The following is a 138665-nucleotide window of genomic DNA, read 5'->3' on the forward strand; positions in this document are numbered from 1 at the left end:
AAATGGTTATATTCATACCCATAACCGTTTATAAACGGTTAACTATATTCATAACCGCATACTCATTTAACCGTAACCGTTTAATACTCATTTACCCATTTACCCTTTTTAACCCGTTTATTTATTATTATTTTTTTTTACCATTACCAATTTTTCACCCGTCTACATGTTTTTTAACAACTTGAAAATTAAAAAAAAATTGTCATAAATTTTTTTTTTTTTTGACAATTAAACACCATTATAGTTACATTCATCATACATTTCCGTATTTTAATTTTTTAAGTCCTTATACCATTTCAATAATTGAAATAATAGTTTACGGACGATATTTTTAACTGTTATTAATGAAGGTAAATATAATATTTGCTAAGTATTATTGGGTTACAAAAATTGTTTAGAAGACATTTCTGTTAATTTCACGGTTAGCCGCAAGGAATTTAAATTAATTTGGCGAATTCCTTGATGATGAGAATCATCATTCCTGTAGTAATGTTATTGAGAGAATGACCGATGAATTCCTTGCTAATTTATTAGGTGCTAAGTATTATTGGATCGAGAACATGGTTTGTGTTAGTTTTACATATATAAAAGGGAACTTTAACGAAAAGCACCCGATACTGTTCACTTTAACGAAAAACCACATTTTTACACTAAAAAGTCAATCATGGTACTATTCACTTTACCTTTTATTTTGTCCTTATCATTAAAACTCAAAGTTTTCAAACCCTTTTCATTAGTTTTCCTTATATAAAATACATAGGTAAACGGTTACTCGTTTATAACCGCGGTTAATACCCATAACCGCCCATTTAAATTTCGCAGGTAAACGGTTATACCCATAACCGTTTATTTATTTAAATGGTTACTCATAACCATAACCGTTTAATTTAAATGGACGGGTAACTACGGTTACCATAACCAATGGGTATTTGTCTATCCTAGTTAGAGGCTATTACTCACAGTTCGGGATCTTGGACCATATGGTGGTCACATGGATACCCTTTTTCTTTCTGGATTTTGATTCTAATTAGATTTAGAGGGAGCCTTGGCCGAGGCTTGGGGTGTTCGGGCCTCGGCGGGCTTCTGGGAGCTAGAGGTGAAGGAGAGGGACTAGTCTCAGACTTGGGGGATGCAGCCGGACTGGTGGACTTCTTTCCGGAAGCTGATGAGTCACTCTTGGTCTTGGATGATGGTGAACTGGCTGGCGCCGATTGGGGCGTTGATGATGGTGCAGACTTAGGTGAAGAAGATGGAGAGGACGGTGGAGACTTGGCGGATGGCGCTGGTCCACAACACCATTATGATTCCCAACATCCAATTAGGATGGTGATCAATTTGGTCCAACACCATTTTTCCTCCCTAGCTTACTTTTAGGGGTGTGATGTCTATACATTATTTTTTACTTCTCTCACATCTTTTTTGTTTTCGACCGTCGGATCGGATAAATTAAAGAAGATCAACAGACATAAATTAACAAGGGTATGTGAGAAGTAAAAAGGGGTGTGTGGATAACACACCCCTACTTTTATTCTCACCTCTTATCATACCATATTTACACGTATTGTGTGTATGTTATTATAGATTCATCCTCTTAACTTCATAGGATGATTCAGTCAAAGGGCATGCGAATTACATGTTGTGTTCATGTCAATTTAATTTTTATAATTTTACCATGTTTTTTCAAAAAAAAAGAAAAAATTTATGAAAAGAAAAAAAAATTAATATATTACTTTGTTTTTATCTTCTTCTCATCAGTTCTTAAACCCCTAGGGCTCGTTTGTTTGACCTCCTTAGCTAGGATTGGACTAGCTAAGATTAATAACCCACGTTTGGCATTGTTATGGACTAAGTTAAATGGGACTAGCCCAGACTCGCATGGACTACCAGCCTCGTTAAGTCGTCCTAATTAGTCCGACCCAAAAGCATGGGATTGCTAAGAACCTCAATACGCCGCTTCCCTCGCCGTCTCCTTCGCGTGAATTGGTGGGAGCGAACCGTTGTTCTTCGTCAAAGCTATTGATCCTCCGGTGAGCTTCCAGAACAAGTCTCCTTTCTCTCTCGGATCAATATGGGAATTGGGGGATGATCTTGGTAGTTAGAGCTGCTCATGAACTTGGTCAATTTGCCTTAAAAAATGATAATTATTTCTCTTGAATTGAAGAAGAACCATCTGGCTGTCCCTTTTTTTCCATGCTGATGTTGTGCCCATTGGATGCAGTCAAGAAATTCCGATAAAAACTTTCAAAGCTCTTGTTGAAGCTCGGCCTTGGTAGCTTGACAATTGTGTCCTATTTCTGATGGGTGAGTGGGTCGGCGCATGGGAGGGCTGAAAGAGCACTGCCCATATGAAGATTGAAGACGATGGAACAAATTGTCAAATTCCGGTTTCGTCAATTTTGGAGGAGAGAGAGGATAAAACGGTGGTGTTCTACTGGATTTGATCTTTTATTATTTATTTTTTTATTAGTTTTTAGTTTTTAGTTTTTTTTTTTTTTTTGAAACTGAGTTTTTAGTTTTTCTTTTGTTAAGTAAGTGTGGATTAAAAATGAAAAAAAAAACGATTTGAGTCCTAAAATATTTTAGTCTATAGTTTAGTCAAATATTGTACCAAACACTTCACTATTCTTATCCTGCTTAGTCCAAGCCAAGCCAGTCCAGCTTAGTCCCTAAAGCTAGTCCAGTCCGAGATAGTCCGGGGCAACAAACGCACCCCTATAGTCCAAGTGATAAGTATAGAAGGAATAAGTGGGACAACATGTACATTGCATGTTATTGTACAGTTGATTGGTAGAATATTGAACTAGGAGGTTTATTTTTTCCTTTCTTTTAGTAGTGTAAAACATATCAAGATGATTGAAATCGCACTCAAAATTTAGATGCTAGAAAACGATTTTGATTAGCCGAACTACAAGTCTCTTACATCATGCGCTCGATGAAATTTAGAAATAATCTCATATTTATAAGTGAAATTATGTTTATCTAACGGTTTAGACAATTTTAGAAGCGTGAAATCCAATGAGCAATGATACAAAGCGTCAGTACACATCCACCTCAAACCTAGACATCAAGAGAGTGACCCCGCATGCGTTCGATGCAAGAAAACATATCATCATCCTTCCTTTCCCTTCCTTGTTCTTCAAGGACGTTGGATTGTGGATGCCACTTGCACACCAAGCAATTCTATGTAAATATGTAACAAGGAAACAAAGAATAATGGACCTCCCAACAACCACCTCGAATTAAAGTTTGAACTTTGGAGATGCTTCTCCAAAGCTCCGTCAGCTTTCCATCATACAAATTTCTGGTCCACCACCTCCAGGCTCCAACTCAATTCCGGAAAGGGATCATCTCCGGATCCCTTTTTCTTAATCCATCAAATTAGAAAATCTGTGACGTTGAAATTTAATCTAACGGTTGAAGTTATTATAACTTTTAAAGTGAGCTTCTGTTTGTAACCGTTGTATTAAATTTCAACGACACAGATTTCCTGATTTAGTGAATTAGAAGGAATGGATCCTCTCTTGATCCCTTTCCCTCAATTCCATCTAGCTTTTTCCTTTCTTTTTTTTTCTTTTATTATTGGTCCTTTTATTATTACTATTTTATTTTTTTATTTTTTTAATTCTCCCCATCACGGCACCCATCACGCTTGGCGCCAGATTAAACGTTAAGGAATATAAATGGGGCCAGGTCACGCTCTTTGGCTTTTACTCCCCTTCTCTTAAAGGATTAAAGGAGGTAGATTGTCTGCCCTCCTCCTGTTTGAATTCATTTCTCATCCCTTCTTATTCGTGCTCTCATCCCTTTCTATTCGTGCTTTCACGGTTAAATCACCTGTTTGAATTCATTTCTCATCCCTTCTTATTCGTGCTCTCATCCCTTTCTATTCGTGCTTTCACGGTTAAATCACGTCAATATTTTATATTCTTATTTTTTTTTATCTTATTATTTCTATAAAAAAAATTAATATAAAATGTTGATATAACTTAACCGTAACTGCACAAAATAAAAGAAGATGAGAAGAGCAGACAATCTACCTCCTCTCTTAAAACCGACGGCCCAAAATAATTATAATCTAACCCGCCATTCGATCTTAATCCCACAATTCAAAAGATAATACATTGCATTTTTCTAAATAATATTTTGAGTCTCAGTGACATCATTCTTCGTCTCAATAACCTTCTTATTCGTCTCAATAACCTTGGTGTTTTGAAATTTAAATAATGTTTCAAGTCTGAATAACACAGCTTTCTTGGTGTTTTCATGTTAACATTAAACTTATATTTTTCATTCCTTAAATCCAATTATTTTCTATTTTTACCTCAATTTTATTTCTTTTTAACTTGTTTGGTCATAATAATATATTCTTCCCAAGAAGGTTCAATTCGTCAAATGGGAGGCGCCAACTCCAATGTTCAGTTCCAAAAGTCATGTTCAAAATTTTCAAAAGTCCCACGAATATATATTTATATTTTTTAAACAATCTCCCACGAAAATTATCAGCCAATACCTTCACACCTGCAATAAACCACGAAAGCTAACAGGAACAAAAGTCAGAGAAAATAAATTAACGAGTAAATAATTAGAAAAATAAATTATCGAATAAATAATCAAATAATTCAAAAGAATATACCTTCAACGGAACCAAACGAAACCTGGTATACCAATACGACGGACTGAACGGACGGAACGCACGTATCGGACAACGCGAACGCACTGAACGGAACGGTGACGGACGGAGACGGCAAACATAACGGAACACCCCAAACGCTGCAAACACAAACGGATTGAACTCAACTGCGGTGTCACTAATGGTTTGAACTGCTAGTTAATTTGTCCTTAATCAGATTTTAATTAGGGGGATTAATTGGGGGATTAGATCAGATTGTCCAACAACTGTCCTTCCAATTTTCGATAGCAATCAATTACAAATATGGGGTTTCTCTTTCACAGGGTTTCTTGACTTGACGTCGGTTCCGTTCCGTGTATCCCCAAAAGTGCAAAACTCGCAGGCTTGACTCGGCGCCGCCGCTTCATAACTCGTCCGAGTTGGTTGAGGTGACTCATCTGGGCCATCGGATGTATCTGGTAGGATCGGATCACTGTGCGCTCCGAGTTCGACTCGCCGGGTTCAAAGATCGGAAAAAGAGAGAAATGGCCGAAAATAACCAACCTGTCTGTTCTGTCACTCTGTAAATGAAAAATCAGAGAGATCGATGTGAATCGTAACTCGCCTCTAGTCGTGGGCGGTGGACATGACGGAGAGCCGGCTCGGCCGCGGCTGAAACCCAGCTCTCCGCCGCTGCTGGTGAGCGCAAGGCCGAATCAGGGCGGTCAAGGCACGCTTCACCCACTCGCCTTCGACTCCACCGATTCGAACCAGCGAGTTCGTCATAGCGGATCTGCGCATATTCAACCTGTTCGACGGGAAAGATCCGGTGTTTTGACTCCCTCCCTGGTTCTTGTGGAGGCTGCAGCGAAACGATCCCGGATGCGACGTCGGCGAGCACATACAGGTCTTCTTCGGCATCGAAATCGGTCCGCTTTTCTTCGAAACGGCGATGGATCGGTTCGAATGATGGTTGGGAGAGATGGATCGGTGGTCGATGGAGAATCGGACGGACGGAGACGGAGAGGAGGAGGTATAGAGATTGACACGCGTCGGAGACGCTGATCGGTGGTGGTGGTGGTGGTTATTGTGGATCTGCTGATTGTAGTAGTGGTGGTCCTGGTGGTGTTGGAAGAAGGTGGAAGCCGGAGACGAGAAGCTGGAGCTTGTCGAAGAAGCGAAACCTGATGCGGATCCATTGGAAGCTGCGTAGAACCTCCCAGAAGGCGAGAGCGAGCGGAGCACCGGTCCGCTTCCATTGGACCGGGTTCTCGCTCTCGATGAATAGGATGCGGTCGCCATTGGAGAGAGTAGAGAGAGAAAGTAAGTGATGAGAGGAGAGAGAAACGAGAGAGAGAGAGGTCTTTTTTCCCTAAAGGCCCCTAGGGCGTTGGATTTGGCAAACCTATCGAGTTTCAAGGGCCGGTTTTATAGATCAGGAAGGGGGATGGCGGGTGGTAATTAGGAGGATATCTGGGGGTTATCTGGAAATCCCGGTTTGCAGGATTGGTGGGTTTTCTGACATTGGGAATCTTATCCAACGGCTGGAGTGATGGGGACTGGCCGAACAGGACGAAAGTTGGAGCCGCTTGTTCAGCTTCTGCTGTGGGGCCACTCCAGAGCAGGCCACGTACAAACTCTATGGAAACGCTTGCGTTTGAAAGGACGAGAGGCCCAGTAATCTCCTCTTAATTACGTATTGCCATTGGCTCGTTCGGCGTGTAATCCCTTATCTAACCCCACACTTTTGGGCTTTATTCTCCTAGGTCCCTAGGTTTATTGCTTATTTACTATTTTATTAATATAAACTAGCAGGCACACACAAAGTGTGTGAGAAATTTTTTTATTTTTGTTTTTGAAATAGAATGAGAGGAAGAGAGTGATAGAAAATGTGGGAGTGAGAAGTTTTATTATTTTTTAAAAATTAGAGATATGTTATAATTACATGTAGGTGATGTTTTGAAAAAAAACCAGTAAAATTTGGTTACGTGAAATTACATTTCTAAAAGATTAATTTATCTTTTCATCATGTTTTTTATTGACAAAGAGGTTTCATTAATCAGTAGAGATTTATACAATTAGGGTGTGTTTGTTTGGCTTCACTAACCTTCACTAGACTAGACTAGACTAAAAGTTAGTGTAGTGTTGTGTTTGTTAATCACAAGGACTAACTTTAGTGGGACTAGGTGGGACTCGTCCCGACTATCGACCTCGCTAGAGGGTCTCAGATAGTCCCCCCAAAATGAAGCGGACTGCTAAGACCGCTATTTGCTTCGTCTACTTTGTCTACTCGCGTCGCGTTCTCTTCCTACTGGACGACCTCGCCGTCAAATCCTCCCACTCTCTCCCCGCATGGATCTTCCCTTGCTATATCTCTGTGCACCACCAACCCAAACCACCACCTGAATCCCAAAATCTATTTACCACCACCGATGGGTCGGGCTCAATCCGTGGATCAATTAGAAAGGAGAAAGTTTACTTGATATTACGATCAGCTGAGGGCTGGGGTTGACGACCGAAGGCTAGGTTTGAAAGTTGAGGTTCGAAGACAGAGGTTTGAAGGCAAAAACGGATTGCAAAGATCTGCTAGAGAAATTGGATCAATTTGGGTTTTTCCAAGCACTACTCTCTCTTTTGATCTTTGGGATCCAAGCAGTGAACTTGTCATCTGGAATTTTAACAATTTGTCTAGTTTAAAAGATCTGTTGGAAAATTGGATTGTTTGGGTTTATTTTTAATTGGGTTCAATTGGGTTTTCTGGATTTGAATAATTGGTGATGTAGATCGGTTCTTTTGTTTTGGTCATTTTTTTGTTTTACATTTATTCTTCGAATTTATGTTGTTCTTACATTGAAGATAAAGATTTGGAAATGTTGATTGTGCTGTTCTTCAATGGATATTTTACAAGTTGTTTGGTTGTTGAGAAAACTGACGAAGAATCGTAATTTTATTTGCCATAGATTGTGGGTTATGGATGCATGTTTGATTCCAACTGTGGTTGCAATGTCTGAAAATTAGTTGAGTTTCTTTTGACGTTGAGAGCTCAAAAGCCCTCGTTTCTTTCGAACATTGATAACTATTTCATTATCCTTATTTTTAGTCCGACACTGCACCAAACGTTTCACTAAGCTAGTCCAGCTTAGTCTAGTCTAAGCCAGTCCAGCTTAGTCCCTGCAACTAGTCCAGTCCGAGACAGTCCGGTACAACAAACGCACCCTTATATTGTTTTACCTTTTTAAAATAAGAAGACCGGTAGGTTTGGTTGTTTATCTATTTTTTTCGAATTTTGGTATGGAGGCAAAAAATGGGGCAGGGTGGTTCAGGATAATAATGATGCAGTTGGTCCCTTTACGTTGAATTTAATCTTTTTAGGCGAGTGGGCACTTGGTTGCTCAAATTAGTGGAATTCTTAATCCACTTTTTTAACCTTTTTTTTTTTTTTTGGTTCTTACCTTTGTCTAGGAAAAATGCAAATCTTCGTATTCACTCGAAGAATCAAGAAAGAAATAAAAAACAAAGTTAAAGAATCTTTTTACATAGGAGAATTATCTTCCTTTCTATTTTCATTCTCTTCTATTTTTTATTCTTACATATTATTTTTTGTCTTCTTCTTGCTATTAAAAAATTAACACAAAGCGTCGACATGACTTAACTGTAACCGTTCAAATAAAAGAGAAGAAATGGGAAGAGAATCATACTTCTCCCTTTATATGTCTAGTGAATTAAGACATACACTAGAGAGAATTTGGACGTGAAGGGAAACATATATTTTATATACAAAAATATATATAAACTGATGTTCATGAATGTCAAACCACATGTTGATAGGTATACAAAGAATGAGTAAACTAAGATCTAGTGTATTCTTTTTTATTAGTAAGTGGAATGTTTTAAGTTATATTCTCGTCAAAGGTAAATTTGAACTAGAATATTCCTAACTCATTGTGAGGCTCAGCACATCCTCTCATCTTTAGTGTAGATAATATCGTTTGTAAAAAAAAAAAAAAACGATTATAATAGTTTAGGAGTTTGATCAAATTCAAAACTATGAGAATTTGGCCAAATTTGTGGTGTGAGACCAAAGTATCGTTCAATTTTGATGACCGAGTTATTGTTAATTTATTCAAACAGTACTTTTCTTACTAGTTGAACATCCATAGGCTTACCGCATCATATGATTCAATTATTTTGTTTGATTCTCATTTGATTTGTTAAATTTAATAATTTAATAACGGTTGTTTTACGGATATGAAGTCCATAATCTCGGTTATAAAAACGGTTACACCCACTAGAAGAAGTCCAATTTCCAAGTGAGTACAATATATTGAATTCTTAGACGACCAATTCAAATTGATGAATAATTATTAAGCTTGAAGGAGGGCGCACAAGAAAGAAGAAGATTCGACTACGCACTCTTTTGCCGATTTCATTGACACGTTTTAAACTTTTAATTGAACTCGCTTGGTTTTATACAAAGATTCAAGTTGAATATGCTTCAAGCTTTCAATTCCTGAAACTTGCAACTTGAAGTAACAGCTAGCAAAACGTAAAATTAATGGTAGAAATGAAATCTTCGTCAACTCTTAACACATGCATCTTGAATTCGAAGCTCTTATTTTGTATCAATTATTGTAATAATTTTGAATTTTGTGTTTTTCATCTAAAGATAATAATATTTTTTTCTCAATAAATAACTCTTGACGCACTTGTAACTTGGGGAATTGGATCCTCTCTTGAGCTCAAGATGAGGATCCTCCTGAGCAGTCCATTCGGACTGTTGAATTTTGATTCAACGGCTCCAAACAGAGACCCCTCTAAAAGTTATAATAATTGAAGTCGTTGGATCAAGTTTGAATGAGCTGCTCATGAGGATCCCCACCCTGAGTTTCCGTAACCTGATCATGTGCTCAAGATGTGACGCTCCACCAATTCAGTCACTGCTTCAGCCGTATCCAACCCTAGCTAAAGCATTGGGGACCTGATTTTGCCGCTAAATACTTTTATCCCACTTGCAAGTTAGGCCATTACACATTGATTTAATATTGAAAGTCCAATTTTCTTTACGCAATGTTTGGATGATAATTTTCAAATTTAAGAGATTTGGGTCATGCTATTAATAAATGAATTACAATATATTAATAGGAGGGATTTAGTAAATCCACTTACATGCACGCCTTTATAAAGCTCGTATTAGGAAAATTTTAATGTCTTATATGAGCATCTTGTGATGCATTCCTTAGTAGCTTAATCTCAATCTCTTATGACTTGAAAATCTCTCACTAAAACATGACCCTTAAGGATAAAACTAACTCGGGTTAATCTCAGTTTACCACCCTAAAGTTTCTTAGTTTTCAACATTTAATACATGAAGTTTTTTTTTTATCTCATAGTGGTACATAAATCATAATTTTGGAACATTTTCATACATGAAGTTTTTTTTGTTAAACCAGTCGTTAACTGATGACGTGACGCTTACGTGGACAGCGACTAGGTGTCACGTGTCATATGAGCCCACATAAATATATATATAAAAAAAAAAAAGTTTATGGGCTCCCTCTCCCCAAACATCCCCGCCATGTACGAGCTCTTCGCCGTGCCCACGTCCGGTGCTATCCTCAACAACATCAACACCCGCATCGTCTTCGTACTCTTGCGCCATAATGAATCAAAACTCGTCTTCGTCGACTACGAATTGCGATTCCTAATCCTCGAAGCCATCTCTCTCTTCCCGCCGAACACCCCCTCCCCTCGACTCGTCCTCATCGCCGACGATTCGAGCGCATCGTCACGCGTAGCACCACTCGATCACTTCCTATGCACATACGAGGACCTCGTGGACAGAGGCGATGAAGGGTTTGAATGGGTCCCGCCGTCGAACGAGTGCAATCCGATGACACTGAATTATATGTCAGGGACCATATCGTCTCCTAAGGGAGTCGTTCACGAGTATTTATCAAACATAGACAACAATTAACCCTTAATTTCAAAAATATCTTTTTTTATAAAATCTTTCAAATGTATCCAAAATTTCACTTAAATAGACACAAATACCCTCAAATTTCACAATCAAATATAATTAAAGGTATTTTAGCCAAAATGATTCGTGACATTGACATAACTCGTTAATCTGGTCCTTAATAATTAATGATAATCAATAGTAGTGTTCTTGAATTTGTTATCATGAATCATTTGTCTTTCTTTGAAGGGAAAATTTGAAATAGGTCCAATTTTATAAGCCTACCTTTGAAATAGATCCAAATTTTAGTGACTTTTGACTTTTGAAATATGTCTAATTTTTAGTTAATTTGGACCCATATCAAAAGATCCATTCTTTGAATATGTCCATCGTGATCATTTTAGTTTTTTTTGTGAAAAATCTATCAATTGCTCTGTTAGTGTGATGATGTGACACCACGTGGGTTTCACAAATACAATTATATAACGACATGTGGATTAACTTTAAAAACTATTTTTTTATATTTAAAACTAAAAATGATATTAGTAAGAAAAAAGGCGTTGAAGGCATGATTGAAATTCTGCTACTCCCACTTGTGCTAACCGTAGCGGCGCTCAATGTCGGTGATGAGGGGGTCGAAGGGGATAGGGTTGTTGTGGTGGAGTGTAGAAGCGAAGGTGAAATTGGACCGAAGCTTGAGGCGACAGTAGCTAAAAAGCATATACTATATATTAATTGTTAAATTTGAGGGTATTTGTGTTTATTTAAATGAAATTTTGGATATATTTGAAAGTTTTTATAAAAAGTGACATTTTTGAAATTAATTTTTGGCTATATTTGATAAATACTTGTCTTTCACTGCTACAGAGAATGATGCAGCAGTGGCTGAGGGCCTTGACGTCGCTGATCTTGTTGAAGACTAGGAGGATGAGGGAGTCCGAGAAGCAATCAAAGAGGTCGTCGTCGATTGAGGAGTAGGGTTTCGGGGTAGACTCTGGAGGAGAAGGTCAAATCTAAGCACAGAGACGACATCGTATCAGTTGGGGATTATATGTGGGATTAGGACGGAGAGAGAATGAGAAAGAGATCAGATTGAGGTGGAGATGGGTAGATTTAAGGGGGAAATGGCATGGCAGATTGCAGGTTGCAGAGAGGGATTTGAGAGAGAGAAAGAAATAAAAAATGGATGGGGAAGAAATGGTGTGTGCAGAGAGGGTATGCAGACGAGAGAATGGAGAGATAGGGTCGGGGGTTGAGGTAGGGAACAACCATAAACTTTTTTTTTTTAATTTTTTAATTTTTAATATTTATGTGGGCCCCTATGACATGTGGCGCCTAGTTACTGTCCATGTGAGCACCACGTCACCAGTTAATGACTGTTTTAACAGCAAACTTAACAGATGTATGAAAGTGTCTCAAAATTATGATTTTATGTATCACTCTGGGATAAAAAAACTTCATGTATTAAATATTGAAAACCAAGAAACTTTAGAGTAGTAAACTGAGATTAACCCAACTAACTTTATTCAGGTCCAAATGTGGCTATATCCGCTTGAATGTAATGCTTTTATGTTGCAACCACAAAGGAAAATGCTAGGGAAATTATATTTTGCAAATCACATAAAATGACGGTTGATGGTTGAATTCTATTTTTAACGATTTAATGAAAGAATTCAACCATTAACCGTCACAGAATATGATCTACAAAGTATAATCTCTCTAGCATTACCCAAGTGAAAATATCTATTCCAACAATTAAGACTAGTTTAACTGTTTTAATAAAATATCACTTATATAAAAGAATATGTAAAAAAGGTCGTAGCTTAATAATTTGATTGGAGGTGCGAAAGATTCAACAAATTGAAAATAATTTTATCTTTTGCTAATTAACTATTTTATTAATACCTGACTGGGTATGAACAATAGAGGTATTATTTAACTATGGTCCAATCTATTAGACCTAGTTTTTTGCCTTCTTCCAAAGGAATAGATTCGACCGGCCTGTGTAGTATGTACTAAATAAATCACTTGGCATTTGTAAATGTGGATCAGAGTGAGGAGGAAAAAACAATTTAAATAATAGTTCTTGTGCATAGGCTAATTAACTTGGGGCAATGGCTAAAATCATCGTGATATTAATATAATTTATCACTTTGGTCTTTAATATTTGAAATCAATATAAATGATCCATGAGTTTATCCACTGTCAATTATTTTGATCATTCCGTAAAAAAAATTGTTGAATAAGGGCCAAAATGACAAAATACCCTTAATTTAATAAACAATTGACCAAAATGATTTGACAAAAATTGAGGATACTTTGTCATTGTGGTGATTAGTTAAAGAGATTTTTTCCCGAAATGACCAAAATGATTGACTGTGGACGAACTCAATGACCACTTTTATAGATTTCAAATCTCAGAAATCAAAGTAAGGATTTTGTCAATCTCAAATACAATTTCAACTAAAAAAAACCTTAACTTGGATTCGTATCTTGAGCTCTTTATGTTGTCACTTAGAGCAATTCCACCCCTAAAGACTTTGCGCCAGTACCCAACGCATTTATCCACTTAACTGAACAATAATAGACCTTAATGAACAGTAATTGGCCAAAGCATCTCCACCCCTAAAAATACGCTAACACCCATCCCATCTAATATTATATTATTTTATTCATATCAATTAATATTTTATCATTTAATTTAATTTTTATTTTTTCTTCCTTTCTCTCGAAATGTCTAGCATTTTTGTTTCCTTTCCATTGCTTCCATTCCCTCTCCGGTCCTTTCTCCCCTTATTTCTCCGACCAACCGTCTCTCTCCTCTCTCTTTTTTTCTCCCATTTTTCTCCATGTTCTCTTCTTCAAATGAGGAAGCTGATTATGCACCCAATTTCATTTGGATCGAAAGACCAGCGTATCTTTCTTGTTCCTCGAATCAAAGAGAGCTATCTCTGCGTAGAGCAACCGGAGCCCCAGGACTAGCAGGAAGGAGGGAAGAGGAATGAGGGATTTGAAATGGGGTGTAGATGAAAAAGGCGTACGAGTGTATTAGATGGGGTTTCAGGGATCGGGAGGCGTCGAAGGCGTGACGGAGAGTGATGGAGGTGGAGATTGCGGTGAGGTTGGTGCAGGTAGAGATTGTAGAAAAAAATTAAAAAAGCCCACGACATCATGCTGGCGTCATACGAGCCGGCTCACGCCTCTGTCGATTTTAGGCTGGCCTAGAGACCAGCTTGGGCTAGGTGTCGGTCAAAAAGCTGGGCTGGAGTGGTTTAACTGGGTGCCGAGCTGGTTTTTTGGCTGGGTGCTAGCCTTTCTCACCCCCGGTGGAACTGCTTTTAGTGCACTTCATAGATAAGGTTGTGAGCTTATTAAAAAACAAAAATGATTAAAATAAAGCAAACTTTATTTTTAATTATTGCATTAGGCAAGCTGTAAGTTGTTTAAGATATTCTTATTTGGGTTGTGTGCTTGGGTTCTAGATGAAAAAGAAAGCAGCCCTTTTTAAAATTCTAATTTATAAGGGAGAGTACGTTTTCTTTAGCCGATGTTGGTACACCCACTGCCAAGATTGACGATTGCATTCATGTCCCAACCTCTAAGCAACAAACATTTATCATATTTAAACAACATTTACTCGTAAAGAGTTAAATTGTGTTTTTCTTTCTTTCTCTGTTAATTCATAATATGAATAACATTCTTAATTATATGCCTTGTTTCGTACGGCCTTGATTCCTAATCCACAATACAGTAACATACGGTACAATTACTTTTTTGCTGTAATTACGATACGCTAATTTACTCAAATACCTATCACACCACAACTATTTGACCTTTTAGTCGTAATTTGCACCACAAGTAATCGAATATGCTTACGGCAGTTATTGACTCTAATTTTGTGTGTGAATGTTTATGAATATGTCAATGGCGATGTCACTTTGGCCTTTGGTACAGTCTTAGGGTCATATGGCTCTGAAGTTGATCCTAATAGTAATTACGAAATTGCTAGAAGCATAGAAAACTTTGTAACATTTGCTACAAACGTTGTAACATTAGCTTAGATATTTTGGTGGTATATAATAGAATTTCATTATCACCATCACATCAAGTCTTTCTTGCAATTTAATTGAAGTAATAAATACTCAAATGTCAAATCGTTGGTATTCAATTGTGTGAGGAAGAAGAAATAAGGATCCTTTGTGATTGGTATGGGCCAATTGAGGTTTACAAGGCTGGCAAAGGAGGCACACTAGCCAAATTGTGTAAAATGTGGAAGTGAAACAAACAAACAATACGTTACCCTTTTTATTTTACAACCAACACGTATTAATGAGAGATTTGAACTTTGAACATTTTAAAATATTAAGAAGAAAAATATCGTCGTGGCAACAAATATTGTACGAATTTTAGTCAAAATAGTCTTTGAAATTAATATAACTCTTCACTTTGATTTTTGAGATTTGAAATCGATAAAAGTGGTCATTGAGTTTGTCCACTGTTAATCATTTGAACCTTATGTGAAAATTTTCTGTTAAATAAATATCAAAATGACAAAATTACTTTCAATTTAATAAACAATGGCCCAAAAATGATGTGACAAAATTGACGGTGGATAAACTAAGGGAGACCACTTCTATCGATTTTAAATCTTAAAGACTAAATCGAGGAGTTATGCCAATTTCGAATACCACTTTAACTAAAAAGTGAACATTGTATTGTTGTGACTACTCAATTCAAAACCAGCAAGGATGAGTGGAGTAGGATTCTCTTCCTTTTTTTTTTCCCTCCCCTTCCCCTCTCCTATTTGAATAGTCACAGTTAAGCCACGTTAACATCTTATATTAATTTTTTATAGAAAGAGAAAGATAAAATAGAGAACGTGAAATGAAGGGATGAAAAGAGGAGGGAAGAAAATCCTAGTCCACGATAAATTGGTGTTAATATTTTCAATTTTATATGTGACATATGTGACAGTGACTCATAATATAATGTATGAAGGCCACCCTCCTCCATGTTTCAAATTTGAAGGACAAGGAAATGACTGAAGGCAACCCTGAGCGAGTAACATCCCAAGATAAAGAAACCCAACCACTTCGCAACCAAACCAAGAATTTTCAAAACTTTAAAATTATTTATTAATGCAGTGAAAACAACACAACAATATTTCATTGATTAAAATAAAAAACATTACTCTTGTTGATAGAAAACTCATTACCATTATTTCACCTTTAAGCATAAGATACTTAATATAAATTGTGGAAAATAAAAAGAAATAAAACAATAACCTTGCTGTATCAATAATTGGTCCCCAAAAAAACTGCCTTAATCTCCACTTGATGATTAGGTCAAATCAACATTGAGATTAGAGAGCAGGTTTTGCATCTGAAAGTGGTTTAAGCTGCTTCTAAAAACCAAATTTAATTCCACTAATCTTGATTAGGCTGCTGTCTTTCCTCCAAGACACTACTTTAAAAAAAAAAAAATTAAATAAAACTCTATCCCCTCCACGTGTTGGAGCTGCAAATAATGTGGAAATTTATTGAGAAACCTTCAACAGAGCACATGGATGGCTGCTGTGTGGGTGACCATTTGAAGCTTACAGCTGGAAAATGCCTTAGTTTTCTGAACAACCACATGTATTTTTTCACTAGATTTTCTCCTTGAGGAACACAACATTTTGTTTTAAGTAGAATACAAGGAATGAAAAAGTAAGTGGTTCGCACGTTAAAATTAGGTATGCCATAGTCGAACGACGAGGTATATCTCATACCCGAACTAGGTTTCATTTCCGAATCATTTTCATTCGTGATTTTTACCAATTCAAGTAAGAAAACATGCTTGTAAAAATAAAATTTGAGATTTTTTTTTCACCTTTTCTTTTGGGTGTTGGGTGTAATGACCACCAAATTATTGGGGGCTTGTGGAACTCCAGGTTCATAATTCATGAGGACCGGAACATTTTCTTCATAAACTCAGGCGGGAAGTTGAGCCCAAATACTAGTTGGGCTTAAAGGAGTTGGACTATTTTATCAAAAAAATGAAAGAAATGCAAATTGCATAAAGAATATTTGAGATTGCTTTGTTTTTTTCTAAAAAATGTTTCTACTAGTCTGTGAAAATAAATGGTGAAAAAGCAAGTAAGTGTTTGGCAAATTATAGTGATAGAAAATTTTTTTAGCAACAAAAAATGGATGGTGTAAGATTGCCAATATAAAAGTTTCATTAACTGGCAGTGTTCACTTGCCTTCAAAGAAAAAAAAAATGTTTTTTTGAGAAGCATGTGTAGAGCTGGTTCTGCTTTCTGCTGTTTTGGACCCATGATTTTGAAAAAATTCCTGTACCAAACATAACTAAAAGACCCCAACTTTTTCAAGTAGCTACTTTAAAAAAAAAATTAAGCAACCCCAAACCAGCCTAACAAGCATAAACACAAATCTAACATTCAATATGCAGAAAGTTTCAAACCAAAAAGAATCCAATTGCAATGTTACACAATTAAGCAGTGGAATCAATGCTCCGGAATTTCACCAAGATCCTTTTCTCCTTCAGTACCTTGAGCGGATTCAGCCATTACCTCTTTCGTATAAATGCGGTGGCGCCGCTCCCTCCCATATATGACCCAGAAGAGGAGTGAGAGCATGACTGAGGTAGAAACAATCACCAACCCAATGTAGATCCATCTACTGTACCGGCTTAGGCCGGGACAATGATGCCGGTAAACGTCACTAAAAGTTTCCCTAGCAAACGTGCAGTCTTGCAGTTGAACCAGTATAGGGGCATAATTATACAAGCCGTTACACAGACTTACTCCGGTACTCATCTGGCTGTAGAAAGTTGGGGTCAAACGCCCCGCTGTGGTGCAAATCCCGTTTGGTGAAACCTGGCAGACATATTTTCCCCATACCTACAAATAATGTGGCCGTAAAACTAATGTCCTCGAAAACTTTATCCAACAAGTATTTTATGCACTTATGTAGCAGAGTTCGGTTTATTTTTACCTCTGTTGCATTGTTCAAGTTTACTTCGCCTGCAGTGCAAACTCGATCGGTCAAGTCAGGAAAAAATGGGTTGCAGAGGGTTGGCACCAAGGGACCAGATTGATTGAAGTACATTGGCACAAAGGCAGGGGCGAAATTTAAGTTAGAGACGTTGGTGATGACCTCGTTGATCAAGTCTACCAGTTGTGCGGTGACTTCTTTGTTTCGCAGCAAGGTTTCTTGGGCGGTTGCACTGTCTACACAGGGCAGTATGTCATCTAAAGCTGTATGAGCGGTGGGGTTTTGGACCCATTCATCCATTGCGACACAAGTATCTGCAGCTACACTAGTATGTCAAAGGGAAGAAATAGTTAGTTTTAGGTACAGATTGATGATACCTATCACTTAATACCAGATGAAAAAGATCAGCCGTGGGCGAATATTTAGCGAAACAAGGAACCAAGCATTTCTTTTAGGAAACAAAACCGAAACCATTCAATCTAAAAACTAGTCACATTTTTTAAAGACAAAGTCGAAGAAGAAAGAACTTTTAACTGGAAGTAATCACAAGACTTACTTATGTAGAAGAAGGAACGTGCCACACAAAATAAATGTTCCCGTCACAAGTATCCATGCTGCGATTACCAGGCTGCAACAGTTAAGATATAATTCTTTGGTGAGTAAAGAAACAAGCAAACGTTTAGCGCAAATTTACACAGCTCTAAAGAAAGAAATGACAGAAAGAGAGAAACGAGGTATTGTTGGAACTAACTCACATGTACACAAGCAACTGCATCCCGAAAAGTGAAAATACTGGAAGGACATGTTGCGAAAGAGAGAAGAATAAGTACCACAAAGCAAGATGTTTAGGAAACCAGAGTATAGCGTCATAAGGATATCAAGCAACTTACACAATCCCAGAAATGTTAAGACAAGCAGAATGGCAGCACTTATGATAAGCGCCAACCTCCTGCATGTACATTAAGATACGATAAGGTCTCAAAAGATATGGAACACGTAAACTAGTAAAAAGAAAGGGAAAGGTTTTTACTTACATTGAATCTAAGAGATCTCGTATGTCCTTTGAATTCTCCACGGTTTTCTCAGCAAGGGTATTAGCAGAATAATTAATCTTTCCTCCGATTTGATCGATATCAGTTTGAACGTTAGCAGGTAAATAAACTTGATCAACTCCAAGCTGCTTGGCCGAAGCAAGATAATCCGATGCATTCCTCAATTGTTCGACTGTAAGATCTGCCTGATGTACAACATACTCCAAAGTACTTGTTGTGCTACTGTGAAACCTCTGTTGACCAGTGTATAACACAACACATCCGATGCTGTAATCACAAAATAGCACATCAGTTTTTAAACAAGTGCAGCTGAACATGAAGTCAAAAATACACACAAACACACACACATATGATTTATACATATGTATATATTTGTAGAGAGAGAGAGAGGGAGGTACATTGTTGCAATGGTGAAGAGCACAAGGAATATAAGAGAAAGAACATAGGCTGTCCGAGAATAGCCATAAGTCTGCCTTTGACAGCAAAAGTAGCAGACGGAGATGATCAGCAAGCACAAGCCAAAACCCAGGAACCAGATTGCAGCAATGGCAAAAAGGGGAACTGCAGTAAAACCCACCGACTGCATTCGAGCAAAATATTAGATAAAGAATGTGTATACCAACTTACAAAGACATTTCAGACTAAACACAAATGAAAGTGTTATTAAGTGATGATCGATAACATACATTCACAGAAACACTTGAAGAAATAAAAATTTTGCAAACAAAGTTTTACAAACAAAACCGAATGAGTTGAAAAAAGTGGAGGTTCCACTATAAAACCAATTGGTTATATGAGAGTAGCCCAACTTCCTTATAAGCTTATGCAAGGTCCCTCTTCCCATCAACGTGAGACTCATTTTCAACACGCCCCCTCACGTGTGGCGAATTTTCAAGCCTAATACGTGAACGACACAATGGGGTGACGTGGAGTGCGTGTTGTTGTTTGGCTTCACACTTGGAACAATATGCTCTGATACCATGAAGAAAGTTGAGGTTTCACCATAAAACCAATTGGCTATATGAGGAGTAACCCAACTTACTTATAAACTCATGCAAAGTCCATCTTCCCATCAATGTAGGACACATTCTCAACATGAGTCACTTAAAAGATCGCTGAAAAACTTACCTTGTCACAAACCAAACAGATCGATTGACCATCATCCACGAAACTATTAATAAGCATATCTACGGTAAGAATGAGACCAAGACCTCAGAGGTGAACTAAAAGATGTTTGAAATTTTGTAATCGTCAATTACTGACATTGTATGTCATCTCGTCGTTGAATTTTGATATCAAGTATTAAGATTAAAACATTAAAAACGCATTCATATCCCACCTAGTGAGTAATACCATATTTTTGTACCAATTACACCGAAGTATTACACGATATCATAAAATCAGTTCACGGTGTTGAAATTATTAAAGTTAGGTGTCTGAAATTTTAAATACGAAGAAAATGACATTAGGTTATATGTGTCAGTCTGGCAAGCCAACATGAAGTGACCAAGTGCTGACAAATAGTGCCAAATCTCTCTCTCTTGTTTTAACTACAAAACAACAATGAGGTAACTTTCTCCCTGATTTTAAAAGCACCTTCTTCATAATAAAAGACATTTAGGTTATGGAAGCATTTTTATGAAAATATTTTTTAAATTAATTTTTAGTAAAATGTAAATAATCTTGTAACAGCATTTGAAGTTTTTTCTATAAGAAGCATATAACTAATGCTTCTTCAATAAAACACTTCAAAAGTGTTTTTGGAAGCGCTTTCATGTTTTTAAAATGTAATTCCGAAAGAGTTTTACATATTTAAAAGAAGAAAAGAAAAACGTAAAAAGGAAAAGTTGTTGCAAAAGGTGAGATGAACTTACAGCCCAGTAATGATGATCACTGATATTCCAGCCTCCTGTGTACCTCTTGAACCCATTGAGAGGGTCTTTCCTCTGTGTTCTCTGTGCAGCTAACACAATCGATGAGCGTTCAACCGGTGCGCCAAAGGGTCCCTCGACTCCCTCCATAAGGAACCTCCCAGTCCCCCATTGATACCCCACTTCATATTTCCCATCAAAATCCCACCCTGCACAAAAGTAAAAGAAATCAGTAAAAATAAAGGAAAATGGAAGGGAAAAGATATTTGCCTTTTGATTTGTTGCTTTAAAAATTTGGAAAAATTCAATTAAATTTTTAATAAAAGGAAGTTAAGGTTATACACAAATCAACGGTGAAAAAGTAGCTCAACTCATTACAAGCTTAAGTAAAATTAAGAATTTTGATGTGGGCAATGACTCCACATACTCCACAAACTCCTCAAAATTATGCCAAATACAGTACAACATATTAAGATGAAACGTGTAGCTGTTGGATTTCACACGTCAATCAATCTGTTGTGATAACACATAAAACGTTGAGATTCTACCCCAAACTAATTAACAACGAGGGAGTAAAGAGATTTTAAACTTTCCGACGTTGGACTGCACTACAAATCCTCACAGATAACCGTGGACAACGTACTAACACCCTAGAAGGCAAGAAGTAAAGATTTCAAAAGTTTCAATGTTTTTTTTTCTGGTGAATGAACTATGAACACAAATCACAGAAATGTGCATGATATCAAAGAAATGAAGAACCCAAATGAGGAAATGCATGGAGAAGTGAAGTGAAGTAAGTACCTGAGTTTGGCGGTGATTGGAGGGGTGGAAAGTTAGAGTCCCCATGAGAGAAGAAAACGAAAGTTGGAGAAGATAGGAAGAGAAAAATGAGCAGAAGGAGAAGCAGAGAGGAGGGAAGAGAACCGTAATTTAACATGGTGAGAAGTCACAGAGTGTGAGAGAGAGAGAGGCAGTGGAGAAGGGTAGGAGGAGGGAGGGAAATGTTGGGATACTTTCATCCCCCAATTAGTCAGTTGGCTCTGCGCCGAACAAGTATTTTGACAGAAATACCCTCTTTAAGGTTTTCTTGTTGGTGATTATATGGGAAAGAAAGAGTCATTAAGGTTGGTATTTTAAATCTATTTGAAGAGTGCTCAATATGTATTTTGTGGCTTTTTAGTATGGTGGAAAATTTTAATATAATCAATAGTCAGGTTGTATAAAATATATGTAATCACATAAATTATATATAACCGTTAAATTATTATTATATTAAATAATATAATTATTATAGGTAATTATTAAAAAAACACTAAAAAATAAGTTGGTATATTTATGTTAGTAAATATAACGTTCATCATCAACCTACTGTATTTCAAATTCAAACTCTAATCGTCGTATTGTTGTTAACAATAACACCCACAAAAATACACTTAATAAGAAGGGTAGACTGGTCAATCTGTAAATAGATTAAAATCATGAAAAGTTCTGCTGCGAGGTGTAGAAATTCAAAAAGGCCAGTGTTGGGTCCCAAAAACCGTGTCAGCCTTTAACGGCTCGTTCCTCGAGGAATTACCATTTTTTCCTTCTCTTATTGTCCTCCAATGGGGACTATAGTCCACGTAGGACCACAATCTCAGCCACGTTTCTCGGCTTTCTCTTCTTCCCGCCGAAAATGTTTGGGCCTTATAAATTTTCATTTGTTAGTTGGGCTATGAGTTATTGGTCAACGGTCAATTGTTTATGCGTGTGTGTGAATGTTTTCAGTTGATGTATTGTGAAATGTGAGCCACACGTACGTCAACGGTTAATCGACACATTTTGGGTATGCATCAAACTGGGTATTCATGTGTTTTGCAATTTAAGTGGTTAAAAGCGTTTATTTTGTATCTGATGTTCGAGATTAAACTTTGATTTTGTAAGTAATTTATAAAGTATGCTTAAACTTAACCCCAAATATCTCACTTTAATTACGTGGCATCATGTGTCGCACGTTATTTTGTCTCTCCTCTCTTTCTCTAACCCAAAGACAGAAAAATAGGGAGCCCAAAAGGCCCAAGTGTTGAAGAAGAAAAGAGGCCCATTATATTCTTTGACAGAAGAAAGCCCAGGAATTTTATTAAACATGTTGGTCGAGCTCACTTAAACAGACCCAAGGACATTTTAGTCATTACATTAACTAGGGTTTCCGCATATATTCGCCCCACTCTTACTCCGCACAGATTAGGGTTTTGTTGCTCATTCGGTCTCTCTGCTTACGGCGTCGGCTTCCACCACTCTCCTCGCACCAGCTCCAAAATGGCGGAACAGGTAGATCCCTCTCCCTCTCTCTCTCTCCGACGTCTCTCTCTCTCTCTCTAACTTTGCCGTTTTCTGAATCTATCTGTTCGTGCTTGTTTTTGTTGCAGACCGAGAAGGCTTTCTTGAAGCAGCCCAAGGTTTTCCTCAGGTAACCAATTGATTTCAAAATATCATATTTTCGAGCTTTTTAGATCCGATTTGGTTTGTGTTTTTGTTCATCTGCTTCTGCTGAAATCAAATGGGTCTTTTTATTTATTTTATATAATAACATGAATATTAAGATTAACGGGTATATAATATATGAGGATATTATGAATTTTTGCAGCTCAAAGAAGACAGGGAAGGGAAAGAGGCCTGGAAAGGGAGGCAATCGCTTCTGGAAGAGTGTTGGGTTGGGATTCAAGACCCCCCGAGATGCTATAGAAGGTATATTTTAATCTCTTGTTTTTTCTCTGATTACTTTTACGATTGTTGTTTTTCATTCTATTTTCCTACTTTTTATTAGATTATTTGCATTGTCAAGCATTTGGGCTATGTTGTTTAATTATTATCCATGGACCCCTGATTGATTGAACTCGTGTAATGTGTACAAATTTATCATTTTTTTAAGCTGAGATTAAAGTTCGGATATCTAGATGATGAGTAATATCTTACAACTGTGATACTTCGCGCTCTTTGGCGGGATTGTAGTATCGTCTCAGTTCATTTGCTTGCACTATAAATTAGAGATGCTGTGGAATGCTTTGAAATTTATTGTTGCTTGTTGCCATTTGACATGTACATTTGATGATTCAGTGAGTTGAGTGATGTCGGGAGGTGAATAATGCTTGAAGTGGTTTTGTATTTGTAAATGGTTGAATGACGTGTTATTTGAAGATTGGTGGTCATATTTTACATGAAAGAACTGCTTGCATGTTACTGCAGGAACATACATTGACAAGAAGTGCCCTTTCACTGGCAACGTCTCCATCAGGGGTCGTATTCTCTCTGGTACTTGCCACAGTGCCAAGATGTCGAGGACCATTATTGTTCGCCGCAATTACCTTCATTATATTAAAAAATACCAGAGGTGAGGCTAAATTACTATGAGAAAGTGAAGTTCTGCTCTGTTTCTTAACAACAGGATAATTAATTTTTCACTTATTTCTAGATACGAGAAAAGGCACTCAAACATTCCGGCTCACGTTTCACCTTGCTTCCGTGTGAAAGAGGGAGATTATGTCATTATTGGCCAGTGCAGGTTAGATTTTATGCATGTTGCTTGTTAAACTATTACGATTGGTTTCAGCTTGAGTTTGTTTTACCCATTAGTCGTCAATTTATCTTTTGTTTAATCGGTGATTCTCTCTGAATTTTGTAGGCCATTGTCAAAGACAGTGAGGTTTAATGTGTTGAAGGTGACTCCAGCCGGTTCATCTGGAACTGGGAAGAAAGCATTCACTGGAATATGATATTACTGTTCTGAGAAGTATGTTAGTTTTACTTTTGTGCAAGAAGTGCATTTAGATTGAGCTACTCTTGACAGATGAACTGTTTTTTGGCATTTTATTTGCTTTTAAAATATTTGATCTGTGTACGGTGAATTAAGGTTTTTGTTGAACCATTATCATGAATTTTGCTACCCCTTTTATCATTTTGTATTCATATTGTTGCGATTGTGTGGGTGACGGGTCTCTGCCAAATTGATTGCCAATTTAGTGCAGTCAATTATTTAGTAGCTAGTCTAGTGCCATGCTACTGCCATCGCTTTTATACCGATATGTCCAACTGTCGTAATGGGTATGTTTTTTAAATCGTTTGGTGTCGAGGATTGAATTTGAATTTGATGAACACTCGTATCATTTATGGTACGTATGTAAACATGAATGATTTTTTTGTTTTGAGGGAGTTTGAAGGAGTTAGACACGAATGAAACTCTAATCTTTTTTGTTTTGCATGCATCGACCTTCAAGTTGGATAAGTTTTCTGTCTCATTTTCTTCAATATGCCTTGATTTTGATTTTTCAGTTATGAATTTTGTTTACAATTCTGTCGGCGTAACGATTCCAGTAGTTGGTGTTGGTAGGGAATGCTGCACATCCAAGTCCTTTCCCAAGGTGTATTGCCTTGTGTCTTGTGTTCTCCAAATCCAATTGTTCTATATAAATATAGAGTAACGCCACGTAGATCAAATTTGTTGACTAAATTTCAATCTAAATGATGTGTCATCAACAAGAAATAAACATATTCACTAAAGATTATCAACTTTCATGTCATATAATTTAAAGATTTAACCTCCAGACCAGGTGGACGAATTGTCTGCACGTGAAAACGTTCTAAGCTCACCATCTTCCTTTTCTCTCTTTCTATTTGAACAGTTAGGACTAAGCTATGTTAACATCTTATATTGATTTTTATATAGAGACAATAGGACAAAAATGAGAATGTAAGAGGATGGGAGAGAAGAGAAGAGGATGACCCCAAAGAAGTCACCATAAGTAACCTCTTGGAATGATATGGTATATATGCCAGTTTTCCAAGGCCCTACCGTAACGGCAAATCCAATTGTTTAAGACGCAACCCTACAAGGGGAGTCTTCGGGTCGTGCGTTTGCCATATTCTTTCATCAAAAAAAACAAAAAACAAAACAAAAATACATATATAAGACATTAAAATGATCGATTCCCCTATGACAACCATGACAAGTTCCAAAATTGACAAAAATTTAGCGCACAGAAGTCGCTTAAATAACTACAAATTTTTTGCTTAAATGAATTGAGGGATCATAGTTTGTCCGTACCGTACGGCACCTCTTCTAACGGTTGCGTTGCCAGCTGCATTTGCCAATATGGTAACGAAAACGACCTCAACAAGAACAAATTTGTAGCGGACACAAAACCAAAAACAAGATAAACTAAAGAATTTGCCAAATTTGTCAATTAAATCATGTTTGTCTTGTTAGTCTTGGCAATCATGTCATTTTTCTCATGTTTGTGTCGTTTTTTGTGACATATTCGATATCTTAACGGATTGTGTCGTGTCAAACCCGTTAAAATGAACGGGTAATATGATCCGATCTGAAATCGATCCGTTGACGTCTTGTATTTAAAAAAATAAAAAAAAATAATTTAAAAGCTAAGAACAAAGGAAAGAAGAAGCAAGTAGCATGCAGTTTCCTCTGAAGTGACAACCCATCTTTCTCCATTGACATATTATCAAAGCAAGGTTTATCCAAAATTCCAAGTCGATATCAGCTTTCGAAGTAACTGTTGAAAAAATTGATATCAGATTACATAAATTATTTCTCTTGTGCATTTCTCTATATATAAATACCTCTACTCCTTTCCCTTCACTCATACCATATCTCTTGCCATTGCTTAAGTAAACAAGAACTAAAATGTATAGAGTTGCAAGCCCTTCAGAGTATCTGGTGATCACGGGGGTCGGAATCGATGACATAAAGCTAGCAAAGAAGGCATGGATCCTCCCCGGCCAGTCCTTCATAATCTTCGACATGTCCCCGGTTAACTATACCTTCGAAGTCCAAGCCATGAGCTCGGAAAAGCTTCCCTTCATGCTCCCCGCCGTCTTCACCATCGGCCCACGCATTGACGACATGGAAAGCCTCCACAAGTACGCCAAGCTCATTTCTCGCCACGACAAGCTCTCCAGCCACGTCAAAGAGCTTGTGCAGGGAATCATAGAAGGCGAGACGCGTGTTCTCGCTGCCTCGATGACCATGGAGGAGGTGTTTAAGGGGACCAAAGAGTTTAAGCAAGAGGTGTTTGGGAAGGTTCAGTTGGAACTTAACCAGTTTGGGCTTTTGATATATAATGCAAATGTCAAACAGTTGGTGGATGTCCCAGGGCATGAGTATTTTAGTTACTTGGGGCAGAAGACACAGATGGAGGCGGCGAATCAAGCAAGGGTTGATGTGGCGGAGGCAAAGAAGAAGGGGGAGATAGGGTCGAAGCTGAGGGAGGGGGAGACGTTGCAGAACGCGGCTAAGATTGACGCGGAGACTAAGATATATGGGACGAAGAGAGAGGGGGAGGGGAGGATGGCGGAGATTAAGGTGAAGGCGGAGGTGAAGGTGTATGAGAATGTAAGGGAGGCTGAGGTGGCCGAGGCAAATGCTGAGCTGGCGAAGAAGAAGGCCGGGTGGGCGAAAGAGGCGCAGGTGGCGGAGGTGGAGGCTGCAAAGGCAGTGGCATTGAGGGATGCGGAGTTGCAAACGGAGGTGGAGAGGATGAATGCCTTGACTATGACGGAGAAGCTTAAAGCTGAGTTTTTGAGTAAGGCCAGCGTTGAGTATGAAACGAAGGTATCTAATTTTATGTGACGATCTACTATTTATACTCTAAAGAAGTCATCATGCATTCTTTTATAACGAAAAATTTACAAAATGCAAAATGACAAATCCTCATAATAAACAATTCTTTTTTTCCATTAAATTCCTCTAAACTTTCTTTTAATTTTTTATTAATCCTTGGTATGTTCTTGAAGCTTCTCAACATGAGTTGGTGATACTTGGTTTTGGAACATATAACTCATCCATATGATGTTTTGGTTTAGAATTTGTTAGACGCACTCTAATATGAAATCTTGAGTCCGCCACTGTCTCAACTTACGTCATCTAATTAACAAACAAAATACATGCATATTTCTGACTCCTCCACTATCTCAACCTACGTCATCTAATTAACAAACTAAATACATGCATATTGGAGTTTCTTTTTTTTTTTTTTGGTTGATAGACATATTCCTTCGCTTTACTTATATCCATTAATTCCAAATCCATATATAGATTGTGTCAAAGCTTTATCTAACAACAGTGTTTATAAACAAATTAAAGGTACAAGAGGCGAATTGGGAGTTATACAACAAACAAAAAGCCTCAGAGGCAATTCTTTACCAAAGGGAGAAGGAGGCAGATGCCAAAAAGGCATTGGCGGAGGCAGAATTCTGTGCACGTCAACAAGCTGCCGATGGAGAATTTTATGCCAAGAAAAAAGAGGCTGAGGGACTCATGGCTCTTGGACAAGCTCAAGGTGCATATCTACGCCACCTTTTGGATGCAGTTGGAGGCAACTATGCAGCCATGAGAGACTTTATGATGATCAATAGTGGCATGTTTCAAGAAATTGCTAAGATCAACGCCGAGGCCGTGCGCGGGCTTCAGCCGAAAATCAGCATTTGGACTAATGGCGGGGGAGAGGGTGGTGATGGTGGTGCAAATGGGGCTATGAAGGAAATTTCCGGAGTTTACAAGATGTTGCCACCGTTGTTCAAGACGGTTCATGAACAAACCGGCATGTCGCCTCCTGCTTGGATGGGCACTTTGGACAATTCTCATCCTAGCAACTAAACTCAGATTCTTCTGTGTCTCATGTGTTTAATAATTGTGAGAAATATATGTGGGATTTCAAATTTGTATTAAGTGATATATTATGTACACTTACCACATTTTTCATACCATAAATACGTGGCTTATATTAAATCAAAAATAAAACGTAAAAGAATATGTATTAAGAATTCAAATGAAGATTCTAATTCGGAGGAGCTATTATCGCTACTTGGATCGAAATAGTGTTACTCATCACTGGAAGTACCAGCTCCAAATTAATAGGTCAGTTACACAACTTACGCCCAAGATCTCAAATCATCACCCCTATCGCTGTTTTTGTAGAACACCCAAATCCTAATAAAAACCCTAGCTAGCTAGTCCTATTACTGCTTCTTTCGTCTTAGTTCTCAAATCATAACCCTCATCTCTGCTGCCTACAATCAAAAGAACAACGCACGTACGCGACCATGTGGTACAAAGTTGCGAACGCTTCAGAGTATCTAGCGATCACCGGCGTCGGAATCGACGACATCAAGCTTGCAAAGAAGGCATGGATTATGCCCGGCCAAACCTGCACCGTCTTCGACATGACCCCCGTCAACTACACCTTCCAAGTCCAAGCCATGAGCTCGGAAATGCTCCCCTTCACCCTCCCCGCCGTCTTCACCATCGGACCCCGCACCGACGACATGCCCAGCCTCCACAAGTACGCCAAGCTCCTCTGCCGCCAGGATCAGCTCTCCAACAATGTGAGAGACCTTGTCCTGGGCATCATCGAGGGTGAGACGCGGGTTCTCGCTGCCTCAATGACAATGGAGGACGTGTTTAAGATGACAAAAGAGTTTAAGGAACAGGTGTTTGATAAGGTTCAGTTGGAATTGAATCAATTCGGGCTGTGGATATACAATGCAAATGTCAAACAGTTGGTGGACGCTCCGGGGCAAGAGTATTTTAGTTACTTGGGGCAGAAGATACAGATGGAGGCGGCGAATAAGGCTAGGGTTGACGTGGCGGAGGCGAAGAAGAACGGGGAGATTGGGTCAAAAGAGAGGCAGGGGCTGACGCTGCAGAACGCGGCTAAGATTAATGCGGAGACGAAGATTTTTAGGACGAAGAGGGAGGGAGAGGAGAAGATGGAGGGGATTAGGACGAGGACGCAGGTGAAGGTGTTTGAGAATATGAGGGAGGCTGAGGTGGCGGAGGCCAATGCTGATCTGATGAAGAAGAAGGCCGGGTGGACCAAGGAGGCGCACGTGGCGGAGGTGGAGGCTTCAAAGGCGGTGGCCTTAAGGGAGGCGGAGTTGCAAAAGGAGGTAGAGAGGATGAATGCCTTGACTAGGAAGGAGAAGCTTACGGCTGAGTTATTGACTGAGGCCAATGTTGAGTATGAAACCAAGGTACGTCCTGTGTCATTCACCTTTAAATTCAATATTAATCTTGAGATTAAATGAATGTATTTTTAATGTTTTCTCTCAACCCTTAATATTAAATTTAAATGTGAATCAGAAGTGACCATTAATCTTTGAACATCGGTGACCAAGAGAACAATAATCATATTTACGCAGCTATGAAAAAATATGCGACCAAAATCACAATGAACAATACAACGATAGATCGACGATTGTTAAATTTGGTTTAATACTGTAGCATTAGTGCATTCATTTATCATTTTCATATGTTTTGTGTTGCATCGTAATCATGAGCTTTGAAAATAGGTGAAACAGTAATAAGCTTTATAGGGCTTTTACTTTTTCTAAGGAAGCTGTCACTGTTTAACCAAATTTCAAAGCTTATGCATGATTGGGATCCAACACAAATATGGAGTAACAGATGAATGCCTGTTTGTACCTTAAGGTAGCTTGATTAGTTTTTCTTTTCTTTTCTGATACTGGTAAGTGGTAGCTTTATTAGTTGCTTCTAGTTTAATTTTGCGTAGATTTTATTCCATTCCATTGAGATATGATAATCTAGAGAGTGAGCACAAAACTTGAAGAACTTATATATGTTGACTTTTGGAGGATTGATTGACTTGTAGCAGATTCTTTTCACTTTTATGTACTGATGCAGCTAGTTTTGAATTCCGTGTATTGCTTCCCCATATTAATTATAATTCGTTGGGAGAATGTTTTTGAAATAATTTAGTTTATAAATTTTATCTATAAATTTAGTTTCCTTAGCATTACGCTAACTAAAAACAGTTCTGATCGTGTTTTTGTGACTTTTTTATGCTTATATATTTAAAAAGCATTTTTAAGTATTTTCTGAAAGTATACATTTGAAATTTTAATAAAAGTTTTGTTGTGATTTCTATGAGCAGAGGGTATCATGTTATCTTATTTGCAATTTGAGAAATAAGTTTCATGCACTTTTATGTACTAATGCCTCGTATGGCTTTACTTTTCTTGTATTACAATTACATGTATGCACAAAAGCTTATCAATTTATTAGCATAAAGCATAAGATCATAGCTTGATTTAACACCATATTCATATGTGAAACAAAGGTGCAATCGGCAAATTCGGAGTTCTACAAAGAACAAAAAGCTACGGATGCAGTTCTTTACCAACGAGAGAAAGAGGCTGAGGCACAAAAAGCAACTGCAGAGGCACAACTCTATGCCCGTCAACAAGCTGCTGATGGAGACTTTTATGCCAGGAAAAAAGCGACGGAGGCAGAGCTCTATGCTCGTCAACAAGCTGCTGATGCAAAATGTTATGCAAGAAAAAAAGAGGCTGAGGGACTCATGGCCCTCGGACACGCCCAAGGCGCATATCTGCTCTCTCTTCTGGACCCAGTCGGAGGCAACTATGCAGCTATCAGGGACTTTATGATGATCAAGCGTGGCATGCTTCAAGAAGTTGCTAAGATCAATGCTGAAGCCGTGCGAGGTCTAAAGCCAAAGATTAGCATTTGGACTAATGGCTGCGGGGAGGGTGGTGATGGTGGTGCCAATGGGGCTATGAAGGAGATTGCTGGTGTTTACAAGGCGTTGCCACCACTGTTCCATACAGTTCATGAACAAACTGGCATATGAAGCCACCGGCTTGGATGGGCACTTTGTCTACCAACTCGACTCTCGATAGCAACTGAACTCTGAATTGTGTTCAATCGAAAGTACGACATCACTGTCGGATCATGGACTATCATGCATTAATTTAGAGCTAATGATATTGCAGATTTTCTTGTATTTAGTGATCAGTGAGAATTTTGTTTTAGTGACCGATAAGAAGTATTTGTTGGTATTTCTGAATCTCGCGCGGTTGTATATATTTTATATTGGGAATATTAGCCTTAAGCACACTTGGATCTCTACCACAATAACTTCTCTGGGGCCATCCCACCCTCCCGATCTCCAACCTTTCCAATCTTAAATTTCTCGAAACAATGCTTGAGTCAGTCATCCACACGACGAGTGGACAAAGAATATATCTCAGCCACCGCTGATCCATGTCAGCTCAATATACTCCAACAATTCTATCAAACAAGATCACTCATTTACGTGAAACACACAACCATGCTGTTATATAAAACTGAGGGCACTATAATTTATAGCAAATAATTAGCATTAATTAAGAGATTACAGTACACCCTTAAGTTATAGGAGATAATATTCTAATTACATTTGTAATTTTATGAAAAGATCAAGTAATTTTATTTATTTAAAAAAAAAAAGGAAAAAGAACAGGTTTTGAACAGTTCAAATGAAAATGCTAAGAGATATTATAGTTGGCCACATAATACGGAGCAGCTTTTATCCTCTACTTTGACCTAGTGTTATCACTGCCAACTGCAAATTAATAGGTCAATTAGCAGTTTATCCGATTCCAACTCCTAATTAAATAGTGAAATCCTTGGTTTGTTATATTTCACTGGTCTCCTTCCTATATTTGTGGTCTAATTACAATGAGAAACTATATATTCGGTGTCACAAGTCCATCCAAACCCTAACTCTTTTTCTAATCATAATAATATATATCTCAGCTACATATTAATGAAAAGAAAATTAATAAAAAAAGGCTTCAAATCTTTGTATATTTTAATAAAAAAGCATTCACTAACTTTATTTAATGATAAAAACAAAATAATAAAATTAAAAAAACCATAAAAACCCCAACTTGCGCTGGCCGCCTCCCTCACCCCCAAAACTCCCTTTCCACACTCTACTTTTTTCTCCCATTGTCTGCTACATTAATAGATTTTATTTTATTTTTTGCTTCGAATAAGAAAAAAGACTCCAAATTGAATTACATCCTCAATTTTAATTTGGTGGTGTTGTTTCCCAATAGTAGTCATGATGACGAGAGATTTTTCAATGCATGTGACCGGAACACGGGTGATACATTATATATATATAAAGAAAAGAATAAGAAAGTGCAATCTTTTTAGGAATGCTCCTCCTTGCTATATCCTTCCTTGTTTTGTGATATATTTCTCTGGTCTCCTTCCTACATTAGCGGTCTAATTACAATGAGAAACTATATATTCGGAGTCACAAGTCCATCCAAACCCCAACTCTTTTTTTATGGGATAATGTTAGGGGACCAAATTTTTTAAATCAAATTTGCAATGATATAGATGATTAAATTATTAATTAAGTTTCAACGTCCTAGCATTACCTATAAAAAAAACCCTGGCTAGTCCTATTACAGTTAAAATTTTCGGCCAAGATCTCAAATCCTAGCCCTAAGCACTGCTGCCCACAAACAAAGAACAAAGAAGAACGTACGTGCGTAACCATGTTGTGGTACAGAGTCGCGAACGCTTCAGAGTATTTAGTGATCACCGGAGTCGGAATCGATGACGTCAAGCTTGCAAAGAAGGCATGGATTATGCCCGGCCAATCCTGCAGCGTATTCGACATGTCCCCTGTCAACTACACCTTCGAAGTACAAGCCATGAGCTCCGAAAAGCTCCCCTTCATCCTCCCCGCCGTCTTCACTATCGGTCCCCGCGTCGACGACGTGCCCAGCCTCCACAAGTACGCTAAGCTCCTCTGCCGCCACGATCAGCTCTCCAGCCACGTCAAAGACCTCGTCCAGGGCATCATCGAGGGTGAGACCCGCGTTCTGGCCGCCTCGATGACGATGGAGGACGTGTTCAAGGGGACCAAAGAATTTAAGAAAGAGGTGTTTGACAAGGTTCAGTTAGAATTGAATCAATTCGGGCTTTTGATTTACAATGCAAATGTCAAACAGTTGGTGGACGTCCGTGGGCATGAGTATTTTAGCTACTTGGGGCAGAAGATACAGATGGAGGCGGCGAATAAGGCTAGGGTTGATGTGGCGGAGGCGAAGAAGAAAGGCGAGATAGGGTCAAAAGAGAGGGAGGGGTTGACGCTGCAGAACGCGGCCAAGATTGATGCAGAGACGAAGATTTTTAGGACGCAGAGGGAGGGAGAGGGGAAAATGGAGGAGATTAAGACGAGGACGGAGGTGAAGGTATTTGAGAATATTAGGGAGGCTGAGGTGGCGAAGGCCAATGCCGAGCTGGCAAAGAAGAAGGCTGGGTGGGCAAAGGAGGCGCATGTGGCGGAGGTGGAGGCTTCGAAAGCGGTGGCGTTGAGAGAGGCGGAGTTGCAAAAGGAGGTGGAGAGGATGAATGCCTTGACCAGGACGGAGAAGCTTAAGGCTGAGTTATTGACTGAGGCCAGTGTTGAGTATGAAACCAAGGTACGTCTTCTGCTTGTTTCTTTTTCCTTCTAAACAAATAAAATTGAATATATATATATATATATATATATATATATATATATATATAGATGCAAATTAATTGGTGTCATATTATCGGATTGGGATGAAAAAAAGTTATGTTAAATAGTGTTATTTGATCATAATTTACTAAGGATAATACTTTTTTTTTTTTGAATGATCTCATTCTCCCACTTGCAAAAAGAAATTTCATATAGTCTTCCAATATGCTTGTTTTATTTTATTTTATTTTTATTTTTATAGCAATCTGAGCTCTGAAATTTGGTGAAACCTTAACATATAAGGTAGCTTTTTAATTAACTCATTACTTTGCTTTAAGGTTTATCCTTTCATTGCACCTTTGACAATGTAGAGAGTTTTAGTAAGCACAAATGCACAAAACCAGGGTGTCTAAATTGCAGGACTTATATATGTGTGTACGTGTTATATATGTCTTACTTTTGGAGTTTTATTTGCACCATTTGTGGCATAGGTTCTTGCACTTTTTATCAAAAATGCATGTATTAGTATGAGCTGATTTTGAAGTGCATGTATTGGTCTCCTTGTATTAATTATAACACCGACATGTTTAAAAATGTTTTGAATTGACTAAAAGCGTTTTCACATAAATATTAAAGTTACTAAGGAGTTATGTCAGATAACTAGAAGCGCACTTTTCTTGCTTTGGGAAGGTACTTCAAGAAGCACTTTCAAGTTTCAATCTTATGACTTGTTTGCAGAAGAATTTGATAGCAGGGACCCCAAACATGCCAACTAGGGTTAAAGTGCATTGCGTAACTTATACATGTGGACTTATGGAGTATTATTTGCACACATGAGAAATTAAGTTCATGCACTTTTTATGCACCAACTATAGAGCATATATAATGGCTTCGCTTTTCTTCTATTACTATTACATGCATGCACATAAGATCAGAGCCTGATTTAGCACCATAATTCATATGTGAAACAAAGGTGCAATCGGCAAATTCGGAGTTCTACAAAGAACAAAAAGCTGCGGATGCAATTCTTTACCAAAGAGAGAAAGAGGCTGAGGCACAAAAAGCAACTGCAGAGGCACAACTCTTTGCTCGTCAACAAGCTGCCGATGGAGACTTTTATGCGAAGAAGAAGGCGACAGAGGCGGAGCTCTATGCTCGTCAACAAGCTGCTGATGCAGAATGTTATGCAAAGCAAAAAGAGGCTGAGGGACTCATGGCCCTCGGACAAGCCCAAGGCGCATATCTACGCTCCCTTTGGGACGCGCTTGGAGGCAACTATGCAGCCATGAGGGACTATATGATGATCAACAGTGGCATGTTTCAAGAAATTGCTAAGATCAATGCTGAAGCCGTGCGCGGTCTTCAGCCAAAGATTAGCATTTGGACTAATAACGGTGGGGAAGGCGGTGACGGTGGTGCCAACGGCGCTATGAAGGAGATTGCTGGTGTTTACAAGGCATTGCCACCATTGTTCAATACAGTTCATGAACAAACTGGCATGAAGCCACCAGCTTGGATGGGCACTTTGTCCAATTGTCCTTCCACCAACTCGACTCTCGATAGCAACTGAACTCTGAATTGTGTTCCACCAAAAGTACCACCATCTAGCCAAGATGGTACGTGTGATCGGTTGAGATGATATAAATAGTTTCGTGTTTATTTGCTGTTCTTTTATTAGTTATTTGCTATTTTTTTTGTTGACAGTAATACTATTTGCACAACAAGTTGGTCCCCGCTACATGTGTGGAACCTTTTTGATATTTGCTTAATTATTCGGTTGCAAAATATATGCCTACCCTGCTTCAACTATTTTCTCTAACATGCTAAAGTTAATCTAGATGATCAAACAGTTTTCATATCAAATATATATATTTTTAAATATGATATCTAACCGATGAAAAAGAAAATGAATGATTATAATTATAATATTTGTACAATAAAATAATGGCACGTTAAATAGTATGTGGACTTTCCTTCTTATTGGGAATGAAGAAAAGTATTAGCCTTCCAAATGTTGCAATTTCTTGTTTTTAGCAGTAGAAACATAGCTAGGGCTAGCTTGGCTACAAAATACCATTTTCAGTCAATCTTTGTAGGCATCATGGTGTGTCCTAAAATCTAAGACATCCTATGCAACGATATCCTTATCCAATTTATGGAGTTGGATTCCATCCCAAATTTGGAGATGGAGAGTTATGAAATCTACTTATTATACTTGTTGCATTGCTCCCCCTCGTCCAAACACAAACACAATCTTTTGGTGGTCCCAACTTCCTCCTACCTAACACATAATGCATTATTGATTACACTATGGCGGCACACTGTTTAATGATATTATCAACCAATTATGTTGTGAACTTATGTATTCATATGTTAAAAAACTTGATAGCTGTTTGGTCTTTAAATTTTTTTTATTTTTAAATTTAACGATCGCTCAATAATATAAATCACGTGATTCGAAACTTTCTCTAAAAGTGAATTCCGCACAATTTTATTGCTATTTTACACACTTTCATTTTTCATTTCGGTAGTTCAATTGTCAACTCGTTTATTCAAACGATTGAGAAGATTGAAAAAGAAAAAGAAAAAGAAAAAGAAAAAGAAAAAGCGTGCTCAACATTTCCCTCTCGTTTGGGGTGGTACTTGTGACGCTACAGTGCCCGACCATAACAAGACTGGTCTTCTTTTTCCCAACCAATACAAACGACCGAATCCAAGCTGTCTTCACAATCGACGGTCCACATCGCCCCTGCTTACCCACCAATTACCAACTAATAATCTAACGGCTAACATTCGTTTAACCCGCCACACGCGTCAGCGTGTGAGCCCAGCCTCGAACCACTGAGAGATGCTCTCTCTCTCTCTCTCAAACTTTTGCTTCTGTCCTGTGCAAGCTCCACTGCTGACACTCTACTCCCTCTCTCTCGACTCTCCCGCTGAAACCTAGGGTTTCTCTGCTGCTTTTGATTTTCCCATTTTGTTTGACCGCCGCGACCATGTCTTAGTAGCCGTTGGAAAACATATCGGCCTTTGACCGCCGATTTTCGTTTCCGGGAGATAATCGCCGGCATTTGATGGTGGTGTTTAACGGCGGCTAGGGTTTCTGGGAGCTCCGGAAGATGGAGAGCTCGTGGAAGCCTAAATATAGTTCGACATTCCCGTCAATGGTTTCCTCGTCCTCTCAGGAGCTTCGGAATCAGGTACTGTGTCCTTTTGGTGATTTTTTCAATTTTTTTTTTTTTTTTGCTCTTTTAATTGTTTGTTTAGTATATTTTGTAGTCGCTGTTAATTGATTGCTTGTGCTTAAGTGTGTTGTACATTGAGATAGCTGTGTAGAAAAATTGTCAGAGGAAGCACATTTCAGCCAGTTTAGAAAGAAAAAAAAAAGTTGCATGTGTATATAATGTAGGGAGTCCCGTTCTCCAAACCCCGATGGTTCAAGAAAATTGTGGTACTTTCTCCTTCAGCGTTGGAATAAGATCGAACGGTGGGCGACCACAATTTCCTTGGACCATGGGGTCTTGGAGAACGGTTTTAGCCTTGTAGGCGTTGAATGATTAAGTTTAAGTCTTTTAGTGAGCTTTTTTTCTTTTCGATTACGAATTTTTTTGTACTTTGTCTATTGATTTCCAAAGCATTTCTACTTTTCAATGAGTGTGTTACAAACTTAGGTATTTGTTAACTAGGATACATTGTGCTTCTAGTAGATTCGTTGCCCGTTTACTTTGATTATGATTTTCCGCTGTTATTATTCCCTTAAATACAAAAATGCATATGTGTGCATGTTTGCTAGGAGAAAGAATGTACATAGACAATGTGATTGTTGACCGTGACAGTAACCTAGGGGAACAACATTCTTTATGAACTGGTGTTCGTCGCTACAAGCGGGCGTTCGTTTGAGATACTGTGTTCAGGGTCAAATATTTTATATCTTTCTTATAGCCCTGTTTCCTAATGTATGTGAAACACACGTATTCTTTGAATATTTATTAATTGTACTTTGCACCGTTCTAAAAACGCTTATTCCTCTATGCGTTTAAATTTTCTAATTTTGTGATCTTGGTATGTTTTTTCTCACTTTACGAACATGGATTTTTATTTGCAATATAGATGGAGAGCAATGCAGGTTATTATTCTTATCCACATGGCTCACAAGATTTAAGACCCACATTGCTTGGTAGATTACAAGATCCTGTACTTTCGAGCATTCCTTATTCAGATTCCCAAAGATCAGAACATGCTACATTGGGAAATTCATTTCTAGCTCTCTTATCTGGGTCACAATCGGTATTCCAGTGTGATTTTCAAGGATTATCAAATCCAAAGCCTATGGGTACCTCTTGTAAGCGTCTGCCAGATAGTAATAATTTCATTGTGAATGGTACCGGAAGTGCCATTCAAGTCACATCCAGTGGGCTACTGCCAGAAAATATGAGTGGGCAACACCTGCAAGGCGGAGCAGGCTCTTTTCATAAGGTTTCATCGAAGTCAGTCCCAAGCTCCAGTTTTGGAAGCAAATCTGTTTTGTATGATCTGCAGAGTTCGGACCTGGCCAAGGTAGTCACACGTGACATGGTCTCTGGTAGTGAGAAAGTAAAGGGCTCTTTTTCCTTGAGCGGGGAATGGCATGGTGTTAGCGCTGCAGATACTAGGAAGGCAGCGAAGGCTTGTGGAGCAAATATTCAATCTTCAAAAACAAAGTCAATGGAAGCAAGCACCTCTATATCTAACAAAGCATTGGGTTTTATGAATGGTTGCCCTCGTGTTTTTTGTTCAACCACTAGTGAGTGCCTTAAGGACATTGGTCTTATTATTGACTTTGATATTTGGATGATAATTTACTTTCTGAACTTTGAGTTGATATTTTTATTATTTGAAAAGGTATAATTTACTTTCTGAACTTTGAGTTGATATTTTTATTATTTGAAAAGGTGGTTATCTACTTCTCAGCAATACAGGACTTGTTGGAATTGTTTGTTCATGCCATTGTCTCCACATGTCTGTCCTGAAATTTTGCGAGGTAGGTTAGTGATTCAATGATACTAAAGATTTGCTAATTGTGAATTGTGATATATATTTGCAAAGAAATTGACTTGCAATTTTGCTTAAAAATCACTATAACTTATTTTGCAGCATTCAGGGTTATATGATGTCAACCCGGGGGACATCGTTTGTATGGACAGTGGAGAGACCATTGCCCAGTGGTGCAAGCTCTACTTCCTGAATTCTGGGGTAAGATCTTCATGTCAAATACTTCCCTTTTGCTTTATGCCCTATTGTTTTGTGCCGGTGGCTTTGTGTGCATGTCTTAGGGCAAGTGCATGCATGCTTATGTTCATATCTGTAGATGCATGGGCATGTTTGTCTCCCCTGCGTGTATGTGTGTCAGTGTCACAACATATAGGCGTGTGCTTGTGTGTTGCAAAGAGTTACTCCAGCAGATAAAACCTCAAGTGTTTACTCTAGGAACCCCAATCCTTATTTCTTGTTTTATTTGAAATAAACCATAGTTATTGAGTTTAGACTCTTACTTCCGCGTCGTCAGTTACCATGTTTTCTCCTCCTTTTGACTAATTTATTATTGTCTTTTGAATTGAGATTGGATTTCTTATTTGCATGTTTTTGAAGAACGACAACACTGGATCGTGATATTTTTATGATGCTTTAGATTAGGGTTCCGGGAGATCGGAGTGAATGGGACTGGCCTGAAGGATTATCAGCAACTGCCTCTTTGGCGAAATCTAGTGTGACTATGCCCAACATATCCAATGACTTGTCTCATATGGTTCGCTCATCTGGAGGTTCAACAAATTCTCAGCAGTCTTTAGATGGTGCTGCGCTCTTAAAGAGCCTCCTTACAAACCAGAATTCTGCTGTTGGTTCTGTACAAAATAAACAACAAAGGAACATTCAGGATAGCAACAACATTTTTCTCAAGGGTTTGACTGGCACTTCACAGAACAATTTACATGGTATGGCTGATAACCTGATATTGGAGTGCACTGAGTCAATCTCAAATTTGGTTGGTTGTGGACTGCAAGATAGCTGTCAGTCTGCATCTGCTTACGTTGAGTCCATGAAGAATGGAAATTCATCCATTGCCTACCCCACCGTGAAGAATGGAAATTCATCCATTACACACCCATCTTTACAGAACCGAAGAATCATTGGTACAGAATCAAACGTTTGCAGAACTGTAAATGGGAAGGATGGTGCCTTCAGGGATGCTGCAATTTCAAATATTGAGCTGAGGCTTGGTCAACCATACCAGTTGGGTCAAACTCAAACGTCAGGAAACTCAAATTTATCAGCTGTATGCCCACAACTATTGGACACACATGCAAATCCACTGAAGTCTCTCTTTCCTGAACAGATGATTCCTAACAGTGCGTCAAAGCTCTTCTTCTTTTTCTTCCCATAAAGCATAGTACCTATGGTGTAAACTTTGTTAATATGTTCTCATTTTCCCATCATGGCTAATCAACCATATAGCATTTAACTTGTGGATATTTATTTTTTTGCAGCAGCCAACTGCAGTGAAGGGGTGAAATTTGGCCAATCTCTTCAGTTTTCTGCTGTTCCATATAATCCCAGCACAAAAAGAGATGGAAAGCAGTTAAACCGTGGAAATAATGCATTCGTAATCAGTAATGCGATAGATGCTGCGAGAGTAGAGAAAACCAATTACAACCTGGTCCAGGATTCTGTGATTTCATTTGTTACCAATCTCAATGCTCCACCTGAGGAAAATTCACGACCAAAAGCCAGTAATTATATATATAATGGAGGTGAGCATGCTATGCGAAGTACACAACATTATGAAACTAATTCTGCCAAGTCTGACCTCACTAGTGGCCCCAGGAATGGAGGTAATAATGTGCAAAGGCAATTGAACATGTCTCAGTTGGGTTCCTATAGACTAATTGACAAGGCTAAAGGGGCAAGTTTTGTCGCTAATGAGTCTCACCTTTCAAAGGATTCAGGGTTTAGAATTCACAAGGAAATTGAAATCTCAAGCTCTTCCAATGGATTGAGTGGAAGCAGTGATCCTCGTTTCTTAACAGTACATAAAGACAGCTGCTACTCACACCAGTTGTCTGGTGTAGCACCCAATGGACCTGATTCTAGAAGATGTTCTAATTATCCTGAGAAGGTTTGTTCTTTTAGTAATAGTGGGCAAGTTGGTCATGTTGATCTCCCACCCTTGACTTCATCGGTAGGATCTGGCTTAGTATTTTCATCAGAGGGAGTCTCAAAATGCATTCCTGTTAGTGCTTCAACATCTGTATCAGATCAGAGATATCATCCACCTGCTTTATCCAGAAAACAGTTAACTGGGGTAACCACTCACTTGCCCAATGATAATTCACGACTGCTTGCACTAAGGCAAATACTGGAGTTATCGAAGCAACACCAGGCATGGCCTTCCCTTCCCATGAACCGAGGGGAAGGAAGATTTGGTTGCTCTTCTTGTATGCAGAATTCTCTTGTTGACACTTCAGCATCCGAGAAGCAAGTCCAACAACTTAGTCATACCAGTAACCATGATGTCACCATTAAATCACACCAACCAGGTGCTAGCTGTAGAATTGGAACTGATGAAGGTTTTACTTCCATGACTGGTAAGAACACTGTTTTTTGAATGCCTATGTATAAGTTTGGTTACACAGGAATTTATTTTTTCACTCTTGTAGTGTGAATCTTACAATGGCTTTGTTTTCATTCAGGTGTTAACACCTGCTGTCATTTGTCAACATTGAAACAAGGAACTGCATTACATTCTAAAGAAGTTGATATGAATCATCAAATTTCCTTTGTTCCTCTGTTTAATGAGCAACACTCATTGAGGTTAGTTTAATATCTATAGAATGGCTCTCAGTTGGAGTTTTTAATTTTGTACTGTACCACATTTTATTGGAAGTTGATATTAAAATTTGAAGGTATTTAGTGTCAAAAGGGTGATCCATCCTGCCTATTCTCAATATTTTACACTGAAAATCTGGATCAGTGTTTCATCTGAGATCAGTTTTGTGAATTTTGTTTGAAGGGTTTGAGGTCTCATATAAAAAGGGAAATTGAATTGTTTTAGATCTTATCTTAGTGTTTAGACATTCATGCCAATTTCCTTATGCACAAACATGCATACCCAATTTTTATCTGCCTTTTTTTATGTTATATATATATGGGGCATTTGCCTTTGAACTCTTGGATTGTGATGTATGTTTGTATGTCTGGGCACATGTTCATCTGTTGATGAATTTATATTTATAACTGCAAGTGAATTTGTATTTATATGTGGCATATTAGCTGTTATAAGCTCATCGACACTCCCAAGTGTCTTTTATTTTGCTAATCAGTTATGCTCTCTTAAGCTTTTTGGTTTACTCACTTGCTTTCAATTTACTGTGTTGAACCTTTGATGTACAATATTTTTCCCTTAAAAAATTCAGTGTGATATCTGCTCCCTCTAACAGCTCTCTTCCTTTATTGTTTGTGCATAGCAGAAGTGGGAAGAACACCAATGAGCCTAGAGGGCATGAAAGATGCTACCACAAAGTTCCCTATGGTCGTTTTCATGGCAGCTGCAATTGTGCAGCCAACATAAACTGTTTAGGAATGAATTTTGAAAGAGTTGGGGGTTTTCCTAATGCCTTTAACGAACAAATTGGAACAGTCAATGATGAATCCCCCACGACATTTACTCATAAATGTGCTAACAACCATATTGTTCCAAAGGATAAAACTGTTTCCTTAGATCATAGGGGAAAGTTGAATGGGAAATTACCCAAGAACATCTGTAATGCTTCACAGTGGAAAGATGTTCCGAGTAAGGTCAAAGGAGTTTCTGATGTGATGCGCGTGGACCGTTTATCTAATTTGTTTGATGTGAGAAGACGAGATAATGAGCAGCTTGCAGATACTAGTGTTAAACACTCCAATGGTACTTTGCAGATGGTGGAATCTTCGAAAGAGCATGAAATTTCTAATATTTCTTCTGGATGTTCTGCGCCGGCTGTTACCCAGGCATCAATTGAGGTTAACAAGATAGATTCTTCAACAGTTGATGGTGGGGATAATGGATGTGTAAGTAATCTTGTTTTTGACGAAGGGTCAGGCATTGATAAATGTGGGTCATCAGATGATGCACTTGAAAGTGTAAAAAGTGTGGAGTTCCTTGCCTCAACAAGCTTGAGAAAACTTGGGTCTTTTAAGAATTTAAATCATCAATCATCCGGTAGCCTTCTGGATGAGCTTAAGCTCCTAAACTCTTTAACATGGAGAAAAGGTCAACATAAAATCCCAGCTGGGCTTGACAAATATCCCCAGAACTCTGAGAGAGACTTGGAAACTGGGAAGAAAAAGAGAGAGATGGGTTCCAAGACATGTCCCACTTCAGGTCCTTATCCTGTACAAGAAGAAACCCCCAAATGTAATGACCCTGTTCAGTTTCCCTCTCATCCGTCAAAAAGTGTGAAGATGCTCATTCCATTGGGGCAATCCAAAACTTATACTTTTGGGGCCTGTGCAACTCAGTCCAGTTCCAAACCCAGACTTCGTATATCGTCTTCAGAAAAGAAGCTTTCACGTAAAAGAGATCTGCGCAAACTCTATGATGACAATGACAGAGAGGAAACTGATCTTTACCAGACAGAACCAAGTGGTGGTGCCAACTGTGAAACTGCCGAAGTTTCTGGGGGAAAGAAATGTAAGAGGGATTTCAATTCTAATGGTTCGAGGCATGTCCAAGTACAAGAATCAGGTGAAGAAGGCGCTAGAAAAAGAAAGCAAACATCTGTAGGTTGTTTGAAATCATGTTCTATTAAGCTGGTGAATACTTGTTATAGGAAGGCAAGACCAATAGTATGCGGAAAATATGGTGAACTAGCTAATGGAAGTTTGCCTGGAGACACGCCAAAACCAGCAAAAATTGTTCCCCTCAGCAAGGTTCTTAATTCTTCTAGAAGATGCAAGGTCCCGAAAAATTGTAATCCTAAATCACTTAAGAAAACAATCCCTGGTGGGGCTGTTGTTTGTGGTAAACTAAATGGTACTTCCATGGAAAAAACGAAGAAAGAGTGCTCCGTTGGAGAAAAGAAATGTTGTAATGAGTTGTCCTCATTGGAGAAATTGGGAGATAATCGACGTGAGAAAGATCATAGTAAGCTAGGCGTTATTGCCCATGCTCAATTGAAGCTGAAGTCTAAGGAAATTCGCAAGCGTAGCATTTATGAATTAACCGAGAAAGGTAAACATACAAATTTATTGCATTTCTTTTGTTATTTAATCTACTGTTGAAACTATATACTTTCCCTTAAATGATATTTGTTCATCAGGGAAGGACCCCAGCTTTGAAAGTGCTTCTGTTTCGAAGATTTCAAATTGTCTGCCAGCAAAGAGAGAAGGACAACTCCTAAAGAGTGGTGAAAATAAGCTTGGACTCTGCAAACTTAGTGCTAAAACGTGAGCAAGAGATCCCCTAATTATTTTGCTTTAAAAGTCTTCCTGATATTTCTTGTAAACAATGTTTCCCATTCATGGCATGTTATACAAATGGAAAATAAGGACATGCATTATAAATACTGATGATTGGTTTTCCTATATTTTCTTGCAGTTCCACTCTAGAGCAACGGTGCCATTCTGATTTGGATTCAGATGCATTCTGCTGTGTTTGTGGTAGCTCAAACAATGATGAAATCAATTATTTACTGGAGTGTAGTCAATGTTCAATCAAGGTATGTAGCAATCCAGAGCATGCTCAACTTGAATATAATCCTAGTTCTTTTGTAATAGCTTGGTGATATGGAGAAGTTTCATAATGAACAGGTGCATCAGGCTTGTTATGGTGTCTCAAAACAACCTAAAGGCCATTGGTATTGCAGGCCATGCCGGACCAGTTCAAAAAATATTGTAAGAGGAAGGGTGTTATTTTAGTATAATTTTCTTTTAGAAAAAACTTCATACATGTTTTGTTTCTTACTCATTTTCTTTCGCTTGGAATATTTTTTTTAACTTGTGGATTGCAATGTGTTTGTTTCTTCATCTAGGTTTGTGTTCTGTGTGGTTATGGTGGTGGTGCCATGACTCAAGCGCTGCGAAGTCACTCAGTTGTGAAAAGCCTTTTGAAAGCTTGGAACACTGAAACAGAAAGCATGCCTAAGAATAAGTTTTCGTCGGTTAAAACTTTGCAAAAGGATTCAAGTGGGTGGCATTGCTTGACCTCAGCTGTCTGTTATATGGGTATATCCTACCAAGTTGATGTCGTACATAATAGCATTACAGCGGGATTACTTGATTCGGCAACTAAGCAATGGGTTCATATGGTTTGTGGGCTTTGGACTCCTGGAACACGATGCCCAAATGTTGACACCATGAGTGCTTTTGATGTCTCTGGTGCACATCCTAGAGCAGATGTGGTAAGCATTAAAATCAATAATTGAGGGGAAAAATAGATGTATAAATATTGATAGAGATTGTCAAGATTCTTTTCTTTGAAAGACTTGTTTTTGGATATATAACAAATGGAACCGGAGTTTAGCAAATTAGTGTGTTTTTCTTCGGTCCGCCTAAAATTAGAGAGACCATTAGGACTGGGCATGTGTTAAATTTTATAAGATGACACATGTCTTTTGCACCATGTCCATCTGTTAAATGCAATTGACTGTCAATAAAATATTTAAAATAACCTTTCTTTGGTTGGATGGGGAGGGAGAACAATAACATGATTTTCTCGGAAATAGTAAGATACGAGCACATCCCTATTAACTACCACCAAGTAAATATGTTTTTGGTCAAACCCTCCCCCCCCCCCCCCCTCGGCCTTTGGTTGGACATTAATTCTTACTTTCGTTAAACTACATTTTTTCAGGTTTGTTGTATATGTATGCGAGCAGGCGGTTCATGTATACAGTGCAGGATTGCAAATTGTTCTGCTCAGTTTCACCCTTGGTGTGCTCATCAGAAGGTCTCAACTCTTTCTTAAAAATGTACCTGATGTATAATATTGTGCTTGATATTGTTTGTTTTGTGGTGTTTTCTTGGAATTTGTTGCCTTCTCATTGGGGTTTGTATATTTTTTCCATACTTTATAAAAACTCCTTGTCACATTAAAACTGATTGTGTTTCTTGTCATTGGATTTTTTCTGTGTGGCCCCTTCAGGGTCTGTTGCAAAGTGAAGCTGAGGGTGTTGACAAAGAAAATATTGGTTTTTATGGAAAATGTGTGCTACATGCTACACACCCAATGTGCGAATCAGGCCATGTCCCTGAAACTGGTTGCATTGAAAAACAGGAATTAACTTGCGCTAGAACTGAGGTATTTGACCTTACTTTGTGGTATTGTATTTGCGAGGGTGCCACTCAGTTACCTGCAGAATGAGGCTCTATATTATCCTTTTCTAATTTCGTTGTTCTTTGTTTTTTCGTTCTTTTGTTTATGAGTAGGGTTACAAGGGCCGTAAACGTGATGGGTTCAGGCATAATCATTATGGTCAGTCAAAGGGCAATGGTGGATGCCTTGTTCCTCAGGAGCAGTTAAATGCTTGGGTTCATATTAATGGTCAGAAGTCATCCACTCAGGGGCTTCCAAAGCTGCCAGCCTCGGATTTAGAGCATGATTGTCGGGTATGTTCATGAGGGATGAGGCTGCTTTACCTCATGATTCATTTTGGTTATTCAGTTTTTAGCAAGTGAGATGCAATTTTATGGCTAACACATTGTGAAAATGCGAACTATGTTAGAAATAGAAAATTGTGGCTCACTTCAGGATGATTGTGCAAGTAAATATGGCGTTTCACTTCAGGATGTCAGTTCATGTTGTGTCAGAAATAGAAAGTTGTGGCTCACTTTTGCTCCCTTGTGAATTATCATATATCTAATTATCACTGATAACCATGATTAGTGCTAATATTTGCAACAGAATGAGATACAGGGTTTTGTGATTGGAATAGGAAACTGTGGTAAAATTTACCATGTTTAAGACTACTTAACCTTACATTGTTTACTGTCACTTGCAGAAAGAATATGCACGCTACAAGCAAGCAAAGTTTTGGAAGCATCTAGTGGTGTACAAGTCTGGCATACATGCCCTTGGCCTTTACACGTCTCGGTTCATTTCCCGCGGTGAAATGGTTTGGCATTCTCATAGTTTAAAATTGGGGCTTGTATTTTCCTATAATACCAGATGTGATGTAGTATCCTTGTGCTTTGTAGGTTGTTGAGTATATTGGAGAGATAGTGGGGCTGCGTGTTGCCGACAAAAGGGAAAATGAATACCAATCTGGTAAAAAGCTTCAGTACAAGAGCGCCTGCTACTTCTTCAAGATAGATAAAGAGCATATTATTGATGCCACATGCAAAGGAGGGATTGCTCGTTTTGTCAACCATTCCTGCTCGGTAATTCTCTGTTCTTCAATCAACTCATTTTTTTACCATTTGTACTTCTTCACTCAGTTTTCTCACTTTGCTGTTGATTTACCTGACCAGCCAAACTGCGTCGCCAAAGTGATGTCTGTGAGGAATGAAAAGAAGGTAATTTGAATCTATCGTGATACCACAAATTTTTTTCTCCTCTCTTCGAAGTATTGTTTGTTCAAACGAAAAGTTGTGTATGAAAATTGGTGTCTGGCCACATAAATTGTTTTAAGAATCTGAAGCCGTAGAATTTCGAAGCGATTCCCCTATTTTGAAATGTAGAGAGTTCACATTTGGAAGCAGAAATGGCAATGTTTTGGGAGTAGTTACTGAGTTTTCCCGATTCACAGGTGGTATTTTTCGCAGAGCGGGACATATTCCCCGGAGAAGAGATTACGTATGACTACCACTTCAACCATGAGGATGAAGGTAAGAAGATTCCATGTTTTTGCAATTCAAAGAATTGCAGGCGCTACTTGAATTGAGGACGACGATGCATGCATGTAATTATTCCTTCTTTTTTTCATGTATTTGTTGTAAATTTTTGTGGGACGACTTTCAATTATTAAGGATGTATACTTTTCGGCAAATTTGGGATTCAGAACATGAAAATACCACATTAATCGTGTCCTCATCTTCATTGTCGTCATCATCTGGCCACCATGGGAGCACATGTGGGGAGGAATCCAAATCCTTGTGGAGACTTGACATCCATCGTTGTCCACCTTTCTGTGCGAGTGTTGCACGTGAACATGTCAGGTCCACTTGTGTTTCGTCGTCTACTGTTCAACAGAGAGAGATCCGTGCCGTTCCATCTCTCAATCCGTGGCTCCAGTCAAAGAAATCCAGGGTGAATCTCAATCCGAGTAAAATACTCATGGTTCTCAAACTGTACCTTTCCACGTGCCCGAAAACTCGGTTAAGGCGTCCACAATTCTAATCAAGGGGAAAATCCTAACATTTGTTATCAAAAGCTAACTTCAAAGCGTAGCAAGGAGAAAACAAATGTTATCATTTTCGATCATGAATCCGACGTTCGAAAATTAAAAAGTTGTGTAAGAAGAAAAAATAAGTGCGTGGATAACACATCCCTACCTATATAATCAACTGTATCATTCACAAAATGTATTCATGTTTGTTGTAAAATTCTCATAATTAGGACATACGAGCAACTGAATTCGAGTGAGACGCCAAGTGTGCAACCCAAGTTGAATAGCGAGACATGAAAATTTTCACAAACTTTTCCGCAAGCGGCATCTGTGTACCAAAAGGCAGCACAGCTTTGTCTGTACAGGCTCAGTGTCTACATCAGCTCCAACCAGGCTCTTTTACCTATTCCCCCCAATTTGGAATGTTTGCCGTCGCTTCATTCACCATTTTCACCAGCGTCACCTGCACGTTTAAATTTCGGGACAAGATAGAATAAGCAGGGTCAACTGCATGTTCTTCGCTAGTGTAACCAATTATGCAGGAACACTACCACTACAGTACTACTGTACTACTAGGTGATGATACATACCACGCTTTCTGGAACACCATGTGGAGGCATAGGGAGGTTTCTAGGCGGTGCAACAGTACCATAAGATCGTTTGTCAAATCTCCATTCTCCAATTTTCCCATACGTTAGTTCACCCTGATATCAGAAAATCAAAACCAGATATTAAAGAGCTGAAAGTTCTTATTTCTTGAAAACTGAAGACATGTATTGGGCGGTAAATCAAACCATCAGAAATAAAAATATCCTCACTCTCGATAGATACTGCACATGAAAGTATACAAGAGCTTATCGAACATAGTACCTTCATATTATAGTCGCATCCATAAGTGTAATGAATTATGAACTTCTTGCCAATTTCTTTATCCCATGGAGGCTGATATACATCGGAAAAATAGCAATGCTGGTAAGTTGAGCGTTAGAATATAAAAAAAAAAAATTGAAATTTTGTATACCAACCAATTGATCTTGTAGACAGTAACGAATGGATAAATTAACTTGCGATCATGAAAAAACTTAAACATTACAAGGAAAGAAAACGGGTTCTAAACCTGAAGCATGAAATCCTTGTACAAGATATTACCAACACCATGGTGAGCGGATGCGACAGCATAAGCATACCTATATCATGATGCAAAATGAACGTAAAAGGTCAACAAGTGTTTTGATAGCTAAGGTAGTTGGAAACTTGTGTAACGTCATCAAAGAACTAAGTTAACTAGTGAGAGCTCACATTTCAAGCACCCATCCAAAAGCTTTGTCTGCTTCAGGATCCTTCTTCATTGCTAAAGAAACATTCATCCAGGTCGGAGCAATCTTCTTAAGAGATTCCTGAAAATGATAGATTTGAAAAATGTCAAAACACCTTAAACCTAAAGATAACTGTTGCTATAACTGGCAGATGACAAGTTTAAATACCTTCCCAACAATGACGGGAGAATTTCCAATCGGATCAATGTTAGTTATTGGTCCCTTGTTCTCAGGGAAGTATTTCCGGAGCACTGACTCGTACCTCTTCGGTTCAATGTAGAAGAAAGGAAACGCGACTCCAAGCCCGTCAGTGGACAAGTTTGGTATGGGCTTGACAATCACATGATCGGGCTCCGACATCAGTATATAACTGCATACACGGTAACCATACAATATAGATAAGTCAACCCTAACAGAAACACCAAAGATGATCAACTTATTAAGTACTGAAACTAGGAAGTAAAGCATCGCTCGTACTCTTCTTTGATGTCTGCTTGCTGAAGCCATTGCACAAATGCCCATGGTCTGTTGAGAACTATATAACCCTGTGATTGCAGAAATGGAAGCTAAGAAACTATTACAAAGTAATTTCTACCAAAATAACAGTTACAGAGATTAATACTTCATCACCACAAAACTTCACCCGCTTCTTTCGTAAACAAGCTAGCCCGAAAGAAGTTTAAATTCCTTCAGGGTTCCGTAATTCACATGTCTAGATTGCATATTTTAATCATCAAAGTAAATTCTTCATCACTATATTAGCAATGTCGCCAAAAAAGCAATCAAAATCTAACTTCTTCATTTGCAACATTACTCAGCAACCCAAAATTCTACCCACAAAAATAATAAAAACCCATCTGCCAAACACATAATTATGCTAAATTCAATTACCAACTTCCAAAAAAAGCAGATAAACATAAACAGATTAATCAAAATTCTTAAAATAAATTACAAATTAAGAGAAAAGCCCACCAACCCGATCCATTCCAGCAGGCAAAGGCTGGGCAATAAAAGTTGGGATTTCATCCATGTACTTGTCCGGCTTCCCATTATGCAAGATCCTAGTGAACCCGCCCATCTCCGAACCGGATTCGTTCTGAAACTTCTTGAACCAGTAATACATGATCCTGCACTGCCACGTGTTGTAGACGGAGTCGGAGGCCGTCACCGCCGTGTGGAACAGTCGCTTGGAGCTTCGCGATTTTCCTCGCGATCTGTGAAATGGCATCTGGATGATGGGGTCCACGCCAATCGACAATGATGATCTCGACGGACCTGGAAGGTCCTGCTGGAGTGGCGAATTAGCTGAGATTATGATGTTATACGTGATCAGAGCTACGGAGAAGGTCACCAGTATGGTGAAGAAGAAATTCCCACAACCCATTTTCCCCTCTCTCTCTCTCTCTCTCTCTAGCTTTCTCTCTCTAAAAATGGCGCCTGGAGAAAGTCATCGTCTGTGTGTTCATCTCAGTAACAGGTGAGGATGGTGGCTGGAGGTGGTCCGTTTCATTTAGATTTTGCCCAGCTTTTTTGGGCCTGGGCCTTAATTATGCTGGTTGGTATTTTTTTTTATTTTAAATTTTTAACAAACGACAGAGTTACTTGATTAAATAGTTAGTTGTTAGGTTAATTAAATAAACTTGGAAAGGTTAATTATGATTTTAATCAACTTACACTCCAATAAGCTATTCTTCTACTCAATAAAAATGCTACATAAAAGTTGCAAGAGTACAACAAGACTATATTGGTGTTGGGGACAATTTCCATTGCGAGACGCTACACAAACGAGAAAGGTTATTGATAAAAGAGTTGTGTGATTGGGTTGTTGTCGAAAAGAAACCTTAACGCAAGCAAGAAAATCATGCAAAGAGGTCACCGATGAAGGAGCTTCGTGATTGGATTGTTATCGGGTGAAAACCTCAACAAGAGCAAAAAAACAATATCACGCAAAAATAGCCAAAAAAATTTGGACCATTTCTCGATTTATGCGTGTCATCCTTGCGCAGGGGCCATGCTAATCTTCTCTGTATCGTTCCAATTTTATCGGATGTCCCCGAAGGGACAAGCTTTGTTGGCAAGCATTTCTATATAAAGCCGTTAATATAAGCAGACTTGGTCGATGTGGGACTAGCTTTACTTTGTTTGGGCACCGTTCGTACAAACAATAACGGATTTGAATATATGAGCCAACCCTACTCGTACTCGCAATGTGTAAAAACGTCTTTTTATCCTGAACTACTTGTATCCAAATATATATACCGAACAACTGTAACTCAAAAAAAAATACAGAAGTATTCGATACATGAAACCCATTGGTGATGGGAGAGAGGAAGCTGATAGGCATGAGGCATTCTCCTTCGGCTGGGCACATTCGCTTTAAGTTGAAACAGAACACAAGGATAATTTCCTCCTACAATTTCATCATCCATCTGACAGAATCCAACGCCTCATTGTTGTAAGCCGTAACCAACCATATTAGTAAATAAAAGTCCATTGTTCGGCTGCAGGACCAGCTGGCTGTTTCTCAACAGCTTTCCTCACACGAGAAAACCGATTCGCCCATTGAGAATATCCTGCAACATTTTGACGATTCAAAATCCTATGAACACTAATGCAAGGCTTCTGAGAATTATACACATTTTCAACCGCAAGAATAGATGAGTAATTTGGGGCAAATTCCGAAGAAACAAACCTGACGTGACAATCTCAAGAAGATCCGCTTCTTCTTTAGCAGCACCAGACATACCCTACAATGAATTTGATAACCGGCACCTTATAAGCTACAATTTTTAAAAGTAAAAAAAAAAAAAACAATCGATCAATTTCCCATCATGCAGTATACCTGTCCCCATGAAGCCATACTTCTTGCGATGAGACGAGATAAACTATCTAGAGTGCTGTCATCAAAGTTAGGATGCTTAAGAAGAGCCTTCTCAGATGTCAAATCAAATAGCAGCGAGCAAATGCTTGAAGCCATCATAATAGTTGACGGGTCATCCTTACCCTCTGAAATCAGGTGTACAAGAATTATTAAGATGCCCAATCTCTTTTGCATGAACAAAGGATGAAAAGATAGGAGGTTAGACCATGCACAGAACGAAAAATGAATGCCGATAATACAGCTCTAAGCTCTGTCAAGTAGTATCAATTTTGAAACAACGTGATGGGCTCACATCATATTATGCACTATTTGAAACAAATAAATAAAACCCCTTAAAATTGTAAAGTTATATCACAATTGGAAACATAAAGATAAAAATTGAATCAGACTACAAAAACGGAACGACATAACATGAAAGAGAAAACTATTACACTTTGGCATAAAAGAAAGATACTTGAGATCAGAGGCTTTATAATTCAAAGACAAATCTGTCTCCAAAAGTTCTTTGGTTCAGTTTTTCTAGAGTTATCAAGTCTTTTGCTCCTAAAATCACGAAACAAAATCTCATTTTTAACAGTAAAGAGTAAACGGGGTACTCTCCAAATGGAATAGTCTCCAAAATGTTACTGCTTTCGAAAAATGAACTGGATGCCCTTCGATATGATTCTAATGCAACGCCAAAATCAAAACCAATATTATCAGTTTTCCTAAATAATACTACTGCTGCATTATAAAAACGAAAGGAAATGTGATTTCATAACAATGAGCAGTTTCAATGCACGTATTAATGGTAAAGAAAGTTGATAAAAGGGTACCTGTCCAGTATGCCAGTGCTTTTAATAGACTAACAAGCACTGAATCATCCAGTGGGATTTGCAATTGCTCTTTCTATATATGAAAAAGAAACAGAAGATCATAGATTGCATAAAATAAATAATATTCTTGGTATATAATGATGATCACTCTACCTTTAAAAGAAGATTCAAGATTGTGTCACAAGCCAAAAGAATGCGATCATTATCTTCAACCATATAGCCATGTGACCCAATCAATTTTACAAGGCAATCAACCACCTGCAAATCGATTCAATATGCTTGCTAAATTGCTTTTGTAGACTTCAACTTGAGAACACATCACGAGGCCATTACATAAAACAAAAAAACAAAAAAAAGATTGGAAAAAATGTAGAGAGCAAGTACTTTATAAATAAAAAGGTCGTACCCAGTGCACAAGACTCCCGCTTTACGCAGGGTCTGGGAGAGGTGAATGTCGGCTAGCCTTACCCCCATTTATGGAGAGGCTGCTCCCAAGTCTCGAACCCGAGACCTACTGCTCATGGGCGAAGGCACTTGCCATCGCACCAAGTGCGACCTCTTAGCAAGTACTTTATAAATGAGGATAAAAAATCCAGACTTACAGCGTTATGGCCAGCACAGGAAACCAAAGCTTTACATCCTTCAATCTCCATTGTCATTTGGCAGAGCATTGGAAGCAAAAAGCATATAGAGTAGAAGGGGCTGTCATTTGGACATATTACAAATAAAAGATCATTTTCAAAGCTTATAAACCCCTAAAGTTTGTCTGCGTATTAGACTATAATTATTCTGAGATGATATACCTTCGTTCATCTTCACCTTCAACAGAAAGCATATACTCTAAAAGTTCTCTAACATTCTCTTTGCATGCAAGGGGTGTTTCTGCAAGATAGCTGAAACAAGCATATCAACAATTAAAAACAGTGGCTCCTATGTCTCCATGAATTTCACCAACATGTTAACCAGACAAATGCAATAATACCTCCCAATAAGCCGTACTGAAGCAAGAAGATCATCTCCCTTCCTTTGTCCATGTTCCTGTGGATCATAACGTGATTAAATAATGAAAGTATTATTAACCCTAATTATATAAAATGACTATGCTTACCCTTGCATCTTGTAAATACTCTAAAACTACGCCAATTGTCTCGTTAAGGCCCTTAATCACCGTCATGCAAGTATTTTCATCAATAGGATCCCCTACAATTGCACAGAGATGATTAACATTTTACAGAAGTCAAGAGATAAGCGTATATTTGTACCAAACAGCTCAGTTGCAAGTCAACCAAAAAATAAGTCAGGAAACTGAAAAAATAAACACTAAATATAAAATAGGGAGGAAATTTAAATTAATGTTTCACACACACTACCCCATCATACTTCTCCACAAAAATTATGGAACTCCCAAACCTGCAAATCTAGCAAAAATGGCTTACCTTCATTCTCACTGGCATTTGATATTAAGCTAATTATCTTTTCAAGTAAGGAAAAGGCAATAGCCACATTCCGTTTCTTTAAACAAAATGTCTCAGCAGGGGCCGTAGATTTCTTGGATGCCTCATCTTTCAACTGGGCAAGCTCATTAAGAAGAACTGCAACTTCAACCCTTGATTGCTCCAGTACTAGCACTAGGCACCTGAAAAATTAAGACACAAACATGGACTATCAGACCTGCCCATTATATAAAATCAACACACATACACACTTGGAAATGCAGACATGTATCATATACAGGCATAGCAGACCTGTCAGCTGGAATAGGCTCTTTCAACTCACTTAAGCTGATCTGACCTATCAACCATCGTTCCCCATATATCATCATCATAGAATCAGCCAAAATAAGTGCCTGAAGCTTTTCGCTAGGCGCTGCCATTAAATGACAAGAAAATAACATTAATAAGCCTCCACTTTTCATTTAAAAAATATAATTAACAAGGAACTTACAGAAAGCAACAAAACTTAAAAGAAAAACCATGAAAATGCTAAAATATCAGAGACTACGATAACTTCTCTACATGACAAGTTGACAACGTATTCATACTTCACCATTTTCATCTAAAAGACTAAAACAAAAATGAATTAAATAATTAGTTCAACATACCAACACGGTTTTGTATAATGGCTGCAATACCATCGCGTATGTAATTTGGAAAATCTTTTTCTGGTAATACACGAAGAGAATCACAAAGTGGTGCCTGAAAATACCCGGAAGATACATAATTAGTTTAAAAGTCACCGATATCAACAGAGAACTGAGAGAGTTTGCCTCCGGTAATTTAATCATACCTAAAAAGAGCCTTATTTTGTCAAACAATCAAAATTGATAAGAAACCATTCATCATTTAAATTAGCTAAGTCAAATAATCCTTTTTTTTTTCCTAGAAAAGAGAAATAAACAATGATTTCATACCGCATACTGCGATGAGAGGATGGCAGACAGTAGGTGGAGCGCATCAAATTTCACAGCACTATGCAAGACAGCAAATTGCCTCGATATTGCAGCCACCTGTATTAAAGCAGAAATAACTCAAATTCATATACCAATTTCAAAGAAGATTATCAATTTCAATTCAGAAAATTTACTTCCAGCATAACTGCAAAAGTAAATTTTTGAAGCTAAAGTGAAACAAAGGATAGTATAATATTTGAAGAATTCATGAAGTCAAAGATATCTAGAAATTCAACTTACAATCACTGCGAGTTCCTGAAGATAGTCATTGCTAATGATGTCAAGAGACAGTTTATTTAGTATCAATTGCACGAGTTTCATAGCAAGCTCCATTTGATGAGAACCTGTACATAAATTTCATCTCATCAATCATTTGTTAATAGAGCCTGATGAACTAAGCCCGTAAGTCACCAAGAAAAAAGTGCTTTCTTATCATAAGGAACAAAAAGATACATTACAGTGAATATCGATCACAAATGATTCCTAACTTTACAGTTGCCTAGAAAGCAATAAAGTTTAAGCATGCAATGACGGATCATTAACAAGATCCTTTAGGGTCTTTAAAAAGCTCAGTTAGAAGATAAGAACAATTACCGTCTGGCAAAACGGACATATGAGAAGCCAGCATTTTCATGCCACCAGATGAGTACATTGTCATGATTCCGTCTTCAGAAGCCGTTGACACCAAATACAAAAATTCATAGCATTCATCAAGAACAGCGGATCCTGGTCTGTATTCTCACCGAATAAAATGATCAGGTTATTCAGCAATCAATGTGCTACTTATAACACAATCCTAGCATCCAAGAAAGGAATTCAATTGGACAAGAACCCTACCTGTTGGATAAAACCTCCAGTACCAACGGAATCTTCGAAACCATGTCGTTCGAAGCAGCGATTTCCGGAACACGACAGAATGCAGCAAGGACAGTAACCGATAGTTGCAAATACGCATCCCGATTTTCACTTCCGCTACTGCTAATGCTTCCCTTTCCCATCCCTAACCAAAACAATATCAAAATTCGGAATCATTTACTTAAATTTCACTCATGCTTCATTCTCAAAGCTCGAAACTGACTTCGAATTAACTTTCAGTTTCCAAAAAATTGACTCAAAGTGAAAATTCAACAAATAAAGGAAAAAAAATGAAAGAGTTTGTAGAAGTTACCAGTCCTGAGGAGTCGGTCAAGAAAGCCGACGCCGACGGCATTGTAAATGAACTGGAGGGAGGGGAGGTCGTCGCCTTTGCAGAATTTGGTGACGAGGAGAAGGCCAGCGAGGCGCTGCTCGTCTCTCTCGCCCTTCAATAGCTTCAAGCAGTCTTCGAGCGCCGCCGGCGGACACTGTCTGTCTTGCTGCGATTCCTGGAATACAGAGAGAGGCATGAAGAAATTTGAGAGAGAGAGAGAGAGAGAGAGAGATTGGGGATTGGATTACTTACCATGAGAGACAGAGAGCTGAGAGGTTGATGAAGGACGAAAGAGGAAGTAAAATAAAAAAGTGAGAGATTTTTGGAGGGTTTTTTGAACTTCGGGAGGGTTCCGGGATTTTCTGCAGACTGAGTTTCCGTCTCGTGTTTTGATTGGACCTGAACGACCGTCTTTGACTCATTGGGCCCTAAAGAAAGGCCTTAAATTTCCTGTTTGGGCCGGCATAACCTTCAAGTATTATCATCGAGAGCAAATACACATTAGTCCCAAAAAAACCCTCCAAACACCAAGACGTTCGATTCGATCACTTTACAATCACCAATTGTATATAAATATGTGTTCAAACTCAATAGATTGAATTTAAATGTACATACGATTACTATATACAGTTAGTAATATGTCAAAATTTCTTTTTATTTAAGCTTTGGACTCTTGGACTTAACCTTTCTAATTTTGGAGAGAAAGGGTTCACCTCTTCCAATCAAGTATATACACTACGGTTGAGGGACCAAGAAATCAAGTTCACTAACCGTTCGATTTTAATTCAATGATAGGTGCTCATATAATTTTTTTAATTTACTTTCTCCTCCATTGTTGAAAACTAAGGTTGAAATCAAGTTTTTTTTTTTTTTAATTTTTTAAGAGTGCATCTTAGCTCACGAGTCACGACCTATCAGTGGTAATGAACATCTTTTTATACAATGCAAATTTTAAATTTAAACTCATATAAACCATAATTAATAAGAAAATTAATGAAAATGACTTGAAAATAGTTTTAACGAAAATGACAAAGTAAAGGGTAAAATAGTGTAAAAATGTGATTTTTCGTTAAAATGAATAGTATGGAGAGTTTTTTGTTAAAGTTCCTTAATTAATATGACAGTGAACATATATTAGCAAGGTGAGCCACGCGTAAATGAAACAATCATCTCACATGCATAGCAACTCCCAACCATGATTAAAATCATGAACACGTGGTTCGCACTTGTCATTGGACGGCTAAAGGCAAATTATTAGAGAAATGATATAAATATGTGATAAGAATAACATTTTTTTTAATAAGTAGTATAGATTAGACCTAGCATTTTTCACCCGACCCGTTAAAATTAGTATTCATATGGGTGATAAACGGGTCGGGTGGTTAACAGGTCAACCCGTTAATCACCCGTTTAATAACGGTTTATTTTGGGTAAACTCGCGAAACCCGTTAACCACCCGTTAAGACCCATTATTGAGGACTTTTGTGTAATTTCAACAGTCCTCTAACAAAACCCTCAGCACTCAGGTTCCTCACTTCTCTTTCTCTCGCAAGTCGCATCGTCGCACGGCTTTGCTCTCTGAGACTGAGAGATCGCTCATCGGCCATCGTTGTGCTCCTTCCCTTCCGAATCCACCACTCTCTCTCTGGTAAGCTCTGATTCCCTTCCACCTCTTATTTCATGCGTAACAATATACAGACTGAAATTTGTTCATGGGTTGTGCTCATTCCCTTCCACCTCTGGTTTTCTTTTTCTTTTCTTTTTTTATTTTTTATTTTTTGGTTGTGTTTTGGATAATGGGTTTTGCTTTTTGTTCATGGGTTTTGTGTAAAATTTGTTCATTTGTATTTTCTCCTATTAAAATTTCCATTTTTGGGTAATTTGGAGCTGTTAATGCCGAGGTGTGTAATTTGGATGACGAACGAAGAAATGTTTTGCGATTCATTAATGCCAAGGTGTGTAAATTACATTACTTTGTTAAGTGGGAGATTGAAAAGAATTGAGTTTGCTTTGTTTTGCGAATAAACTTTATGCCGAGGTGGGGGATTGAAAAGAAATGTTTTGTAATTCGTTAAGGCTCATGTTTTGCGATTCCGAGGCTCTGGAGTTTGGGTTGGATGTTTATTGTTTATTTGTTAAGGCTCATGAATTGAAAAGTATTGAGTTTGCTTTGTTTTGGTTGGTTTTTGGATTGGAATTGGGTTGTTGTTGTTGTTTGGTTTTACTGAAATTGATACGAACAACATAAGTTACTGCTCAATAAGTTTCTATATCCTCCCTGTGTAGGCATCCTGCTCATACTTATATATTTCCTTCTATTTTTCTCCTGGCCTTCGAAATGTTTCCCTTTTAGGTGCTTCTTATATTTTATATTCATAGGTGCCTACTGCTTAGTAATTAATTTGATTGATACTTGAGACTCTGTAGTGAATTACCCAGACTTGAGACTCTGGAGTTTGGGTTGGATGTTTATTGTTTTCCTCTATTACATTGAACTTTAGTAATTAATTTGAAGTCATACTTTATATTTTGCACTGTCTCATGATGGTGGATCGAGAACAGGCAGTGGTAATGGTATTTAAGCCATGAAGTTTTCGGGGACAGAGACATTATGGATGGATAAACTCTCCATTCTCTTAGGTTTTGACTCATAATGATGTTTCCTTCTCTCTTTTGTTTTTAAATTATGTCTCTTGTTTTTGCATTGATTAGGTCTTAGGTTAAATCTTTAGTGTCGAGACTGTTGTAGATTGTCGATGAGAGAAAGAACATGCATTGATTAGGTGCATGTAGTGTAGGGGGAGAGTAAGAGGAGAGGTCCTGAGCAAAAGTCTAAACTTGTACACGAAGTGGATGCCTTTGGTGATGAAATTGGGAAGATTTATGATCAGTAAAGTAAGAAAATCTCCTATATTTGAATGTTATTTTCTGAGAAGCTTGAGGGTATACTTGTGGCTTGCTATTGTTTTTATTTTGGACAATGAAATTTAGAACTGACTTTTCAAGAACTTTGTATGTTTTGGTGCGGGTTTGGGGTATTTACATCGAAGAATTAGAGAGGGTCAATTGACACATGCATTAAGAAGGATTGCATAAAACACTCGAGTACAAAAGTAAAGTGATTGTATTGGTGTAACTTACACCGTGTAAGTAAAGTGATTTGAAAGAAGTAATTTTCATCATTGTGCTGTTGGTATTCACACAGTTTATTCGTTTATGGTTAGTGCATATGGTATGTATTTTAACTTGGTTCTTTTAAAGATATTTTTTTGTGATGTTTAATGATTAGGATGGATTGTGCAATATTAATGCTTACTTTTATTGTGACAAGCTTCTTACTAATGGAAATTTCACTTGTCAAGGAAATTTCACTTAAGGTGAATGTCAAAGGCAAAAAAGGAGCAGAGGATGCAATGCTAGAAGAAGGTTGGCAAAAAAGCAGCAGAGAATGCAATCATGCAATGCAAGAAGAAATAGAGCCACTGTAGACTCTGTAGTGAGACATTGATTGAGACTTGAGAAAGATAATTAATATGTTTTACTTAAACAATTTCCCGATCTATGTTAAGATTCGGAGACACATGTAATTGATAGAAAGTCGAATTCTACTATATAAAAACACAATCATGCTAGTGTCAGGTTAATTTAATCAGTTGTTATCCATTTTAATTGGCCTATTAATCAACTTGATGTTCAAAATGTGTTTCTACATGGTTCTTTGAGTGAGGAAGTTTATATGCGGCAACCCCCTGGTTTATTGATCAGCAACGCTCGTTGCAACCATGGGCCATGGTTGTGGTTGTTTCATTTGGTTATTGCGGCAAGTAGACATGACAGACATAAACATGTTTGGTGACATTCCCAATCTTGTACATGCACACAAACCGAATGAAGGAAGGAGGTGGCTAGCACAAGCACTAGAATGTTAAGAACGGGTGAAATTGATTTGGATGAAATGTGTATATATATATAATTAAAAAAAAAAAAGGTTAACAGGTGAAACGGATGACCCGTTTACAGGTCTAGTCTAGATAATATCCTCACATTAAGTTCCAAAACGTGGCAATTTTCTATGGATCTCAAGTGAGCTTCATGCTCGCTCGTGCATGCACGTGAAAGCGGGAAAATCAAATACGACAAAAACTCTATTCTGTTTGTTTTGGCCACATTCGTTTTGGATTAGTAGATAAGATAAGATTTAAGATCTAATCCGACTTCCTAATCAGTCAATCCAAATATTGGAATATCTTTATTCTTTAATTATTTATTGTTCGCTTCCTATATTGCTTAATCAGATGGTGACTCGAATGTCTTTATTCTTTAATTATTTATTGTTTGCTTCCTATATTGCTTAATCAAATGGTGACTCGAACCATAATCAATGCTAATCATATCATTAACACTATGGATAATGCCCTAAAACAAATATCACCATCATCAATCAGCTAAAAAGTATTTTCACTTTAACCCGATATATATCTCATATCCAACTTCTCTACCGTCAAAATTGCTTGTGTATAAAAGATAATATCGTATTATAATCATGAATGTAATAAGTAATTTTTATTTAAAGATGACCATAATCACAAAAAAATACTACAGTTAATCTCATGTGCACACGTACATAGTTGACCATGGTACAACTCGATCAAGTAAACACGATTTAGAATTATGATATGTAACATGTGATGTGACAGCCCGTCCATAATTTTAAGAGTTTTTAAAATTTTAATAAAGGATTTCACAAAAATGCCCTTTGAGGCACGCACATTATTCGAGGTTAATAGTTATGTCGTGTCATCTAAGATTTGTTTTCTTAACATATCCTCGTAGTACTCGTCGCTACGGACGTGTGGGCGCTGACGGTTCGTGATTTGGAGTTATATCGAAAAAGTTATTAACGTTTGAAATTTGGGATTTTAAGGAATTATAATTTTAGTAAAATCCAGAATTTCTTTTATGAAAATGGACGGCCTAGATTTAATGAAGAATGAAATGGATGGCTTGGATGTAAGAGAAAGAAAATAAAAATAAAAATATGAAAGAAGGTTTTGTGTGTGTACGTGAAAGGAAGAAGAAAAAGATGGAGGATTGGGCAAAGCTGCCCAATCGGAACAAGAGAGAGGGAGGAGTTGGGCCAACCAGAAAGAAGAGAAAGTGGAGGACCAATCAGAGGGAGAAGAAAGGAGGAAAGGAGAGAGGGCGAGAAGCGGAGGAGAGAAGGAAGGAAACGGGTTTTCCCCCAACCCGTTTACCCGCGCACCCACCTCCATTTTTCCGACGATTTTCACCGGATTTCTCACGAATTGGATCAAGGTACTACTCCCAATCAACACCTAGGTCTTCATGTTTCAACCCACAAATCATGAAATTTGATGATGATTTGGTGAAAACCGCACCCGTGGGTGCCGCAACTTTTTGTTCAAATTGTTCAAATCTTGAAATGTTTTCTTTCAATTACTAACACCATTAGCATTCCCCTAGGACCTGGAACAAATCCCAAGCATTGGTTGGGACGGCGGAATTGATTTGAAGGTCGAATTGAAAACACCCAATTCTAGGGTTCTTCACGGTTTTGGTGAAATTGGAGCTCTTCCAGGCCAAATTGGCCTTGGCCACAGGTATAAAGTTTTCTCTACTCATTGAGATCTTCAATTCTGTATTTGTTGAGAATTTTTTGAAATAGTTGGATTTTCCGGCCAGCCGGGGCGGCCAACCGCCACCCGCGGCGGCCCGTGTGGAGGCGCGTGGCCAATGGCCCGCCAATGTCATTCTTAGCATGTGTTTAAGGTTCTAGGTTCAGTTTTGATAATTAATGGACGTAAATTGAATAATTGAACCTAAGTTCGTTACGATTCGTGGTTAGGTGAAAATGTGAATTGACGATCCGACCGTTGGATCGTCACCAAACTTTGATACATTATAATACGTAATATTTGAGGATTATAGGAACTTACGGATTGGGAATCCGATTTACGGATCTTCTGGAATTGGAGTTGTAAGTTCATAAAATAAAATGTTAACCGTCACTTGGTTTTGGAAATTGACGGAGATCCGATTGTTGGATGGTAATGAAATTTTAGGATGTTGTCCTAGAGGTATATTGTGGACCTATGGAAGTTATGGATTTGAAATCTGAGTTGCAGATCTTTCGGATCGAACTACATAGTGACGTGTTTTATATAAGTTACATATTCTATCGATATGAATTCTGAGGTTGGATTTAATTATTGTTCTAGGCGCCGATCGTCATGACGCCTTGATGTGTGGTGCTAGGGAGTTGTTGGGCGAACTCCAGGTGAGTGGGCAGTATTTTCTGTTTATACCTATATACTATGAATTTTCCCAGAAATTGAGTTTTAATGAAAGTATGTTTCTAAAATGCCATGCATGCATGATATGAGTTATATGAATTGATAATTGATGCATATATATATGTGAATTGGTGATGTGGACGCACATGTAAGTATCAGGTGAGTTTTATGTTATTCATGTGAATCATTGATGATGTATATTATGTTGATAGCTCATAACCTGCAATCATGGTGTTAGTGCTTATATTATTCACCTCGCACCACACGCTCACCTTGGATCCAAGTAGGTGCATGTCGTACAAACCATGAGAGGGTTCCGACATGTCGTACAGACCATGAGAGGGTTCCGACTGATAGGTGACCTTAGATTATGTGCACAGATGATTGATGAGAGAAGCACTAGAGCGTATTATTACACCATTCATGTCGTACAGACTACTTCAGGTAGTTCCGACTTATATGCAGTGTAGTGCCGCACAGGTCACCGAGGTGATTCCAGTTGGATTGGATGTTGAGCTATAGAATTAACCGTACATGACCAACTGCAGGGTCTCCGGTTAATTCACCATTTCACCTGTTACATTGATGCATCATTCATTCTGTTTTTGAAATTATAACTGTAGACATCGAAATTTCGGTAAATAAATGTTGACCGATAAATCAAAGTGTCAACGCTCATGTATTACATAAATTTTACACGTAGCGTGTGACTAAACGAAAATTGAAATGAGTTGGAAAAGTCATCAAATAGGACACGTGTCAACACTTGGCAGAAACGACTTATTTCATCTGGGATATTATATTCAAAATTAGGCCTTGGAAAATTCTATAAATACAAGCCCATTTCATTCATTTGAAAACCAAAAAAAATCATTAGGCAAAACTCTTGAAGCTCTGAAGCTCTGAAACTCCGAAGCTCTCAAGCATCCAGGTTCCCGAAGAATCAAGAAAGCGTTCTTCGTTCATCGTTCTTCCAAGATCAAGCCCCGACGGCCCTTTGGATCAACAATCATCCACCTTCAAGCCCAAGCCTCAACGGCCCCTTGAAGAAAGCGTTCATCGTTCATCACTGTTCTTCGAGATCAAGCCCAAAAGCCCTCGAAGATCCGTTCAAGCCCAAAAGCTCTCGAAGATCCGTTCGTCACTGTTCTTCGAGTTCAAGCCCAAAAGCTCTCGAAGATCCGTTCGTCACTGTTCTTCGAGTTCAAACCCAAGCCCTGACGGCCCTTGAAGAAAGCGTTCATCGTTCATCACTGTTCTTCGAGATCAAGCCCAAAAGCCCTCGAAGATCCGTTCAAGCCCAAAAGCCCTCGAAGATCCGTTCGTCACTGTTCTTCGAGTTCAAGCCCAAAAGCCCTCGGAAATCCGTTCATCACTGTTCTTCAAGATCAAGCCCAAAAGCCCTTGAAGATCCGTCAATCACCATTCTTCAAGATCAAGCTCAAAAGCCCTTGAAGATCCGTTCATCCTCGTTCATCCAAGATCAAGCCTCGACGGCCCTTGGATCAATCGCACATCCCACAAATCAACACCTTACGGAGATCGAATCAGAGGATCAAAACAGAGAGAGATTGTAACCTAAAATCATCAAATACAAATATTTTGTTTGTGCACGTTGTTCTTGTCTCTTTCGTTTCAGGAATTTTCCGTGTTCACAATAACATGGCATGCTTTCTGGTTTTTGAGAAAAATTGATGATTTGAGATTTATGAAAAGTATTATGCTATTATGCTATTTTCTGGGAAAGTATACAGGTTTTACAGCGAGGGTTAGAAATGTTTTAAATGAAAAGTTTTCGAAAAACTTTGTTTTACTGACCCACTCAATTTTGTTTTGCGCCCCTCCAGGTTCTAGATAGCAGAGCTTTGGTGGCCACGAGGAATCCAACGGTGTTCTGACAGAATTCACAAAAATAGGACTCACCCCCGGGTGTTTCATCTTAGTAATTGTATTTTCAAAGCTTCCGAACTGTGTAAATGGTTACGTCACTCTCACGTGATGGCCAGCATGCCCTCCTTCGGGACGGGGTGTGTCATGTGACATGTAAATCAAATTAATGTTTATTTTGGTAAGGAAACTATGATTAGAGAGTAATTATTAGGGTCACAAAAAATGCAAAAACAGCAGTTTACCTAAAAAACAAAAAAGGGGGTAAAAATGGCACGTGCATAATAAACACAATCAAACTCTCTGAGTCCACGAATTCTACACGACGCGGCTTTCACACCAAAATATCCAAAAAATAATTCAAATTTAATTCATTAAGTTTAAATGATATTAGGAGGAAAAAAAAAGAAAAAACCGGTACCACGCACGACCCACGGCCACGGCTTCTTCGGGTGTTCCAGCTACTGCTTACGCCGCAAACGTCGCTTCCTCATCCCCCACCACTCACTCCCCCTCAACCCATAAATATGCTTTCGCCCGCCACCTCTTCTCTCCATCAACCACAAAAAATTTAGAGCCCTGTTTGTTTCCAGAGAAAATAAAAAGAAAAAATAAAACTCCAAACTCCAATCTCCAATCTCCAATCTCCAATCCAATCAATGTTGAACGAGGAATTCCGGTCTCATTCGCCGACGTCGCCTCTCCACCAGAAGCGCCACCTCCGATCAATCTGCCTCTCGGGCTGCTTCTCCGGCATGAGCACACACCCATTCGACGTTCTCGACAACGACGCAGACTACTACCACAACAGCAACAACCAGAGGGCCCGGACGCCGCCGCCGAGGTCGCCTCTGCCGGAGATCAAAGGCCGCTGCATGCAACTCATATCAAAGATCGGCGGCGGAGTTAGGTCCGGAAGAGTGCGCCGCCGCAACGCCTCCGCCGACTTTAGCTACGACCCCTCCAGCTACGCCCTCAACTTCGAGGATGACGCCTGCAAGGCCGATGACCAGCTTCTCAACGGATTCTCGGCTCGGCTCTCGGCTTCCTCAATCCCGACGACGCCGCACGAGAGGAAGATAAACCGCAATGCGCTCGACGACATCTTGGAGAGCGAGGAGGAGTTGGCAGCTGCTGCGGCGGCTAACGAGAACAATGCGAAGAGCCGGGCGAACGGTGGCGTGCCTCCGAGGAGGCGGGGGAGGAGCCGGCACTCGTCGTCTTCGGTCGACTTCAGCTACGAGCCGTCGAGCTACGCCAGGAATTTCGAGGACGACGTGAACCGAGGCGATGAGATGATATCCCTCAGGAGGTTTGGTGGTTTGCTGGCGCAGCCGAAGCAGAGCTTGACGGTGACGACGCCTCCGCCTGCCAAGTGTTCGGCCTTGGGTCCGGAGATTGCTGCGTTTAGTTAAAGACTAAGTGCGTTTTGATAAATTGCAAGTGTGTCGTCGTCATATTCTAGGGTTCTGCAACTGAAATGAACGATAATATTTTTCAGTTGAATTCGAGATTCCGTACGACGAGCGACGGTTGGGATTTTTTGGTTCAGAGTCGAGAGAAATGCGGGGGCTGGGTACCGTGGCTGTTGCTTATTGGGCTGGCCCATTAGAGCAAATATCCGTTGACCAGCTTTGACAAAGAAAGAAGTAGAGACGCAAATGAAGGAAATAATACGACATAAAGCCCATTTTACTTCAAATTGTAATCTGGCCTGATGAGGCCGGCAACTCGTATTGTTTTTTCCTTATTATTTAATTAAATAATTTTAGGAGAGAATCTCGTGACTGATTGAAATTAGGAAACTTTAACGAAAAGTTTTCTGTACTGTTCATTTTAACGAAAAATCATATTTTTACACTAAAAAGTCGATCATGGTACAATTTATTTTACCCTTTATTTTGTTTTTATCGTTAAAACTCAAAGTGTTCAAACATTTTTCATTAAATTTTTTTTTTAAATTATGGGTTTTATTTTTTATTTGGTTGTTTTTTGTTTTTAGTTTCAATTTCATGGCTTCAAGTTTGCACAAGAAATGTAGTGGGAAGCACGAAGAAACCAAACGAGCAATGAAAAGAAAACGAGTTAAAATATGACAAAAAGATGGATTAAATTCAAATTAAAAACCCTAAAATCATAGCTGAGAAGGTAGCTAGAATATTAGAATAATAAGGTCTTCTAGCAAAAATTGGTCATAAAATTTCATTCACTTATAAGTTAGAACATTGTTTAGCTCCTTACATATAAAAATTCAATCTTTCTCATTTGACACGAGAAATAACTCTCAAATATTAATTAATCCGAACATTTAACGAACTTAAGCACCCAATCACCAAAAAGAAAAAAAAAAGACAAAACATCAGTTTGGTTTGTTTAAACTGTGAATTAACAGATGCCATACAACTACAAGTCTACAAGTCAGACCTGCAAATGGCAAGGGCCGGCACACGCAGTTTCCTAACACGTAACTCACTTTAGCTATTAGCTATTAATTAGCTAGCACTAATTACATAATTATTAATTATTGATTGCATTATTCATACTATATATACTTTGATCACCCTTTTGCATCAAATCACATATTTTGATATCAAGTCCTGAATCCTCATGGCAAACCCACGTGAGAAAATGCGCTCGGTTCACGAATTTCCATCGCCATTGGAAGTGAACGATGAAGAAATAGATCCATCTTTTTCATGCGGTTGTTTATGGGCACTGTGTGGAAGAAGGATTGGAGCACGGAGATATCTGCTACAACAACAAGAAGGAGAACAAGCGAAAGAGAGTTGGTTGGTGGAGAAGGTTAAGAAAGCGCGAGAAATTTCGGAGGTTTTGGCAGGACCAAAGTGGAAGAACTTCATCCGATCTTTTAGTACGATATACAAGAAAAGAAGGGTGCAGTTTCAGTACGATCCACAGAGTTACGCGCTTAACTTCGATGACGGAAATGTTGATAGGGAAGCAGAGGGTGCTGCTGCTGCATACCATCATTTTTCGAATAGTGGATCATATGCAGCGTCACAAGGGATGAATGCCAAGTTCTGATTTGCTAGATTGATCTTCCTGCAGACGTTGATCAAATTGTTTGTTTATAGATATAGAAACTGTGCATTACTCATTCTTTGATTTGATTTGATTTGATTGTTTTGTTTCTTCAAAATTTATGCTAACGGCTGAATTTTGCCACTAGTTTTTGTTTTTGAGATGGTTAATCTCCAAGCCATGTTGCGTAGAGCTGCTCTACATTCACTGCTGAAACTTTCGTTAAGTCGACTCTTTCAGGCATGAAGGCACATAAATCTTTGATTTTTTCCCCTTCCGGTTTCGAGTTGAGGATCAGATGAACAAAAATGTGAATTTACAAGTGTGTACGTACATGCACTTGGTATGAACCGAATATGCACGCATCTGCAGCCCGAATACATTAGGAAAGTTTGAAAATAGCCAAGTTTCGGACATGCTAAAGAATCCTGGTGCATTTTCTTCAACTTTTAGAATTTTAAGCAGTCGATCAGAGATTGAGCCCTGCTCGAGGGCGGTTTGAGCAATGCTTGAGGGGAGGGATTGAACAGCTTCGTTTATAAATCACAAATGAGCGCCAAAGATGCGACTTAAATTTTTACATACCATTACTAACAAATTTATCATCTCAACGACAAATGTAGAAAAAAGCTAAAATCATGAGTGTGATGTAAGGAACCAAAAGCTCAGGTTTGTACACCCCCACAACTCTCACTATTCTTATTCACAAAACTGAAGATTACAAACAAAAAATTGTAAGCCCGCGGTGGACTATCCAATTCGCAGTTTCAGTAACACAATTCCTAAACACTCATGAATTCCTATTGATATATTCATATTACATACGCGTTGATCATCTGCATCCTTTGAGCATACCTGTACTATAACGGCTCATAACGGGTTTATAACCGCACCTTCACAATCAGAGTTAGCCTTCTTTCCTTTAGTAGAACCAAAATATGATTCTTTCACCAGAGTCCTGTAGTCTTCTTCCATGAAGTCCTATGCTATCGCAATTTCTACGTTGGAGCTGTAAATGTCGTGGAAACGAGTGAATGAATATCACCAAAACCAGACTGGCTCTCCATTTCCTTTTACCCATTTTATATGAACCGGTCGCCACTGCTGTTTTCACCTGCATTACTTCTTTTCAAATTAAGGTTGGTGCAAGGCTCATGAAAAATGTGAACTTAAGAAGAACGAATGGTTCAATTGGTATACCTTTTGCGCTTGCTCTTCAAAACCGTGGAGGTTGAAGGATTGCTGTGCCAGTTCCTCTTCCGCTGATTGATGAACCAGTTGTTTATCTGCTTTAAATGCAAACCAGTTTCCTGTACCAACCTAGCCTTGTCCTCCTCCTGCAAATTAATACAAACACCATGATAGTTTAGATATTGGCGAGAACAAAAATTTGCAGATTTATGAAATGTGTTTAGGGTTTAGGAATTTAAGAAGCCTGTAGATTTTCGTATGTTTAGAATGCAAACTCAAAGAGCTTCTCAAACTTACAGTTGGATATGGCCACTTCGAATGTGATTGCCACCAAGCTTTTAGGACAGAGGTGGTGTTGCCAGGAAGTTTTCCGGCTCTTCTCTTGCGCATAATCTCCTCTCTTATGTCAACGATTTTCTCCTTGTAACCCTGCAAAATTTGTTCATATAAGTAAAAGGGATAGCAGATGTACCATGAACAATTTCATGATTTAGTACCTGTTTCAGTTCATGCTTCAGTTCTTGCCTCACGCGCTCCATCAAGGACCTTTCACTCTCTGTCGGTATAAGAGGGCCAAATCCCATGCTGTCATGACCCTCCATACTTCCATCAAACAAGTTTGCATCACTATCTACTTGGTCGTCCTCGTCATCAGACATTGTAGCACCTGTTCCTTCGCCGGGGGAAACTCCTGTTTATGTAGTTTGTGTAAGCAAGTTTAACTTGCTGCCAAAGAGACATGACCACCGTCGTTGCAAAAGTTTACCTGTTAAGCTTTGAAGTGATTGCTCAATCTCCCAGCAAGCCATCACTGCTTCCATTGCATGCACCCGGACGTGTTGTTGCAGTTGTTCTTTAAACGAACAAAGCAACAAAACATAATGCCTCTGTATCATCAACAACAAAAGCAAATCAAAATTTTTGTATTTAAAAAAAATAATTTATCGGTTAAAACACATGATGGACACAACAATTTGCAAGTGACATTGCAGAGGGAAAGAGTTGTCTTATCTCAGCTTTTTGTCTTCCCGCATGTTTTTTGTTATAAAAAGATTGGGGGATTCAGAACGGAGGCTTCGCTTTTATTTATTATGTCAAGGGTCAGCACTGTCTTCCCTTGTAGCCTTAAAGCTTTTTCAGATCCCTATAATATATCCCTCGAAATCTTCAACCATCTCATCTCATCCCAAGTTCTTCCTACGTACCAATAAATTCCTCGTATCGTGTAATTAATTTAATAATTATCTGTTTGAATTCGAAACTTTTTGAAATTGGATGAGGACTGATATCATAATAACCATTGTTCAATTATGAGTATGAGGCGAGTTTTAAACTTTAAATTTTCAAAATCAAATTCAAATAAATTTCTTGTTTCCAAAGATCAAAAATTGCAAATATTAATTTTACAAAATTTGGTTTCCATTTAATTGACAAGAAAATTTCTCACAAATTTGATGTGTGTTTTAATTTATTATAGCCAATTACCCAAATTTGATGACTCATTCGTCACTACTATAAAAATTCAAAAGCAAAGGCAAGTCATCACCAAAACGCAAAGAGCATTACCATGAACTGATCAAGCTCCTTGTCATCGCCGACCATGCCATTCCCCAAGGCGGAGTACTTCGCCACCACATTCTGCGACTGAGCCAGCTGAGCGTCGATCCTAGGCAGCTGGTCCACCGGTGTCGCGATCCGCAGGCACGCTACGTGTGCCGACAGCAGCGGCTCGTACAGCGGGTGCGCCAGAATTTCGGCTTTGTGTCTAGCGTTCTGCCAGTTCATCACCCCGCCGTCTCCTCCTCCGCCTCCGCCGGGGATGCCGCTCTCGACGACTCCGCCTTCGCTCTTGTTGAGGTTGCTGTCGGGCTTGAGGTCTGCGGAATCATGGGACATCGCGGCGATCATCGAGTCGCCGGCAACGGTGACGTCATCGATGACGTCGCTGTGGTTGCGGTGGAGGATCGGACGGTGGGACTGGGAGAGCCATTGGTTGGAGGCTTGGGAGGCCGCGGAGTCGGAGGCGGTAACGTGGAGGTTCAGGAAATTGGATGCACCGCCGCCGTTGTTGTTTGCGTTGTTGCTATTGGTCGGGTTGGTGTCGGCGTTGGTGAAGTTGCGGAGGAGGGCGGAGTTGAGCCAATTGGGGGCTGGCTGAAATGGATGGTGGGGCTCAGGGGGCTTGGAAGTCGGGTCGGTTTGGTCCGATTGATATTGCTGGTGCTGTTGCTGGGTTTGGTCGGTGAAGTGGTGGAGAGGGAGGTCCTGGGAGAGGTGGTTGTGGTACGCCATGAATACGGATGATCAGCTGGGTACACCAATTTACAGTCGGAGAAGGAAACAGAGGCGCTCTGTTATTTGTTTTTCTTTCTTTCTTTTCTGTCTAAAAAATGAATTAAAAAAGGAGAAGTGAAGACGATGATTCAGAGGACATGGATGAAGAATTGGGAGCTCTGTGAGCAGAGGGAGAGGAGAGACTACAAGACAAAGATATATGGCTGGATTTGTATATCTATATATCTATCTCTCTCTGTTCTCTGTAGACTATATGGTCTGTGTGTGTTTTCAGAAATGTTGAGAGAGAAAGATGAGACCTTCTGAGAGAGAGAGAGAGAGAGTGAGATTGAAAGGGTTTAGTTTTAAGGGTTGATGGCTTATATATGGTGAAGCTGTTTAGAGAGAGAGTGAGAGAAGATTTGGACACAGTAGTTTTCGGGGAGGGCAAAAATGGGCTCGAGAAACTGCTTTCCCAATTAAAAAAAAAAAAAAAGATAATGTTAGAAAGATTAAATTTTAAAAAATTAAAAAACATGAAAATTGATGATTAATTGTTTATTTAAACGTTGATAAACGTCCTTATTTCTATTCACGTAATTTAGTTTACAAATTTAATCTCTCTAACATAACTCATAAAAAAATGATGGGATTTTTTGGGAAAGTTAAGATTGTAAATCTCACATTTGAGATTTTAAAAACTTGAATGGACTCATATGCTTATAAGCAGTTCAGTTATTATAAATTGATTTTATTTAAAAATCATCATACTTGACGAGGCGTGTAAAGAGTGTACATCTCATTGGATAATTGAGATACATTTTATGTCTTTAGAACAAGTTGAGCTTTTTCATGTATTATCAATTAATTTTATTTAGACCTTGATCTTTTTTAAAGAGGTGGCCCTATTATTATTATTATAAAGAAATCTAAAACTGGGGGCCAATAGTAAATTTAGGTTTATATTGATATTTGAATTTTTTATATCAAAGAAAAGTAATGGTATGAGCGAAGATTTGTCAAAAGATGTATGGGTTTGATTAGCGAACTTATAATTTAAGAAATATTAGTGTATTTTATAATTCCAATTTAACGATTAACATAAGTAGGTTTAGCTTGGGGTAGTTGGGATCTCTATTCACTTTATGGGACATTATTTATGTTTAAGTTTTAAAACTCACAACAAAAAGTTAGCATCACAAGAAGGAAAGAAAAACAAAAAGCAAAAGATAACTCAATGAAAATCTTGGCATGTTATTATCACCAACGTGGATTAGCTTAATAATTAATGATTTGATGTTTACTTTAGTAATAATACCCAAGAAATAAACAAAGATTAGACAAGTTTAAGGCGTGATTTCGTTCTGTCTTCAAATAGTGCAATTTGTTTTATAACATGGTTAAATTTTTGAATGATTGCTAGAAATTTTCTAACTAATTATCTCATTTCAATTTTTTCACTTTTACTTAGGTCATGCGTACTTCATTAGTACGTTAAATTAAAAATTAAATTACTTTCTAAGTGACACTAAAATATTAATTTTAATAACAAAAAATAATAGTGAGATTTTAATACACTTTGAATTGTAATTTGAGGTCATCCTAGCAACCTTCCCACAGGCCCACAACTCTTGGAGCGTGCATTCCACGTCATCCTAGCCAGCGTGACGAACTACCAAACCAGCACCGGCGCACCGGCCTCTTCAGGTGACCGGCCGTAGCCGATAAAATAAACGTAAAGACGGGAAGCGCCGGCGTCGCTCCTCTCTCCGACCCTCGCTGGAAAGCGATGCCTGGACACGCGTCGCGCTGCGCTCGCTTGGACCACGGTGTGGGGACCAGCTCCAAGCACGCGCCAAGATCAGCAGATCTAGGCCGCACACGTGGATAGATATGAGAAGCGGGACCACTGAGAATTTTTGACTTCTGTGACAGCCGCCGGCTTAATCAATTCGCGGTGTGGTCCCCCTTGTGGGTTGTGGTCCCCCAAGCTCGTGGGGCCCGGATGAGAAGAGTAGGAAACGTTAAAACAATTTTGGCGGGGCCCGTTAGAGGAGCGCGGTCCGCGGATGCTGTATGGCGTTTATGGCTACTTACATGGCTTTGGCATCGGTCCCCCTGCCTAGTTGCTCTTTAGTTTTCTTATTTTTCAAAATACTTGGGAATTCTTACACTTAAACTGTAGTTTGATACGTGTGAATAATTTTTTTATATAGATTTCATGTTTATTTCAGTACGCAAGCCTACTTAACAAATCTCATAACATAAGTAAACGTATGCTCACGTCGCAACTAATAAAAAAAAAACGACGACTAAACTAAACTAGTAGTTGAGCGTTCCTTGTTGTTCGGATCTTGATCGGGTTGAAAATCTCAACAATGTTTTAGTGCAACCCTATTACCCATCCTTTCCGTTTTGTTCATGTTTGGGTTTTTAGGTCACGACAACGAATGAGTTCTTAATATCTGAGTTAAAATTCCTCTCTAACTTCTAGTTAAAAATTGTCACTTAGCTGCTTATTATCTGAAAGTAAAAATGAATGATATGTTAACGGTAAATAGTTAAATACATTTTTTATCACTCTAAAAATTCTCATTTGTAAAAAAAGTTATATAGCTGTGTGAATGTGTAAATCCATCTTTTCTCGGACATTCTTGACCATATTTATTGTGGTCCATGCACTAGCATCTAGCAACACTACGGTCAAGCTATTTACAATCATCATTTGTTGTTGTCGAACTACAGTCATCATTCAATTGGTTTAACTGCGAGGTGTATTGACATTTCTTTCTAAATCTGTCCATTTGAGTGGAGGTACCGTCAAAGTAATGACATTTTGAGAAACATAATAGTAGGTGAAATCGTGGTTATTTAGTTAGGTTTCACAAGTAAGTTCTTTTGGTTTGAAATTGTATGTATGCCTTGACGTTAGTGGTAAGAGAAATAAATCTCTTCCTAAACTTCTACGTTGTGAAAGAAAAAAACGAAGAAATCATGGTTATTTATGAAAAGAATGATTAATGCCGATCCAATAAGTCCAATAATTTATTAGATTATATGTTCACTGTTAATTATATTACGCCAACATAACATTTTCATTAATCCTTGTCGCAACATACTTGAACTGTAATTTAACATCCTAGTTTCACCAAACCTATTGAAATAGTAATGATTCGAATTAAATGTTGTACAACTTTCCACATTAAAATTTTGATAGGCCATTGCAACTATTTATCTTGGTAACGGCCATAAATATGCTATTTTAGAAAATTCGGTAAAAATAATTAAGAGTCATTTTAGAATACTAAAAGCGTTTTTAATCATATTTGACATAAAAAATTAAAAGTATTTTTATGTTTAATGTAATGTACTATTTCTAGGAAGTATTTTCAAACGGCCCTTATTATATTTTAAAGAGCAACGAAGGCTTAGATATTAATGTGAGAATAAAATGATAATATATATTTTTAGTCTTAGGGATTATATAATCATTATATGCTCAAGATCTCTGGTTTAGTTAGATAAAATTTAGGGGAGATAATGATGCTTAAAAGATAGTTATAGCTATACAATGTGATACTGCAGATACGTGGGCACCTTACTTTATGAGACACAGGCAATCTCTCATATTAAAATAAAAACATATTGGATGATTAATCATTAGAAAAATTAGGCACTCCACATATTTTTATCTCAAACGACAAAAGGTGAAAAAGTATATCCTATATATATATATATATATATATATAGATATAGATATCATATACCTCGATCCACAGTCTTGCGTTTGGATAAGGACAACTAGAAAATGTGAAGCATGACTTGGATATCCTAATGTTTTACCATACTATGATTAGATAAAATCACCGTCATATGGTCTTACATTATTTTGAGCGTGACGATAACACAGTTTGGTATATTTAAAAAAAAAAATATTTTTAACTAATTATATTATTATACTTAGTATATCGAGCTATGTTCTCAACAAACTAAATTTTTCCTATTTTTAACCATTCTAAGATTAGATAAAATAAACGCCATATGGCCCTACATTTACATCATTGCCTTGCCTTCTCAAACACCTTAATTAGTATTGAATTACCCTAATTCTACTCTTTCTAATCCCCCAATTAATTAATCCAATTTTAGTTGAAAGGTCGATGAATAAGTGAAATACTTTGTGTTAATTATGTATGAATTAACCATTTAATTATAAGATGTTCAAATGGTACTTCATTCTCGTAGTAGGTTTTTAAAGACCAACTATTTATACCATTCTATGTAGCGATATTTCAACTAAAAATTTGAGTTTTTGGTTCAGTTCATGATCACAGCCATAGAATGCTTGTATAAGGTTGGACGTATGAAATTTAAATTACAACCATCAAGAATTATGATCGATTATTTTAAAGGGGTGTGCTATCCACACCCCATTTTACTTCTCACACACCCCTTGATTATTTATGTCCGTTGATCCTTTTCAATTTATCCGATCCGACGACCGAAAATTAAAAAGGTGTGTGAGAATTAAAATGAGGTGTGTGAATATCACATCCCGTTTTAAATATTCAGTAGTAGCACAAATTATGATTAATGATCACTAATTGCTACTTAGTCGTTTTATGTCGGATTAATGAGTTATGCAAAAAATTGTCTTACCTAATGTCTAGACATGGAAAACGGATCGTTTACGTATCATACTGGTTATCGTAACGTGTGTTTTAACATGTGTTCAATAACGATCCGAATCATTAATAGGTGCCTGATACCGACATGACTTGTTAATAGGTGAACCCGAATCTAAACCTGTTATTTTTCATATCGTTTCATGTCGAATTAACGGATCATGCAACAAAGTAACAGGTCTAAATTAATCACTGCATTCCATATAATAAAAAATGAAAACTTGGACAGTTAAAAGAAACAGAAAATATAAAGTACAGAGTTGTTAGTGAGATTGATGGATGGATGAGACAATTGCAACCAAATTCATGAAACCAACCTCCAAGACGTCTCTTGTCGCATCCCAAAGAGTCAGTCAGTCGCTGTTCCACGTTCGAAACCATGCGTGCCTTTTGTTCTCACATCTCACCTTCTTTATTTATTTACTTTATGAGTACACCTCAATCGCTTGTCAGCTACTATTTGTGTTGGGTAACTTAGGTTTAGCAAAAAGAAAATGTAAAACAAAAGGCAACTGTTTCTCCTTTTGGCATGAACCTAAGCTAATATTGGTTGTAAGTGGAAGTTTCTTTTGGTGACGACACCTAATCCTTGGATTAGAGATCTTAATCATCATTTTTTTTTCTTTCTATTGTGGTACCAAAATTCGAGTGTACTTGCAATTACCAAATTTTTATTAGCAGTTTATAACATGTGAAGTATCAGTTTGAATACTCAGTACTAGAAGAAAAAAAATCTCTCGTGCAAACATGAAAATCAATTTGTTAACAATAAATGAATGGTAAACATAGATTCATAAGTTACAAACCTCAACAATGCCTAAACTATTAAAAAGTTCAATATGTAGTTTGGAGAGGATTGAATGCGTTCAATTTAAGGGTTTGTTTGGTGACTAGAATTGAATTAGATTGGATACATATAATACAAAGTATGGGAGAATAATATCTCATTTTGGGTGGATCAAAATTAATCAATATTCACGAGTACTTCATCTTAAACTCACAAGATGGACAAAATTTATTTGTTTCTTTCTTTATTTACCTTAAATATAATGAGTGATCCAATCTAATTTAATTGTGCATCAAACAAGTTCTAAGAGCATGAAAACTCAAGTTTTTCACTACTGGTTGAACGGTAAGGTCCTGACATAAATCCTGCCGTTCAACCGACAGTCCCAAAAACACAAGTTCGAGTGTGGACACGTGTTCAACTTCAAGCCCAAGCTACGGACATGTGTTCAACTTCAAGCCCAAGGTATCTATTTATGTTCTATACCTCTGTCAAAACCTAAGGCAAATATATCGTCACTGATGAACCATTATGCTACAAGGGTGTGTTGGTCACACGATGGAGAACAGTGAGCAAATACTTTTCATTTTTCGTGGACCAAAATATCTAAACAGTTAGCGAGTGGTTGTATTGTCAACACGTGTCCAACTTCAAGCCCAAATGTTAAGAATCCGGTGGGACGCGGTCTAGGTTCCGTGGAGCATCCGCCACCTCGAAGCATCTCAACATACAATTGGCGGGGTTGTCACCGCCCGCCATAAGTTTCCCGCCCCGTGGCTGCCCCCACACGTTTTCTACGAGGCAACAAGAGAAAACCCAAGTCACGAATACGACACACTTTCCTACCCGGTTAAATATTAAAAAGAGGATAATACATGTCGTTTTGCTGAAAAGTGTTACAAAAACAAGTGATTAGTCGTAGGTTGATTGGGTTGATTGTGTGATTACGATTTTGCAGGCGTTGATTGTGTCTGCCAATTTTCAGGTTCGTTATTTTAAAATTTATAAAGTGGGGTCGACTTAATTATGGAGGGAACAAGATTAAATTAGGATTAGGGGAGTGGAAAAAGTCTTGTATAAGGCTTAGTCGTTGTCCTTGTCCTTCACCTTTTATCTTTTGGTGCCAAAGTGGCATGTCTTAATTTATACAAGCTTCGACGACGCTAAAATAAAAGAAAGCGGTAGATCTTAAGTTCAATTTTTTCTTTTGTATCTACTATTGTTTTAATATATTTTATTTGAAATTGAGAAGAAGAGCGTGCGTGTTATGTTTATGACGTTACAAAAAATTTTCACATGTATTATAATGTTACGAATTCATTGATTATATTGATGAATCCAACATATTATTTGCATTTCACACTAATTACATTAAGTTTCTCAGTATGCAAAACCTATATTTCTTAGCACAAACACATTCTTTAGATGGTAGGCCGTCCAACGATGCATTATTACGTTTTCATGTTCCTTTTTTCTCCTCTTGTAGCCCTGAAGTTGTCTCAATCTCTTAATTCTTCTTTGATTTATTCAATCATATAGTTAGAGATAAGTTGAGGAGTAAAAAAATTAAAAAGAGCTTTTTACGGATGTTTTTCCTTAAAATTAATACTTGTTCTCATTTTACTACGTAAAACTTATTTTATCTCAACCCCCAGAAGTATACTACCTCTCTCGTTACGCCTCATTAATTTTCGTCCAAGTTCGTCAAATAAACGTTAGGTGCTGATGTCTGCTTATTGTCAGCAATATTAGTGGTAATGTCGTCATTTTATAGTGGGTGAAGAACAGAACCATTTATTTGGCTTGAAAAAGATGGGGGAGCACAAAAAAAGTGAGAGCTTGAAGAACGGTTCATTAATGGGGGAATTTTGTACAGTGGGTTTTAAAAGGTATGATTTTTTAGATGAAACTAGATAATGAAAACCAACAACTCTGCCGTGGGGGAGGGATAAGGAGGGGGTGGTGATGGGGAGAAGGCAGCCATGGTTTGCTCTTCCATGGCGGAGGGAAGGGAAAGCAGCGAATAAATCGGCCAGTGGACCCTTTCGACTGCTTAACAATTTGTGCCATATCTGACTGCTTAACAAAATTTTGACAGACTTGGACGGAAATAGGGCATAGCGAGAGAGAGAGAGAGAGTACTTCAGGACAGTTAAGTGAGAAAAATGAGTTTCATGAGACGAAGAGACAGCAAGTATGAGTTTCAACAAGCGTTGGCGTAAATAAGTCTAAAAAAAACAAAGTGTGGATATCGATTTCTCGTTCTCCTCTTGAAAACAAGTGACTACACCAATAAAAACCTAATCATGTCAATTGTCCTGACTATCAAGTAATCTATACTAATTCTTGACGAACATGGCATCGGTATATATCCTTTTACTCTCTAGATTCCTTAGTTTTGATGCCACACTTTCATATGTGATGATTTTATCATACACATAATTAACTATAAAAATTAGCTAAACACGCATATTAAAGGAATTTTTTTGGTTAATACGAGTGATTACGAGCTTTCAGTGCAATTATCATTCTGGTGTAGCAGTCTATCACAATCATCCCCAAAAGAAAAGAAAAAAAGCTTCTGACAAACCCTTTACCCCTTACATATTCCTCCATAAATTTGACAAGATTTCTTGCTTGTAATTGTCAAAAACTAAGAAATCAAAGTCCTTGGTGGTTTCCCAACTCATAACTCATTAGTTATCCTATTCCTATTCCTCTCTGGTATGCTGGTGTTGTGTGGGGTAGCTATTCTTTTTGGAAGAGACTTGGCAAAAAAGGTCCAAGGTAGCAACAAGAAAAAAGCGATTGATACATCCCATTGCACGTCACTGCAATTCAACGCTTCGTGGATTCTCATCCGATCATATACCAAATTGGTTCGTTTTTGACCACGCCATGCATGAATATATGAAAGTAGCCACCTCGCTCTTCATCCGACTCACCAACATCACTGCACACACACACACACACACACATATATATATATATATATATATATATATATATTCCTTTCCCATTTGTGCCATATGTTTTTATCTCCCCATCCTATTCATATTTCATTTTTCAAGCTAGCTCCTAGGTAGCCCCTAGCTTCTGATGGAGGAATTATGTATAGGCTTTGAGTTTAAGTGGAGCACTGTGTGCTTGAATTGATGCAGAGGTTGAAAAGAAGAAAAACAGTAGTAATCACAAACTTTTGTGATGCATGCTTTCCAATATCTGCTACCTCTAGGATTGAATTGTGCAAACACCGTTCGGCTCGACACGTGAATCATCAACCCTAATACGAATACATAAAGAACATGATATTATAATCGAAAACGGATGGGAGAGTCTCAGAGCACAGTATACATGAGTATATATGTAGTGGGAGAAAAAAAGTTAGTGAACCTTAAACCCTGATTACTTCCCTATATTATGTAAGACTTTAAATCCAAAACACTAATTTAGATTCCTTATGGGAAATAAAACTCTCAACAACAAGAAGATGACGTACTTAAATATGAATGCGCGTGAGAATAGCACTGCCCCACATAGGCATTTTTAGATTTTGTATTGAAGACATTGCATTTTTATGTGTTGTAACTGTAGATCGATACATGCTTAGGGGAGACGCACTTGCGCCCGAAATAATTGAGTGATGGTATCATTTGGGGTACAATTATAGAGGGGGAATTTCGCAAAAAGTGACTGCTCATAATTATAGTGAGAGATCGTATAATTGAGACATGCAATTTGTTGTGGTTAAGATTAGACACGTCAAGTTCTTTTCTCTTCTTTTTTTGTTGTCAAAAGATACGTGAAGTTCAGAAGATGCTATATGATATCTCCAACAAGTCATCAAGGCCTCAGTAGATCATGATACGGGTGCACTTTTATTGTAGCATCATGTTATGTCAATCATATACAACGTTATGTATACATTTTTCTTCGTTGCATTATTAATTTATGGGAAAATTATAAATGTTTATAGTTTTTCTATATTATTAAGATTAAACATATGTGCCTTTTTAAAATTTGATTAAAATGCTTTGATCAATAGTCACCTCTATTTTTTAAAATTAAAATACTTTTTGAATTTATCCTTTTATTTACATGATGCACTTTTCCTTATTTAGTGGAGATATTAGTAATTAAACTATATTTTCTCTTCTTCCAAATATGTTTTTTAGATCACGTTTTTTTTTGTTATACAAACATTTAATATTATTTATTTTTCCAAATGGTTTTTTCTTTTTCAAATAGTTGGTGATCAACATAAAAGCTCCATGTAATTTTTTCAATTTTTTGTGAAATTAATTATTTTTTTTGCTGTTTTTTTAAGTATAGTTGTTGACAAATTATTATTATGTACAATACATTACGTATATATTATCTGCGGGTACGTTTGAATTTACAAAAATCATTAATTGGTATGTTTATTTGCAATTTTGGTACGTTTGATTTGATACTTATTGTTAATATTGATACATTATTTTTATTTTGGTACGTTTTATTTTGTACACATTGTGTATTGGTACGTTTATATTATTCTCAATCCTATTCTCTTTTAACGTACTAAAAGAAAAACTTATTTTGGTATGTTTGATTTTGGGGAATTTAAAAATATTTTAAACTATTTTGGAAATAAAATATCTTAAATCATAGATAATTATTGCTAAATTGTAGCATTATTGTGAAAATAAATTGAATCTAACCAACTTTTTTTTTTTTACAATTATCTCTAACAGAGGAGAGTGTAATCAAAAGGCTAGATTATAGGAAATTTGTTACAATATAATGTGCATATAGCACCAAAAGTACGACAAAAAAAAGTTTAATCAAATCACTAAATGGATGTTTGATTTAGAAAATTCAAAACTGAGGCACTTATATCAAAAGATCCCTTAATTTATTAACACGAAATGCAACAATGACGCTATATACCTGCCATGGAAGTTGCTCTCCACCATATGCATGCATATATTTAAGGCTTAGCTAGGGTTAAAGAGAGTTAATTAATAATTATCATTATAAGATGAAATTATTGTTATTCATGTTCGGATAAAATTTTCTTATAAAATTTATTTTAGTTGTACCATGGTGATATCAAATCACCAATTCACTCATGTTATAACACGTCTACCTTTTTAATAATGTTATACCATAGATTTTTCCTAAGAAAACGATAAATACCATACAACAAATCTATGAAGTATTAACATTTGGCGTCGACACATATATAACATGTGAGCAACTAATATTATATATGTGACTGTCACACCCAAAAATTTTCCATGGTGATTAGGTTTTTGAAATAACTTAATTAATTTGATGGGTTTAAGTTCTTGTGAAATCAAAATTAAATGGATGTCCCATCCCATGGTGGCTTTTGTAGCTAGCTAATTTTACCATCTTCTTTTCCACTTGTCATGTTCCTTTGCCTCATGTGCTTTGGCCCCCCTTCCCCTCTCTCATACTTGGCTTTCCTGCATGGACCACAAAAACACTGAGCCTTCGTGCATGGACCACTCGACCACTTACCCCTCCTTCACTGTTCGTCCCAACCCCACCCCACACCCCCTCCCACAAGCAACAAAAAAGAAGTAAACTGACCGAAAATTGTCCAAACTTTTTGAAAGATATATGTGGGAATCCAATCTCCATTCATGAACTTGTACATTTAATTTCCAATAATATTCCACCCAATATTTGGTTGCATTATTTGTATGATCACTTACAGAAAAAAGCGATAACTTTCTTTTTGAATTTTATTTTTTTTCAATAAATTGTAAGTGACTTGCATTATTTGTTTGTTCTCCTTTCAATATGTCATATTATTTCGCAATTTATGTATTCCTATACAATTACGTATTTTTGTAAGTATAACTAAACACTTATTTATATAATATATAATAAATTTACTTAAATCCGTATAAGAATTAGGTCTCAGCCCACCGCATAACTAGCAATTAGCATCTTTTAGAATATTGGACATTGTTAGGGATGAAAGAACTAGCTAGATCTTTTCATTATCTCTCTTTCTCTACAAATTATCTCATCTATCATGTTCATCTAAGCATAATATGATTCTTAATTTTCGTCAACAATGAGTTTGTCAGGATCCCAGAAGGAAATCGAACACAAAACTTCACCTCTCATGGTGCAAAACGAATGCTTTAAAAGGGTCCAGAAAACGAAACGTTAAAGAGAGAAAGAGGAAGCAGACGATATACTCCGTCAGAAACCCTTAAGCCAGTTGTTAATTACACTATGCCTTGCCTACCAATTAGTTGTCATGTAAATTAAGAGTACATGCAAAGTAGCTAATATATGCAAAGGAGCTTCATCTGGGGAATCGTGCAAGAAAACTTACCATCTTTAGGGTGTAAGAGAGGGGAACAAGAACCCCAGAATGGTAAAAGGGCAAAAGGCCCCACAAAGTATTCAGATAATGCAGAAGGCGATATGATGGATGAGAAAACATAAAAGAAAAAATAAAGGAAAAAAAGGACATATAATGAAGCAAAGCATGGCTTCGATGATGCTCTGTTTATTGCCCTTTCTTATGTCATGTCACCCCATCGGCCAGGTATCTTACGACACCTGATTTTTTTATAGGGCCATCAGTAGTGATAGGATACTAGGAAAATAGTTTTCGTGATAAATTTGATAATACTTTTTACCGTAAGGATTTTATCTCGTTTGTTTATCACGGACGCTTTCTTTCGAATATTCTGTCATTACAGAGGTCATTTTTTTTATATTTATTTTCAAGTTACTAATGTACTTGTTAGAAAATGAAACTTTTACAACGAATAACTCGCATTGTTATACATCGATTGTATCTAACTATTCATATTTAATTTTACTGAACAACGACGATTATGATAACGTGCGTAACTAGTTATAGGAGAGGAAACTTGAGAACTTTTTAAGTTAATCAACGTAGAGGAAGTGTTAACTTGGAATTTGCACTTGCCAACCTGAATGATCGGGTGTCAATGTGTTTCCCTCTACAAAGAGTTTCAATTCAAATTACAACTGGGCTTATTGTTTTAATCATCAATATAAGTTTGTTATAATGGAAATACTGTTTCGGCCGATATGTAGGTATACTTTTGGAGATTTTTAGTATGCCTGCGTGTATAGAGATTCTTGGTCATTTTAAGTTCGATTTTCGCTAAAGACGAATATGAATCACATTATTGCTAATTTATTATGATGCTAAACCCACCCCTCCCCTTTAGTATGAATACTATCATTTGTTCAACAAAAAAAAAGTCTCTGAGATTGCTATAATTTATTACTTTGGTCATTGAGATTTAAAATCGATAGAAGTGGTCCATGAGTTTGTCTACTATCAATCATTTAGGTCATTTCGTAAAAATCTCCATTAAATCATTTAATCCTTTATTCAACATCAACATGCGACAAATCGTAGTAGAATTTTGTTATTTTTTCAATGCATGTGACAAATTAAGAAGGAATATTCTAGGCCTTGAAGTTTCACGTTGATAAATTTTCCCATGTGATGAAGCAGAGAAACGGACGACTTATAAATTTATCATTGATTGTGGAATTTGTCAATAGGATTGATTGATGACTATACAAACATGTGACAATAAGGAAATTAAAATGTGTTATTTCGAATGCTTCGGCCTATCATCCTCATCGCAAGCAAGATTAGGTGATGATCTTTCAAAATTCACGCTTGTCTTCCCTTCCAAGCCAACATTTCCTCTGGCTGGTTATAGCTAGGCCCATGGAAGATTTAGGGTTTTTGCTCATCACTGACCCATGTAACCCTAGCTAGCTAACTTACGAGTATGAAATGAGTCGTAAACTTGAACATCTGAAATTAGTGAATTATCGTATCCGAAGTTCGTTCTAGCACAATTTTTTCATTGAGAAATTAAACTGTGACAGAAATTTAAAGGGGCGGAGCCTACAACACGGAAACATCGCGACATGTCGTGCCTGAGGACAATAAAAACACTATAAAATATGCGACAAGGATGCATGCATGGCAATTAATTAAGAATGTAAGAGGGTCGATTTTTCTACCTCCATAGGCCCCTCAAGGCTCAAACTAACCCATCCATCTTTTACTGTTCCTTTTCCCCCGATGAACGTTAATCTCAGTCTTATCCTCTAAACAAATACCAACCAGATGCAGAACACTTCTGCTCCATTGCCCCCAAAGATCAGTCACGTGTCTGCACGTGATTGATTTCTTATCATTGATATAGCATACATGTTTTATCGTGAAATACATATGTATATGCAGTTAAGAATCGCTCTCGCGTGCTCTTAATTGACTAAACGCAACAATCCTCTAGAAATTAAAAGTAAAATTGTCTTACCCGTGCATCTGATCAATCAAGTCGGGTGTCCTTGGCTGGGATAAGACAAGGAATGCCTACTATTTTCACGTTTCTTTTTTTGGTACCTTTGGATGGATAATGACTAGTCCTAATTAACTAATTAGAAACATGGTGATGTACAAACATCTGGGTCCTTCTCCTAAAGCCCTAACAAATTTGCAGTTGGAATGTCAGGGATATTTTCTGTGGTCCAGCCCATGAGCGACCAACAAATTGGATAGGCCCAGTTTATTAGGCCCAGCCCAGTTAAAATAGTAGCATCGTAGGAGATAATATTCCCGTTAGAAACTTGAAAGCAGCAAAGTACAAATACAACTACAACTGAACAGTGTCAACAGAAGCAGACCACTCAATTCAAAGCTTCCCGCGGCGTTTCTGCAGGGTACGAACTCGCCGTACGACCTCCAGCCAATGAAATTCATGGCATCGCCGCTGCTCTTCTGCCATCCACTGGTGCGGTGGAGGGCTCCCATTGGCCCTCTCCGCCTATATATTCAACGCTGTTCAGTTCCTCAGCCGCAGCTGGTAAGCTAAAGCCAACCAAAACCCTAGCTTCTTGTGTGTTTCTCTGATAAAACTTTCACAACCCCTACAAAATTTCCTCTTTTTCTCTCAGCATTTTCTCAAGAATCATGGCCGGTTCACCTCCATTTCCCAGACGGTTTTTCAAGCCTTTGATTCCCGGGTTCGAATACGCAATCGTATGCTCTCTCTCTTTCTCCCAGTAATTTTCTTGTATGTGTAATACTGTAAATTTTAATGAATCGTGTTATTTTTCTGGGTTTTGGAGTTTATTCATCTCCTTTGTTAGATCAGATCATGCTTCCTTACTTTTATTTTGTTTAGGATTTCATCTCAAAAATTATTTCTCCTGAACCACATATATTGATATATATATATTATATTTGGCCAAAAAACAACGAAAGATTTATGCTTTATTTAATGGAAAAAAGAAGGTACTTATAGCATTTGGGTGGAATATATAGCATTGACCATATCTTTCCGTTTATTTCGTAAATTCTAGCTGCAGGTTCATCCATGTATAACATAAATGTCGAGTTTTCATCACATCTTCCCTGTTTGATTGGTTAGGAAATGAGACCTAATGTTTTTATTCTGCTTATCAACAGTCACTTCCGGCGGGCTTTTCTCAAAATCTTAATGAAAGGAACATGAAGAAAGCGGTTCTTGAAAGCTGCCAGGGATCATGGCAAGTTGGAGTTGCTAGGACTGGGGATGGAACCCTCTATTTTGAAGGCGGTTGGGAAGAGTTTGTGAAGTATCACAACCTGAAAGTCGGAGACTTTCTTGTGTTCAAACACCTAGGCCGCATGGTTTTCCATGTCAACGTGTATGAGCCACTCGGTTGCGAGAAAGCGTTTCCTCCTCCTCCTCCTCCTGCTGCTGCTGCCGCCGCTGCACCATCAACCTCGAGTCCTCTGTTCTTCCTCAAAAGCATTTCGGAAACTCATTCTCTACCCAGCAAGTGTTACGTGGTAAGTTTTATACCTTCCCTTCCCCGTACAAATGTGTCGCGATACCTCGGTGAAAGTTCTGAAGCTTTTTTCTTTGTTTTGTTGATTTTGGATCCTTTCTAATTCTAGTGAGTGTTCATGGCAGACTATTCCGTCGGAATTTGTGAAAGCCCATGGCCTTGGTGACAGAAAGAAAATGATCCTCAAAGTTCGGTTTGTTGGAGGAAAATGGCCGGTGGAACTTGGAACTTGGCAAGGCGGAAGGAGAGGTGCAGCCATTAGTCTTCGCACCGCAATAAGAACGAGAGGATGGTACAAGTTTTACGAGGACAACAGGCTCAAGATTGGAGATTGCTGCAAGTTTGTGCTGAAGGAGGTGCCGGATTCAAAATCGAAGCCTGTGATAATGGAGGTCGACATAAAACGCATGGTCCTGGGATCATCCAAGGCAGTTGTTAACTTCGAGTGATTTGGAGAAACATGACTTATGTACTCACTTATAACATACCTTAGGATTTAAGTAAAATATTTATCACAAGTATATTGGCCTCAAATTCTTTTCAGAACGATTAGAAATAGCCGATAAATTTGTCGCGTGCCATGCCCTTGTTTCAATATTTTTTCTTCCTTGTTGGAGGGTTAAACCAAGGTGATCCAACTGCTGCGATGAAGAGTTGCGTGGAACCTGTTGTGCTTTAGCCGGACAATGAGACTGCTTGAAATTTAACTCATACCGTAAACTTGAACAATGTAGACGATATTGAAATTGTTCCATGAAGATTTGAAGGCCATCTGCAAGAGTTTCATGGTTAATGCATAAGAAATGCAGTGACAGATATTCACAAAACATGTCCATGAATTAAGGAAAGAATTGAACCTTGAACTGAATCTCCAAATCAACTCCGAGATCACGCGTCCATCTCCCTAATCTGCATTTTTCTGTACAAATCCAAATCCAAATGCCCCGAAACTGCAATTTTCCATTCAAATCCAAATGTCCCTGGAAGGGCAACTGTTCCAATCACTTTCCCTCCTCTTCCGGTCTTCCCATTTTCAGGAAATATCGCTAGGAATTTGATGGTCCCTCAGCTGCTTTCCAGACACTCTTCATCTAAAGCAGGCAACTGCATCGAGCCTGTCATCTTGAGCTTGTTGCTTAATTCGTCCAACACAGTGTATATCTCTTCCGATTCAGGGTGCGTCTTGTCGGCAACGAGAAACTCATGAATTACATCTCCAATCTCGATCATGCTACATCCAGGTAGCTTGCAAATACTCGCGTAAACCATTGCCTCCCGAACTGCTTTAACCCTGTCAAACCTTCGTGCTGCAGCGTACATATTTGCTAACAGCACGTAGGAGCCCCCATCCATTGCTTCTAAGTTGAAAACATGATCAGCCGCCCACTCTCCTACCTCAATATCACCATGAATGCTACAAGCATTAAACAGTGATCCCCATACAACTACATTTGGTTCAATATCCATCCTCTCAATAAGCTTCCTTGCTTCTTTCAAAAGTCCAGCGCGCCCAAGAAGGTCAACCATGCAACCGTAATGCTCAACTTTTGGGGCAATCTTATAAGTTTTCACCATCAAATCAAAGTATCGTCTACCTTTTTCAACCAAACCAGCATGTGCACAAGCATGTAAAATCGAAAGGAACGTTACACTATCTGGCATGACACCTGATTTTCTCATATCATCAAGGAGCTCTATTGCAGATCCAGCCTGCCCATTTGACGCATATCCAGAGAGAATAGCATTCCATGTTGCAACAGTTTTCTTATCCATTTGATCAAACACGTCTCTTGCTGCTTCAATGGAACCACATTTTGCATACAGGTCTACCAAAGATGTACCTATAAACACATCCCAAAGTCCATTCTTCTCTGCGAATTTCCGAACCCAGCTTCCTATATTAACAGCACCCATTTGAGCACAAGCGGACAACAAGCCTGAAATCGTGAACGTATCGGCCTTAACATCCAAACAACACATTTCCCTGAAAACATCAATTGCCTCTTTCGACGAGCCGTTGAGGGAATAGCCACTTATCAAAGAGTTCCATACCACAGCATTCTTCTCAGGCATTCCCTCAAACACTCTCTTTGCATAATGCAAACACCCACATTTTGCATACAAATCAACAAGTGCAGCTCCAACTTTCACATTTGACCCAAAAGTCACCTCTTTTCTCAAAAACCCATGAATCTCTCTTCCAAATTTCAAGTTTTTCGAAACCGTGCAAGCCGAAATCAATGCCAAAACCGCACTTTCATTGGGTCTAACCTCTCGCACTTCCACCATCTCCCTAAAAACCTCACAAGCTTCAAAAACCATCCCGTTTCGAGCATAACCCATTATCATGGAATTCCAGAAAACAACATCCTTCGCCGTAAATTCATCAAACACCTGCCTTGCACCCTCAATTTTTCCACAAACCCCATAAAAGTTCAGCAAAGAAGTACACAAATACCTGTCGAAGTCAAACCCGATTCTCACAACCACACCATGAACCTCCCTCCCTTTGTCCATATCCGATTCGCTAGCGCAAGCCTTCAACACAAAAGGGTAAGTAAACCTGTCGCCCAAAGCATTTTCTTGCACCCTCATCATGTTATAAATCGACAGAGCAACAAAAGGGGTTTCTGATTGGGAATGTGCTCTGATGATGGAATTGTAGACGAAAACGCTTGGTTCTTGAGTTCGAATCAATAAGCGGGTGGCGTAGTTCAGAGATTGAGGGAGTAGGAAGGAATTGGTGATCTGGGTGAGGATGAATTGGTTGTAGGAAAGGCCCGAGATTATGGATTTGGCGTGGATCTGCTTCAGTTGTTGAAGGCTTGTGCAGGTCTCGATGAGAGTTAGGAGGGATTTGGGGACCTGAGATTTCATTGGGGAATCAACGGATCGCCGGGAATGTTTAGCTCTTACCCCGCTCGACCCGTCACCGTAAGGCGGCGGGGAAAGAAGGAGGGAAACGAAGAGCCGGGCTAACGTTTTTAAGTAACGGCATTTTCCCGACTCTTGAACTAAAATGACGTTTATACCCCTGATTCGGTATCTCCTTCCTCCTCCCTGTCCCTGAACATAATTCGCAAGTGTAACCTCCACTGCGCCAACCCAGAAAATGAGTTTATAAACATAAAATTTTCTCTGTTGCGATGCGAATGGTTGATATCGTTGATAATTCGAACTTACACTAGTTTGTTATTAATTATTATACGGTCGATATGCAGTCGATATTTTGTTCCACTCTAACCCATTAATTCGGCACGTTTTCTCGTAGTCAAGAAAAATGATAAACACACCCTTTTTATTTTCTCTCTGTACACTCGTACGACGGCTCAAGGGTTTCATATTAATTTTCCCAAATGCTTCAGAATAAGATGCAAACTTTACAAACACTCGCTCTGATCCTACGTCTTTTTTCACTGCTGAAAGAATTCGCGAATTCAAATTTCCATCCCCCGTCGGTTTAAAACAACAAAAAGCCCACAAATGTTCCGGCTAGGCAAGAAAAAACACACATCCATGATCAAATATGTATGCAACAATCATCCAACACAATGAAGACTCGAATAATCTGCAGCAAACATGTTTCTTTCGCGTAAATAAAACGTAGCCAAATTGATAGCGGTTAACAACTTATTTCACAACATTTGTGTACAAAACTGCAACTACGAATCTAAAATACACAACAGAGAACACCCTACTTTTAAGAATTTGATTCTCAGGACACATGGATGCGTTCCTCCCGCTGCCAAATTAAAAAACATATGGCATTGTTTACTGATGCTGAAAGCATTAACCTGGTTTGAGCTAATCCGGCCGATGTGGTGGGTGGAATGAACCATCATGCAGTCCCAACAACACGAACATGATATGGGGGCCCGCGGCAGAATATTGGCTCATCGGATGATTTTGTTCTTGCACGAGCCCTGAGGATATCATTAGCATCATCGATCACTGAGGCAGCTACCAGTGTGTACTCACCCGGGACAAGAAAATACAAGGAGAAAGAATGCTTAATTTCTTCAAGTGGTGGAACCTCCACAGTGATCCCGCTCAAAACACCTACGTATGAATTCAATTATCGCACAACACGAGTGAGATTCTATTGCAAATTTCAGGGGAAGTTCTAATGAAAATGACTTCTAAACAAACAGTTCAGAAATAAACAAAAAAATAGGCAGGATTCAACATTTGATAACCAATTAACCAGGTACTAAAATGCTTATTTCCGAAAAATTTACCTGCTCACACGCACCTACACATAATAGAAGAGTGAATATCTCTAAATACTAAAACAGGCTTGTGAAAAAGGGATAATCATAGAACATTACCAGAATACAAGACAGTTGCCTTTGTACACTCTATACAATTCTCTCCAGCAACGTCTCTGCATGTAATGCTAAGACTCATTTTGATCATCTCCTTCGTGTTATTACGAACCATAACTTCCATTGGAGTCATTTCATGCGCCAGCACAGAACCCTTAGCTGCAGAAGGGTGAACTTGAAAATTGGCCTGTGCGTGTGAACCAGAATTTTCAGGTGCAAGGCCGTTTCTAGAAAGCCTGAAGCAAAATGTCAATGGATCTGGCAGCAGTACATCCATAACAGATGTCTGAAGGGCTGCCTGTATAGCATCCTTGATATTCAATTCTCCAGAGCTGCTTCGCCCTGATTGCCACCTAACCTTTATCTTAGATATGAGGTTCTTGATAGAAGCATTAAGTTCAGCTTTAGTATTCCGTTCCGAGAAGCTTGAGTTTCTGCCACTAACAGCCCCATCTGCCAGATTATCCTTCACAAAAAACGAATCATCAAGAACTGGTAGTTTAAAATGCTCCAGTGGTATCAGTACCCTCGCAGAACAATCCCGATCAATTCTTGTTTTAGGGTAACCATATTCAGTGGCATCTTGATCACCAGAAAGTATATGCTCATGACTAGCGTTCTCCAGCTGGACAGAAACAGTAATTTCAAACACAACATCTGTGGGATTAGACAACTCGAGTTCAAGAAAGCGTAGTCCCCAGCTTCCTCTGAAAGGATCAATCTTCACCAATCTGTCCATCTTAGTAGGAGAACCAAGAGCTTCAGTAGGGCTATTCTCAATATCAACTGGTTTTGGAAGGTTGACACCCACTTGTGCAGGAATCTCCATCGAAAGCAGACGAGCCTTTACAAAAGACAAACCCTGAAGAACACAAATCTGCAAAGGAACAAGAAGGCGCCTGCCAGGGGGGATAGCAGATTTATCTGTTGGAGGATCTCCAGCATGTGTCAGAGGCCCTGAGAAACAAAATGAAATGCATTAAAGAAATCAAGTCACAGAAGTTAATGGTACTTGTAGTCACTACTCAGGAACGAGGTGGCACAGGGGAGGTACAAATGATAAATGACAACTGCAGCCAGTTAGAATGGACAGTTCAGAAAATGGTTTAGCATTCAGGTTCTTATTATATATACATAACAATTGAAAATAAAGAGGGCTTACTATATATACTTGAACATCAGAAGATAAGAGTAAATATAAAATAATGCACATAATTCACCTCATTTTAGCTCTATACAATAATGCGTGTGTGTGTGTGTGTGTGAGAGAGAGAGAGAGAGAGAGAGAGTACTATATTGGTTATGGATTTATTAATACCTGCATAATGGATTAACAATATGGGGTTACTTCCATCCTTAGACTGCCTCGCAGTGCTTCCAGAGGCACTCCTGCCTGCAGCAGTCTCAGGATCTGCTATGACATGGCGCCAAGCTTTTAAGGTCACAGGTATAGTCACTTCGGCCCCAGGCCTCAAAGGAAGGGCTGATTTTAAGGTTTCAGAGGCAATCGAGATAACAGAATCTTGGTTTTTTCCTGATAATGATACATGTGCTTGCTCAACTGGAACTGTACCTGCATTAGCCAGACTGATCCACACATCACGAATTTCACCTTCATGAAGAATGATTGCACCATCACCACCAACTACACGTGAAACCAGCAATGGTAATGGTGGTACCACAGAAATGTTCGGAACAGATATATTTTTCAACCTCGCAGACCCACAGCATCTGAAAGGGTCAGAAAGCACAAGTCCTTGTGTAGCTCCAAGAAGCAGATTATCAACATCCTTAAACAGGTGTTCAGTAATAACACCAAAGCAGTGGACAGTGCACCCAGGAATTGTCACTGGCCCAACTGCAATCGGGATCCCAGATAAGGTGATCACTTTTGATGAATTGGGTGGAAGATTTACAGTAACAGGAAAAGCATCAAAATTTCCTGAAGGCACTGAGAGATAAATGCTATCAACCCTCAAATCAAAGCCACATGGGTTTGCCAGTTCGACTAAAATCTGAACAGGTTCTCCAACAATCCAAATGAGGTCCTGTTTGGCGTTACTATTTGTGTCTCCCTTGCTGAATGGTGTATAAATAAACGGACCAGTATTAGCAGCTCCTGCCCACCAGTCTTCTCTTGCTGGATTGCGCTTTACAATGTCCATTTGTGAAGGATGGAGAGGAAAAGAATACAATCTAGAAGCAAAGAAGATGATTAAATTAGGGAACTCATACTAATATTAAGTGACACTTACAATAAAAGCACTAATGATTATTTGTCCATATTCAGTCAAGATCAACTTGGATATGGGGAGATTCTTAGAGGAACAAAGGAATAGAGTTTTACTCATCCGCAATATGAATAGAAGACTACATAGCTACACAAAAGGTTCTGAGCGAATCACAGTTCTACAAAAACTATATAGGTAAACAAAATATTGTTTAAAAAAAATGATGCTAATAAAAGAAGCCTCGAGTTGTTGAAAACAAAACAAGAGAAAGGACTCTAGCATCCATAAGAACATTAACAAGCTGGTCAGAGCTAGGAGGTATCTACTTCTCATTGCTGCATTTTAATGTTAGAGAAAAAATATCTGTCAGTATTCAGTAATTCACATAGCAGAATAATCCTCCTCACTGACAGATTAAATGTATTTAGATAGCATTTAATCATACATCAAAAACTTATGTTAAAATAAATGGTAATTAGTTCAACCCTAGTTATCATGGTGTCTCGGTGCAACTATATACTTGTCTTGCAGCAAAGACTATGGAGAAAAATTACCTATAGGACAGCAAATACTATTGTTGTTATTAGTCTTCATAAGTAATAAAATGTTCATGCATTAACAGGAAAAATGCTTAGGTACTCGTGAAAACCTGATGAAGGGTAAAGCAGGGTCAGCACAGCGAGTTCCCGAGGGCAACCTATCTGCTGAATTTGAAAGTGCACTAGCAAGACCATTTTGCCCAGCAGGTGTAATTAAAGGATAATATGATCTTAGTAATCTTGCAGCTGCACCCCAGGCAGCTAGAGGATCTCCTGCACGGACAGCGGATAGCAGAATCTCTCTGAGTACAACCATCTGTAGTGTGCTCCACTGAGACTCAAAAAGAGAGACTACTGACTGGTGGAGCATTTTCCCACCCTCTGCAAGATTTGACCCGATTTCCTTCTGTGAAAACAAAATAAGAATGAGTAGCTAAAAACTTACTACGAATATGCTCACAATCAAAACCACACGCTATATAAGAACGTTACTAAAGAGTAATAACGCAAGACAGTTACTAGGGAATAAAACTCTCAACCATATTCTTCATTTCCACTATTCCAAAATACAACAGAGAAGAGACTGATATGTGCCATCAATGATCAAGACCTCAAATTCACAAAGTAAGCATAAATTCCATCTCAAAAGACACATTAAAGCATGTGCAGAAGCATGCAGACAGACTGAAATGCTAAATATGACCAGGAATCATTTGCTTAACACTCACTTTAGGAAGCAAATCTTCAGAGATGGAAGCTCTACTTTGAACACGGTAGGCTCTTGTTGTCATTGCTAAAACTTGCATTGCACTAATGGCAGCCAGTCTATTATCCTGCTGTAGATATAACTGAGCCACTTGCCTTGAGAAAAAAGCAGCCTTTCGCTGATAACCAAGGGTACCATATAAACGAGCTATTTCAACATATAATACAAGTCTATCGCTGGCATCAATCAGAGATTTAGCACCATCTGCTGCACTTGTAAGTAGTTCCACTACCTCCTTAGCCAGCTCCCGTCTGCCACAGTAAAACCAAAAACAAATTCGTAGGAAAGTGTAAAATCTAACTATTTCCGAAGTCTTTTTGTCATCTCATGGACATAAATGATCATAACTGGAACTCTTATGGAGCACCTACTTCAACTTTTAGAGATAGAATTCAATTTATTTATCATCATTTACCGAGAACGGAAGATTAAAAGTCAGACTCATAGATAGAAACAGTATACGAATAAGATCCAGTCAGAACGTTATCCAGTAAAAACAGAAGATGCATCTAATACAAGCTGAGTGCATCAAATTATAAAATTTTGATAAACAAAACATACCTGCAAAGAAACCTTGCCAGTTTCAATGTAGCCTCTAGTTCAAATGTTAAGGGTGAAACTCTGCACATAAATAATTAATAAATGTAACAGTTAAAAGAATGCATACATTAATAAAGCAACAGCCATCTAAATGCAATAGCATCTAGGAATTACCTTTGAGCATTTTCTTGTATAAATGACTTCCTGTAGTGCAAGATGACACTACTGTATCGATATCTAACTTCATCATCGACACCTGAATCCCTTTCGCCCATTCGATCAATCTAACATGTTTATATAAGTCAGTAAGTAGGAAATCTAAGCAACAAATAAACCAGGAAGCCATGAAAGCCTATTGCGTTATCAAACACAGGTAGCCATGCAAAAATCCAGAGAGTGAGCCATTACCAGTAAGGCACAGACACTGCCCTCCAATGCACCAGCATACCAGAAAAAATCTCCGGTCAACCTAGCAAGTTCTAGTGCGGTAGAGTAATGAGCATTGGCATCAACAGGTGATCCTGCCAACAAGCAATAATCACCCATTGTCTTCTGCGCTCGCCCGAGCCTCCGCTTCTTCGCCTTTATAACCTGCCATTTTAAATTTTTTTTGTTCACTTCATCTTTCGGAAACATTTAACGCATAAATTCAGATACCAACACTCCGATTAAAACACTAACATTTCGATAAATACATACTAGACAACTAATTATTATAATAACAGAATAAATCCTATAGGACACCTAGACATGAACCTCCTCTGAGTTGAGAGTGGCTTGAGAATCCAAAGGCGTCTTGACAATGGTTCCTGCAGGCTCAGCTTTCAGCACCCATTTCTCGAACTCCATCAGCAGTGACGCCGCAATGTCCTGCATCATTGTCTGCAGGTGGAACTCCAGAGTCGCCCGATCCGCCGGCGGAAACAGCATCAAGTTCCCTCCTTTCTTGCTCCCATCCTCCAACTGTAATCCAATCAACACACAATAAATCCAAAAAGATTCGAAATTTCGAAGAGGAAAAAAGTAACAAATTGAAAACAATCGAGATTAGCATTCTCTGGACCTGAGAATCGCCGGGGCAGAAGGCGAAGCAGCGATCGACGAGGGCGGAGGAGTAGGCGCGGCGAGCCGAGTCGAATTGATCGATGACGGAGTCGAGATCGGGAGACGAGGGGCAGTGGCAGATGCCGATGACAGCTAGGGTTTTGCGATTGGACTGGAAGTCCTCCCACGGGGACGGTGGGGCCCCGCCGAGGACGAACTTGAATCGGAGGTTGCCGGAATCCCAGGGCTGGTGGGCGAAGGGGGACTTCTGGTGCTCAGTGTAGAAGGAGCTGATGGCGGAGAGAGGGATCGTCTGGTGGCGGAGCAGCATCGAGTGGTAGTCGCGGAGGAGGACGGGGGGCACGTGGCCAATGGGGAGGACAGTCACACGGATCATGGAGCTGGTTTCGATGCTGACGTCCGGCTCCATTTTGGCGGTAGATCGGAGGGTGCAGGGGGATTAGGTGCGGGAGTGAGAGTAGAGAATCGGGAGCATGGGAGTGGAGACGTCGCTGTGAGGAAGACACAGATCGTGTTTTGAGATTTTTGGTTAGTTAAAAGACGGAGGGTGGAGGAAAAGATGTTTGGTTGTAGGGTTATCCGGACTCTCGATCGGGGATAGATATATCCTTGGATAAGTGCAGGACAGTTTAAGTAACAAACTAATCAATCATGTTTATTGCAATTTTGGACTCCATCGACATTGTTAATAACCTAATATGAACTCGGTCGACTTTCTAATTTAACATTTAATCTAATAAATTTATTGTTTAACAAAGAAAAAAAATCTTAATATGAACCTTCACCATCTCCTTCAGGGCAATTTTCTCCAAAACAACCGATGTGACCTTGCAACTAGTTTGGTTAGGAGGAAACAAGTGCCGAAAAACAACGAGGGAAGTTAAGAAGTGTAATTCACACCAAACTTCAACAAATGTCCTGAAAAGCATCGCAACCAAATAAAGTTGTAATACATTAATAGTGTCATCCCAAATGTAAAGACAAACAAAATTTACCGATTGTACTGATTACAAATTTCATTAAATTTTTTCAAATTCAATGATTCGAATTTAAATCATTTTGCTTACAAATAAAAATAAATATCATTGTGTAAACTAGAATTTAATACCCGTTTATCAAGTGCCGTTGAATAGAGGTGGTAGTAGTGGATTGGCATTCGCGCCTTGTTGGGACGTTTGGAAACAAAAACCCTAATAGCCAAACGGAATTGAAATTACAACACGCACCAACTCTTCTTCTTCTTCTTGTTGAGAAGTTGCAGAGATCCCATGGCGGACAATCTTGATCAGTCCTTCCCCCTTCTTCAAGAAATCCTAAACTCGCTATCCCAATCAGTCGATCAACCCCAAACCTCCGTCTCAGAGCTCATCAGCTTCCTCAATTCAACCCTAGACGCCGCTCTGTCAGACCCAGAAAACGAAGACGCAAAAGCCAACGCCTTCCGAGCTCTCACGAAAGTCCACCAATTCGTCTCTTCCCCGTCACTCGACCAGGTTTCGTTTCGTTAAAGTCGTCTGCTTTTGGTCCTTTGCTTGTTTGTGCAGTTTGATGTTTACCAACTGTTTGATTGTTTGCCCAGGCGATCATCGAAGCACTCTCCTTTGAGTTGCCAATGGCGGTTTCGAAGTTCGGAGGCGTCTCGGATGGATGCCTGGAGGTCGTTGAGTGCACCATTGATTGCTTTATATCAATGTGTAGTCCACGAGACATGCTTTCGATTCTTTGTGAGGTAAATATGTGGCCTTTTTAGTGACTTTTATGTGAACTTGATACTTGTTGTATTGATGATTTTGTTGGGTTTTTAGTTCTTTGATGATTTTTTGTTGTGATTGGGTCAGGCATTGGCTCCCCCAAGTGAAGCAATCAGGGATTCTGGTTATATTGCGCCTCTTCTAACTGGGCTTTCGAAAGGTAATTTAAATGAGCTTAACTAATTAAATGGTTAACTAAACTAACAGTTGTATTGTTATCAGATGCATTTTGTGTTTCGTAGATTTAATTGAATTGTGCCAATTGAGTTGTTGCCAGCACTATTTTGTTAATTTTGTGTTGCTGTTTCTTTTGTTAATTTCAGTGTTTCTTTCCCTTCAGAGGCGTCACTTTGAGCAAGTGAAAGTAGCAGTTCCCATTATTGTTAAAGTTTTGAAGGGCCGGTCTTTGGAGTTGGAAGATGAAGATCCAGAATTTAAGAATTTGTTTGACAGAGCTATGGGGATTGCAAATTCCATACGTGCGGTTTGCCTAAAGTTGGTACATGACAAACTGATAAGATGGATGTTACTAGTTTAGCGATATTCTTTGATTCTTATATATTCTCTATTTGATCCTGTTGATGTTCCATGACACAGGAAGGTGTAGCAAATGAAAAGCTTCGTGCTCTACTTGGTCTTTATGTCTTACAGATTATGGTTGGCATCCTTTAATCAAAGTTTCAGTTTGACTTCTTTTTATCTTTGTAATATCAACAGAAATTCCAATCTGAACTCTATTACATATCAAGCCTCCCCTATTTGATTTGCTATCTTTCTGTTTTGCGTTTGTTTTCTTAAACACGCTGTTTATGTGCAGGCTGTTGTCAGCATGAATCATAATGTTCCAAGTTCTCAGCCGTTTGTTTTGCAACTGTCTAGTTTTTTCCCGTTTTGTGGTTTGTCATATCTTGGTGTGATAACTGGGTCGGATGTTGACAAAATAACTAGGGCAGTAGTTGGAGGTAAATCCTTTCAATCAATGTTCCTTCCCTTGTATTCTATTATAGTTCACTCTATTTGTTACCCAATTGTTAGGCCCTTGATATTTCGTTTCTTTTCTTGTTCCTTTGTACACTCAGAAGATGAAGATGATTATATGAGTTGTTTATCCGATGTCAAATGCGGTGCACCTCTTTCAGGTTTATGTTTCTAAATGCTGATCACTCCATATTATATCAATTTTTTTTTGTAGCTCGACACTTTGTCAATTGATTTTTGTTTTTTTTCTGTTGCTTTATTAAAGTGATCTGGGGCCATGCTTCTGATAACGTTGCTGGGGCTGCTGAGGAGGATTTGAATTCCGTCAAGGATGAACTTAAGGATAACCAGACTGAAAGGTGGCTAGCTGTTGGCATGCTAAAGCACATACTAGCTCCTGCAACTCTGCCATGGGAACTTAAAAGACATGCCATCAATTTCTTGATTTGCATTACAGATGGAAATATCTCCCACTGCGATGAACATAATGACTTCTCATCTTACACGACTTCCCTTTTTGCAGCTCTGCAGGTTGCCTCTTTACATCATTCTACGTTTTAGGAACTTATTTATCAAAGAGGAAGAGAATCTAATCTTCTTTTTTTCCCTCATATGGGCATAGGACATTTTAGGCTGTTCAAATGATCATCATGTACGCATCAGATACAGTGCTGAGGAAGAATGCCTTTGAAGCTTTCAAAAGGGTGAGGATTTGTCTTAGTACTTGCATTTGTCCAGTAATATAAATACGTGATAGTCTGATGCATTTTTCATAAGCAACTAATGGCTCAGTTTATGGTCATTTTGTAGTAAGCCCTTGCTTATCATGTACTCTACTTAATTTAGGTTCAAAGTAAATTATTTACGGTACCCTCTGAATATTACTGCTCATTTTGTCTACCAATCAAAATCAGATTATTGCTGATATTCCAGCTTCTCAGAGGTTCGACATGTTGAAGTCTTTGATCATAAATAGTAATTCTTCCTCGATGGTAAAACCTTTAGAGCCAGTTTTTGTGATATGTATTCCTTCATTTTTGTTGAATTATACTTGAAGCAGTTTTACCTAATGTGGCTGTTTCAACCATAGATTGCAATCCTTCTGGATATTGTTAAAGGAGAACTGCACAAGGAAAGCTGCCAAAGCGTGGGAAATGACGAAGTACCGCAAGCCAAACCATCTACATTGTTTTGGACTGCCAATGTCCTTGAATTGGTGGAGTTGATTCTGAAGCCCCCGGAGGGCGGACCTCCCTCTTTCCCTGAGGATACTGATAAGGTATTTCTTCAACTTGCTTTGTGAATATCTTTTCATAAGCTGCTTGTGGTAATGAAGTATTTATGTATGATTTACCAATATGTGTTGAGGAGTCTTTGTATGTCGTCAAGCTTCAAATCTAAGATCTCAACAACATCTAAATATAAGATATTACAATACTTAGCTTTCCTACAATTACGAAAAGTAATCTTAAAGGACTTCCAACTTGGATTTATCTTGCGCGACCATAAATTGGTGTAAATTAGGCAACCGGTAATCTTGTTTAACTGCTGCAACTACAATCTTCAATCTCTGCAGTTCTTGATACCCTGAAGTTACCTTTCTTTTCCACCCTTCATCATATTGTTCGTCATTACCAACAATGGTATTTCATTGCATAGCTGTTTTTAATTAATCCCCGGTAAGATGAACTGAACATATGTATACTTATCTGCCTTGAATGTCGACGTTTTGTCTCTGTCAAATATATTTGAGGTTAAATTTGATATGTCAGAAATTCAGGACTAAGTAGTCTAATTATCATATTCTTTTTATAAGATTCATTTTCTCTGTCCTTGAATTTATCTCACTGTTTTTATTTTTTGGGTAAATATTTATCTCACTGTTCAGATGAAAAGTAAAACCCTTTATCTTACAAGATCTGTAATATTGTTCTACAGGTTCTGTCTGCGCTCAATCTGTACAGATTTGTATTGATTACAGAATCGACAGGTAAACGTATATCATCATTGAATTAATTAAAGCAAACATAATTTTACTATCAGAGGAGAAATTATTAGAATATGAGTCTGATTTGTACTCTGATGAAAAATTTGCACAGGAAAAACCAACCACACAGGAGTGATCTCCAGAAGCAATTTACAGAAAGCCTATAAGGGGTGGCTTTTACCCCTACGAACCCAGGTAACCGCCATGATGGCGGAGACCAGGAATGATTACGAGCTTCCACTTGATGCACTTTGTACTTTAAACCCAATCGAGTTAGTTTTGTACCGATGCATTGAGCTTGTTGAAGATCAGCTCAAGCAACAGTCTATGTAACAGTCGTCATCACCTGCATATTTGTGTTTCTAGTCATTTACACCATTTACGGTGATACGAATGCGAAGTAATACGAGAATTTGTCTTGCTACCGGTTGTATAAACATAATTAGAGAGATAGGCACAAGGAGATGTACAACTGGGGATTGCTAAGATCCCTCAAGTTTCACAACCAAGCATCTTTATTCCGATTTTGAAATTACGATTGCTACATGAAAGAACATGCGATCTATCTGAGTATGTAATTTTAATGATCTGTTGTATAAATTTTTTTAAGGGTAATAAATATTTCACCATTAATCAAATAGAATGAGAGACATCATCGATGACGAAAAGGATTTCACGATTGCAAATGCAACAAAAAGACAATTCAAAACCTAACCACTTCGAACCAAACGTAAACATGCTCTCGACAAGATCTTACATCACTTTCTTATGAACTTGCAAAGCATAATGCTCTTTTGGCAAAGAAGCCTTATGAGACATCATGAAGATATCCTCATGGTCCTTTGCCCGGCGAACAAAAATAAAACCACAACCAAAACAAAACAAAAATATGACAACACAAAATAAACTATGATCCCTCAACGATGGGAGACCCACACCTAAGTTCCGAACCAACAGGAAAGATAAGCTCACAAGGCCTAAACTCTATGAGCCAGACCCGACATCGTCAAGACACACAAGGTAATTAGCATACCGTCATTGAAGACCATACAACGACAAGCAAACATGACTGTGAATCCCTCAAACAATTGCAATGCTCCACAAGGGAAAGACCACACCACTCATTAATGATGTTGCAATCGTTGGCAAAAAACCTACTATGAGTCACCTACAACAAACGTCGAGTTTCCTTAGCGTAATCCTTGACAAGCTCACTAACCACAAAATTACCACCTCAAATTTAAACAACAATCGTCGCTTTAAAATTCAGGTTGAGCAGTAAGTCATAACCGTTGCAAAAGCTTTCCTCAAATGGAGAGTGACCACATGTCCATAATAACCACAACCACAAAGACTCTTGACAAAGCGAGACAGCATCCCTACTAAAAATTAGAAAAGAAAAATAAAGGATAAAAAAGGAATGTTGCCGACCCCAAGGCCAGATATCAGGGTCACGGTGGTAGGTTTCTTCTCCTTAATAGCTAAGGTTTTTTTTATTAGCACTTCAAAATCTCATTCTACACTCCTCATAAAGTGTATTTTTTTTTCTTTTAATTATAGAAAGTTTGGAATACCAAATGAGATATTTGAAGTGCTAATAACAATTCTCTAATTCAAAAACGGATTTTATTTGTTTGCGATCAAAATTCATGCCAATGTGGTACCTGTATTTCAATTTGGCTACTTGATTCAGTTGACTATTTTTCGTCTCATTTGGAAGTTTATGCTCACACGCAGCAATCAAAGAATCACACATCTGAGTCCAATAACATCAAATTAGGCAAAATAGACACAGATTATCGATAATTTACTCGATAATTCTTTTGAATTTGGAAATTAAAAGTATCTGATCACCCCATCTCCGCCCACTGTCTCCATACGCATCCTTATCCCCCCAACAACCCACCATTAAAAACACCCAAAAGATTCGGTGGAACTCGTACATGTTAGAAGGACTGTGTGGAAGGAGGAGATATATCTTTGTGTGGGTGGCTGAGATCCTTGACGATTCATTCATGTGTTCTCGGGAACAAGGCTACATACTATGTAGTTATAGTTTTACTTTTAACACATACGCAGAAGAAGTCAAGGTTTTCCCATAAGACTTGTAATTACATAATTATACATTATTCAAAACAATTATTGGCAACATCTTCACTTCTGACTATTCACGGTAAGGTACAATGAAGCTTCGTCTGACCTTATTTAGAAGGACAAGGATTGTCTGCCCTCCTTGTTCCCGTGTCCTCCTGTTTTGTGTGATCACGGTTAAGTCACGTTAACATTTTATATTATTTTTTATATAGAAACAATAAGACAAAAATGAATAGTAATATGAAATGTTAATGTGACTTAACCGTAATTATACAAACAAAAGGGTATGGAAGGATACGGGAATAAGGAGGGTAGACAATCATTGTCCTATTTAGAACGTCATTTTTCATGACTCTAATTGTATTTTTTTTTTTGGTTTAATAAAATCATCTCCATCTTAAAAACACTCATGATTAATTTGTTTGTTTAATGTTTTGCAGGAGAATAAATTACTAATCATGAGTTTTGTATATACTTTAACGTACGCTTTTTGCATAAATAAATATGGCAGCAGCTTTGATCTCCAAAGTACAATTCGAGAAATACAACACACAGCAACTCAACCTCCATGACAAAAAGACCATAATTTTTTAATCCTTCAGAGTAATTTGGGTGTATTAACTGTAAAATTTTAGACAAAGATTTCACGATAAAATTTGAGAGTTTTAACGAAAAACTTATAGTACTGTTCACTTTAATGAAAAACTACATTTTTTCACTAAAAAATCAAACCTGATACTATTCACTTTATCTTTTATTTTGTCCTTATTATTAAAACTCAAAGTTTTCAAATTTTTTTCATTAATTTTCCTATAAAATTATTCAAGATACCCGATATTCTAGAACATCCAAAAGTCCCATTAAAAGCAACGCCCAACAAGATGCGTCCTTTTCTCCAACGTGACATCACTTTTATCATTTATTGGCACAAATTGGCCGAAAAATTCTTTCATTTTAATCTATCAAATCAAATAATTCGTATCAAATCAAAATTTAATGCAACGATTACAAACAAAATTTCAACTTTAAAATTTATAATAACTTCAATTGAATCAAATTTCGAAAGCATAAATTCTCTGATTTAGCGGATTAGAAGGAAGAGATCTGTATATAACCTCTTTCCCAATTCACCAACTATTTTACCAAAATTAAAAGAGAAGGAGGGAGAGAGTTTTTGAAAACTAATCAAAATAAAAAGATACACGAGTCATTGACAATTCGACACGAGTTGTGGGACTGAAACTATAAATTGAATTTCGGATGAGGAAAAATACGACAACGTTTCAACTACAAAAAATGATACAATTTTGATGGATCTAATATAATTTCAACGCGAGATTGAGAAAACTATTGAGGGTTTACCCTAAAAAGCAGGAACCTGTGACATAAAAGCACAATCTCTACAGCCATTAGGCTTTAGATATTGCTAATTTTACTAATTTAACCCCCCATACAACTCCAAGCAACTGGCAACAGACCAGGTTAAATCCGTAACTTACCAAATACCCTCGACTTTCTACTTGTAGTAGTACCTACTGAAGTGAGCTCCTCTGGCGTGTGCTATGTTAGACAGGAGGACCGCTTTTATTTCCTCAGCTCATCCCATATAGCATTTCGGAACCGGATTCTTCGACCGCCGGCACCATGTTCAAATCAGGCAGCAAGAAGGAATTATCCCGGGCCGGAACATCATTGCTTTCAACGCAAGAATCCAATCGCGGGTGTGGACTTGGAGGCAAATCCGAAGGAATGTAGTATGCAGTGGTACTAGAAGAAGCTATTCTCTCATGGGGTTGGCTGGAAATTGCTTTCCCTGCTCCGTCAAAGTTTGCACTCAAATTCCTTGCAGAATGCAAGTCCAAATCAATCTGCAAAGACACAAATCGGATAGAAAATTAGGCGAAAATCCGTAAAACTATAAGATCCAATCCATAATTTATGTAAATTAACTAGAATCTGTCTCTCACCTTGATTCTCTTAAAGTTGACATTTTTGGCTCTTTGCTCCTTGAAAGTTGCTTGTAAGGTCGCTATTTCCTTTTCCAGATGTGTCCTTTCCTTCAACAACGAACTTTCCTGCTCTTTAAGCTCAGCATATGTCTGACAAAATTACAACCAAGTCCATGTCAACAAAACAAACTTCAAATTAAGTCCTCCTATTAATTGCAGATTACGAAACGGCCCATTAATTATTAAATTCTTACAATTATATTCCTTTGAATAGTGTAAGGGGACAAAACAAAATTTGGGGTTTAGTGTTTACCTTCTTTCTCCTTGCCCTCTTGGCGGCATTGGTGGTGCTGGTGGATTCATATGTACCATTACCCTGAAATTTCAATCCAAAAACCACATTTCAGCACATAAGCCCACCAAAACACAAAAAAAAAACAATATCAAACTAGTAAAAACTATCGGATAAAGTTGTCCGACCACATCATTCATATGACTCGTCTAACAAAAAACATTAAATTTCCAAAATTTAGTGTCATCCGACTCCACGATGATTCCCACCAGTGCGAGAGCTGCCCAAATCGGAATCCCACATCTGTATCCACTACCAAGCCTGCAATTTACCCAGCTATCGGCTACCCCGGATAAAGCTACTCCACGCCCAATGAAATGTAAGCTGGAATTTGACATCATCAAAATCCACGTGGCCACAACATGACAGGCTCCTTATTATATTCCTCACGTGACTTTCTCACATGACTTTCCTTCGCCATGGCCCTCCTCCAATCCAATCCCACATTACTCCTTTCAAATACCGCCTCTCCACTTGCTGACAACTCCAATCTATTTTCCAAAATCCCCTTAATCGAAAAAGTTTAAAAACTAAATAAATAATACGATATTTTCAATTAAAAGACGCTTCCTCACCAAACAATCCTAGACCCTTAGATTTGGAAGACCCAAAAGTACAATCCCCAGATCGACGGCCGAAAACCAGCCGGGTTTTTCTCGATCTCCAGAAAGTGCAAGAAAAAGGGTTTTTTAAAGGAGACAGCTGAACCGATTCCTGCACCCGCGCCACACCGGATAATTACTCCAACAACCCCCCACTAAAAACGTCACAACAAACCGAAACGCAGACCTATCCCTAACGAAAAACTCACCGGACCCAGAAACTTTTAGTTACGACAGAAACATTGGTAAATCAAGTATTTTTATACAAGGTGGAAAATTTTAATTTTTAAATTATTATTCTTTTAATACCCATAACCCACATAACTCATTATTTATATAAGGATCCGTGGTATTCCATCACATTTAAAAATCTTTCCAGCAGACCTAACCACGCTTTTAAGATAGGCCCCACCTCACCACCACACACCACCCCTATTTATAAAATGACCGAAATGCCCCGCCCGGCTTCTTACTTTTGACTTGACGAGGGATCCGACTTTTGTCGCGAGCAAAAGGGATTCAGACGAGAAAAGTTGGCCGGGTAAAGGAAGCTTCGGGGTTTTCAAACTGCGGTAAGTTTGGAATTGACGGAAGTGTCCTTGGGTAGCAGAATCTAGGGCGGAGTCTTGGGAGGGTAGTTTGGTGAATCTAAACAAGAATGACAGATGACCGGCGAAAGGAGCGAGACGAAAACGTGAGAAGGTCTCGATCTGCTACGTCACGTGAGCAAAATACGAAAATACTTTGGCACGCCAGGGCATTTTCGGGATGAAGACACAAAAGCTATACCGTCCACGGCGACCGACGACAGTTTGACCATTAGCGATCGGCGAGAAAAACACAGAAGGAAGAATCTAAAACCGATATGACGAATTTGACCTCGCCAGCAGTAGCTGCTCAGGGGACGACAGCCGAAACGCGATACAAGCAAACAGAAACGTCCGTTTCGAAATCGAGCGTATACAAAAACGGAAAAAAAATTGACGAAGAAGGTAAATAAGTCGAAGGAAGAGGGACAAAAATGGTAAAAGTGACAAAGACGGCACGAAATGTGTCGTCCCACAGCCCCGCGAAAAGCCTCATCAACTATAACAACACTGAGGCTCTCCGCTAGCGGCGCTGCTCAGCAGAGCTAGACGTAAATACGAAGCGCCGCCGGCCGCCGTGGGTATATCGGTCAATTAATAAATAGACTCGAAGAGTCATCGCTTCAGACACTGCGAGCAGAGATCAGCTAGCGGGAAATCCAAAGCACAAAAATCGAAAAGCACAGAGAGAGAAAGTGATATGGACCTTGGATCTGGGGCAGCTGGACTCTTCAAAGCCGTCGGCGGTGGCGGATGGAGAGCCGGTACCGCCGCTCCATGAAAGCGGTGTCGTGGGGCTGCATCTAGTGGTGGAATCGGCACCGTTCTTGCCGCTGTTCCTCTGGTGCAAGACGCCGCCGTCGAATCTGGAACCGGACGACGCCGCTTTGGAGCGTGGCATCCTTACACCCCACCTTAGCGTCAAAAGAGACTGCGACATCGGAGACGATGACCGCAGCGAAGACGACGGTCCCGCCGCCTGCGCCTGCTTGAGCCGCAGCAGTAGCTCGACCACGAGCACGTCGTCGGTCATCGCCGCCCTCGTCCAATCGTCTTGAACCACCATCTCTGAAGCTACAAACCCAGAGTTCTAGAGAGAGAGAGAGAGAGAGAGGGTTTTTAGAGAGAGAAAGGAGGGTGGCGGATGCGCGAGAGAGAGAGAAATGAAAGAGATAGAGAGCGGATGGGGGGTTGAAAATATATATATGGTGGTGGAAGAAAGTGGGAGTCGATGATTCTTCCGGTTTTTTCAATTTTTTTTTGTTTTTTGTTTTTTTGGTGGCGTTGTTTGGGTGGGTCTGTGTGACTCTGACTCCTTTTCTTCTCTTTCTTTTTCAATTTTCTTTTCTCTATTTTTCCTTTTTTGTTTGGGTCCCACCGGTTGACGTGTTGCACTGACAACTTTCATTTTGTCATGGGTTCATTTCAATGGGTTTTTGCTTTTGGTGGGCCTTTGTAATGCCGGTCTTCCAAACGGCACCGTTTGAAGGTCCAACCCATTCCTCTCCTGTGCTTGAGACGACAACGTTTTTGGGTCCATCCCCCATTCCTGTCTTCGTTGTGTGGCAAAGGGGGCAAAAAGGGCGTGAGGATGACCTCTTCAAACTTTTCGGCCTATTATAATACGTTCTTGGCACAATGCCACTAATCTAGTCCTTAAGAATGTTTGATTCGATTCTCTATGATTTAAAATAAAAATGTCAAATAAAACCCCTATATTACGGTGAACATTTTAGTGGGTCTACTGATTACCATATTAGTTGCGTTGAATTGTGAACATTAAGTTTTATTTTGAGGGTAAAAGTTTGATCATGCGTTCTATAGGTGGATTTGATTGGATTGAAGCATTATTAACGGATTGAAACTAACACACTGAATGACAATTCATCTTAAACATACATAAATATTAGAGAGAGGGATAAATATACTTAAAATTCAGTGACTTTTGAACGCCCTTGTTTGTTAATTCTTAGGGGGGATGTATTCAATCGGGATTTTGAAGGATTTTAATTCTTTTAATGAATCTAGGGGTATTCAATCATGATTTTAAGTGATTCTCTAAAATTGAAGGTGTATTCAATTAGAATTTTAAGATAGTTTATTAAAATCCGGGTGTATTCAATTAGGATTTTAAATAAATTTATAACATTTCAGGTGTATTCAATTATAAATTGATTTTAAAGAATTTGATAAAGTTGAGGAATTAGAGGGAATTGGAAATATTTCGTAGTGTATTTTAAGCATCCACAAATCCACAAATCTCACCTCTCCCCATGAGATTTCGAGGGAATTGAATCAAAATTTTATATGAAATCTCTAAAAATCAATTAAACTCGATAAAAATCCATAAATTTATAAATCCATTAAAATCTCTTAAATTCTCAATTGAATACACCCCTCTTAATTTGAATTGTAAAATTCATATATTAAATAGTTTTTGTGATTTTACAATATCAATTCACATGATTTAGGCCTAATTTGACGTAAGTATTGAATATTTGTCACTTGTACTCACATTATGAAAGGAGAAAGAAACCAATTAAGCCCAACCTATAAAACCGCCAAATCCAATTTGCCTAAAATGGTTTAGGCGAGTTGGTATGCCCATTTTCTTGAGTGAGAGTGAATTTGAACAGTTCCAACGCAAACTTTAGATAATTATTGATTAAATACATGTATTTATTGCATTTAGTTCCGCAATTAATAATTTTATTTTACTAGTTCGAATAAATAAATATTAGCATTGTCCCACACACCACTTGTGTGAATAACGGTGGACGTGGAAACTTTTACTGGTAATGTTTTTTATATATTTTTTTTATGAGAGAAAGACATAATTTACAATTCATACAAAATAAAAAATAATTCTAATGTTTTGATGATATGTGGATGAGGAAAAGAGAAAAAACAATAATAAAAATTCTGTGCAAATTTATCTTAATGTTCATGATTTTATTTGAATTTTTTATTGAATACGAATAAAGATTAAATCGTTATTTCAACCTCTTTTAATTGATAAAGATGGTTCTTTAATATAGTAGAGATGATTGGGAAAAAAAAAATATAGTAGAGATGAAAAAAATGACTTGATAGTGTCAAGATACCTTAGTAGCATTCCAATAAGATGTTATGATAAATGTTAAGGAAACTCTCTCAAAAGTGGAACTCTACATGAACTCTCTGTCACCTCATGTTTTAATATGTTGACATAGAAGTTGAAGTTAAATTGTGAGGTGGTAGAGAGTCCATGGGGAGTTGTACTTTGAAAGTCTTCTTAGCATTTCTCAAATGTTATCGAATAATTTTGTTGATGCACAAAATCAGTGAGGACTTTGGTACAACAGAAAGTGTTAAGTTTGTGACCTTCGCTAGATTGCTCCAGTCACTAGTGTGGATAAATATGTAAATGGATAGAGACAGGGAAGCAAACACAAGATGTACGTGGTTCACCCAGATTGGCTACGTTCACGGAGTAGAGGAGTTCTCATTAATTGTGAAGAGTTTACACAAGTATATAGGTTCAAGCTCTCATTTTGTGAGTACTAGTGAATGATTTAATACAAATGACATTCGAAAATATTGTGAGAGAATGATCTCTATTTATAGAAGAGAGTTTCTAGTTTCATTTTGACATTGACATGTGTCGTGTTGTGATTGGCTTCTGATATTGACACGTGTTACGCTATGATTGGCTTCTTATGTCGACACGTGTCGCGCTGTGATTGGCCTCCTGGTTGGAGGGAAACTCTTATGGGTCCTTGGCGGTATAACATTAACCGGTGCTCAGTAGTTTCGCGATTTGTCGAGTATGGTACAAACAAATTTCATTTGATGCCATTCACATTCTTCGAGTGAATTATTAAAAGTCATTTGATAACTATTTCGTTTTTTTTTTAATTGAAAATTGAAATCTTAATTGGTAAATACTTTCAATTTCCAGTTAAAAAAAAAATTGAAAACGACTTTCTTGAGTTTTCAAAATGAAAACAGAAATAATTACCAAATAAGATTTCAATTTTAAGTTTTCAAAAAAATGAAAATTAATAATTAAAAAAACATAATTATCAAATGACTCCTAAATATTTGAAGTTGGAAAAACCATTTTTAGAAAGTTAGGTGGACAATGTTTATGCATGAAGTGCTTGCCAATGAATTGAAAGGGAAAAGTGATTGCCCCAAACTCCCAATAATTTCCATAAGAATCTTACCACATAAGGTAACTCTAAACATTCTTTGTCACAATAACAAATAATTGGCAGTCACATAAAAGTTGATCTTATCTTCAAGGCTATTTCAGAAGGGTTTTAAGGTTAGGATGGGTAAAATGCAATGAGAAGTTGTAGAATTAGGTTTCTTTTAGACTATTTAAAGATGCCGGACAAAGCAAGTGGTGGATTTGTCTTAGTCTCGAATTCAAATTTTCATGTTTTTTTTTAGTGTAGATTAGTGTAAAATATCATTTGTGTTAAAAATAAAATGTAGGGCAAAAAATTTAAAAGCTAAGCAAGCTTTAGTGATCAGGTTGCCTTTGAGGCCTCATATGATGTGCTAGATGAGATAAGTTGTGATTAATTACCAGGAACTTGAGTTCAGTCAATTAATTATTGTGTCAAATGTCAGATGAACAAGACTCGACAAGATGGATTATGAATTCGCAATAGAATAAGTTATCTAATCTATCTTTATACATAGGTACAAATCATGTCTTGCAAACCCTATCAATATAATCCTATCTCCAAGACCAATTTCATCCACTCCATAAAACAGACCATTAGATTCCAGAAACTTATATATTAGGCTCGTGTATTGGTCCTACTGCATATGGTTCAGCTTTTGCCTAATCTAAGCGACTTTATAGAGGTGCCTAATCAAGAAAATATCCGTTTCTATTTTAATAAATATCTTATTTTGGACGGTTCCTCATGTCGGAACCATTTCTCTTGGTAGGTAAATCAAAAGATTATTTTTTTTTTTGGTATATCCATATTTTTACTGTAGATAATTCAGCTAATTCATGTAATGGGCAACTTTTTTTTTTTTTTTTTCTTTCAAAGAAACGATAGTAGATTCATTGATAAGAGTCGTTACATAGTTTGCTACAAGGCCATTTAAGGCATCACACTCTCATCAATAATTAAATCAGAGATAAATGGTTAGTGATTTTATTTTGTTAGTTGTGTATATATATCTAAACTGTAATTTGCAACTAAAGATAAATAGTTATTTATATGTATAGAGGTTTTTTTTTTTTTTGAACAAACAATAATAATATGGTTCAAATTCGTCTTTGACGATAATCGAACTTAAAATCTCTCACTTACAAGTGAAGATAAAGATAAATAGTTATTTACATTCTCGAGGTTTAGGGTTAATTTCAAATGGGGCATGAGTTCTAATTTTCTCTTATTACACCTAATGTTTTGACATGCGGCCAATTTACACATTTTGTTTTCAAATAACTTGTTACTTACTGATGTGACAATGTTCAAAGCATTCCACAAACCGACTAACCATGCGATATGAAACACACCAATGCCATTCCAAGTGTAGGTTCAATGTTGCCACGTTATTAGTTAATGGTTAACAAAATAGTTTACTTAACAAATGTACAACTTTGTAGTATGTTGAAACGTTGAAGTGTAATTCGACAAAATTAGAACCTCGTGATCCACTTTATTGATCCAAAAACGATCGTTTCCTTTACACTTTCACATTATATACGTACAGTAAAAAGTTGTTGGCAGTTAATCATGGGTGTATGAAATTTCTGCCAGACCTTTCAATAGCGCCTGCATAGATATATATACAAATATTTATGATACCTTGAGAAAGTGTAGTGAGAAAGTTTTGCGTTTCTGGGAATCAGCTTCAGAGCCTTTAGCAAATATCATAAATCTTGCTGGTGAAGGCAGAAAATGCAGTTGGTGAAGCCCCAAAGTGCAGGACGTAACTTTGCAGTCTTACAAGTCTGGCTAAGAGAAGATTGTTAGGGAAAGTAGTACACGTTTTAATGTACACCCCTTGATCAAATTTTTATGTTTATACAAGCGATATGGACGGAGAGTGATCCGAATACGGACTTCATTTTCAATCACGTGAGTTACAACTCTGTTTTACTGTACATAAAATTGTGTAGATTATGTCATGTCTTAGTCAAATGCCTAGTAGCAACATCAAAGCTCATGATGATAATCCATGTCTTCCATCACGATGCAAGATGAAACTATATATAAAATCGTGCACCGTGTGAAACGTAAATTATTGCCTGTCCTTAACCAAGACTGATGTTAAACTCCGTCTTGAAACCTTGCCATACCAAAAAAGTTGCAGGATTTTTATAAGGGAACTTTAACGAAAAGCTCTCGGTACTGTTCACTTTAACGAAAAACCACATTTTTACACTAAAAAGTCAATCATGGTACTATTCACTTTACCCTTTATTTTATCCTTATCATTAAAACTCAAAGTTTTCAAACCATTTTCATTAGTTTTCTTTTTTTATAATGATGGGAAAACTTGTTAGTTATTGAGAGAATCGATTTAATAAAGGCTAACAATGTTACAGAGATTAATGTGGGTTGAGGCGTCATAAAGAGTTTGGCGTGTAAAGTATTGATGTGAAACGGTAATGCATAGAGGGCCGTTACTATATATGTGGATTGTGGACACATTCATGTTCATAAATATCGAAGGGTGAGACTTTATTGCCCAAACATTACTTGCAAGGAACTGATTGACAAATGCAATAACTTTAAAATTCTTCACTCATCTTATTTCTCATTATTTGATCAAAGAGAACTTTAACGAAATTTTTTTGGTACTATTCACTTTAACGTAAAACCACATTTTTACATTAAAAAGTTAATCATGGTACTATTCACTTTATCCTTTATTTTGTCCTTATCGTTAAAACTTAAAGTTTTCAAACTATTTTCATTAGTTTTCCTTTGATCAAATTATAGTGTTCTTATGTTTTATTATTATGAGCAATATTATTATTATTACTCTAATTTACATTATGAAAACGAATAAGGATTTAAACTTAAAATGCAATGAGTAAAACAGAATATCATATCTACCAGGATAATTTAATACTTGCAATTGTTATTATTATTATTATTATTATTATTATTGATGACAAAGGACATTTCATTAGGGGCAGAGCTGAGGAACCAAACAGATATAGTAGAAAATCATAAACTAAAAAGAAAATTAATGAAAATGATTTGAAAACTTTAAGTTTTAACGATAAAGACAAAATAAAGGGTAAAGAAAATAGTATCAGGATTGACCTTTTAGTGTAAAAATATAATTTTTCGTTAAAATAAACAGTACAATGAGCTTTTCGTTGAAGTCCCTGAAATAAACCCAGAAAACAGAGCAAAGGTGAAGACAACAACGAGTAGGACCAAGGGAAACTCAACCCGGCAGGGCCAAGACAGGGGAGAGAACAGAATACAAGCGAAGCTAAAGTCCAACACTCCCCCACCTCAGCCAACAACAGAGACATTAGGGAGGCCAAGGAAGCAGCCTTCTTAAAGAATGTGAACTAGAGGGGATGGGGGTCGAATGACCCAGACTTCCGAACACATTCCTTTTTTACATTACGATGCAACCCAATCTGCTGCAAAATTCGCTTGACGAGGAACCCATAGCCACCTAATGGAATGGAACGGTGTCTAAGATTCCTAATTTGGAATATAAAAGGGGATAAAAGCCATTTTGCTCTTCTAAAATCAGGATTTATGCCATGAATGAGCTCTTGGGAGTCGGATTCGAAAACTACATCCTGGATATCGTTGTCAATTGCAGCATGAAGACCCGCCCGCGCTCCGACTCAAGTGAGGATTTTGAAAAGCAAACAGCAGACTTGCTGTTCACAATAAAACCGTCGGAAAAGCGAAATATCACACCCATGGCAGCTTCCCGATTCCTGTTAGACCAAGCGGCATCAAGTTGATAGTTCCAAAAGGAGGGGGCGACCAACTGGAACAATCAGCACAGACTGAATCCTCCACATCAACTTCCAGAAGACATTGTTAATTTGATGAGATCGCTGGGCTTGCCCCCGACAATGCTGAAGCTCCACCCCCTAGGAATATGGCAATAAGCATACGCATAGCTGGATTTTACTGAATAACCACCATTATGGGACCAAGGCCAAATAAGTGTTCCAACGTATCCGAACCACCACTAGAAATTAGCTCAATGCTCTTGATATCAGGAGGGATAAACAACGTTAAATTTTTTTGAGAATGATTTGAGAATGAATGTCACGTTGATGAGCAAACAGACTTTATATGAGTTTATAAGAGGTTGGGTTACTCACCATATTACCAATTGATTTTATGATGAAACCTCAACTTTCTTCATAGTATCAGAGTCAAGTTTTCTCAAGTGTGAAGCTAAACGACTCCACGTCACCCCACGTGTGAAGTCAAACGACTACACAAACTCTACATCATCCCATTATGGCTTCACGTCACCTTATTGTGTTGTCCATATGTTAGAGTTGAAAATTGCCCCACGTGTTGTTCACGTGTTATACTTGAAGGGAGCGTGTTGAGAATAAGTCACACATTAATGGAAGAATGGACCACGTGCTATGCTTGAAGGGGACGTGTTGAGAATGAATTCCACATTTATGAGAGAATGAATCTTACATAGGCTTATAAGAAGTTGAGCTACTTCGCATATTATCAATTGATTTTATGATAGAATCTCAATCTTATTCAAATTTAAGATTTGGATAGTGTTCGACATCCTAGTCTATTGATCAATAAGGTCAAACACCCTTGAGAGCCGCCGTTGGGATAAGAAGTGTAGGGCGTAAGAGACCACCATCACGATCAAGGATCCATTTATCTTGTCGTATGTTTACTCATGGACCATTACTAATTTGCCACCAAGCTCCACGAAAGATGACAGCTTGTCCCTCCAGAAGGCTGCTCCACGCCCATGAACCCTTTTTAGCCGACAATATGGGCTAGTTTGATATTGTTGTGTTTTGAAAAAAAAACTGTTTCTGTTGTGCTGTGTGAATAAGCTCATTTTTGTTACTTCATGTTTTTCAGCTTTTTTTCATCTAAAACAGTGAAAATAAGATGTTTTTAAGGATTTACCAAACACCTTTTTAAGCTCAACTTTTTTTTTATATCTATTTTTTATAAAAGTACAACAGTACCAAATCAATACTTCCTCACCCTTCGAAAAGTACCTGCCCTTCAAAACCCGAGCCCATAAAGATTCAGGTTCTTGGATTAGTCTCCTAGAAAAACACACCTTATTTGTTTTGGTAGACAAGGCCCACGGAACTTTTCCATGTCCGTTACATTTGTTATGCTCAAAACGTTCCATGAAAAACCCATTCCAGCCATTAAACATTGTTGCATGGCCCATCAACTTACCCTTTTCTGTTTGTAAATAGGTGAGAGGTACTTTAATAACCATTTTATTTTTAATTTTTTATATTTTTTTAGGAAGAAAATAAAATTAAGAGGGGAAAAAATCCCGGTAACATCCAAGGCCCTTACTCTTAGTCAAACAACAAAGCACTGGTAGCTGCATAAGGAACACAACCACTCCAAACATGAAAGTTATTTAACACGTACCCACACAAAGTGACTGCATCGGCTAAAAAATTTGTTTCCCTAAAAATATGTTTTCAACTTATAAAATCAAAAGAAGAGACCAACCATTTGATATTCAACAATTGCACGAATCTGCCAAGGAATGCAACACTTTCCCATTATTGCCTCAATGACAATTTTCGAGTCTCCTTCAATCAAAACCTTTTTCAAAAAAATTAAAATTGGAAACTTGAAAACTATTTTTTTGAGTTTTCAAAATATAACAATTATGTGGCCGTCATATCAGCAGTTAAGTGGGCCTCACTTAAGCTATGTTAGAGTCTTAAAAAAATCATAATAGACAAATTTGACAGAAATGGCATCACAAGGCAAAATTTGAGTTTCAGGAGTTTAGTGATAGATTTTACGTTTTAGGGGTCAAAGTGAGATGAAAGTCCAATTTCAAAAGGCATAACAAAAAAAAAGGATTTGGATCCCATCCGGATCTAAATTGTGAGGATTCTGGAGATCCTCACAACTTAACCATTGCATCGTGCAGTAATAAGTTATTTAACCTTTTATATTTAAAATTAAACATAAATAGTACTTGACGAAAACTGATCACACGATATATAATAAACGTTTAGCATGTGAGGATTCCTAAAATCTCCACAAAATAGATCCGAACAGGATCATCTTCCCAAAAAATAAGCCTAGAGTTTAATGTTGTTGGCCACGTTGCACTGTTGTAAAGTAAAAAGTATCAAATTCCACCGCCGTAGGTGACGAGTTATATTCAAATTATTACCACTGGCTAGGATTATACATAACATGAAGCGGTAGAAAGGTTTTAAGTTGAATGATTTCAACTGAAAACAATTTTTAAGGGTTTGGCCTATATAGGCCATTGATTTGCAAAGAACCAGCAATTAAAACGGTTCAAGTCACATCATCACCGTGTCCTCCAAAATTTGGTACTGAATTCAAGAATCTGGATGAGAATTTTGAAAATTCATAACTCATGTCTGTTAATTGTACATTGTGCAATTATAAATCATTTTAAATTTTTTATTTAAAATTAAATATAAAAAATATCTGACAAAAACTTACTGCATAATATACAATAAATGAACACGATTTACGAATTATTAATCCTGTTAGTAAATTTAGGGCCTTGGATCATAATTTGGTTCATGGTTAGAGTCCATTTCAGTTTCCTTGCCAAATCCCACCGACATCAAATGAAGTTCAGGGGCCGAAAGGGGCACAGAAAAAGAGTTCATAAACACCTACTTTTGCTTTCTGCTTTTACTTCCTAAAGCTGCAACCCAAAGTGCTTTTTCCCCAGCTTTTCCGAATTTCATCATTTGTACGTTGTATACACCCAGTGAAATACTGGGGTATTAACAAAACAACTTCAAGTAAAAAACTATGGGTGGTTTGGTATAGGATACCATACAGAAACTAGTATTTCGAATCCTAAATCGAAATTTTTCAGAACAGGAATTTAAAGATCAATCCCAAACTAAATTTTTGGGAATCCCAAAATATTTTCGGGATTTCCCGACAAATCAGGAATCCCAAATTGAAATATAAAATTATGAATTGTTGTTCAAATATATAATTCAAGAACACATTCATAAACTACGAATGTCATTTCATTTACACTACCATTTAATCTAAAATTGGCATGCCTAACTGTTTTTATCAGAGTCAAAATTCAAATTAATTAAATCCTTTTTGCAATCTGTTGAGAGATAAAAGAATCAAACCTTTTGAAATCATTAGTCATGACAGTAGCAATAATAAAATCCAAATAAATATCAAACAGAACATGAAAATATGCAAGATGTAAGGCATTCCAGGTTGCGGAGCATGAATTATAAACTACTAGTATCGATTATAAAAGAATAATATATATAATATACATGTATAAATATATATATATAATAATTAAATTATATATTTTCGATTCGGTATGGAATTTACGAAATATCTAAAAGCTAATCTCGAATCCCGTACCAAAATTTCGAAATCAGTTCGGGATAACATCTTGAAAATTTTAGGAATTTTGATTTGGAAAATTATTGGTTTGGAATTGTAATTTTTTCGGTTTGGTTCGAGATTTTCGGAAATTTTTTCCACCCTTACAAAAAACCACCTGCGGGTGGCCATTTATCACAATAAAAATGTATTAAGTTAGTGACCATTTATCACAATAGTAAAAATGTATTAAGTTCTTATGAGTTCGAACCTCATCAGAAACTAATTTAACATTCTAATCTAACAAAATTTATCGTTAGACATAAAAAAAAAAAAAAAAAAAATCCTCAGTTCATATACTTCATATCCCAGCAAATTAATTTCTAGAAAATTGTAAGGAGGAAAAAACACCTTAATAATAGAAAATGATATACATGGAATTTAAAAACTAAATTTGCATCTACTTATTTGCAAATATATCGTAAAAACTAGGGAATATACACGTACAAATATGCACCCTAATTTTACAGATACAGCTCCTAATACCCTACCCTAATCTCCATCTTCAAGAAAGACCAACAAGGCAAAGTAACCCTAAACCTAATTTAATAGAACAATTAATAACTAAAACATAATTATAATTAAACGCTACACCGGGCCGACCCAATTTTCCCTGCACACTAATCATCTAACCCATAAAGTAAAAAGGAGAAAAAGCGTTAGATCGAACTGCGAATTCATCGACCTTCCCTTTGAAAAAATAAGGGGAAGGACGACAACCACGCATCTCGAACGTTAAGCCAAAACCCAAGACTTTACACTTCTGCAATTTCACGGTCAACTAAGACAGATTAAGCCGCAGAAGCTTCAGCAGCTCGCTTGCCGCAGCGTCGGTGCTCGAGACAACGCTCTTCTTGGCGAAGAACGACGGAAGAGGCAGAGAGCTCGGAGGCGGCGAGGCTATGCACGACGACGACCCGGCGTAGAACCCGGCAGTCAAGTTCGAGTCCTTGTTTTTGGTCTGCTTCGGAACCCGCTTGGGTGCCGGACCCATCAGGTTCGTGTTTCCTAGATCCGGAACCTGGGGCTTGGGATTCTGCTTCTGTGGTGGCGGAGCCGGCACTTGGGGCTTGAAATTTTGCTTCTGTGGGGGTGGAGCCGGCACCGTTTTGGGGATTTCTTCGCCGCGCTTGAGGATTTTGACCTGGCCCATGACGAGGTTTTGGGGAGCCGGGGACTTCTGGACCGGGCGAGGTAGGTTATTGGGCCGGGTGGGCCTTCGGTTCTTGCCGTCGTTCTGGGGGCGGCTGGGGCGGCCGAGGCGGCTAGGGTTAGGGTTAGGGTTCCGATTGAAATTCATTACTGATTGGCGTGAGAGCGAGTCTTTGTGGCAATCTCTGGGACTGAGAACTTCAACAGCCATCTGAGACCACACAAAATTCAGATCCGAAAATTCGAGCTTTTAGAGCTCAAAGGGGCAAAGGGGAAAAGAAAAGTCTAGAAAATTTGGGGCTCTTCGGCCACAACTTAGAGAGAGATAGGAAGAGAGAGAGAGAGAGAGAAGGGGAATTTACAGAGATTATATGTGAATATTGAGAGAGAGGGAGGGTAGGAATATATAGGGGAAGAGACCTAAAAGCAAAAGGAGTACCAAACCGACAAAGAGGCGGTAGTGGGTGTAAACCACTCGCCACAATTTGGGCGCTGTCCACCACGGTTTTAAGGTTTCATTATTGGTTTTGGTAACGATTCCTACTCCCTTAATAATTAGGTTTACTTTTCATAAAAGAAGGGTTAAATAGAAAACAATTAGGTTTTCCTACAGCTCACTTATCTAGAAAGATGTGATTTAGATAATAATTTTCTTCAAAAATGCTAAGGAGGCTTTCTAAAAAAATGTTCTAAAAGACGCTAGGTGCTAGTCGGGCGGTATGTTGGGATCTAGCGCCTAGGCGGAATAGGCGGATTTAAGTAAATCTATTATATTTTGTGTAAATAAGTGTATGTTTATACTTAATATATATATATATATATATATATATATAATTTCATCATAAACTACAAAATAGAATGACATATATGTTATGAAGTATTGGAACATAATGAAAATATAGGGAACAAGCATATAAGGTGTGTTCATTTAAGTATTCAACAAGTCTCTTGCAATTTATTGAAAAAAATAAAATACAAAATGAAAGTTATATATTTTCAGTGAGTAATAACCTAGATGAGCACCTAGGCAGGTCTGGGCAAGCTAGACGGGTGCCTAGGCGGTCTAGGTGGACCCTTCAGCAGGTCTAGGCGTTTTTTCTTAATTTTTAAATGCCTAGTCATTAATCGGCATGATAGTCAGCCGTCTAGCGCCTAGGCAATGATTTTTAGAACAGTACTAACAAATTCTAATACTTTATAATTTTGACATGGGTATTTAGGTGAGAAAGTACATAAATAATTTATTTTAAAAAGTTTTCTTAGCATTTTTTATCTTTTTATATTGGAAAACAAATTGATAAAGGTACATATTCTCTTAATAATTAGGTTTCTTTAACGACATTTACCCAATAAGGTCTAAGTCACAGATTTCCAATAATATTATTTAGTAACTAAGTTAATAGTTTATATTTGTCGTGAATAGATTTTGTAACATCAATTTGGTTATGTGATGTACTTACATTGGATGTTAAACCTATCAATTCAATATCAATTTTGTTAAGCAAATGCAAATATTTTCAGACTAAAAACAATATATTTGAAAAAGTAATAATTCTATATATTTTCTCAATTATATCTTATAATTTGATTGGAACCAAATGAAAGGGAATTCTTTGCAAAAAAAATTGAGTTTTATAGCGCCTTTCATGTCATCGCATTCATTGTTACTGAACTTTTCGTTGTTAGACAAGTATTTTTTGGACCATGGCATGTGACGTTTTAATTTTACAAAATTAAAATACTGATACAAAAGCTTTAATTTGTTTAAAGACAAAATAAATCAAATACATTTTAACTCCATAAGAATGAATATTAACTCCACTATCTTCCTGGATATTATCAACTTTTTTTCTAATTAATCAAGAGAAATCTTAATTCCATTAGCTGGACATAAATTATGCGACAAGGGATGAAATATCAACGTTCTATTAGCACATAAATCCAAATTTAGAAATTGGATTTTCACGATAATGTTGATATGTATATATGTAGACACGCGCAATGGGTCGTGGCCTTGGGTGGTAATCTTCACGCGATCTGAAGCGCGTAGAGAAAACAGTTTTCCTTTTTCCCTATTTTTATTTTTATTTTTATTTTTATTTTCCGTGATAGGAGACTTCTGTGAAGCTCCCCTACCAAAAACGCTGTTTGTTGTCATGAAGACGGTCCGCGTATGTGACGTGGGTCCGAAACCACCGGTGGCATGGCAATCCACGTTGCACCTTCATTTTTTGATGGGATTACGGAAATGCCATTATGCCGTGTATATTTCATGTTGACCTCGGTCAACAACTTTCTGTGGAAATTCGAAATCTTTTTTTTTTTTGGGTGTGGTGACAAAAGTTAGAAATCTTCATTCCTGAGAAAAATGTGCCATTTGGAGAGTGGCAAAGGTCGGTCCGATAATGTTTTTCAAAACGGATTGTGAAAAATGTTTTGGTGTAAAAGGACAACATAAATAAGATTTTGGATTTTGTAATTTGAGAATGCGTGGTAGTTTAATCCGAAATATTTCCAGATAATGAATACATTAAACGCGCATTTAATATCAAATGTTTAAAATTGTATGCATATTAAGGGTAGTGCTGTAAAATAACAATGGGTGTATTGTTAGATTTTGTTGCAAGAGTTGGTTATACCTTACTTAGTCATTAAGATAGGTGGTTACTCTTATATGTAAATGTTGGTATACATATAAATACCCTATGTGTAATCTTATTCAATCATGAAATACACAATCTTATTTTACTTTATCTCTCTCTACATCTTTCTCTTACTAAATCTCTCTCTAGATTCTAACAATACGTATACCTATTTTTGGTAGTAATAGTGGCAGTAGTGGTAAGGGTGGTGTGATTGAGACGAAATTGGTGTTTATAGAAATGGTGGTTGGAGTAGGGATGGTAGTGGTGAGAATAAAAGTGTTAGTGATGGTGGGATATAGGCGGTTGCAATAGCGTGGTATAGAACAATGGTGGTCCAGTGACAGCTGCAATGGTGGTAGAGGATGCTCTTGGTAACAATGGTTATGAAATTTGCAGTTGAGAGGTAGGGATGATGGTGGCGGAGCTGGTGGAGGTGGTGATGACCATGGTGAGGGTAATGCAATGGAGAATGTGGTGATGGTGGTGCAAGATGGTGTATATAACAATAAGCGGTGGAGGTATGATGACCATGGTCACAAGGTTATGCCAATGGATAATTTGGTGGTGGTGGAGGAGGCAAAGGTGTATGTTGTGGTGGTCATGGAGAGACGGTGGCGATAGTGAGTGGTGGAGGTGGTGGTGGCAGATCACGGTGGCAAGAGTGACGGCGATTGGGGATATGATAGTGGCAACGATGGTGGTGTGGTGGAAAGTGGTTGTGTCAAAAATGGTGGTTGTGGTAGTAGTAGTGAATGGAAGGGAAGAAAAAAAGAAGATGGTTTGACCTTTCAATCTTTATTTTTCAATTCAGACTATATGAGTCAACAGTAAAAAATGAAAGGCTAAAAATCAAGGGCTAGTTTTGTAATTAAACTTAAAGCTGAGGGCCATTAACAATCCAAAGATGGAAGGGAAATGAGAAAATATTCGCGTGCTTCATTAATTGGTCCACGTGTTACGCAGATAATTGGATGGCGTAGACGTGAGAAGGGAGACACGGGCCAACTGGTTCAACCGACTCGCAAATGACGGTTCAACTCCAACTAGACTGAACAGCCATTTTCTGTCTAAGCTGGTGCCCAGCTGGAACCTCGGATGCATTTAGCTGTGCCAAGTTTTGGTGTGCATCTTTGTCGTTGGCCACGTCACACATAAAGTGGGCCCCAACTGGGCCCATGATACCCCGCTTTAATTCGCCTCACAACAACAAATTAGGATCATACAAATTTTACGAGGTTCACTTCTAATATTACTGAAACATTTTATGATAAAATTTTTCGTCTGATAATATATGATTAAACTGAGAACAATATCGATGCTATGGATGATGAATCATGCTGGACTTAATTTTTTTTTATTTATCAAATATGAGTTATCGTAGTATGGTATTATTATTTTCGAATTGACTTGGGCGTTGATCAACCCGTGAGTTATCCTTCACAAAAAATATCACAAAACCCGAACAAAGTGCAGGCCTTTATTTATTAACCAAGTGGGCCGATATATCAAGAGGCAGAATCAAAATGGGCCAGTTTGTGTTCTAAGGAGTACAACAGTCCAATCCAATTTTGTGCATTTGCAGGTAGAACTAGTTTGTTTGGAAAGAGTTGAGGTTTTAGATAGCTTCACTGTTTACTTTCATCCCAATCCATCTCGCACTCTAAATCTGGCTCTGCCATCGAGTCTGAAACGATGTTGTTTATGGTATACATTTTACAAGTTCATCGTACGTTATCATCTAGCTATGTCCATTCAGTTTATTGAGGGTTAGTATGGATTTGTTGTATTGTGGAAAGAACCAAAAAAACGCTATTTTCAAAAGCAAGAGTAAAGCTGCTTCTACTTTCTGTTGTTTTGAATTCATAATTTTGACAAAAAACACTTTTTTTTTATTTACCAAACATAATTTTTAAAATAATTTTCATAATGCCAAACCAATCCTGACACTCGGGTTTTATATTATTTAAATAAGATTATAAGTTCAAATCTCGACATTGAAAAAGAAGAAGGCTAGGTTGCCCATGTGTTACTAGGAGGATAGGATGACAATAATTGTCCTGGGTTGTATTGAATATGGAGGAACAGGATTCTCTCCGGATCCTTTTGGTGAAGTTCTTAGGAATCCATAAATCATATCTGTTTATCGTACATCGAGTAGTTAGTTTTTGTCATGTACTATTTATATTTACTTTTAAATAAAAATATTTAAAATGATTTCTGATCGCACAATATACGATGAATGAATATGATTCACAGATCTTTAAGATTCACAAAGAAGATCCAACGAAGATCTGGAGTTGAATATGCATGCCACTGGATCCATAATGTCGGTGGAAAATGAATCAATGAATGATGGCTACATAATTTAATCATTTAAATTTATAAGTCTGCACAAGAGACTTTTCGTATGTACAATGTTTATACTTCTTTTCGGAATAAAAGAGTTGAAGAATATTAGTGTACATGTTCATAATTTTCATATTTACAAGTTCCAACGTCATTGAAACAAAGAGAGATTAACATCCTTCTAAATGTTATAATTTATTCAAACAAAAGGACCCAAAAAACATTTAAAACAAGATTGTCATCACTAAATACCTCCAGATGAAATACTAAGGAGATTTTCTTAAAAGTAAAATTCTTTATGAACTCTCTGTCACTTCATGTTTTTAGCACATGTTCTATAATATTATTGCATAAATTGACATTAAGTTATGAAGTGATAAAAAATCTATAAAAAGTCTCACTTTGAGAGTCTCCTTAGCGTTTCTCATAACTCTAGTAATTAAAACCAAACATTAATAACACATACCCATTAATAAATTAGTCTACATAGCCTTAAGAGACTTTAATGACCCGCAACTCAAATATGAGAGATTTTTCAATATGTCTAAAATACGGATGAAAGATACAATTAGAATGATACTTAACAAAAAAAATTCCTTGTAATTATATAATGACATATGACGTACATCTACGTCAACGCGGTTGAACTAAAAGACAAGGTTGAGAAAGACACGGTATCATTCATTCTCGGATAGGAAAATAAAGACATGGTATCATTCAAATTTCTCTCCTATCCCTTTCGTTGCTGATGTCATACAGAAAACCAATTAAGAGCTTGCTCATTAGGCAAGTTATCTGCAAGACTATGACCCAAGTGAAAAATGAATAGCCAGAAGGAAAAATGTTAACTACGTGTCTTAATGGTTAGAGACGAATTTCATACTTGTATTCTATGTAATACATTTTGCGTTCGATTGTTGACGTTGGTGAATCACACGACGTGGTTAGGAGAAAGTTGAAATGTCTACATGAATCTTTCTGACCCCTGTTAAGGTGCCTTGGCAAAATCATTAGTTAGTCTCTTTTATGAATTAAAGAAAAAAAAGAAGGAAAAATGTTGAATTTAAGGACCTAAAGTACAATGCAGTGATCTGGAAATATACGGAGTTCTGGAGTAATATTTGCTTGATTCAAAATATTAGAAGATTAATTTTATTTTCCTCATCAGCCATTGACATTTTCTAAAATTGGTTGAGTGGCCACATCAGCCGTTGGTTGCAAAAGTTAATTAATTACTTTTAAAAAGGGAAGAGGATACCCTCCTGAGCTCAGAATGGGGATCCTCCTAACTGGACCATCCGGACCGTTCAAATTTAATCTAATGGTTATAATTATTATAACTTTTAGAAGGATTCTCTGTTTGAAGCCGTTTGATTAAATTTGAACGGTCCGGATGACCCGATCAGGAGGATCCCCATCCTGAGCTCACGAGAGGATCCTCATCCTTTAAAAAGTACAATTGTTCTTCAAAGCAAGTTGGCCTTTAATTAAAACACATCTATCTTTTTGGTCCTTGTTTAACCAAAAAGAAATGGCATAAAAAGGTTGCGGAAAACAATATTAAGAAATTTTTTACTAGTTATCCGACCTCGTCTGCAATAATTATTTATTATTTATATAATAAATAATTAATATGTAAATTAAAAAAAAAATATATATATAATTATATAAAATAATTATTATATTTTAATATATTCTAAATTCTAATATATTCTAAAGATTTTAGTGAATAAAAAAATTCTCGAACATTTGGTAATCTTAGATGTGTAGATATCAATGGTGATTCATTATTTCAATTAATCATTTATTCGGATAGAAGAAGATCATGTAAACACTTACTTGAAATATTCGCGCTTTTTTTTTTGTCTTTTTTTTTCTGTATAATTAAAAAAAAAAGAGATTTTACTCAACCTTATGCAATTTTACTCGATATAAGAGCTATCATAGTCAGATAACCCTCTTAAATATTTTCTCTTTAAATTATTGTCATTCTAATTTCTAAGTTGTAAGGTCCCACATAACCCTAGGAGAGAACAAGGAAAATAAAACAAGAGGAGGAAGAAGAAGAAACAAAAAGGGTCCTACATGCACAAATACATGTTTTTCCGGGGAATACGATCCTTGCCGAATCCTTTTCCTGGGGATTCAGGGGATCTCGTAATCGTGTCCGTTTATCGTACATTGTGCGGTCAGTTTTCGTTAGGTACTATTTATATTTAATTTTAAATTTTAAATGATTTCTGACCGCATGATTTACGATGAACAGACACGATTACGAGATCCTTCAAATCCCCAAGAAAATGATTTGGCGAGGATCCAGTTCAAAAAAGAGAAAATCCCCAGGACACGATTACCACAAGTTTCTATTTTTTTTTTTAATTAAAAGAGAAAATCCAGTTCAAAAAAGCCACTGCAATTAGCCGTATATGCATGCAAACATAATTTATGAACTTCCTTCTGGGTTTGGTGTATCCTCCAGCGGCTGCCTGGGCCACGGAAATTGGACTCACCCGAAAAAAGATACGCTGTCTTACTAATACTATCTTGTATTATTATATAAAGAGGATGAGGGTCTTATCTGGATCATCTTTGTGGATTTCGGAGATCATTTTATTGTGTTTACTAGATATTGTACGGTTAATTTTCGCTAAGTACTGTTTGCGTTCAATTTTAAACAAAAAAACTCAAAATATTATTTAGCTGCAAAATAACAGATAAACGAATGCGATGAAAAATCTTCGGAATCCTATTAGATACCAAGAAAAAGATTTTACTTTGAGGAGGAGCAGCAGCAGAACAGTCGCTATCCTTTTTTGGTAGCATGATTAACAAGTCCAATAGGTTAATATATATACTCAAACATATGATCATTATTGTTAAGATTATTAGTTTTAATCATTGATCTACAACTTCTTTTTTAGTATAATCGAGGGGATGAAGATCGATAACAATCGAGTGATTTGAAAGAAAAATGAAAGTTACGCTACATGTTGAAAACGTTAATCTTGCAAACAAATATATTCGTTTTGTGCTTTGGTGTCGCCTTGATATCGTTCGCTCCAATTTAATATTGATGGCTTGGCTAAAAGAAACCATTGTCCTGCTACTTGTAGTGAATTTTATAGGAATTGGCATGGTTGGTTTCTTGGTGGTGTTTGTCAAGGTATTGGTCGTCACAGTTGATTTTTTTTCTAGAATTATTAGTTGCTATCATTGATTTTGATTTTGTTTATTAGTAGGGTTCCCATACATTTTTAGTTGAAATGTGATTCGTTTCATGTTCATGATTGTTTTCGGTCATTAATGAATTTGTCCCTCCTAAGACCATCTCCAACCCTGGGCTAAAAGCCAAATTACCCCCCAAATTACCCCCCCCAAACACTCTCTAATCTATGCTAAAATTTTAGGCTAAATGCCAAATGCTATTTCTGGGCCAAATACCCCCCAGCTTTCCCCCCGGGCTAAATGCGAAATGTTTATCGGAATTTAAATTTTTTTAGATTAAAATGTTCATAAAATTAATTTACAATAATCTACATATTTATTTAAAAAAAAAAATTGATTTAAGAAAAAAATTTAGGCTAATTTCATTCTTTAATAATTCCGGGCTAAAATTTTAGGGTAGAAGGGTTGGAGCAGAGCAGAAAAGATGTTTCTGGGCTAAAAGCTAAATTTTCCAGGCTAAAAAATTTGGCTTTTAGCCCAAGGGTTGGAGATGGTCTAAGCGTACACATATAATTCATAATTTTTTTTTTTTTACAATTATAACAGAATTAACTGAATAGAGACCGATTTGCATATGCCATTCTACCATTTTCTTCAACAAATGGCATTTATTTTATGTACATTTACTTTTGTTTTGTTTGGTTTGGTTTGACAAATAATTGATGCATTCAATTGAATACCTCATACCAATAAAAAAGAAAGAAAAAAAATGAGGATTATTTAAATATTAATCATGTCATATGTCATTTATCATTCCAATTCCCAATCGATGCAACTAATACCTAAAAATATCCCTTCGTTAGTAAAGCCAAACAATGAGTGAGATCGATGTTGTTTAATATCCTCTTAAATTATTTTACAAAACCAACCACAAACTAAAAAATGCCAAAAAACTCAAAGAAAATTACACACAAGGTTGAGCACGTGTGATGATGAACTTTGGAACTAGAGGCACGCAAATAATCTTGCGAAATGTCAGCTATTTCATTTGCATGCATAAAACTCCCCCGAGTGTGACGCTCCACCCACTTTTAGATCTTCAATTGACCATTTTTTTTTTGGTGTGAAAATGTTGAGGATGAGGGGAGGCTACCCCATGCTTGGGGTAGGGCATATTGTAAGTTTTTTGAGGTTTACAGATGACCCATTAAGAAGGATTGCCGACAGCGAGATTCAGACATAAGCCTTGGTCTCACGAAGATAGCGCTCCTTACCAACTCAACAAATCCTCATTGGCCTTCAATTGACTAATTTTTGTTATCACGTGTGGATCTCCCTAATCCTTAGCAATTAGGTTTTTAAAAAAAATTAGAAAAAAAACTAAAATAAAAGAAATTTCCCCATATAAAAATAAGGACTAACATGGGGATATATAATACAATTTGTTACCTGTTTTTCACCAAACACGTGACAAGTCTTATTTGTTTTGATGAGTATTGGATGATTGATGGTTATTCCAATTTTGTAATTAGAATTCCAAAGTGTAATCTTAGAGAGCCCCCATGAGGAATAATAAGCATTTATTTGTTTTCATACTTATGTTGTAACGTATTATAATATAATATGGATGAGAATATTTTCCACACCCAAAATAGCTAACTAACATCATCTCACATTTAGGGTGTAGATGGTAGATACACCCATTTTTGTGATGACAATCACTCCACTGAACTTTCCGGTGCGAAATGCTTATGTTTAGTTCCGCTTCCTAAAACTTCACTTTGATCTCACTTTGCCTTTATAACTTAAATGTCACAACTTCACTCCTTGAAACATATGTGGAATGGAGCACCCAATAAGACTATGCCTCATGTGCAATAACATTTATTATAAATCTTCATTATGCGTTAACATTCAATAATAAAAAAATATTAAGTTTAAAAAAATTGAAGAGATGAAAAAAATAAAAAAAGAAGTTAATTAACTTGGCTCACCCAAATCAAACTCACACAAAAAATTAACATACCTAAGGCAATGTGGAGCTTTTTAGTTTAATAGAGACAATTTTTAAGTTTCAGGAAACAAAATGGTATCAAAATATAGTTTCAAGGGTAAAATGAAGTAAACTTCGAGTTTTTAAGAGTAAAATTGAGACTTTTAAATTATTAAGAGTAAGGTGATATTAAAGCCGTCGAGTTACAGGGGACTTCTCAAAAAAAATAAGCCCCGAAGAAACACTACATTGTCTTGCACACATGTCATAAGTAAAGAATATATGCACGGAACTTATTTATTAGTAGCGAAAATGACATTGGATTTCAAAGAAACTGAGGATAATAGCAAGAGTCTTGACTTTTTAGGATGTTTTGAGTTTTCGTATCCCAGCCCATAAGTAACATGATTTTTAAATAATTTTTACCGTTTGAATTTTTAAAATTAGTCTTCACCGTTTTGTAGTTTCGGATTATTAGAAAAAAGGATAAATTTTAAAGGATTAATACGATTAATCATCGATTTTGTCTAAATTTAACCATTTATTGTTAGGTGTTGAATTTTTCACAAGAGATCTCAATAATGCTAGTAGTAAAAACTCTTATATATTAATTGTATATTATTTTATCATGCCCGACATGAGATCTTATTTTCCAACGAAAAAATGGGTTAATATCATAGGTTAAGAAGAATACAATATTGAAAATATACAACAAATACCATTTTCAAAAGGAAAGAAAAATTATGGATCGGTCACACTCACATCAATTTGTTTTCTCTTTCTACTTGTACATGAAAAAAAAATAAAAAAATAAAAAAATTCTAAAAAAAAAATGGAGAAGAAATTAGTGGTGTATTGAGTGCCCACATGATTGGTGTGTGCAAGTGTCCCCACAGACACCACCAGAGCCTAAAATACAGCTTTTTTCTCTGCATCGCCTTTGTTTTCCCTTTTTACCTTTTGCAGCGAGAAAAGATAGTTTTAAAAGGAAGCTCAAAAGAAAACATGGCTACTTGCTAAGTTGAGAGAGAGAGAGAGAGAGAGAGAGACGGACTCAGAATTCAAAAACTCGCAAGGAGAAGAAGAAGAAGAAGAAGAAGAAGAAGAAGAACAGAACCCACCATTCCTACTCTCTCTCTCTCTCTTTCTCTTCCATTGGAACCCACAATTTCCATCTCCAATGATTGAACAGAGTGAAGCAAAAGCAAAACAACAACAATGAAGCTGCTGCTGCTTCTTCTTCTTCTTCTTGTTCAAATTTTGCTTTTGCTTCTTGTACAACCAAATCCCATTTGTGTTGGCGCCACACCGACTGACCCATTTCTTTCCTCCATATCTGCTCCTCTCTCCTCGCCCATTTCTCCAATTGCTTCATCAATGGCTACCTTCACTCCGGGTACTCTCTCTCTAGACTCTTCCTTTTTCATTTCTAGCAACTGGGATTTTATCTGGGTCACGAGTGCTCCACTCCGAATTTTGAATTTCAAAAATGGCCGCCAAATCGTGCATTTACTGCAATCAATTGAGTTAAATTTCTCTGATTTTATCCATTTCTTGCTGCAATTACCCATTTTTTGTTGATGTTGGTGCAAAATTTGCATGCTTTAATGTGTTAGATTCTGCCCATTTGATCAAAATTTGCGTAAACATTGGCTCTATATATTTGTTGTGGAATCAGGTATTGCAGAAGGAAGTGAAGGGCATCAAATGGGTTCACATAAGAAAATGCTAATTCCACTCATTATTACTTGCACTGCACTTGGTGTAGTTTTTTTGTCACTGTTGTGCTTGTGGATTTACCACAAAAAGTTTCAACACAAATCCCACAAGAAAAGTGGTCAGAGCAGCTCAGGTACTTTCACTTTTACAAACACTTTTTTGGTCCCTAAATATTGCTTCAATTTGTGGGTTTTAGTGTTTTTGTGGATTGCTGGCTGAGATTTTGTGTTTTGCTTGGTTCTGTTTCTTTGGTTTGAATGTGAAGATGCCGAGAAGGGGCTTGCATTGGGTCCATTTGCGGGTAAATTCAATTCCATAAGGATGGTTTCTAAGAAAGGATCTGTTCCAGTAATTGAATACAAGGTACTAGAAACAGGCACCAACAATTTTTTGGATAGCAATATTATCGGTGAGGGTGGATTTGGATGCGTTTATAAGGGTCGGTTGGATGATAATTTGCTTGTTGCAGTCAAGAAACTAGACTGTGCAAATCAGGATGCTGAGAGAGAATTTGAGGTAACCTTTGTTTGACATTTTAGTTGAAGTTTTTTTATTCATCATTTGTGGATTTTATCTGGCGTTCTTGTTGTACTCAATTGAATTACCATTTGGAATTGCAGAATGAGGTGGAGTTGTTGCATAAAATTCAGCATCCAAATATAATTACCCTTTTGGGTTGCAGTATTAATGGTGACTCAAGGTTCATTGTTTATGAACTGATGTATAGCGGATCTCTGGAAACTCAATTGCACGGTAAAACAGTTGTTTCATTCTTCTATTTTTAAACTCAAGAAGGTAATCAAATGGTGCTAATATCTTTTCAAATTGTTGTAGGACCCTCTCATGGTTCCGCATTAACATGGCCCATGCGAATGAAAATTGCTCTTGATGCAGCAAGGTGAGCTTGGTTTTCTCAGTTGTTTTCTTCTTGTTCTTGGTTCTTACATATTAACTAACATATTGGCCACTGTTGACCAGAGGGTTAGAATATCTACACGAGTACTGCAGCCCCCCAGTGATCCATAGAGATCTGAAAACATCTAATATTCTTTTAGATGCCAACTTCAATGCCAAGGTAGGGTTGTATAAATTATTGCAGTGTCTCATCTTTCCTTTTTAAATAGTAAGTTTCCATTTAAAAAATGGCTGCAATGCATTATTAGCCTCTTGCATTTAATTTCACTGATTTTTTTTTCTCTCTCTCATGGTTGCTGGTTTCAGCTCTCTGATTTTGGTCTTGCCGTGGCTGACGGGGCCAAAAATAGTAAGAACATCAAGCTTTCTGGAACGTTGGGTTATGTTGCTCCAGAGTATCTTTTAGATGGTATGCCAACTAAACTTGTAATAATTGCAACATGTATTCTTTGAATCGCACTGATTGAATTTCAGTTTTCTTTTCGCTTAGCTAGTTGTTATCTAATTGTTCTTTGGCCCCTTGACAACAGCAATGGCACTAAGTTTGATAGAGATATTAAAAAATGTGTCTTTTAATTAAGCTATATTGGGTCCATAGCTGCACATGTTCTGCTAGTGGATGCATATTCCATTTCAGATCTGGAATAGGAAATTCCATACCTACTTGCTTTACCTCAAGCTTAATTAATCGAATTAGGGATGGTGTGAGCCATTTATGTTGAACTGGTTTGAACACGAGAGAGGAGAAAGGTAGTTGCCGGCATTCAATTTTTGGGTGACATGTTGATTTTCTGAAAAGTTTGGACTCCCATTGAAGAAAAGTTTAGCTGATTAATAGTGAAACTTTTGGTTATAGACGCGGTTATAATGCATGCTAGATTCACATGTTTAAACAAATAACAGTCACCAAAATGCACGTAGTCAGTTAAGATACCAAGCAGCATAATTTTCTGAAGTGTGGTGCAAGTTTTGCAGACTCACGGTTCCATTTTGTTGTAGAATTTGAAACATCATTAAGCTTGATCTGTTTATCTCTTCCAAGTTTTGGCGGTATATAATAAAATCACTTGTGTGATTTTTCAGGTAAATTGACGGATAAGAGTGATGTCTATGCTTTTGGAGTTGTGCTTCTGGAGCTTCTACTAGGAAGAAGGCCTGTTGAAAAACTTTCACCAACTCAGTGCCAATCTATAGTCACATGGGTATGCCTTTCTTTTAACTGCTCTCCATTAAATTTATTTGCATTAATTCCCACTAAAAACTAAAAACTTCAAATTCAATGATGTAATACAGGCCCTGCCTCAGCTCACTGACAGATCAAAGCTTCCAAACATTGTGGATCCCGTGATCAAAGATTCCATGGATCTGAAGCACTTATACCAGGTTTGTGAATTACAAATCCAGCCTGCTCGATTCTAATTAGCTCCGTGATAAGACTCCTGCTTGACTCTGTACATTGACTCCTCGTTCTGTGCTGAATGGACCTGAAATTTCATGCCTTGGTACAACTAATGAGTTGCAATGTGTTACTTACAGGTTGCTGCTGTTGCTGTGTTATGTGTGCAACCGGAACCAAGTTACCGCCCACTGATAACAGATGTTTTGCATTCCCTTGTTCCTCTTGTTCCGGTGGATCTCGGAGGGACTCTAAGAGTTACCCAACCTGGACCTCCGGAAAGCACCCCAGTGTCTCCTGGTCACTGATGCACGAGAAATGCTTCATGATGCTTCTACAACATTTTTGGGTGTCCACTGCTCTAATCCCTCCCCCAAATCGCTCATTGATTTGCATTTGCTAACAAAGATCTTGCTGGGAAGTTAATGCCTTCGGTTATTGCTGTGGAAGAAAGTCGCCCCGGCGGGGTGAAAAATTCTTGGGATAATTTTACACCTCTGTAAATTGAATGAATTTGGTTTAAGAAACTTGTGCATATGAGGCGCATTCGTCCAAGACGCTAGCTAATTTCAATTTTGACCCTTTTGTTTTCAGTGTATGAAATCAGCTAATTTTCTGGGGTCATTTGAATTACCTCTGGAGATCTGTTTGTTTCTCCTGAGAGTGCTTTAGGATTGTAAAAGCTATAAATAATCTTTTTCTAATGAACTAAAATTGTTATGGAAAGCATCAATACTACCATCTTAGGAGCATTGCCGTGAAAAAGTTCCTGGTACATGAATTAGATTCTAGCCACCAAACTAAACAAAGTTGAGGTTTCACTCATGTGTGGTGGCACTTTAAACACGTGTGCAACACGTATTTAGTGACATGTAGTATGCGTGGCTATTGGACTTCATATGTAGGCTATCATATTCTGACACCAAGAAAGAAAATGAGGTTCATTTTGAGACAAATCGGCAATAAGAGTAACCCAGCTCCTTAAACGCAACTTTGATAGAACTTCGTAATTTTTCAACGTGAGACAACATTTTACATTCTTTAGCGTAATTAAGTTCCTCCTTTTCACTTGGACGACCTTTATTGGGTAATCCCAAAATTTTGACCTTGGTGTGGCCACTGGTAAGTCTACACTTCTAGAAAACACGTCTAAGTGGCAAGGTAATAATGTTTCATGATGAATTTTATATGAAACAAAATCCATCTATGTTGCTTTTCGTAATTGCTCTTTTTTGTATGATTGGAGGAAAACACAGCTTTTTTTATTTGCAAAATTTGGAATGCATATATGGATTCCATATTTCAACCAGACAAGACTGCACCCTAGTCAAAAGAAACTCATATAAGTTTTTTCATAAGGTTAAACTGATACATCTGAAGTCTCGTGTTCAGTTTTCCCTTCTTTAAATAGTGACGTCTCATATGTGCCATTCTAGCTACTTGGATTGACTTTTGAAAAATTTAATGGTGATGGGGCAAAGTAGAACGTCAAACATCGATCAATGGATCACATCATTACTTTTGAGAAATGATATGGAGTTCGATCGTATTTTTAGGGGCATTACATCAGTTAAACCTTACAATTTTGGCTGCAAACTTTCCTATCCAGTAACAATATGGGAGGTGATTTCCGCACAATTTTTTTGTTCTTACTCTACACACATCTATTTAGTTTTGTCCCCCGATTCTATATAGATTTAACCTATCTACAGAAATCATTTCCTTGAGAATTTGTGTACAAAGTGAAAGCATACGATCAAGAACATTAAGTAGTGAATTAAGCCCTCATGATTCACGATCTCATAATTGTTTCCAACTGTATATCTCCGGGGACTAATAATATAACAATCTTAATAGAGACTTGCAGAGGATTTGTATGCCCATAACACAATGAAAACAAAGATTTGCAGAGGATTCATATGATCTTAAAGCAATGAAAACCAAAAATTTTTCGTGTTCTTTTCTACTGGTCTTTGGGGTTGACATGTTGCTTGCTAGGGTTCTTCTCCTCCTTCATTGCCATTGCCTTGTGATCACTTCGGTTACGAACTAGCCTATAATTATGCAGATGGTGGATTGTCTGCGTCCCGGGTTCAAACCCAACCCCCCTTCTTGAATAAAAATAAACTACCTCTAATTATGAACTAGTGAATCTATGAGTTTAGTGATCTGGAGCAGCTGTTTATGTAGAACAGAACATTTGTGGTGGCCCATCTCACCCTAAAGCACAAGTAGATTAATCATAAATGAGTGAACAAGTAGGTTCTTCTATGAGATAGAAGAACACAAACATTATTCCCAACAGTAATCCCCAGCGTACTGATCTTTTGACAGTTCTTTATTCTATGGTCTTTTATCTTCCTCAGCAAAGTTAAAGTAAAAGGGACCATATACGTGCCAGATTTTAATTAAATATTGTTGGCAACTATAAAGTAATGATCTTCAAATGAATATTAAAAGATTGAAAGGTCTCAATTATGAAAATTTTACAATGAAAATACATTATAAGTGAAGGAAAAGAAAGACAAAGTTTTACCATCGCATATCTATATAAGCTTATGAGTTTATCTTCTCTAAGAAAATCATATTATATAATAAAGTGAAATATTGAATATTATAGTCTTTTTAAGATGTTAAATAAGGGACAAATATATGAACATGTCATTTCTTCTCATACAGATTCACGCATTCTTCGATTTCAACTAAATAAACACGTGATTAAAATCTTAAAAGTGTTTTTGTATAAAACTTACAATTGTTAAGAATATTTTTCTTTGAGAGTTGTATCGTATGAAAACAAAGATTTACAGGAAATCTGTAAAATATTGGTTTAGATGCTAGTCCCATTCATGATAGGCCAAAGTTCAATCAATACTGGCAAACAGTGACGTAATTAATACTTTAATTATTAGGGTTTGTTTGAAGGGATGTTTTTTTTTGCGTCCATTCGCTTGCTCAAATGGGCTTCCGATTTGGAAGCAAGGAATGCGATCAAGCTGAGCTTCGTCCAGCCAAGAAAATGAGTTTCGGTTCAACTCCTTTGTTTCTTCATATTTTAGTAGTACTTCTGTTTTAATGTTAAAAAATGTCCCATTCCAATCCCCAAAAAAGGAAATTGGTGGGTTATATTTTTGAATGGGTCAATGGTACCATGCACATGTCATTCTTGAACCATGCTAGATGTTGTGTAGCCTACAGGGGAACATGCTCGATGGTTTTCCCTTTCATGGATTTCTGTATCACAAAAACTCAAAAGGCAATACTCTTGATTTTATTCTTATTTCCAATGTATTAGAAGTAGGGGTGCAACTTGAACGGGTTGTTGGGCCAATTGGAAGGTCAACCCAACCCCAACCCAACATTCATAATTTGGGTCGGGTTTCATTTCGGTTCATTTGGATCCAAGCTTAATTGGGTTTGGGTTTACTTGGGTAGAGTTCGGGTTGACCAACTTTTTTGAGTTTAATCCTTTAAAAAAATTAAGTCAAATAACATCAGAGCTAGTTAACTTCAATATTATAAATCAATCAAAACTTGAATTCAATTCCACAAATTAATATCCACTTAAAAGTTAAGCCAAATACGCAAGTTTTAACCATGCAAAGTTTGAATTAAACATACAAGAAAATACCAGAGCTTGTATGAAATGAAATTGTACCAAATATTATAAAGGTTGTTGGTTGTTGGACTTGGGTGTAATATGCGCATTAGTTCATTTGGGTTATAATCGGGTTAGAGTGGTTTGATAAATCGGGTTGGGCATGGGTGGACAAAGAATCAACCAACCCAACCCAATAAATGACTAGATTGGAGTTGGGTTGGGTTCAGGCATGTAATAACTAAGAAAAAGTCGGATTGTTCGGGTTAAAATTCGGATTGAATATGAGCGAGTTTAGGTTGGCCCAATCCAAATTTGCCCCTAATTGGAAGTAGAGGATGCATACAATTAGAAGATTTTAATTTGTCTTTAACATAAAAAAAATATAAAATGAATATAAAAAATAAAAGTGAAAAAAAGGTAATATTAAAATTAACTAATAATTATATTGATTTTTTGGACTAATATCTAAATGCTCCCAATATTTAATTAAAATCTTGCACACATAGAGTCCCTTTTACTTCACCTTTGCTAATAGATAAAAGACCATAAAGTAAAGAATTGTCAAAAGATTAGTACGATGGGGATTATTGTTGGGAACATCTCATAGGGAACCTACTTATCTTCTCATTTATAATTAACGTGTCTTAACAACAACATGATTGGAACCTCATAAGGGACTCATATTATATATAAAGTGAAATATTGAATATTAAAGTTTTCTTAAGATGTCAAATACGGAATAGATATATGGACATGTCATTTCATATACCGATTCATACCTTCTCTAACTTCAAATAAGTAAACACATGATTAAAGTCTTAGAAGTACTTTTGTATAACTTACAATTTTCTTGGAGAGTTTCTATCGCATGAAAACAAAGATTTTGCAAAGAACTCATAAAAGATTCGTCGGATGCTAGTCCCTTTTATGTTTGGATTTTTTTGCAGACCTTATTTGAAACATGCTCAACTTTGTATAATAATGAACTAAAAATATGAAACGTCAATGTTCCATCAATACCTGTAAGAAGCTTGTGCATATGAGGCGCATTCGTCCAAGACGCTAGCTAATTTCAATTTTGACCCTTTTGTTTTCAGTGTATGAATCTGCTAAATTTCTGGGGTCATTTGATAAATTACCTCTGGAGATCTGTTTGTTTCTCCTGAGTGCTCTAGGATTGTAAAAGCTATAAGTAATTGTTTGGGTTAAAACTTGAACTTTGAGCTCAAAAGGGAGCCCGAAGCCCAGCCAAAGCCCAGAAGGCAGAAAAGGGCTTTTTTTCCGACTAGGTGCATATCATTTGCACCACTTATTCACCTACCTAGATACCAAGTGGTGTAGACCAGCAAGCTAATTAGCCCAAAAGCAATTTACAGTGGCAGTACAAGTAAAAAGCTGATGAGTCATTGCCCTTCAAGCTGCATTCGAGCAAGGTTAAAGCTACAGAAGGCCAAGCCAAACTGTCTATAAAAGAAGAAAGAGAAATCAGAGATGATGACACTTAAACAACCAAACAAATA

At 37.6% G+C, this 138665-nt stretch overlaps 18 protein-coding genes, 2 long non-coding RNA genes and 1 other non-coding gene across 28 annotated transcripts; 11 read left to right on the forward strand and 10 right to left on the reverse strand.

Annotated features, from left to right (window-relative positions):
* Positions 1 to 4832: 4832 nt before the first annotated feature.
* Positions 4833 to 6022, reverse strand: LOC126604614 (uncharacterized). The gene has a single exon (XM_050271901.1). It carries the CDS (start codon positions 5909 to 5911, stop codon positions 5237 to 5239), a length of 675 nt encoding a protein of 224 aa, XP_050127858.1. The 5' UTR covers positions 5912 to 6022; the 3' UTR covers positions 4833 to 5236.
* Positions 6023 to 16980: 10958 nt separating this feature from the next.
* On the reverse strand, positions 16981 to 21512 carry LOC126601154 (uncharacterized). The gene is made up of 9 exons (XM_050267824.1): positions 21288 to 21512; positions 20490 to 20695; positions 19014 to 19195; positions 18598 to 18882; positions 18454 to 18512; positions 18319 to 18355; positions 18120 to 18191; positions 17564 to 17888; positions 16981 to 17469 (listed from the first exon to the last, which is right to left on the reverse strand). The coding sequence occupies exons 1-9, from the start codon at positions 21421 to 21423 to the stop codon at positions 17074 to 17076; spliced, it is 1698 nt and encodes a 565-aa protein (XP_050123781.1). The 5' UTR covers positions 21424 to 21512; the 3' UTR covers positions 16981 to 17073.
* Positions 21513 to 22637: 1125 nt separating this feature from the next.
* Positions 22638 to 24417, forward strand: LOC126605434 (40S ribosomal protein S11). Its single transcript, XM_050272838.1, has 6 exons — positions 22638 to 22796; positions 22895 to 22935; positions 23113 to 23213; positions 23712 to 23856; positions 23938 to 24027; positions 24148 to 24417. The coding sequence occupies exons 1-6, from the start codon at positions 22785 to 22787 to the stop codon at positions 24236 to 24238; spliced, it is 480 nt and encodes a 159-aa protein (XP_050128795.1). The 5' UTR covers positions 22638 to 22784; the 3' UTR covers positions 24239 to 24417.
* A 1243-nt stretch (positions 24418 to 25660) lies between these two features.
* On the forward strand, positions 25661 to 35608 carry LOC126601889 (uncharacterized). The gene is made up of 4 exons (XM_050268653.1): positions 25661 to 27090; positions 27622 to 28126; positions 32830 to 33782; positions 34776 to 35608. Exons 1-4 carry the CDS (start codon positions 26164 to 26166, stop codon positions 35370 to 35372), a joined length of 2982 nt encoding a protein of 993 aa, XP_050124610.1. The 5' UTR covers positions 25661 to 26163; the 3' UTR covers positions 35373 to 35608.
* Positions 28429 to 31363, forward strand: LOC126601888 (flotillin-like protein 3). The gene is made up of 2 exons (XM_050268652.1): positions 28429 to 29510; positions 30617 to 31363. Exons 1-2 carry the CDS (start codon positions 28581 to 28583, stop codon positions 31145 to 31147), a joined length of 1461 nt encoding a protein of 486 aa, XP_050124609.1. The 5' UTR covers positions 28429 to 28580; the 3' UTR covers positions 31148 to 31363.
* A 1068-nt stretch (positions 35609 to 36676) lies between the features above and the next one.
* Positions 36677 to 47802, forward strand: LOC126602367 (uncharacterized). Of its 3 annotated transcripts, none has more exons than XM_050269211.1 (19): positions 36677 to 37002; positions 37913 to 38585; positions 38734 to 38822; positions 38936 to 39034; positions 39471 to 40188; positions 40327 to 41424; positions 41530 to 41650; positions 42307 to 44048; positions 44137 to 44263; positions 44415 to 44535; positions 44627 to 44710; positions 44848 to 45216; positions 45669 to 45764; positions 45960 to 46115; positions 46244 to 46423; positions 46816 to 46929; positions 47012 to 47194; positions 47285 to 47329; positions 47563 to 47802. In XM_050269211.1, exons 1-19 carry the CDS (start codon positions 36922 to 36924, stop codon positions 47695 to 47697), a joined length of 6231 nt encoding a protein of 2076 aa, XP_050125168.1. In that variant the 5' UTR covers positions 36677 to 36921; the 3' UTR covers positions 47698 to 47802. The 3 variants fall into 3 exon arrangements, with proteins under 3 accessions (XP_050125168.1, XP_050125169.1, XP_050125170.1); XM_050269212.1 differs by having other exon boundaries at positions 40330 to 41424; XM_050269213.1 differs by lacking the exons at positions 36677 to 37002; positions 37913 to 38585; positions 38734 to 38822 and having other exon boundaries at positions 39431 to 40188.
* A 405-nt stretch (positions 47803 to 48207) lies between these two features.
* Positions 48208 to 50945, reverse strand: LOC126602369 (hydroxyproline O-arabinosyltransferase 1-like). The gene is made up of 8 exons (XM_050269216.1): positions 50434 to 50945; positions 49935 to 50002; positions 49626 to 49827; positions 49441 to 49538; positions 49259 to 49328; positions 49012 to 49083; positions 48732 to 48845; positions 48208 to 48604 (listed from the first exon to the last, which is right to left on the reverse strand). The coding sequence occupies exons 1-8, from the start codon at positions 50839 to 50841 to the stop codon at positions 48545 to 48547; spliced, it is 1092 nt and encodes a 363-aa protein (XP_050125173.1). The 5' UTR covers positions 50842 to 50945; the 3' UTR covers positions 48208 to 48544.
* A 472-nt stretch (positions 50946 to 51417) lies between these two features.
* LOC126606071 (U6 spliceosomal RNA) lies at positions 51418 to 51520 on the reverse strand. Its single transcript, XR_007617108.1, has one exon. It is a non-coding gene; the product is annotated as a U6 spliceosomal RNA (small nuclear RNA).
* LOC126602368 (uncharacterized) lies at positions 51418 to 57205 on the reverse strand. Of its 2 annotated transcripts, XM_050269214.1 has the most exons (18): positions 57044 to 57205; positions 56771 to 56966; positions 56440 to 56602; positions 56197 to 56333; positions 55843 to 55946; positions 55564 to 55659; positions 55255 to 55348; positions 54899 to 55019; positions 54590 to 54789; positions 54262 to 54353; positions 54136 to 54191; positions 53957 to 54046; positions 53756 to 53855; positions 53307 to 53411; positions 53154 to 53226; positions 52300 to 52463; positions 52150 to 52204; positions 51418 to 52030 (listed from the first exon to the last, which is right to left on the reverse strand). In XM_050269214.1, exons 1-18 carry the CDS (start codon positions 57044 to 57046, stop codon positions 51933 to 51935), a joined length of 1947 nt encoding a protein of 648 aa, XP_050125171.1. In that variant the 5' UTR covers positions 57047 to 57205; the 3' UTR covers positions 51418 to 51932. The 2 variants fall into 2 exon arrangements, with proteins under 2 accessions (XP_050125171.1, XP_050125172.1); XM_050269215.1 differs by lacking the exons at positions 51418 to 52030; positions 52150 to 52204 and having other exon boundaries at positions 52328 to 52503.
* A 924-nt stretch (positions 57206 to 58129) lies between these two features.
* Positions 58130 to 60454, forward strand: LOC126602279 (uncharacterized). The gene is made up of 2 exons (XR_007616066.1): positions 58130 to 58439; positions 60154 to 60454. It is a non-coding gene; the product is annotated as an uncharacterized LOC126602279 (long non-coding RNA).
* A 1446-nt stretch (positions 60455 to 61900) lies between these two features.
* LOC126605133 (uncharacterized) lies at positions 61901 to 65022 on the forward strand. The gene is made up of 4 exons (XR_007616847.1): positions 61901 to 62107; positions 62276 to 62412; positions 63031 to 63089; positions 64953 to 65022. It is a non-coding gene; the product is annotated as an uncharacterized LOC126605133 (long non-coding RNA).
* Positions 65023 to 65418: 396 nt separating this feature from the next.
* Positions 65419 to 66771, forward strand: LOC126603146 (uncharacterized). The gene has a single exon (XM_050269890.1). It carries the CDS (start codon positions 65652 to 65654, stop codon positions 66405 to 66407), a length of 756 nt encoding a protein of 251 aa, XP_050125847.1. The 5' UTR covers positions 65419 to 65651; the 3' UTR covers positions 66408 to 66771.
* Positions 66772 to 67599: 828 nt separating this feature from the next.
* Positions 67600 to 68037, forward strand: LOC126602641 (uncharacterized). The gene has a single exon (XM_050269558.1). The coding sequence runs from the start codon at positions 67600 to 67602 to the stop codon at positions 68035 to 68037; it is 438 nt and encodes a 145-aa protein (XP_050125515.1).
* A 667-nt stretch (positions 68038 to 68704) lies between these two features.
* LOC126603144 (homeobox protein knotted-1-like 3) lies at positions 68705 to 71857 on the reverse strand. 3 transcript variants are annotated; one of them, XM_050269889.1, is made up of 6 exons: positions 70792 to 71857; positions 69992 to 70112; positions 69723 to 69916; positions 69523 to 69654; positions 69235 to 69371; positions 68705 to 69148 (listed from the first exon to the last, which is right to left on the reverse strand). In XM_050269889.1, the coding sequence occupies exons 1-6, from the start codon at positions 71515 to 71517 to the stop codon at positions 69145 to 69147; spliced, it is 1314 nt and encodes a 437-aa protein (XP_050125846.1). In that variant the 5' UTR covers positions 71518 to 71857; the 3' UTR covers positions 68705 to 69144. The 3 variants fall into 3 exon arrangements, with proteins under 3 accessions (XP_050125846.1, XP_050125845.1, XP_050125844.1); XM_050269888.1 differs by having other exon boundaries at positions 68705 to 69156; XM_050269887.1 differs by having other exon boundaries at positions 68705 to 69159.
* A 13790-nt stretch (positions 71858 to 85647) lies between these two features.
* LOC126603173 (B3 domain-containing protein REM9-like) lies at positions 85648 to 87416 on the forward strand. Its single transcript, XM_050269932.1, has 4 exons — positions 85648 to 85865; positions 85957 to 86041; positions 86471 to 86836; positions 86961 to 87416. Exons 2-4 carry the CDS (start codon positions 85973 to 85975, stop codon positions 87282 to 87284), a joined length of 759 nt encoding a protein of 252 aa, XP_050125889.1. The 5' UTR covers positions 85648 to 85865; positions 85957 to 85972; the 3' UTR covers positions 87285 to 87416.
* On the reverse strand, positions 87285 to 89901 carry LOC126603172 (pentatricopeptide repeat-containing protein At1g08070, chloroplastic-like). The gene is made up of 2 exons (XM_050269931.1): positions 87693 to 89901; positions 87285 to 87607 (listed from the first exon to the last, which is right to left on the reverse strand). Exon 1 carries the CDS (start codon positions 89710 to 89712, stop codon positions 87901 to 87903), a length of 1812 nt encoding a protein of 603 aa, XP_050125888.1. The 5' UTR covers positions 89713 to 89901; the 3' UTR covers positions 87285 to 87607; positions 87693 to 87900.
* A 503-nt stretch (positions 89902 to 90404) lies between these two features.
* Positions 90405 to 96869, reverse strand: LOC126603171 (trafficking protein particle complex II-specific subunit 120 homolog). 2 transcript variants are annotated; one of them, XM_050269929.1, is made up of 10 exons: positions 96300 to 96869; positions 95993 to 96199; positions 95645 to 95827; positions 95411 to 95520; positions 95258 to 95317; positions 94659 to 94947; positions 94041 to 94336; positions 92479 to 93356; positions 91164 to 92117; positions 90405 to 90894 (listed from the first exon to the last, which is right to left on the reverse strand). In XM_050269929.1, exons 1-10 carry the CDS (start codon positions 96708 to 96710, stop codon positions 90674 to 90676), a joined length of 3609 nt encoding a protein of 1202 aa, XP_050125886.1. In that variant the 5' UTR covers positions 96711 to 96869; the 3' UTR covers positions 90405 to 90673. The 2 variants fall into 2 exon arrangements, with proteins under 2 accessions (XP_050125886.1, XP_050125887.1); XM_050269930.1 differs by lacking the exon at positions 96300 to 96869 and having other exon boundaries at positions 95981 to 96129.
* Positions 96870 to 97441: 572 nt separating this feature from the next.
* LOC126605740 (aberrant root formation protein 4) lies at positions 97442 to 101617 on the forward strand. The gene is made up of 13 exons (XM_050273177.1): positions 97442 to 97794; positions 97881 to 98030; positions 98140 to 98212; positions 98376 to 98551; positions 98650 to 98709; positions 98870 to 99014; positions 99132 to 99191; positions 99296 to 99561; positions 99663 to 99734; positions 99945 to 100022; positions 100121 to 100309; positions 100969 to 101020; positions 101130 to 101617. The coding sequence occupies exons 1-13, from the start codon at positions 97570 to 97572 to the stop codon at positions 101348 to 101350; spliced, it is 1767 nt and encodes a 588-aa protein (XP_050129134.1). The 5' UTR covers positions 97442 to 97569; the 3' UTR covers positions 101351 to 101617.
* A 2722-nt stretch (positions 101618 to 104339) lies between these two features.
* LOC126605794 (uncharacterized) lies at positions 104340 to 107796 on the reverse strand. Its single transcript, XM_050273229.1, has 4 exons — positions 107308 to 107796; positions 105374 to 105436; positions 105079 to 105210; positions 104340 to 104979 (listed from the first exon to the last, which is right to left on the reverse strand). The coding sequence occupies exons 1-4, from the start codon at positions 107665 to 107667 to the stop codon at positions 104704 to 104706; spliced, it is 831 nt and encodes a 276-aa protein (XP_050129186.1). The 5' UTR covers positions 107668 to 107796; the 3' UTR covers positions 104340 to 104703.
* Positions 107797 to 118544: 10748 nt separating this feature from the next.
* On the reverse strand, positions 118545 to 119750 carry LOC126604589 (pollen-specific leucine-rich repeat extensin-like protein 1). Its single transcript, XM_050271880.1, has one exon. The coding sequence runs from the start codon at positions 119574 to 119576 to the stop codon at positions 118995 to 118997; it is 582 nt and encodes a 193-aa protein (XP_050127837.1). The 5' UTR covers positions 119577 to 119750; the 3' UTR covers positions 118545 to 118994.
* A 10700-nt stretch (positions 119751 to 130450) lies between these two features.
* LOC126605533 (probable receptor-like protein kinase At1g80640) lies at positions 130451 to 134270 on the forward strand. 2 transcript variants are annotated; one of them, XM_050272949.1, is made up of 10 exons: positions 130451 to 130910; positions 131193 to 131366; positions 131499 to 131749; positions 131854 to 131986; positions 132068 to 132131; positions 132212 to 132308; positions 132455 to 132557; positions 133232 to 133350; positions 133442 to 133531; positions 133685 to 134270. In XM_050272949.1, the coding sequence occupies exons 1-10, from the start codon at positions 130733 to 130735 to the stop codon at positions 133850 to 133852; spliced, it is 1377 nt and encodes a 458-aa protein (XP_050128906.1). In that variant the 5' UTR covers positions 130451 to 130732; the 3' UTR covers positions 133853 to 134270. The 2 variants fall into 2 exon arrangements, with proteins under 2 accessions (XP_050128906.1, XP_050128907.1); XM_050272950.1 differs by having other exon boundaries at positions 130452 to 130910; positions 131202 to 131366.
* The last annotated feature ends 4395 nt before the right edge of the window (positions 134271 to 138665 follow it).

The sequence above is a fragment of the Malus sylvestris genome, chromosome 15 (genome assembly GCF_916048215.2).
Source record: "Malus sylvestris chromosome 15, drMalSylv7.2, whole genome shotgun sequence".
NCBI classification, from domain to species: Eukaryota; Viridiplantae; Streptophyta; class Magnoliopsida; order Rosales; family Rosaceae; genus Malus; species Malus sylvestris.

Bases quoted from the DNA above. Each gene is read 5' to 3' on its own strand.
- LOC126601154 (XM_050267824.1), bottom strand. From the start codon at position 21,423: ATGTTAAATTACGGTTCTCTTCCCTCCTCTCTGCTTCTCCTTCTGCTC. The intron at 20,696-21,287 runs GTACTTACTTCA...ACTTTTGTGCAG, and splicing joins CCAATCACCGCCAAACTCAG to GGTGGGATTTTGATGGGAAA. The intron at 19,196-20,489 runs GTAAGTTCATCT...GCTCGAATGCAG, and splicing joins GTGATCATCATTACTGGGCT to TCGGTGGGTTTTACTGCAGT.
- LOC126602368 (XM_050269214.1), bottom strand. The intron at 55,349-55,563 runs GTATGAAATCAT...GGGTATTTTCAG, and splicing joins TCCTCTCATCGCAGTATGCG to GCACCACTTTGTGATTCTCT. The intron at 52,464-53,153 runs GTACCCTTTTAT...ACCTGATTTCAG, and splicing joins AGCACTGGCATACTGGACAG to AGGGTAAGGATGACCCGTCA.
- LOC126605794 (XM_050273229.1), bottom strand. From the start codon at position 107,667: ATGGTGGTTCAAGACGATTGGACGAGGGCGGCGATGACCGACGACGTG. The intron at 105,437-107,307 runs GTCCATATCACT...TTGAAATTTCAG, and splicing joins CCAGCTGCCCCAGATCCAAG to GGTAATGGTACATATGAATC. The intron at 105,211-105,373 runs GTAAACACTAAA...TAATTTTGTCAG, and splicing joins AGAGGGCAAGGAGAAAGAAG to ACATATGCTGAGCTTAAAGA.
- LOC126603144 (XM_050269887.1), bottom strand. From the start codon at position 71,517: ATGGCGTACCACAACCACCTCTCCCAGGACCTCCCTCTCCACCACTTC. The intron at 70,113-70,791 runs GTAATGCTCTTT...TTGATGATACAG, and splicing joins AGGAGCTTGATCAGTTCATG to AGGCATTATGTTTTGTTGCT. The intron at 69,655-69,722 runs GTACTAAATCAT...CAAATTTTGCAG, and splicing joins TGAAGCATGAACTGAAACAG to GGTTACAAGGAGAAAATCGT.
- LOC126603146 (XM_050269890.1), top strand. From the start codon at position 65,652: ATGTTGAACGAGGAATTCCGGTCTCATTCGCCGACGTCGCCTCTCCAC.
- LOC126602641 (XM_050269558.1), top strand. From the start codon at position 67,600: ATGGCAAACCCACGTGAGAAAATGCGCTCGGTTCACGAATTTCCATCG.
- LOC126601889 (XM_050268653.1), top strand. From the start codon at position 26,164: ATGTATAGAGTTGCAAGCCCTTCAGAGTATCTGGTGATCACGGGGGTC. The intron at 27,091-27,621 runs GTATCTAATTTT...AACAAATTAAAG, and splicing joins GCGTTGAGTATGAAACGAAG to GTACAAGAGGCGAATTGGGA. The intron at 28,127-32,829 runs GCAACTAAACTC...CAAAGAACAAAG, and splicing joins TTTGGACAATTCTCATCCTA to AAGAACGTACGTGCGTAACC.
- LOC126602367 (XM_050269211.1), top strand. From the start codon at position 36,922: ATGGAGAGCTCGTGGAAGCCTAAATATAGTTCGACATTCCCGTCAATG. The intron at 38,823-38,935 runs GTAGGTTAGTGA...CTTATTTTGCAG, and splicing joins CTGTCCTGAAATTTTGCGAG to CATTCAGGGTTATATGATGT. The intron at 46,930-47,011 runs GTTTGGCATTCT...TGTGCTTTGTAG, and splicing joins TCATTTCCCGCGGTGAAATG to GTTGTTGAGTATATTGGAGA.
- LOC126605434 (XM_050272838.1), top strand. The intron at 22,936-23,112 runs GTAACCAATTGA...GAATTTTTGCAG, and splicing joins CAGCCCAAGGTTTTCCTCAG to CTCAAAGAAGACAGGGAAGG. The intron at 23,214-23,711 runs GTATATTTTAAT...ATGTTACTGCAG, and splicing joins CCCCCGAGATGCTATAGAAG to GAACATACATTGACAAGAAG.
- LOC126605740 (XM_050273177.1), top strand. From the start codon at position 97,570: ATGGCGGACAATCTTGATCAGTCCTTCCCCCTTCTTCAAGAAATCCTA. The intron at 99,192-99,295 runs GTTTATGTTTCT...GCTTTATTAAAG, and splicing joins ATGCGGTGCACCTCTTTCAG to TGATCTGGGGCCATGCTTCT. The intron at 99,562-99,662 runs GTTGCCTCTTTA...AGGACATTTTAG, and splicing joins CCCTTTTTGCAGCTCTGCAG to GCTGTTCAAATGATCATCAT.
- LOC126605533 (XM_050272949.1), top strand. From the start codon at position 130,733: ATGAAGCTGCTGCTGCTTCTTCTTCTTCTTCTTGTTCAAATTTTGCTT. The intron at 131,750-131,853 runs GTAACCTTTGTT...TTGGAATTGCAG, and splicing joins ATGCTGAGAGAGAATTTGAG to AATGAGGTGGAGTTGTTGCA. The intron at 132,309-132,454 runs GTAGGGTTGTAT...TGCTGGTTTCAG, and splicing joins ATGCCAACTTCAATGCCAAG to CTCTCTGATTTTGGTCTTGC.
- LOC126602369 (XM_050269216.1), bottom strand. From the start codon at position 50,841: ATGGGTTGTGGGAATTTCTTCTTCACCATACTGGTGACCTTCTCCGTA. The intron at 50,003-50,433 runs GTTGGTGGGCTT...CTGCAATCACAG, and splicing joins TGCCTGCTGGAATGGATCGG to GGTTATATAGTTCTCAACAG. The intron at 49,084-49,258 runs GTTTAGAACCCG...GATGTATATCAG, and splicing joins ACAAGGATTTCATGCTTCAG to CCTCCATGGGATAAAGAAAT.
- LOC126603172 (XM_050269931.1), bottom strand. From the start codon at position 89,712: ATGAAATCTCAGGTCCCCAAATCCCTCCTAACTCTCATCGAGACCTGC.
- LOC126603171 (XM_050269929.1), bottom strand. From the start codon at position 96,710: ATGGAGCCGGACGTCAGCATCGAAACCAGCTCCATGATCCGTGTGACT. The intron at 94,948-95,257 runs GTATGTTTTGTT...TTACTGTGGCAG, and splicing joins CTGGCAAGGTTTCTTTGCAG to ACGGGAGCTGGCTAAGGAGG. The intron at 94,337-94,658 runs GTGAGTGTTAAG...TTGTTTTCACAG, and splicing joins CTGAAGATTTGCTTCCTAAA to AAGGAAATCGGGTCAAATCT.
- LOC126601888 (XM_050268652.1), top strand. From the start codon at position 28,581: ATGTGGTACAAAGTTGCGAACGCTTCAGAGTATCTAGCGATCACCGGC. The intron at 29,511-30,616 runs GTACGTCCTGTG...TGTGAAACAAAG, and splicing joins ATGTTGAGTATGAAACCAAG to GTGCAATCGGCAAATTCGGA.
- LOC126603173 (XM_050269932.1), top strand. From the start codon at position 85,973: ATGGCCGGTTCACCTCCATTTCCCAGACGGTTTTTCAAGCCTTTGATT. The intron at 86,042-86,470 runs GTATGCTCTCTC...GCTTATCAACAG, and splicing joins CCGGGTTCGAATACGCAATC to TCACTTCCGGCGGGCTTTTC. The intron at 86,837-86,960 runs GTAAGTTTTATA...TGTTCATGGCAG, and splicing joins TACCCAGCAAGTGTTACGTG to ACTATTCCGTCGGAATTTGT.
- LOC126604614 (XM_050271901.1), bottom strand. From the start codon at position 5,911: ATGGCGACCGCATCCTATTCATCGAGAGCGAGAACCCGGTCCAATGGA.
- LOC126604589 (XM_050271880.1), bottom strand. From the start codon at position 119,576: ATGGCTGTTGAAGTTCTCAGTCCCAGAGATTGCCACAAAGACTCGCTC.